General features: G+C 48.8%; 22 protein-coding genes across 22 annotated transcripts; 12 read left to right on the top strand and 10 right to left on the bottom strand.

The window, feature by feature from the left end:
* Window positions 1–7,400: 7,400 nt before the first annotated feature.
* F5J12DRAFT_907188 (uncharacterized protein) lies at window positions 7,401–11,125 on the top strand (the record flags this gene model as incomplete). Its single annotated transcript, XM_051748892.1, has 5 exons — window positions 7,401–7,621; window positions 7,834–7,908; window positions 8,032–8,551; window positions 8,606–10,859; window positions 10,947–11,125. The coding sequence occupies 5 exons, from the start codon at window positions 7,401–7,403 to the stop codon at window positions 11,123–11,125; spliced, it is 3,249 nt and encodes a 1,082-aa protein (XP_051596301.1).
* A 3,094-nt stretch (window positions 11,126–14,219) lies between these two features.
* F5J12DRAFT_403917 (uncharacterized protein) lies at window positions 14,220–14,977 on the top strand. Its single transcript, XM_051739254.1, has 3 exons — window positions 14,220–14,265; window positions 14,329–14,653; window positions 14,734–14,977. Exons 2-3 carry the CDS (start codon window positions 14,486–14,488, stop codon window positions 14,929–14,931), a joined length of 366 nt encoding a protein of 121 aa, XP_051596300.1. The 5' UTR covers window positions 14,220–14,265; window positions 14,329–14,485; the 3' UTR covers window positions 14,932–14,977.
* A 187-nt stretch (window positions 14,978–15,164) lies between these two features.
* Window positions 15,165–16,072, bottom strand: F5J12DRAFT_855825 (Longin-like domain-containing protein). Its single transcript, XM_051746687.1, has 3 exons — window positions 15,802–16,072; window positions 15,475–15,700; window positions 15,165–15,413 (listed from the first exon to the last, which is right to left on the bottom strand). The coding sequence occupies exons 1-3, from the start codon at window positions 15,986–15,988 to the stop codon at window positions 15,263–15,265; spliced, it is 564 nt and encodes a 187-aa protein (XP_051596299.1). The 5' UTR covers window positions 15,989–16,072; the 3' UTR covers window positions 15,165–15,262.
* Window positions 16,073–19,394: 3,322 nt separating this feature from the next.
* On the top strand, window positions 19,395–20,479 carry F5J12DRAFT_896507 (uncharacterized protein; the record flags this gene model as incomplete). Its single annotated transcript, XM_051747951.1, has 4 exons — window positions 19,395–19,432; window positions 19,494–19,613; window positions 19,674–20,003; window positions 20,071–20,479. The coding sequence occupies 4 exons, from the start codon at window positions 19,395–19,397 to the stop codon at window positions 20,477–20,479; spliced, it is 897 nt and encodes a 298-aa protein (XP_051596298.1).
* A 40-nt stretch (window positions 20,480–20,519) lies between these two features.
* F5J12DRAFT_896506 (uncharacterized protein) lies at window positions 20,520–21,998 on the top strand (the record flags this gene model as incomplete). Its single annotated transcript, XM_051747950.1, has 1 exon — window positions 20,520–21,998. The coding sequence occupies one exon, from the start codon at window positions 20,520–20,522 to the stop codon at window positions 21,996–21,998; it is 1,479 nt and encodes a 492-aa protein (XP_051596297.1).
* Window positions 21,999–23,157: 1,159 nt separating this feature from the next.
* Window positions 23,158–24,952, top strand: F5J12DRAFT_785633 (uncharacterized protein; the record flags this gene model as incomplete). The annotated part of the gene is made up of 15 exons (XM_051743269.1): window positions 23,158–23,193; window positions 23,271–23,338; window positions 23,382–23,418; window positions 23,543–23,645; window positions 23,701–23,718; window positions 23,769–23,794; window positions 23,845–23,870; window positions 23,915–23,955; window positions 24,003–24,036; window positions 24,218–24,257; window positions 24,314–24,423; window positions 24,482–24,541; window positions 24,599–24,626; window positions 24,669–24,732; window positions 24,795–24,952. The coding sequence occupies 15 exons, from the start codon at window positions 23,158–23,160 to the stop codon at window positions 24,950–24,952; spliced, it is 849 nt and encodes a 282-aa protein (XP_051596296.1).
* A 1,243-nt stretch (window positions 24,953–26,195) lies between these two features.
* F5J12DRAFT_855767 (Metallo-dependent phosphatase-like protein) lies at window positions 26,196–28,711 on the bottom strand. Its single transcript, XM_051746686.1, has 15 exons — window positions 28,660–28,711; window positions 28,572–28,607; window positions 28,388–28,491; window positions 28,300–28,327; window positions 28,147–28,246; window positions 28,047–28,093; window positions 27,969–27,994; window positions 27,853–27,915; window positions 27,722–27,802; window positions 27,519–27,604; window positions 27,303–27,439; window positions 27,164–27,251; window positions 26,958–27,134; window positions 26,768–26,911; window positions 26,196–26,705 (listed from the first exon to the last, which is right to left on the bottom strand). Exons 1-15 carry the CDS (start codon window positions 28,671–28,673, stop codon window positions 26,442–26,444), a joined length of 1,395 nt encoding a protein of 464 aa, XP_051596295.1. The 5' UTR covers window positions 28,674–28,711; the 3' UTR covers window positions 26,196–26,441.
* A 2,206-nt stretch (window positions 28,712–30,917) lies between these two features.
* F5J12DRAFT_855753 (Metallo-dependent phosphatase-like protein) lies at window positions 30,918–34,235 on the bottom strand. Its single transcript, XM_051746685.1, has 19 exons — window positions 33,833–34,235; window positions 33,640–33,694; window positions 33,533–33,581; window positions 33,429–33,478; window positions 33,326–33,375; window positions 33,241–33,276; window positions 33,052–33,158; window positions 32,968–32,995; window positions 32,762–32,908; window positions 32,611–32,636; window positions 32,489–32,551; window positions 32,360–32,440; window positions 32,159–32,244; window positions 31,968–32,104; window positions 31,872–31,920; window positions 31,435–31,719; window positions 31,249–31,369; window positions 31,180–31,225; window positions 30,918–31,157 (listed from the first exon to the last, which is right to left on the bottom strand). The coding sequence occupies exons 1-19, from the start codon at window positions 34,054–34,056 to the stop codon at window positions 31,103–31,105; spliced, it is 1,695 nt and encodes a 564-aa protein (XP_051596294.1). The 5' UTR covers window positions 34,057–34,235; the 3' UTR covers window positions 30,918–31,102.
* A 1,234-nt stretch (window positions 34,236–35,469) lies between these two features.
* Window positions 35,470–36,980, top strand: F5J12DRAFT_403101 (uncharacterized protein). Its single transcript, XM_051739252.1, has 3 exons — window positions 35,470–35,648; window positions 35,700–35,849; window positions 35,899–36,980. Exons 1-3 carry the CDS (start codon window positions 35,626–35,628, stop codon window positions 36,812–36,814), a joined length of 1,089 nt encoding a protein of 362 aa, XP_051596293.1. The 5' UTR covers window positions 35,470–35,625; the 3' UTR covers window positions 36,815–36,980.
* A 4,788-nt stretch (window positions 36,981–41,768) lies between these two features.
* Window positions 41,769–43,035, bottom strand: F5J12DRAFT_403083 (uncharacterized protein). Its single transcript, XM_051739251.1, has 4 exons — window positions 42,629–43,035; window positions 42,524–42,578; window positions 41,954–42,476; window positions 41,769–41,889 (listed from the first exon to the last, which is right to left on the bottom strand). The coding sequence occupies exons 1-3, from the start codon at window positions 42,745–42,747 to the stop codon at window positions 41,988–41,990; spliced, it is 663 nt and encodes a 220-aa protein (XP_051596292.1). The 5' UTR covers window positions 42,748–43,035; the 3' UTR covers window positions 41,769–41,889; window positions 41,954–41,987.
* A 1,231-nt stretch (window positions 43,036–44,266) lies between these two features.
* On the top strand, window positions 44,267–45,528 carry F5J12DRAFT_896501 (uncharacterized protein; the record flags this gene model as incomplete). The annotated part of the gene is made up of 4 exons (XM_051747949.1): window positions 44,267–44,734; window positions 44,791–44,970; window positions 45,021–45,185; window positions 45,247–45,528. 4 exons carry the CDS (start codon window positions 44,267–44,269, stop codon window positions 45,526–45,528), a joined length of 1,095 nt encoding a protein of 364 aa, XP_051596291.1.
* A 280-nt stretch (window positions 45,529–45,808) lies between these two features.
* On the bottom strand, window positions 45,809–48,646 carry F5J12DRAFT_922472 (uncharacterized protein; the record flags this gene model as incomplete). Its single annotated transcript, XM_051749317.1, has 11 exons — window positions 48,523–48,646; window positions 48,325–48,361; window positions 47,972–48,247; window positions 47,518–47,875; window positions 47,450–47,464; window positions 46,771–47,396; window positions 46,590–46,709; window positions 46,535–46,547; window positions 46,473–46,500; window positions 46,017–46,066; window positions 45,809–45,944 (listed from the first exon to the last, which is right to left on the bottom strand). Exons 1-11 carry the CDS (start codon window positions 48,601–48,603, stop codon window positions 45,809–45,811), a joined length of 1,740 nt encoding a protein of 579 aa, XP_051596290.1. The 5' UTR covers window positions 48,604–48,646.
* A 1,589-nt stretch (window positions 48,647–50,235) lies between these two features.
* On the bottom strand, window positions 50,236–51,753 carry F5J12DRAFT_896499 (GH3 auxin-responsive promoter-domain-containing protein; the record flags this gene model as incomplete). The annotated part of the gene is made up of 6 exons (XM_051747948.1): window positions 50,236–50,421; window positions 50,473–50,652; window positions 50,703–50,806; window positions 50,898–51,092; window positions 51,151–51,276; window positions 51,324–51,753. The coding sequence occupies 6 exons, from the start codon at window positions 51,751–51,753 to the stop codon at window positions 50,236–50,238; spliced, it is 1,221 nt and encodes a 406-aa protein (XP_051596289.1).
* Window positions 51,754–53,883: 2,130 nt separating this feature from the next.
* On the bottom strand, window positions 53,884–55,565 carry F5J12DRAFT_896498 (Saccharopine dehydrogenase-domain-containing protein; the record flags this gene model as incomplete). Its single annotated transcript, XM_051747947.1, has 7 exons — window positions 53,884–54,077; window positions 54,140–54,267; window positions 54,322–54,377; window positions 54,435–54,751; window positions 54,812–55,080; window positions 55,133–55,460; window positions 55,535–55,565. The coding sequence occupies 7 exons, from the start codon at window positions 55,563–55,565 to the stop codon at window positions 53,884–53,886; spliced, it is 1,323 nt and encodes a 440-aa protein (XP_051596288.1).
* Window positions 55,566–55,774: 209 nt separating this feature from the next.
* F5J12DRAFT_726081 (uncharacterized protein) lies at window positions 55,775–56,466 on the bottom strand (the record flags this gene model as incomplete). The annotated part of the gene is made up of 3 exons (XM_051741693.1): window positions 55,775–55,855; window positions 55,908–56,131; window positions 56,181–56,466. 3 exons carry the CDS (start codon window positions 56,464–56,466, stop codon window positions 55,775–55,777), a joined length of 591 nt encoding a protein of 196 aa, XP_051596287.1.
* Window positions 56,467–57,380: 914 nt separating this feature from the next.
* F5J12DRAFT_402256 (uncharacterized protein) lies at window positions 57,381–59,060 on the top strand. The gene has a single exon (XM_051739249.1). It carries the CDS (start codon window positions 57,629–57,631, stop codon window positions 58,862–58,864), a length of 1,236 nt encoding a protein of 411 aa, XP_051596286.1. The 5' UTR covers window positions 57,381–57,628; the 3' UTR covers window positions 58,865–59,060.
* On the top strand, window positions 59,059–63,610 carry F5J12DRAFT_402272 (uncharacterized protein). Its single transcript, XM_051739250.1, has 13 exons — window positions 59,059–59,824; window positions 59,937–60,264; window positions 60,321–60,402; window positions 60,455–60,759; window positions 60,811–60,884; window positions 60,944–61,088; window positions 61,144–61,305; window positions 61,360–61,601; window positions 61,656–62,397; window positions 62,462–62,599; window positions 62,656–62,808; window positions 62,861–63,063; window positions 63,117–63,610. Exons 1-13 carry the CDS (start codon window positions 59,297–59,299, stop codon window positions 63,420–63,422), a joined length of 3,408 nt encoding a protein of 1,135 aa, XP_051596285.1. The 5' UTR covers window positions 59,059–59,296; the 3' UTR covers window positions 63,423–63,610.
* A 2,564-nt stretch (window positions 63,611–66,174) lies between these two features.
* On the top strand, window positions 66,175–68,361 carry F5J12DRAFT_961694 (uncharacterized protein; the record flags this gene model as incomplete). The annotated part of the gene is made up of 10 exons (XM_051749946.1): window positions 66,175–66,200; window positions 66,260–66,373; window positions 66,412–66,442; window positions 66,521–66,643; window positions 66,682–66,856; window positions 66,960–67,117; window positions 67,388–67,499; window positions 67,570–67,661; window positions 67,731–67,812; window positions 67,873–68,361. The coding sequence occupies 10 exons, from the start codon at window positions 66,175–66,177 to the stop codon at window positions 68,022–68,024; spliced, it is 1,065 nt and encodes a 354-aa protein (XP_051596284.1). The 3' UTR covers window positions 68,025–68,361.
* A 49-nt stretch (window positions 68,362–68,410) lies between these two features.
* Window positions 68,411–72,608, top strand: F5J12DRAFT_855571 (OPT oligopeptide transporter protein-domain-containing protein). The gene is made up of 13 exons (XM_051746684.1): window positions 68,411–69,312; window positions 69,364–69,510; window positions 69,572–70,089; window positions 70,151–70,392; window positions 70,444–70,812; window positions 70,866–70,970; window positions 71,027–71,095; window positions 71,149–71,254; window positions 71,316–71,466; window positions 71,534–71,841; window positions 71,917–71,957; window positions 72,079–72,133; window positions 72,226–72,608. Exons 1-13 carry the CDS (start codon window positions 68,651–68,653, stop codon window positions 72,285–72,287), a joined length of 2,835 nt encoding a protein of 944 aa, XP_051596283.1. The 5' UTR covers window positions 68,411–68,650; the 3' UTR covers window positions 72,288–72,608.
* A 267-nt stretch (window positions 72,609–72,875) lies between these two features.
* On the bottom strand, window positions 72,876–74,073 carry F5J12DRAFT_855553 (uncharacterized protein; the record flags this gene model as incomplete). Its single annotated transcript, XM_051746683.1, has 6 exons — window positions 73,943–74,073; window positions 73,837–73,878; window positions 73,624–73,773; window positions 73,448–73,559; window positions 73,268–73,293; window positions 72,876–73,140 (listed from the first exon to the last, which is right to left on the bottom strand). Coding segments are annotated over exons 1-5 (333 nt in total), but the record flags the coding sequence as incomplete, so codon positions are not given.
* Window positions 74,051–76,163, bottom strand: F5J12DRAFT_855551 (uncharacterized protein). The gene is made up of 5 exons (XM_051746682.1): window positions 75,580–76,163; window positions 75,176–75,520; window positions 74,910–75,122; window positions 74,678–74,853; window positions 74,051–74,618 (listed from the first exon to the last, which is right to left on the bottom strand). The coding sequence occupies exons 1-5, from the start codon at window positions 75,841–75,843 to the stop codon at window positions 74,204–74,206; spliced, it is 1,413 nt and encodes a 470-aa protein (XP_051596281.1). The 5' UTR covers window positions 75,844–76,163; the 3' UTR covers window positions 74,051–74,203.
* F5J12DRAFT_855542 (uncharacterized protein) lies at window positions 76,164–78,139 on the top strand. Its single transcript, XM_051746681.1, has 6 exons — window positions 76,164–76,396; window positions 76,476–76,551; window positions 76,617–76,945; window positions 77,006–77,506; window positions 77,556–77,810; window positions 77,875–78,139. Exons 1-6 carry the CDS (start codon window positions 76,235–76,237, stop codon window positions 77,989–77,991), a joined length of 1,440 nt encoding a protein of 479 aa, XP_051596280.1. The 5' UTR covers window positions 76,164–76,234; the 3' UTR covers window positions 77,992–78,139.
* The last annotated feature ends 24,554 nt before the right edge of the window (window positions 78,140–102,693 follow it).

The following is a 102,693-nucleotide window of genomic DNA, read 5'->3' as shown; positions in this document are numbered from 1 at the left end:
AAATCATTTCCCCTGGTGTTCAAAGTTTGCATGCCACTCACCAGGCATCTGAGCCATCTGCACCTGCACCAACATCCACTGCTGTGAAGCCATATGTTCCTCCAACTAATCCTGCTCTGACCCTCATGCATAAGGATCCCATGCCCACAGTGATTGTCCCATCACAAATGTCATACCCAGCTCCAGCCTGCAACCAGAACCAGTATCATTACCCATTCCCACTCAAAGATGAAGCCACACCCAAGCATATTGTGGAGTGCATACTCAAAACCAGCATTACCTTGCCAGTCAAAGAATTGTTCACAGTAGCCCCTGAGTTTTGCAAATAGTTCAGGGACATCACCATGGCAAAATGCATCACCACCAATGAGATTGAGGTAGTTCATAGTGATGATGATGAGGGAGTACATGTGAATGAACTGACCAGTCACAACCCTCAACAAACTGCATGCAAGTACAGAGATCGCATCATCTGCAGTGATGACAGTTCCATCATAGCTCACCACACCCTACTGCTCCACTGCATCAAAGCCAAGGTCCCCAGGACCAATGTCACAATCAACTGTGTACTAGATTCCAGCTTGGAAATCATTGCCATGCCTAGGTGCATCTGGGAAAAGATTGGGCTGCCATTGCACAGCAACCATCTCATGACTATGACCTCTGCTAACATGTCTAAAGACACTACTGTAGGCATTCTAGAGAACCTGAAACTCAACTTTGGAGCCAGACCAGTCATGCTCCAGGTTCAGGTAATTGAACATGCCAACTTTGACATGCTTCTTGGGCATCCATTCATCTGCCTTATGAGTGCAGTAACAAATGACTATCCCAATGGCAGACAGCAGATCACTCTCCATGACCTGAATGACAGCCATGAATATGCTCTGCCCATGTGCCCTTGGCATGAGGGCTGTCTGTGCTGTAAGTGTGGCAAGCACTGCCATAGTCACCAGAGTATTATCAAATGGGGTTTTTGAGTATCAATGATCCACCAAATGGTTGGGGAGAGCCTACTAAGATGTCCTGTTTCCTATTCAGCCACTGTTATCCATTCCTCAGTCCCACAGTCTCATCTCTAGCCTTCACTTCAATGAACTTCCCTTGGCCCATGGCTCTCATGCTGTGGAACATACCCACAGGAATACCCTTGCCTGCTTTCACTTTCCTCTCCTCCACTCAGACCATACTAAACCCCTCTGCTATAGCCACTTTCAGCAGTGTTTACCAGTTAGATCCCACAGTTCACACTCTCATTTACAAGCCAGTTGCCAAGAAGGTTCAGATGGTACCTGCCCCAATGGCAGAAGAATACCACATCATGTGCAGCCTGCCTGATGATCTGCTCACTGGTCTCCAACTGCTTCCTACACATCCACCAGACTTCACCCCAGGCACCTGCTTCACTGCTGAACAGGCTGTGGAGCTTGACCTCGACCCTGCAGATTGGCTTTGGCTGGAAGAACTCAAATCGTAACTTGGCTCATCTCAGTCCATGAGCCTGCATTCACTTGGGACATCACAGAGCATGGACACCTAGATGAATGCTATTTCCCACCTGTAAAGATCCCTATGATTCCACACACACCTTGGGTCCAGTGCAATATCCCTATCCTGAGCATGATACATAGCCAAGTCATTGACATGATTAAAGATCACATCAAGTCTGGCATGTATGAACCTTCTACAGCAGCTTACCACTCCCACTGGTTCTGCATAGTAAAGAAAGATGGAATGTCTCTTTGCCTTGTGCATGACTTACAGCCCCTAAATGCAGTAACCATCCATGACATGTCCATCCCACCCTTCATAGAACATCTTGCAGAATCCTTTGTTGGATATGTGGTGTATGTGATGATGGACCTCTACTCCAGGTATGACCAGCATGCACCTCATGTTGACTCCCACAACCTCACCACCTTCAGCACCCCACTTGGACCGCATTGGCTTACTACTCTGCTGCAAGGTCATGCAAACACAGTCCAGGTATACCAGGGAGACACCACATTCATGCTTCAGGATGAGATCCTGCATCATACCTTACCCTTCATAGATGATGTCCCCATAAAATCTGAAACCACCCACTATCAGCACACAGACAGGTCCTATGAGACTATCCCAGAGAATCCTGGGATTTGGAAATTTATCTGGAATCACTGTATAGTTGTGAACTGCATCCTTCAGTGTTTGCAGAATGTTGGAGCCACCATCTCAGCAAAGAAGTTTGTGCTAGCCACTCTATCCACTGTGATCATTGGCCACAAGTGCACCTTCAAAGGTCATGTTCCTGAAGAAAGCAAAGTGCAGAAGATCCGTGACTGGCCCAAGTGCCACACTGCTCACATCACCAGTACTACTCCACAGACCACACCACACATGTCACAAATTGCTACTGCTACAAAGCACTGGGTCTCACCTTCTAGTCTCAGCAGTTCAGAATCCCTTGGGATGAGCAATTTGTTCCCTTCATTTTTTATTGTTGTTATCTAAGCCATCTAGCTCATATCATACAGCTACTTGGACTTTTCCTACAGCACTACCCCCTTGCATGATCTCAGCCCTCATATTTCAAAGGGAGAGAATAGACAGATAGTTGGAGGTAACTCCAACAGACAGAAGATGGAGAAGAGGGAGTAGGAACTAAGTTGATATTCATACTGAAGAACAGCAGAGTACAGTACATGCTTTTATACCCACTACGGAGGTACAGTAATCAGAATCAGAACTGACATATGGGGACTCATAAATTTTCAAGTAAAACTTCCTAGATGATGAATGAAGGGAAGACAGAGGACATATGACAGGTAACATAGAACATCCCAAAAAGGAAACAGTCCAGGTGCTGGACCATGTGGTGCATGCACTGCAGAGTACCTGACTGCATGCTGTCAGGGAGAAGTCTGAAGGGTAGTCACATGACCCCTCAGAGAATGGTCCACATGGTCCAGTAGGAGAGAAGTACAAGTCCAACAGCAGTCAGAGTGGAGATGGTTTGTAAATGACAGAAGGTGGGCAGAGTTGGTGTGGAGTGAGTGAATGACTGGTGGAAAAGGGTGCAGAGTGAGTGAGGACTTAGAATGAATGCACAGTCATGACATTTGGAGTCACTGTAATACTTCCCCATCTGTCATCCCACCTTTGATCCAGTGTTAACTCTACTGAGGTTTGACATGCATCACCACCCCCTAATGCAGTACCAGTGTGCTTACTCAGTTTCTGATATTCTTTGACTCATCCTTTGATGTTTTGACTGTCCTTGACTTGTTCATTGTCAGTACTTACCAATCTTCTTTGCTTACTTACTTTTCATTTTTTGCTTACTCATTATCAATTACTCACTACTTACAGCCCTTACTCATCACTTACCAAGCATTTGTGCCTTGTTTGTTGCACAACAGATTTTGGAGAGTTGAGGACAGGTTTTAATGCAGTACAAGATGTAAAGACTGCACTTGAAAATTGATTTGACAATTTTTTGAAGGCAAAACTTGAGGTATTGGCAAACATTGAGGCATTTGCAAAAACTTTAAGTTTTGCCTTTGAAGAATTGTCAAACTAATTTTCAAGTGCAATCTTTACATTTTGTACTACATTAAAACCTGTCCTTAACTTGCAAAAATCCACATGTGAATGGATTTTGGAGAGTTAAGCATAGGTTTTAATGTAGTACAAAATGTAAAGACTGCACTTGAAAATTAATTCGACAATTTTTCAAAGGCAAAACTTGAAATATTGGCAAACATTGAGGCATTCACAAAAACTTCAAGTGTTGCCATTGAAGAATTATCAAATTAATTTTCAAGTGCAGTCTTTACATTTTCTACTACATATAAAGCTGTGTTTAACTCTCCAAAATCTGTTGTGTCATAGGCTGCACTCCCCCTACAGTATATAAACTCCCTGTACTTAGACACAAGCAATCCAGAAGCAATCAGTTCAGTCCAGTCTAGCAATCATCTCAGCAGTTGTGGCTCCATTAAGGGTCAATCCACTGTCATTCATCATCATTGGTAGTTGAGGCTCCACAAAGGGGTCTATCTGCCATCACTCATCATCTTTGGTAGTTGAGGCTCCATTAAGGGTCTATCTACCATCATTCATTTTCTGCAGTACTCCCCACACTTGGTCAGCAACTTTTTCTTAGTCCTCCATTGGCTCCTACACAACTCAATGTCAATATCTGCCAGGAGCACTCTCTATTGAAGACCCCCACTCCCATCAGCATCCCTCACCTTCTCCTCACTTGTTTGTCCACTCCTGCATAACTCATTGACAACTATTGCTAGGAGCACCATCTATTGAAAAATGTACACTTCAGATTTTTCTGCCATCTAGGTACCATGGAGGCACACTGCCACTTGCTCTTTATTTGTCTTTGGTGTTGGTTTACACCACCTTTCCACACATTGACTCACTGCACAAAGGTTAATTGCATGAGCAACAATAATGATAAGGTATGAAGACTTCAAATGGAAAGTTGTTCTCACCACTCAGGATGGATGTGTCTGGAACAGACTACATATGACTTGCCAAATCTAACAACAAGGCTGTCTAGGACAGCTAGGGTTGAGTTGGAACAAGGACTGGAGGGCAGAACACAGATAGGCATGAACCAGGGATCAGCAAGTCATGAGACCAGTCCAATGGAGGCCTAGGAGTGTCAGCAGAAGGAGAGTCTGGGTGTTGAGTCCAGTTTAGAGGTGTCCAGAGTTGGTCTGAGGTGGGTTGTCTCACTGCACCCAAACTATCATAGAGGATGTCTGTGTCAATCTCCTAAAATATGTTCATAAGCACTAGATGAATATTAGGAATGATGATGAACTCACATATCTTTTCAGTTGCCCAAACCACAGTAGTAGGCATACCTAGATAAACTGAAATCTGTCAGGGGAGTTGGGCGCTTGTGGCTCTGCCCTTTCTTAGATAATTGGTATACAACTTGGATTACTGAGAATATTGATTGTGTCTTATGACTACTTAATGGACTTATTTACTTCCATTACTTAATCTAGAAAGCTCTGCCAACAAAAGCTGAGACCTAAGTTGCTTATGCTGCTTGGACACTTGCAGGTTTGGAGTAAGTGTGAAAAGTGTGAGTAAGCAGCCTGAAGATTTGCTGATGCAGGGATCATTCCCATACTGTTGGTGTGCCTGCACTTCTCTGGAAGCCAGAACCAAGTCAGTTGTACAAGTTTACATCTCACCAGAAACACCTACAGGTAACCTACTTGAAAGAGCAGGAGGTTGAATAGCCTCCCACTGGCTTGACAACTTCATGGTGAAGATGAGAGGTCATGTTACACCCATACAATGATTCATACACAAAAACCAGAGTCTTGGAAAGGAGACACTTAACAGCACCTGACTGAATGACTGAGACCAGAAGCTGTGTGGATCACTGTAAGCGTCCATGATAAGACTGAGCACCAGAACCTCAATTGGGACCTGCAGTTTCAAATACTTACACCTGGTCAGCTATCTACACTGCTAGTAGAATGGACAGCTAAGTTGGAACCCTTCGAAGACGCATTGACCAATCTCCTGCTATTTGAGGGAGACGATCAGAGGGCAGCTGCCCATCATGTCAGAGCACGTACCTTCGCGATCACGATTACAGTGCTGACTGAAAATCCGAGGTGGACCAATCCCAGTCACTGTCATCACTCAGCACCGCAATCCTTTCCCTGGTGTTAGTGGTGACGATGGATTGGACCTAACCCATCTGATCGACATGGGATGGCCACATCGTATGGCATCGAAATTTTGCGTGGCTGGGTGCGACGTACAATCTGTGTTTCGGGCAGTGATTCGATGTTCATGGTAAGCCAGCTCAAAGTCAAATTCTTGGTGTCTCGTGTCTCAAAGAGAGAGTGCTAGCAGTGATCTGTGACCATGTTTCGTTGACATGGGCAATAGTCTACCTCAGCGCGCTTGGATTCTACGACGGATAATAAGGCTGTCTGACTTTTCCACGCATGAAACGAAACCACGTACACGGACAACCAAGATCCACACTCCCATCATGTCCTCCCTGCCCACGGTGGCCAAGCCCACCTCGGCCTACAGCCACACGATTACGATTCGTCAGGGTCACATGTACTCATGGAAGTCAGAGCATGAGATGGAAGGGAAACAATGCCGCGGTAATATTTCAAGTCCAGGAGGTGGATTTCATGAGTGCGTTCTTCTCTGTGCTGTGTTGATCACCTGGGGCGTCGTTGCAGGTGCCGAAATTGGCATTGGGGTTGGTACCGGTTTGATGAAAAGGCACTTCGTGTACGCAGGGGGGGTTGATGGCAGGTGTTGACTCCGGCAGGAAGCAGTACTGAAAAGGTTGAGCCAGCTTATATCCCTCCACAGATGTGTTTACCCGTATCGACGATGATGACTTCTAATGACAGCAGTCGATTGTGGCAGTAAGCCTATCCTTTGCGACGATCTCTGTCCTGTGCTTTGGCTTGGGTTACCATAACTGTTCCACGAAATGACTGAATTAAGCATCGCCTCTGGCTGTGAGATTAGAACTTCAACGATGGAGATGTTTTTCGTACCCAAGCAGGGCTATATTTGTTCAGTAGATGCGAATGTATCAGTCATTAGGGTACGGTTAGCGTTTTCAAAGTCATTGGAGCTTTAGATACCCCTCCTGATCACACGCTCGAACAGCGAGCGACAGAAGAAACTTGGACAAGATGGTACAACGACTTAGACGCAGCCACAATGCGCTCGGGAGCCTCTCCCTGGAAAGTATATTTCTCCGAAGTGCGAGTTGGCAGTGTAAGTGTCGCGTTTTTCCGGATGTGGTGGGAGCACCGCTACCGGTGCTGATCATTGCGGTTTCGTTAGGCGTGGAAGAGCACAGTGTAGGTATCGCCGTGACGTACGAACGTGATATCCAACGGTATCAGCTCAAGGCATGGCTACGGCGGTGCGGTCAGCCACCTCGGGCTGCGGTACGTCGATGATGATCACCGATACCATAAAGGTTATTGCGCTGCGACATGAGCCCGTCCCGTGGAGGCGTTAACAAGGATGTCAATGCTCAAGTTGCCGTCATGGTGTTCAGAATTATTTGACTTGCAGTAAACGATCTACTACGAGTAGATGGCTGACCGTGCTCTCTGCTTGGTAATTCAGGGAGTAGCCACAGATTTATGGCCGTGAAGTTCTGCATCATTGTTCGATGGAAGGTCGTGATGGGTGGCTGTGACAGTATTAGCACAGCCACCGCTCGCCCAGTGTGGGCGTTGGGCTTGCGGGATGTCGTTTCGACCCTTGTCGTCGAGTCGTTGCCCGTCGCAGGTTTGCTTAATACCCCTCAACTAGCACCCGATACCAGCCAGAAAGATTCCCGCCCACATCCATATCCACTACCAACAACATCACTACCACCATCCAGGATGTCGTCTGCAAGACGACAGCCATCTACGGCTTCGCTCGCTAAATATGCACGATCAGCGTCTGCGGCTCCAGACGACCACGTCTCTTTCAACGGCGCTCGCTCCCTTGACTTCTGCAACGCGTTCTGGGGGGTTGGCGATGGCGGCGTTGATGTCTTGTTCGCCAGGATGAGAGGTGCTGCCAGAACGATGGAGGAATTAAAGAATTTCTGGAAGGAAAGGTGGGTTCGCTTGTTCTTTCGCTACATACGTGGGTGGCTATGCTATCAGAAGTCGACGGATGATTTGTTCATCACCGATTTCATACGCACACGGAAACACCGTGTTTCGTTCATCTGCCACTCCTTACTTCCCATACATGAACGAAATCATTTCTCTTTATTCCCCACTATATGCCTGAACTGACGGTCACTGCCAACTACCACATGAACAGAGCTGCCATTGAAGAGGAATATGCAAAACGACTCGCCAAGCTCGCAAAGATGTCTATAGGCAAAGACGAGATAGGGTAAGTGTCTTCCTTACAATGGCACTCGAGTTAGGGTATCCTGTGAGCAGCACAGTCATGCGGACACCTGCCGGTCACGCCATCTACCCACGGACCCACCTGATCACATTTTTATATTAACAGAGAACTTCGCAACTCCATTGACACTCTCCGTCTTGAAACCGACAAACAAGCCGGAGGTCACATGCAACTTGCCCAACAACTCCGTACGGAAATCGAAGGTTCCGTTGCTGCCTTTGCAGCCAAGCAACAACAACACAAAAAGGTTTACCAAGCAGCAATCGAGAAAGAGTTCCGCACCAAACAGACGCGTGAGCAGCACGCCTCCAAAGCACGTGAGAAATATGAATCCGATTGCGTGCGCATCAATTCGTACACCGCTCAGAGTACCCTCGTACAGGGTAAAGACTTGGAAAAGATCCATCTGAAGTTGGAAAGGGCACAACAGACTGTACAGGTCAATGAGAATGATTATGCACAGTTCACACGAGTGTTACAAGAAACAGTTCAGAAGTGGGAGCAGGATTGGAGGGCGTTTTGCGATAGCTGTCAGGATTTGGAAGAGGAGAGGATGGAATTCGTGAAGGACAACTTGTGGTCATATGCCAATGCTGTTTCTACTGTCTGTGTCTCTGACGACGAGGTACGTCCGCTTTACCTTCCTGCTTTTTTGCCTGCTCAAGAAAATCTTCGTCAGTCCTGTGAAAAGATGCGTCTCGCACTCGAACAAATGGAACCAGAGAAAGAAATGGACAACTTCGTTCACGACTATGGTACCGGCAATGCCATCCCCGAACCCCCCACTTTCATTAACTACGCCAACACTGATGCGCCGCCCGTCAATCATAACAGAATCATGACCCGTCCAGCGGCATATGCGAGGGTGACACAAAGGGTGCTGAAATCTATGTCAGCCCAGGAAGAAGAATTGCCATTTGACAACGGAGCGAATCATGCGGGTGTAGGTGCTGGCGGAGGACCTCCGACGAGGGGTGCTCCGACAGAGGCCGATCTTTCGAGGAGCGCAACGCATAAGTCGCAGAGGTCCCAGGCGAATGGTATCAATGGACATGTTTCCCCCTCTCGCGAACAAACTTCGTCAGCTATCCAACAACAGGCTCAGACTCAGCAAGCACAGAGACGCAACAGTACCGCGTCTGGACTTGTTCGTGCCCCGTCTCAAGCGCGTACACATGGGCACTCCCACTCTCAGTCCTATTCGCATTTTCAGACATCCTCGGCGGCTCATGTTCACCCCCCAGATCCTGTCGATCCTACTGTATCGAGCACGCAGCTTGTGATCGGGAACAAAGCATGGGAAGTCGACCCTTCTAAAGATCCTCAGCAACAGAGGTCCGGTCCCAGCACCGCACAATCGGCATCACGCACATCCCCACCCGTTGGCATCGGTGCGGGTGATGACCCGCTGGTCAAGCAAATGGCGGAATTGAGCACGGCTGCAGCTGCAGCGAAGGGACCCGAGCGACGGCACACTATACGCAAGGATACTCCAAGTTCGAGGACATCCCCATCTTTGGGGGGGAAGCCGTCGGAGACTTTATCGACACCTGTATCAGGGCTCAGTTCAGGATCTAGCCCCAATACCAGGGACTACCGCAATAGCGGCGATGTCGTTGTGGGGTCGTATCCACTCGCACACTCGCGCCCGTCATCTCCCAATCCTGTCCCTCCCACTGCGGTACTTGCAGGGCCTCCGTCTCGTGCCGGGGCATCCTCGGCATCTACATCGTTATCTGGCACGTCAGGCCTGTCTGCGCCAATGTCTGGGGCTGGGATGCCTGCATCGTCGGCGTCGGGGGGTGTACCTGTCGAACAAGTAGTCGCGAATTATCAGAGGCCGTTCCCCGGCGAGCCGAGGAGTAGAGCGAATTCATATGTCGGTGTAGCCCCTCCGCCCATTGCTACCGGTCAGTCCCCTTCTGGTGCCGGCCAGAATCCACAACAGATGCAACATCAGGACCCAGGACCCAGGCCGACCAGTCGAGCTGGGTACCCTGGAATAGGAACGGCATCATTAATGGCAAGTGGTCCTTCTCCTGTACGTGGTGCGAGTCCTGTGGGCGGTTTCGGGCCAGGTGCTGTGCAACCCTATGGAAAGGGGATGGGGGGACCGGTCGCCGTTGGCGGGGCGCCGCAGGGCGGGAGTCAACAACTTATGAGGGGAACGAGTATTTCGTATACGCAAGGATCGCAATCCCTGCATCATCAACAACTTCAACTACAGCATCATCCACAGCACCAACCACAACAACAAAGACCTGTGACGCCTTCGAACCCCGTCGGTATTGCTCTCGGCCCGGACGGGCGTGTCGTACACGACCAGATGGCAGTTCAAACCGTGGCGCAGCCGCAGCATCGACCGACGCATTCAGTAGGGCAGACTCCGGTGTCACCCTACAGTGCAGGAGGGTATGGCGACGGCCGTATGGGTGGCGGTGGCGGCCAGGTACTGCCACCTGCCCAACCACCCTCGAGGAACGAGTATTATGGTGCTGTTGTGCCCGCGACGACACAGGCTCCTCCCGGGCCATACGGTAGTCACCCCGCACACTACGAATCGCACCATGCGTCTCATTATAGTGCTCCCCCGCCCTCTCATGCACCACAACCAGCAGTGGTGGCACCCCCATCATCATATGGCGGAGGCGGAGGCGGAGGGTATGGTCCGCCTGTACGTCATCCGAGCGTGAGCGGAGGTGGTGCATATGGTAGTACTGGACAATACCCGTCTCAGCAGGGGTATCAGCAAGGACCTGTCGTGCACGGCTCTAATAATCAGCAGGTAAGGTACTATGGGGGGTCAGGTGCAGGAAACGGTTTCAGAGCGCCGAGTCCGGCCGTCGGGAGGTCGCCGTCGCCGCAACCTCCGAGGGGACAGTATGCACCGACATGTTCATACACGGACGATGGGAGGCCAATCTTGTTTTATGGTGCGTTCAGGTTCTCCCATACACTCATGTGTGCTGACGGATCTGTTAATTACACCTTCCCCCTGCTACCGCTAATAACGCAAACAGTCAAAGCTTTGTATGACTACGCTGCTACGATCGACGAGGAGTTTGATTTCCAGGCCGGGGATATCATCGCTGTGACGGAGACGCCAGAGGATGGGTGGTGGTCTGGGGAGTTACTGGATGAGGCGAGGAAGCAGCCCGGGAGGCACGTGTTTCCGAGTAACTTTGTGTGTCTGTTCTAGGTTGTGTTTTCGTATGATGGTCTAGGATAGCGTTTGTATCAGGAGGATGGACAGTTACAGACGCGATGTAATGATGGTTCGCTTTCAGTAGTTCAGTTGCCCGAGACTCTTGACGAGTTACTTTACACGGGTAGTAGTCCGCACCGCCGTCGCACCTCCCTTTCTTGGTTGGCCCGCTGGCTGCAGTGGTGGAAGGGTACCGACGTCATCTAACGGAACCACCCTTACGTCCGAGACCTGTTGGCAGCTCCGAACGTTTGCCCTGACTTCAACTTCGGCTAGCAGATCGATCACTGAGATCAGGTTGCAGTATTGACTACTTGGAGTCCATGCAGTGAAACCAATACACTACTAGGAGCACATTCTGTCCACTTTCTCCCTCACTGGTCCCACGGAGTCTTCAAAGGCCAGGCTTGTGGTCGTCGTTCCTAACCTTTTCTGACATTGATCTATGACCTGTTTCTCAGCATCTGTTCCACGCACGTAAATGATCGCAAGTGCGCATTCACTCGAGGCTCGCAACATGAGAAGGTTAAGTATAAGTCGTTGCTAGCGAGAGCCGGTTTCAGCTATGATGTATGCATATCAACTTTGACCCCCCAGCTAGCTTACGTCGGCTTTAGGTCGCATTGATGTCACCTCTCGTCAATATACTAGTGTACAGAATATACGAGAGGAAATTCACTCGTTGCTGTCTGAGATACTTACCTACCTTAAGTGTTAAGCGTTCGCGAACAGTGTTGCCCAAATCCGGAGATAAGATTCCGCTTGGCACTTATCATCGGAGGATGAGGGACCCACATGTGCCTGGTTTTGCAAGGCGTGTATCCTAGGCGGCCTAGGAGAACCAGTCAAGATCTGACATCAAAACAAGTGGCAAATACGTACGTACTTACTTCATATACAAGTGCTTGGTTGGTGGAACGTGAGTGTTTCAAGCTGTTTTAGGGTGTTTCAGTGCTCGGAGCTAACTCTACAGCCAGGTTCATATCCGCAATCTGATGAACGAGATAACGAGAGTACTGTCATTCCGGGTTACAATCTGTCAAACGGAAAGTAACCCGCGAAACCGCAGATGACCCACAGTGCGATTCTCTAGTGCACACTTCCGGGTCTGACATTTTACATCAGTATCCGTTGGATATTTTCACCTGCTGGTCATCTGCATAGGAATGGAAAACAATAAGGTTACATACTAGAGGGCTTGAAGCGGTCCCCAAGCCATCTATGGGATAGATCTGCGTGTTTATGCGACGTTATCGGACAGTACTATACTGGATGGTTGGGTATCAGTGGCGCGGAATTGTGTGGGAGCCTTTTTCTTGTTGCTCTCACCTAGTGTGCTGACGATGGTCAACGGTAGAAGAGGACTTACCATAAAACTAAGCAGAGCCACACTTATACAAGCGAGATTGAGTTAGTTCTGTTTCATGTTTCATAGGTCGCCCGACACTGGTATGTAACGGTTCAACAGTAGAAACTGATCAAGATATCAGCACACCACACGTCAACCCTGAACATTACGAAATACAAGTCAACTTCGTTTCATCGAAACAGGAGACTTCCACAGTCTCAGAAAGACCACGCCGTGCAGCTCTTTCATTGTGCCGCCATGGAGCACTGTACTACTCGTCCCAGTCCACATTACGTCCCGAATTGGTTAGGGCCGTGTACCTCTCCGTTTACGCACCTGGAAGCGCACTAGTGCGAACATTCGAGACGGCATTCCAATAATGAGCCGTATTCTTATATCCGCGAGTTATCCGACCGATGGCAGTAGTGTCCATCACTGACATGGATCAACTAGAACCGTCCGTGAGATTCAAACTTTGTAAACATGGGGAGATTTGAGGAAACTTTACCTAGTTTGAAATCAGTACTGCCTTACTGTGGACGCCAGTTCGACCTCAGAACCTTTGAGGGGTGCAGACTCGAGGCCAAGGGCCACCTTGCAACAACCGCTGTAATCGACGCAAGCTGGGAGCCTGAAAAATTTAGGCCTATAAGGTTGTTTCGCCCGTACTCACCGCAAATATGAATGATCGGCCGTAATTGTCAGGACCGCATCTCTAATAAACCTGCATGTGCTATGTCGACAGTGGCGTTATCTGATCATTCGGTGGCGTTGGCATGCTATACTGTAAGCAGAGACCTACCATCGGATACCCAGTTTGACGAGGTCAGATGGCCCAATCCAAGTGTTCTTGCCAGGAAGTCGTGTCGAGAGATCGACCATGTTCCATGGAAAAATCTCATCATCGGCAAGTTTCGTGAAGAGTCGGCCGATGCCCGCGTTCTCGCTCAACCTTGATTACGACAAGCACTAGTAGGCCAGTATTAATAGGTGGGTCGACGGGTGTAACGCTGACCTGATGAATCAGTCACTCGTCGAGATCAACGGCAGGAAAAACGTGGATGATTGAATCGAGCACAGAGGATGTCAATCAAACCCGTATATTTCATCCCTTGTTCCGCAAACCGCGGTGGTGACGTTAATCCATACGCGTACTTCAGTGACCTAGTCACGATGCACCGTTAAAGCTCCATCTGATACATATCAACGTCTTGACCCTGCAAAATAGGGACCCACAGAGGCCCACAGTAAGGCGGGAATGAACTGGTACATATGCCTAATCCGGACCTTCACATGTCTTCAGGTTTCGAATGATCGAACGGCGAATGAGTTTGTGGGGCCGGAACATAGTGAACTTCTGTGCACGACTCTGAAGGGGAAAGTCAGGGAAACTCTAATGACGAGTTTTACGTCAGCATATACGCATGACTTACCACTTACGAACCTGAAACCGTGTCGGTCAAAGGTTTATGCGAGTGCGATAAACTTTGACACCAAAATTGTATCACTGGGTCCCGTACAGCTTACCAGACAATGAAAGGGAAACATTTGTTTGTTGGAGGGAGAACGTTGAAGGGCTGTCCTTAGGATCGGAGATTTGGTGCCATATTCAGAGAAGCTGCATTCAGAGGTTCCTGTTTTGGTATCTGGGACCGGGACCGGGAACCTCTGGACGGAATACAAGAGAATACAGCTTTAGGAATTCGAGGCTGGGCGGTATGGAGCTGTGACCGGAAGATCATATCATCTCAGATAGTGGGAATCGGAAGATGTGACATGGCCGGAAGTAAGCTTATGCCGCTGCTAACTAGGTATGCGGGGTACCAGTTAACCCAGTATGGATTGACAGGAACACAAAGATACGGTTCCAATGGCGCAGCGTGGTATAAAAAGGGCACCCCCTGACCATGGTGAGCCCATCACTCCCTTACAAAATCTAAGTATTTGCACACACCCTCGACCCACTCACCGAGTTCTCTGCTCTTGCCCATCTCCTCATATTATTCATGCGTCCCTACGCCATCTATGAGCATCCCGATTTCTCCGTCTCCTCGGAGAGCGAAGCCACACTTCGCAAAGTTGCGGCTGCGCTGACTGTCGTGGCAGCGTCGTCAGCAGCCGTGTACGAGATCCTCGTGCGCAAATCAAGGTCCGTACCATATACTTGTCAAGGGGCACGTACCTGGGCACACCCACGCTCTTACTCTCGCCTTTGACTTTTTCGAACGTGGACGCTGACATACATTTCGTACAGTCTACCTTTCTTGTGAACAATCACATGTATCACTGCTCGTTGTTGGCATTGTTTCTCTCACTGGCTTATGAATGCGACACATACCATCAGACACCTCCGATTAATCTCATTATCCCTGCTTCGCGCACCAACCGCACAGTACTCCTATTCATATTACCTTTTTCACGAACACCACCGAAACGGTGTAGGATATCATAATGATCTCTGAGATTTGTACAGCTCTTCGGTTCGGAAATTTTCGTGGTTAAACCATGGCAGAGGTAGATTGCTTGGTGTATCATTCAGCGCTCTATAACTTCCGTCTTACGGTTTTTTCTTCCCTGGATTCTTGTGTATTTTGCTGTGACTGTGTCAGCTTCTTGTTATGATGTAACTTACTTTCGATTGGTCCAAATTTCTCCATGGAATAATGATACCACGCTTCATCAACTTTCAGGAGTTTGCACAGGAGGAATATATGTTTTTCGAATGGGTGATGCAGGTAGGGATTAAACATCGAGGAGAAAAAGAGGGGACTGTGACGTTACGGCTACAGTTGCTGTATCTTCTGTTGAACCTTGTCCCTAACGGTCTGGTACGCGCTCATTAGGGTCTGCTCATTGATCACGATCTCCGTTGTGTCCGCCTTCGGCCTGCTCACTCTCGATGCGATCGTTGTTGAGTCTGTCTCGACGATAATTCTGATGGCGCCGACGGCCTCATCAGATATCAGATCTCCGCGAACCTCGGCAAAGCACGCACCCATCATCAATCGTTTCATCCAAACACAACAACACCAAGTCCAAGTTTTCCAATACAACTCGCTTCTCCACCTGATTCCTCAGCAGCAGATGGACAGCGTCACATACGGCTGTTAGTGCACCGTGAAGCATGATCTCGTTTTCGGCAGGCGAGCCGATAATATAGAAGATTAGGTCGAGAGAGTGTCTGTATACCGCAAGCTGCGAGTCGTAGAGGATGATGTCACCTGCGTTTTGCCATGGTGTTTGTAATGATACGCCGCGTGATGTGTACGGTTATGACGCGGGTGATGAATACATGAATCAAGCAGACAACGGAGTGACACACCGCCGGGTTTCTTAGTCTTCGCCCACAACCCCTTCTCGAACGCCCGCTGATCCTTGAGGGTATTGAGGTGTCTGTTTGCCTCGGAAGCATTGGGGTGGCTTTTCGGACGGTAGTATTTCGCCAGGACACGGTGTCCCTCAGAGTCAAGGATGAGAAAAGCGCTGACCGTGAACAGCGAAAGGTTCATGGTTGTAGTTGAATGGCGTTGGCGGCTGGCTAGCCCGTCGAGGAGTGCGTTGGAAGTTGTTACTATAGCACGTTTAGGTCGCGTTCAGAGGGTGGGAAAGTTTTTCCCACTGCTAAATAGTAAACTGCCACCATCGTACAAATTGGTAGTTCCAGTGGTTTAGAGTATAAAGTCACACTGTATTAAAGACCAGGAGAGGCTATGCTTATACCATATCATAGTCAACTCATTACACCTTTCGACGCAGGAATTATAGGAGGATGCTACCTCCCATCTCACTTAACACTGGAAACAACGTGTTAATCACCGTTAATTAGGGAGTATACCGGGTGTCCTAATTCAAGGTAAATGTACGTGGTAATCGGAGGAGCTTATGTTTACACTAGTGTGGAAAGTGTCGACATAGATTCGCGTACGGGGTGGCCTGTTTTGCGGATTTGCAGCGAATCCTTGTCTTTCGCGAAGGTACAGTACGTTCACTTGGGTGAATGTACTCGTCAACTTGTGCCGTGAGGTAAATGAATCTAGTCGGTACTTCTGTTTGCTTCTCCATGAGATGCGTGTGGCAGGGGGGGGGGGGGGGGTCTGGGAATGTCTGACGCATGCACTCTACTCAGTTCTAGCTTCGTTCGGTGGTATACTTCAGGTTAGGTAAATCGTCGGCATGAACCGATGTAGTACGATTTGGGTCCGTGCACCCATGATCATGTGGGTGAGTGACACATATCGCAGAACTCAGTAACGGACACCAGATATACTGGATCCTCTAACCTATCAGAAACGGGGCAGGTTCCATTCCGTAAGTGGACGCTATCCGCGACAGCACTAAGGTTGCTTACTGAGTAGCGTCGGGCGCTCTGCTTTTCAGACTCCCTAGCTGTGTGGTAACTCCGACTTCGTGTATTAGGTAGGGTCGGACTGTTTCGCAGCCTAGCTTGACAGGTCAGCTATCCATATAAGTCGCACCACCCTACCCGACTCCACGCCGCACCGGGAAGTCAGCAGGGGCGCAAGGCGTAGCCTCTTACCTGACTTACATTGGAATGGATCCTACAGGAAAAGCTGGTGGCAACTCTAGGTCGGATCCGCTGATTAGCAAAAGCAGCGTCGTCTGATGTGGCAGTCACATCCGACTCCGAGGAATCTGTAGTAGTAAAAGTAACTGGCTACGTATCGTCTACTATTTTTCCTGTGTGCATTGTACACTGTTGCTGGGTTAGTGCGTGAGAATTCCGACAACCGAATTCGACCCTCCACGTGGTGGTTTCCCCGCTTGGCACCTCCAAGATGAAGGTGAGAGCAACCCCATTTCTACAGGCCGCAGCCGTGGTGCCAGTTGGATTTAAACTTGTTTTGTGCCCAGGTGTATACTGCGATGATTTTCTAAAGTATTTTTACGAGACTTCTACAGCAAGTTGGAAAAATCGGAGAATATGAGGAATGTGCTTTCATAACACCTGGCATGGGTGCGTCCTATCCCCGCTGTAACATCTGCAGAACGCCTCTGTCGTGCTGTGCTAACCTGCATCCCTGTTACACGGGTCAGTTTATATTCCTACGGCAGCAGCTCAGACGACCACCGGAAATCAGGATGTACTGCAGCAAGTTACAGAGGACAGGGTCGAAGTTGTTGTCAATGACAGAGATGTCATAGTTGATCTCCGCAACGTTATAACTGTCCTCAGGAAGGTTAGAGACGCTTCCTTCTTATCATAACCCCAACTGAGCGAATTTGTCTTGCAAGGTAACCCCTATGAAGAGGTAGCCTGTGATGTGTACAGACTTATAACGGGTACACCGCACGTCTTGTCTAGGTATGAAATTGGGCGTGCGCCCGTTACGCCGTCTTGCGGGCTTGACATTTTTTCAACTTCTCATGTTCTGACTACTGCATAGCGAATAAGATGGTCAAGTTTCAAACACGTGTATAACGGAGTCCGGATGCATGAAATGCAGCTTTTGGGGCTGTGTCATGAATTCGTCTGCAAATGCGGGCTTCCATTCATTTACTTCCTGTAGACACCGCAGTGTCCCTTCTTTGCACCTGCTGTGGTCCATGCACTGGTCTCGTCGCCCCTTTTGGTTGCTCCAAAAAACGTGTGGAATGTTCATTGTCCGGTAAATATTTATTTCGTTCGGAGGTTCCGCAGGAACCGACCGTGCCATGACGTTGCAACTTAAGCACAAGGCGTCGTATTTGCCTTCGGAAATGGCACACACGCACAGTTGTGATCGTTGAGGACAAGCACAGCCTGAGTCGTAAGTGGTCGCAACAGTAACCTTGCACATATTCTCACGCATTTTGCTTTGCGCCCTGACAATACATATAGACGTTTACTGGCTCGTGGTACTGATTATCGATGGCATCTCACTGATAATCTACGGATCTCAAGTATTCATTGGTACAACATGCAACCTTGCGACCGAGTCATCCCCACGTCTTTACGTCATTCGAGGAGCATTCGTTCTCTTGCATCCAGTGTCTCGGTAATGTGCGAAGCGAGGCAATATGGGGATGTGCCTGCATGTTCACCGTATTCAGTACAGGAATTTGTACCTCCTTTCTCCACGGACACGCTGAGATCAATCCGCGTGGATAACGACCCATAGAGTCTGTCGGCGTGTTCATTAGCGCCTGTTATATGGATGGAACCTACAGGTTAGTCCGTGGAGACTTCGCTTATATTCTTATCGCCGAGACGTATCATTTAATGGCGCCGCCGGGCCAGACCGAGGGCGCAGACGGGCAGCTCGCAATTTCCGCTTTCGTCGCATTCCGGATTTGTGGCAAATAACTTTTGAGATTCTACGGCGCGTGCGCAGTTGCTGCTGCTGAGCCCCCTTACTCTAGGATCTCCGTATGTTGCTTACTGGTTGTGATGATTTGGACATGCCATCAGGTTCTGAACGAAGAGGCTCGTGCTTGACACACAGCCTGTCAACGGCCTGATCGAGCGTCAAATCTTTTAACGCTTCGGACCTTACCATTTGATGGACGGCTCATGCCTCATGAGTATGCCCGCGCGTTGTGCTCATGACTATGATATCACACCATTTTGTCTCTCCGCTCGCACCTCTCAGCTCAGCTTTACAGCAACACAATGGTAAGGTGTGGAAAACGGCGCGCGCCTCGTGTTGGTGGTGTTTCCGGCGCAAAACTCGTGGTGCTGCTCTGCCTTTCGTTCCCCTGCAATCCTGCGATGGTGCCATGAACCACCATATAAATTCTTCTACTAGTGCTGCTAGGGATGCAATCAACTTTTCCCTCAAGCATTCTCCATTCGGTCGTCTTTTCTTCCCATAAACTCCAAGGCACTATACCATCGTTCCTTCCCATACCCATAACCATAATCATACATATACCAATCCTCATACCCATACTCGTTGCATCCCCTCCCATTCTATTATGTTCAGTAACCCCCAAGCAAGCTCATCCTCGTTATAGTAAGTGGTCATGTTCCGGGAATATTGTCGGATCATGCTGACGGTTTTATGTCTGCACCAGCGGGGCGTTGACACCAACGGCAAAGCGGGATCGGCACGTTGTACCAGGCGAAATGGAAGAAGTCACTGCTAGGGAGCAAAGAAGCCAACATAACACGCAACGTGATGATCTTCCATCGCGGTATGCTTGTTTCTTCGTCCGCGCGCGTGGGAGTCTGACCTGCAGTATGTTGATGCTTAGGAGCGATAATGACGTATCTGGAATACGTAGCTCGGTGACTGTGGATCTCCCACGTGCTGGTCACTCGACCTCGCTCGGGTCAACCGGACCTAGACATCAATTACAGCCAATTGGAGGCAAATATAATTACAGCCTGCCTTCTCACACGCCCTCGGAGACTACGTATGTCCTCGAGGAAGCCCAGGGCAAGAGTCTGTGTGATAGGCTGGGTAATGTCCACTTTTCCCCTCAGCTCAACGAAAGGCAAGGCCGCGTTGAGCAGGGTCGAACACACGTATCACGCAATGCAACACGGTCAACAAAGACGACAGCATCCTTCGATGCTTTTTCGTACGTCATCACCCCTTCATTGTAGCCAGATATTTGCTCACCTCATTTCCACGCACTTCGAATACAGTTCGAGGTCTGCACACTGCGCACATCCAGGGGATGTTGCCGGTGGTTTTCGGGGCCCGAGCGCTGGGGAGTACTCAGCTGCATGTCACCCTGACTTCATTCCCGGACACGAGCATGTAGGACCCTCCGACCAAGCTTGGTATGGTGACGTCAGTACCCAAGAACTCGTACACCCAGCATCGACGATCTCAGGCTTTACCTGCAATCTTCCTTACGAGTTTGACGACCGTCACATTTATAGCAGCGACGGGTCAAGTTCTTCATATGATCCGTCATCGTTTACGGATGGATTTGTGCAAGACACCGCACGCACGGGAAGGACTAGTCAGCCAAATGCCAGTCCCTCGCAGCCTTCTCAAACTCCATCCCCGATCGACTTGCGACATCGACGTGCACGCGATGAGCCGTAAATCTGATTGTGGCTATGAGGCGTCACTTTTGATAGGCACGATGGCTACCGCGCCCGAGTCGGACGCAGTCCATAATCCAGGGGGCCACATTCAAACAACGAGTCGACTTGTTGGTGATCGTGATCGTCAGAGCGGGCTGTCGCAAGCACCATCTTTCGTGCATTGTCAATACCAGTCACAGCCGCCGCGCCCCTCGCAACAGCTCCCCTCTCGCACTTCATTCGATCACCCTTATGCATATATGCCGGGTCCCTCGTCGCAGCCATTGCGTAGTGATGTCGATTACCTTCCCGTTTCCAACCCAGGTTCAGCTGCAGATTCATCTCGAACTTGCGCGCCTGGACGTCCGGTAACTGGCCTGACAACTTTTTCTTCGGTCACTCTCTTACAACCTCACTCGGCACCCCCGGTGCTCCATGAAAAGTCGTGTCTGCCTTTCCTTGGCGAATCTCATTCTCGCGTCCGCCAGACAAACGTGGTATCACTACCTTCATCCCTTGGACGCAGTCCTCAGTCGTCGTTCAGGCACCGCGTACCCGGGTATGAGAGGGATTTTTCTGCCCCTGTGTATATGGATGAGTCGGAAATGAGAGCAGAAGGTTGGAGCACTACGCCGTTGCGGCCAGCTGCGGGCTCGTCCCAGATCGCACCTTCGGCGCGGCCCGCCCCAGACCCTTTCGGAAATACCTATGGAACGTCGATGTCAGTGCAGCCCTCATCGTCATCCGTGGGGACGGAGCCAACATCCCGTCACATCCGCCGTTGGTCTTCGGTGAGCGTTGGCTCGACGCCGACATCCCACTTACCAACGGCGTTCCAGGCTACCAGCCCGTTCCACGCTGCTCGACTTCGTCGGCATTCTCAGGTTGGTCCATCGGGACCATCACCATCATGCCAACGCACCACCAGGAGAGCCTCTTCTCCGAGCCCAAGCCCGACTCCAGGCCTCGGTCACATGCCTGCTCAGGCCGAGACATTTGACACTAGCATAGAGGGAACGTCATCCACAAGTTCCACCGCTACTGCCAGCGGAACCCCACAAGACCACCAAGTGGTGGTGTGCGACGGTCTTCTTATCGACGAGGAATCTGTGCATAACGCTCTTCAGAAGCCTGACAAGTTGCTGCATGTATATGAATGCTTCTGGGACCGCGAGAATACCGCATGTGGAATGTGGATCGAAGGCGACCAGCCTAGCATCGCGGACCATCTTCAGCATTTCCATGGGTTCAAAGGTGGGGAGACGACTACTCGTTGTCTTTGGCGCGACTGTCCCAAGCCGAACATGAAGGGAACGAGCATCGCAAGGCATGTAGTCACTCACGTGGGCTTTCGTATCAAATGCGACACGTGCAAGCACGAGTTTGCAAGGGGTGATGCATGCAACAGGGCTCACATCAGGTCTCACTGTACTGGGGTGGCACAACCTATGTATGGGGAGTTGCAACGCGTGCTTGATGCACGCAAGGTCGATCCTTCTCATCGTCTCATCAAAAAGAGACGTTTAGAAGAACTATAGATACTGATTAGATGTTTTCTAGGACAGAAGCAGGTTGCAGCGATCGTTTCGATATCTATCTTTGCCGTCGTTGGGCAGGAACCCGGCATGCGACCTTGCTTCATCGTAACTTATGTTTCTCATAACCTCACTTATATACCCTCAAGTTGTTTAGTTGGTTACCCTAAAATTCATCCTGTTCAATTCCTATTCGTAATTTACCGTACGGGCTAGAGTCTGTAGTGCTTTGCTGATATCTGGACTGGACATTTACACAACTCCATTGGTTATATTACTGTAAGAGTTTCCCCTTGCGCCAGTGCTTGGTATACGAGCTGAACTATATGGTTGGGAATGTGTGGTGCGTTAAGAGGTCATTGTGTCAATATTGGCTCAGGGGAATGATAAATGACTCAACGGTGACACATAGGAAGTGCACGCAAGTACTTTGTGAATAGTGTACAGCAATATTGTCATTCCTATCTCTTGGTGATGGATCGATCCTGCATCACCTACGCCACCCATGTAATCCCTTGTTCGGTTTGTGTGCTTATAAGGTATATACTGACATTGGTGCCTGAGCTAACCTGTGGTCCAGTCAGTTCTGATCACAAGTCATGTCAATTGCAACGTTCTACGACAAACCTTGCCCACACACATTCACACAAACTGCAGACCACACGCAGAGGCGCCCGTGCACCCGATCTCCCACATCCCACCCTTCCTCACCCATTTTTATGGGTTTATGCCATTCAGAACAGTTTGTCTAAGAAGCGCTGCGGGGAATGACGGACTGTTCCAGATGGGTTTACATATCCCTGTCAACAGGACATCCACACGATCCTGAAGTAATGATGGGCCAAGGGAATTCGAGGGACCCTTGGATCAACCATGTATAGTCATCAATTCAGTTTTTGTCCTTTAAAAACAGGGAAAGGGTCTATCCACTATCAGATCGATACGCCCAGATAACTCTCAATCACTTGTCCATCCACACCTCGTGGCGAGTTCATCAACGAGTCCGCCTTACTTCCAGATTACCGAAACAGAATGGGCATTCCGGGCGGGTTTGGTGAAAACCTTTCGTAGCCAACACGGACTGTCTGCTCATTTTCTCGCGTAGGTTCTACCCTCATCGGAGGGTTGGTCTCCGCTATGTCCGACTTTCCTTGGCCCTGTCATGTCTCCGGCTCTCATGTCCTTATTTCTCGTCAAGGTTATACGGCATAACGACTCTCCAGGGGCGTTTCAAATCGAATGTTGAAGCTGGTTATCTGCTTACTGGTTATATAGACCTATGTGTACTACATGGACTACTCGGATGATGCCTTGGCCATGAAGATCGTGGTTGCTGCCATATGGTGAGCTAGGCCAACTTGGGACGCCCTTCAAATCCACTCACAGGAAATCAGGATTCTCGATACCCTACATGCCACGTTCAGTGAGTGTTTGGAGCACATATATGAATTCATGGTTAACGGTGGATTAGTGTGTCATATCTTGTATTACTACCTGGTGAAACCGACCTGTCTCCTGTTAACTGTCGCGCTCAAACACTCTGGCAGATAACTAGTTACGGCGTTCCGACGAATTTGGAGTATATTATCTGGTTTGTATGCCTTTGCAGTCCAGAATCACTTCCCACTGAGATATGCCAGGTCATTGCCAGTACGCGCACTCAATTTTCTATCGGGCGCTGATTCAGGATGTTTTCCTCACTTAGGCGACGATTCTGGTAAATGTGTGTCCCATTCATCTCACTACTGTTTGTAAGACTTAGCTGTATTGCAGGCATTCGTGATTTCTATCGTTCAATGGTAAGTGACTATTTATTATGCCTTGATGCTCATAAACTGAATATCGGTAGCTTCTTTGTGCATCAAATATATTACCGTAGGTCCTATTAAATGTCTCGAGACTTTCTTGACGGCACCCAGTCTGTCGCTCTCGTATGAAGTGGTTAGTGGTTGCCCCAGCTGTGAGTATATTTGCTTGCGATGACAAATGCATCATCTAGTAACATAGTTGCAATAGATCCTATTAGTGACAGCTCACTTCGGTGAGCTTTTTGTTGAACTCATGAGACATTTTTAACGGCATTCAACAGGGTTTGACATGGGTTAGTCCTTTTCTTCACTTCACCCACGAGAAACCGATTCTAATTGACAGTCAGAGATAGTTGTTCGGCAGTATGTCAACCTATCCGACCACGCTCACAAAAAACTGATCTCTTTGCATAGATTCGCTAACCCCAAGCCCGGGGTTCTTGCACAGATTATGGTAGTTCCATTAAGCGAGAAATTGGTTCACCGACTCACAGTCTCATTCGTTTCTAGTTTTCCGGGGTGACTCCCGCTTTGGCCACCGTCGCACTAACTGAGGTTCTGATTACAGTGTCACTCTGCATACTTTTCTACGATAGTGGCTCTGGCTCTGCGTTCCCAAGGTGACTCCAGCCCATGTCAGTTCAAAAGTTGGTTCATTCCTAACCAACCCCATCCTAGAACGAAGCGTCTCATGAACACGCTTATCATCTATGCTGTCAACCGGTGTTTGCTGACTTCGTAGGTTTGATCCCCCCTCGTTGGTGACCATGACCCGATTCAGACTTCTGACTGTAGACTAGTTGCCCTTGCAGACCTCATCGTGGTACGTATGGCTTGTTATACCACGATTATGTGGTCCTCACAGTTCCTTCAGACCGCTGATGTCCAAGATACATGGTCAATAGCGTTGGAATTCGTCGTTGAAAAATGTCAGTCAGTTTTCCGTGCCGTGCAAGCGATAGACGGAACACCCCAGCTCATTCTTGAATAGTGTATGCCAACTCGCTTCTGGCCTCACTGAACTCCCGGGAACACCTTCGATCAAAGGGTGCAGGTACCCTTTCAGATCTGCGCATCAGTGCTGTCCACCTTGCGAACCCGCCACAGCTTCCAGGAAACGTTGAGAGCTCTACGGATGGAGCAAGGTAGTTCGATATGCCCAAGATCGATATTACCACCTATCCTACTTTTGATAAGACTATGGCATAAAGAAAGGGAGTGGCGTAATTCCAGTAGTTCCATGCTGCGTCTGCCATTTGGACAACATAAAATGGTGCAATGCCTCTATGAAATATCATTTATATGCGCGATGCTCCTCTTCTCCTGTGAGGCTAACGAAGGGTCTATGTACCTATGTGAAGCAATGAGAACCTAATGGCAGGTCGGAGAGTGTCTTAAAGCAACGGATGCAGAATTTTCGGTATGAGAGATCGACAGACCTGTGCAATCTCCAATGTCCGAAGTTCACTTTTCCCAATGCTAGCCACATCCTCGACGCAAGGGGGGATTGTACAATCGAGTGCGATCCTCTTGCACTCGTTGTGAGGCAGCCACATCAAGAAGAATGCATTGAATGGTTACAGCAGATCTACCAAGCCCCACGTAGCAGGAATGTCATCGTCCGCCAGTACATCAAGGGACTGCCAGCGCCAGGGACAGGTGAGAGCGTATGGAAATTTACGTATGAACTTTCAGCTTTTAGTTCTTGGGGTTTTGCCAAACCATCCGTATCAGCAATGCCATAGACAACCCTATCTTGGATATCACATAGTAGTGTCTCCCCCTGATCCTATCCGTGAGATAGCTTAGCATACCCAAAGAAGGCTGTGACCATTTCATGAATTTGAGCTTCTAGTCGACGGTCATTGCGTGTAGCGATTGACAGGACTAGCTCGCTGTACTGGTGACTACCCTCAAAACGCGATATCTGTGCGCCCTGATCACAAAAGACGCCAGCGAGCAAGTTCATTTGCTGTAATGAAACAATGGACTGGTGCGCCTTGTTTCTGGATCTCCGTTCCTCAGGTAATCTCTGAGACAGTCCTGAGTCGATGCACGGTTTGTATGTCCTAGTGAGAAGAGGGCCAGTGCCACGCACACAAGAGATGTGTGGTATTCGTCGACCATGCTATCGATTCCGCATGAACCATTCTGCAGAGCATCGCAAATGCACAACCGTAAATTGCAAATACATACCGATGGGTTGATGAATAAGTAGCCCGCCTCAGGAGTCCAATACGCAGAGCATTCCACATCAATTCTGTGAGATTTGCTTCCTCGGGGTGAAATTGGCAGAAATCCTTGTGAGCGCATGCTTCATGTGCAAATTTACACATGAGCAAAGAAATTGATCCCTATTCAGTTTCAGCACCCTTGCTCATAATGCAGAACTGTTTCCTTCCATCATTCAATTTTTTTTGCAGTACCAGATGTCAGTTTCTGCTGGTCCGATGTTATGCATTATGAGCAAGTGTACTGCACCCTATCTCCCCCAAAGCGAGCAAGGACCCCGGCGGCAACCCCGTCCCCTGGTGTATGTAAGCAGTTGGTCACGTGAACACGCAAGGTTTGAATTTCGATTGTACAGCAGCTGTACGTATGTGGTACGAGCAATCATACATTTTCCAACAAACAGTGTTTAATTCCAGTACGCTTGTGCATACAGTCCAAACACTTGATTCGACATCACTGGGTTGTACAGCGATATGTCATCTTTTGAATACTTCTTCTCGCTCTGCAGCTCGTTCAGGATACTCAAGACGGGTGTCTCGATAAAGTCGACGAAGACGAGATCGATAGGCGTGTCGTCCGTCACGTTGGGAGGAGAGGACATCATATAGTCGGGGATGTCATAGGAAGGAGGGAGGGTGTGAAGTGTGTCGTCGCCATCTTCGGGGCATGACTGCCAGTCAAAGTGTGAGTACAAACTCAGTTTACAAAATATTAGAGAAACAATTTACTCACGTCAACGGTGACATAACCGAAGTTCAAATCGTGTCTTCCAGGTTTTCCGTGTGTGGTATGCCTCTCCGTCTCCCCTAGCCATGTCTGGAAACGATTGTCGACATAACCAAGCTCCCACGATTTCGCGTCCATCTCTGTACGCTTCTGTTTCAAGGAGGTGGTTGAAGGGTTTGTTGAAAGCCGGTAAGACCTGGTTAGCGACCCGCAAGGTGACCCCGGAGATGTATAGGAACTGGTCAGGATAAGGCGAGGCTGTGAGCTGGTCGTTCTTCGTGAAGGGACCCTTGAAAATGTCGAAGCGCAGGGTTCCCGGAGGTCGCAATGAAGAGACTGGGTATGTCGGCGCGGGAGTTGTTAATTTTGAGGGCTGTAGGTATAGCCTGAAGATATACAAACAGTCAGAGGAGAACGGAAGCTGCGTTTATTAATACTCAGATCCTCGATAAAGAGGGTCAGAAGGGAACCATCAGATGGATATGGATCGCTGGTCCCATTTCAAAATGGGCCACTCATCACATGGAAGAAAGGAACTCACCGTGTCATCGTGTAGTCTCGAGGAGAAATGCCATACTGGTAAGAAAGGCCATACTGTTCTGCGAGGTCATGGAGACCTTCGGTGATGGAGCGACCATACCGCGTGTCGAAAGTGAGGTTGGAAGTTTTCGTATGGTACTGCAGTCATCAAAGTCAATCTTATAGGAATCGCAAGGGCGATACGACACGTGCGATCTGCGTGACTCTGCTTACATACCTGATAGGTAACCCTGTTCTGATCCAAATACCTCCTACTGAACTTAATGTCGTTCGCGTTGTCCTTCCCGGCATTTAAATTGGCGCCTAGGTGGTCATTGAGTTCAGGAAACTTGATTGACGGGGGGGTGCATACTTACTCATCCACCCTGAAGCAAATGGAATTACGTTGAAAAGTAAGTTGAAACCAGGGGAACAGCGTACCGATGGTTTCCATGTAGCGCCCACTCTCCATTCCCATAGACCTGCCATCGTACTGCTGGCAATCTCGGATATGAGTGTGTCCTGCACATTTCTGAGCTGCTGTACGAGCATCTCAAGTTAAGGAAAGGTACCTCCAAAGATCATAATAGGGGTCAAAGGGTGCACAGCACGAATTGCGTTGAAGACAACTGGCCCTGAGAAGGGTCTTCAAACTTTCCGGTGTAATTTTCCATTTAAACACACTCACAACTATCATTTGACACGGCCATATGACTACGGGAAAGCACACGTCCAGTTCACGTATCATCGAGAACGACGAACATACCCCACAAGGACAATGACGTCGGGTTCTTCCGCAATCGCTTCTGCAAACTGATGGAGTAAGATCAGTTCATTTGTTGATCTGCGGAAACATCTACACCCACCCAAGGTTCCTTGACCATTTTAGCTACCGGCTGAACAGTGGTGTTGTGCGCATTTCCTGTGAAATCGAACAACACGCCAAGGGAGGTCACACCCCGTCCCCTGTGAGGTGGATCATTCAGCCGTGTACTTGGGAATGAGCTATATACTCATACATCGCGGTTGTAAACTTGGCATACCGACCTGTGGAGGGGAATGATCCAATCAGTTTTTAACCTCACGCAGTCGGTGAAAACTACGCACTCCCAACAGGAACGCTCACGGCCTCTCCATCAGAGTTAAGGATGGTAATATTGACGTTTGAGGTGAGATAACGTCCCTCAAAATGGGGGATGAAGCTCTCATACCTGGTAAGTATATCAGAGACATCATCAGGGGGACAGAGTATAATTCATAATACGTCCAGAAGGGTGATCAGTGAACGTACATGTCATAGGTATCCTCATAAACGTATAACTCGTGACTAAAATATCCTTCGAGTGAGATTATCCGAGGGTGCTGTATAGCGTACGCACTTGCCAATCGTCATGACATCATATGGAAGGCGTTCGACGAACTTGTTAGACTACAAGCCAAACAACTCAGCCATGACACGGGAGCATGGCGAATCGTTATACCTCGTGCGCATCAATTGCCCCAGGCGCATACCCATCGGAAAGTCCAGTCCCTGAAAACAGAGTAGGTTGGTTGCTATACAGTGTATTACATCATAGCTTACCGTCATGAAGGTCCCCGGAATCGACCAACAGGAGGTCGACACCTTTTTGCTATAATTGACGCATCAACGAGCGAGATCCACAGATCGTAAACAAAGAACTTACCTTGGCTATAAATTTCATGTGGGTAACGAAGCTCGCAAAGTCGTCCAAGATCACCACTACGGAACGGTCAGTATCGTACTTCTCTATACTTACCCCTCCCGAATCAATGTGGAGGGGTATTGAAGTACATGCACCAATATCGTTACCTACTCTTACCTAAAGCTGGGTTCTGGAAAGCTGGTTTTTTGGTGGCCAAGAAGCCACCCTATGAGTGTCAGTGGTATGAATCACGTTAAAGTCGCCCCACACAAGTGGTCGGTGTGGGGATGTGAGTGGGACTTGAGGGTACTCCTGCTTCTCGACACGGCTTTGGCTGCTAGCCTCGCGTGCGGGAAGACGGTGGCTTCCACAGGTCACTGCGAGGCCTGTGAGGGCAAGCAAAGGTAAGAACATGATGGGAATTCAGTACAGAAGAAAGCACCACTGCTCAGGGTCCCTCAACACATATATATACCTTTCAATGAAACAATATGTTACAACATAGTGGCAATTCATTTCGTACCTTGCTAACAACCGAGGCAGATGGCGACCACCTCCCCGCGGGGCAGTGCCCCGTCCTTCAACTGTTGTTCGGAAGACAAACACACGGTTTCGAAAGGTGAGCACGCATGCGATCAACACTGATCTCCGGCTCGGAAACACTCTATCCAAAGTTATCCTTGACAGGTCTTCTGTGGCGTACCCGAAGAAGGACGTCAGGGACTGCTATGTAACTTCTCGAGTTCGATCACAGCATCACCCATTGCGAGGTTCGAAGGCGGTGAGAACTGGCAGGCTGGAGGAGCAACTCCCCAAGACCATATGTGTTTGTTTGTCCCACGATGATCAAGTACCCGCGAAAAGTAATTGCCGTTGGGTAAAAACAGGCAAGTTCGTGTCAAATGAATCCCTTGGTTGTGATGGCGCTAGCAGCACAGGATGTTGACAATTCCTGTCCAACCAGGGTTACCGACTCGTGCCGCATCCTCAAGCAGAGAGCTGTCATTACCTACCGCCACACTCTACCTGGCAGGAATGGACTCCTGCTTCCGTTCACGGCAACGCCGCAGCACCAAGGATTTTTCATGTAAGTGCGTGTACACACGACCCCGAGGGACTTTTGTGTGTTGCCACTATTCGGCCTGATAGTAAAATGCCCTCAATGACAAATTTCCCTGCTCACGAGGTATCCGAATCTGGTGGGCGTAGCTGTTACTTCTTTCACGTCCTCGCATGCAAGGCCGAAGAACATGGTTGACCTCCGAGCCTCACACTTGTATTGAACTAGCATTAATAACCAGGTCACTTTGACTAGTGCTGCACAGTCGATCAGAAAGCGATACTCTCGTCCTTCACTGAAGTTGCCTTATTTTTGCCTCTACACGTTTTGCCTCTCACCAGAGTTTACATAGTTCTAGTCATAAGGTAAGGGACTAGTCTGCGCACCTTTGCTCCCACCTTTATCCCATCCGCACTGTTTCTGCACGCAATGAGGTCAGCAAACGTAAGTGGACCAGAGCCCGACCCTCAAGTTTTACTCTTCCTCTGTCATCATTCCATCCAAACAGGTTATTACTACCCGGCTTCAGTGTATCGTAAGTACTAAAACACCCCAGAGCTTTCACCACCACAGACTAGACTAAAAAGTGGAGTCGGCCATTCAGCCAAATTGTTGGGAGCAAAATACCCTGCAAGTAATTCGCGCCGTTTCGTTGGAGGGGGACGCCCAACGTAGGGTTCAGAGCCTGGTGTAGTGACTCGTACCCTCGCTTCAGAGATTGTATTCCTGGACCCTGAGATAATTATCGGCAGCTGCGGGTCTGCATGCGGCCGAAAACATACCATGTACAATCAGAGTAAAACAGCCTAAAATGCTAGAGTTTGTTTCCATCCACCACTATTCCAAAACAATGATGCGCCGTAAGTACGGTCGTTGCTAAGGTGCATCGTGCCAGTGGCCCATCATCAGTCAGATCCCTCTTTCGCTCGGTCCTGCCGATAGGACGACCGTTGGTATCTGATTAATGATGTACGAAAACCAGTGGTATACAGAAACATGAGGATTATCGGCAGCGATTTGGGAGTTGCAAGCTTAAGAGTATGTACTCTGAATTTTCATTGATTTGGGCATGGTGTTCGTGATCCGTAATCAATTACCCTAATTCCACTTGGCCTGTGCATACAGTTCCAGGATTTGGTTTGCCAGCACCGGGCTATACAAGCGATGCATCGGACTCGGTATAGTTCTTTGCGTTCTGCAGAGTATTCAAAACCGTGACAACTGTCTGAGGCGATGAAGTTGACTGAACACGAGGTCGATGGCTGTGTCATCGGTCAAGTTAGGTGCAGCCGACCCAATGTAATCAGGGCTCGAATAATAAGGAACGGCAGTATGGAGAGTGTCATCACCATAACCTGGACAAGGCTAGCAGTGGACATGGAATACGGCCCGCATGAGCGTACATGCCGCAGATTGGAAGTCATACTCACGTCCGTAGTGACATAACCGAGCGTCAGGTTTCCTGCCATCTCCGTTCTGCTTCCAGGACCAGCACGCCAGAACATATCTTTCAGCCACGCGTTGTAGCGGTCATCAACGTAACCACGACGCCACATCTCCATTTCCAATGTCGCGCGCTTCTTCTTGTCCGATGCACCAGCGCTGTTGAGCGCTGGCAAGACCTGGTTGGCAATACTAAAGGTGATGTTCGGGATGTAGAGGAATGAGTCAGTGAACGGCAAGGCGGTGAGTTGGTCGTTCTTCGTAAATTCACCCTTGAGGACATCGAAGCGCAATTCGCCGGAATTCGTGATTAGGATATTAGGGTATGTCAGCGCGTGAATTGTTGATGGCAAGTGCGGTCAGAGCAGCCTAACAAAGTACATCGATACAGCTGAAGCCAAAGATGACCAAGCCAAAAACTCACATCGTCCACGAATAGGGATAGGACGGAGCCGTTGGATGGATAGGGATTTCTGTTCCTACATTAGCATGCTCTAGCCAGGAAAGGACACCAACTTACCGGCTTAAGGTGTAGTCTTGAGGAGCATAACCGTATAGATAGGAAAGATCGAACTGCTCTGCAAGGTCTTCCAAACCAGTCGTGATCGAGCGACCATAAGACGTGTCGAACGTTGAGTTCGATGTCTGAGTGTGATACTGACGATAACATGGAACCGTGGTAACCTCAGCTCACAGTTCCATTTCACGTACCTGGTAGGTAACCCGGTTTTGATCAAGGTATCTTCTAGTAAACGAAATGTTGTTGGAATTGCCCTGCGCTGCACCAAGGTTCGCGCCTGTAGACGTCTTAGACCATTGAAACATACGGGCAGCGTGGCGAACATACTCATCCAACCTGGGAAGGTAAGGTCGAATCACGAGAATCGGGAGGCACAACAGATGTCAGCCTACCAATGGTTTCCATGTAGCGACCGCTTTCCAATGCCATAGAACGTCCATCATATTGTTGGCAATCCCGGATGTGAGTGTGACCTACAGGTTTCTGAGACCCTGAAAGTTCGCTTTGAATAATGAATTTACCTCCGAAAATCAGGATCGGAGTCAACGGATGCACAGCACGGATTGCATTGAAGACCACCGGCCCTGTCAGACATATGTATCACGTAATCTAGAAATGCACTGCCCTTCAATTGAATACGCACAGTTATCGTAAGAAACAGGCATGTGGCTGAGGGACAAAATTTTGAAACCGGTCGAGGGTTGTGTAAGAAGTCAGGTAAAGACGCGCATTGCTTACCCAACAAGAACAAATACGTCTGGCTCTTCTTCGATGGCTTCTGCGAACTGGTTGACGTGACTTTGAGAAAGATTTCACACTTCCAGTTTTGGTGCGCGCCTACCCAAGATTCCTTGACCATATCGGCGACGAACTGCACAGTGGTGTTGACGGAATTGCCAGTGAAATCATACAATGCACCAAGAGATGTTACCCGGCGTCCCCTGTTTTAAAGCTTAATCGCTACGCGGTTGGAACTTTACATCGAGAAGAATCGTCATACTTAGCAGTTGTAAATTTCACGAAGCGATCTGTAAGAGGAGGCTCAATCCAACGACCTGGTAGGCTTGGTCATGCTAAAACTCACTACCAACAGGCACACTGACAGTTTCCCCATCAGAGTTGAACACGGTGATGTTGACATTCAAGGACAAATAACGCCCGTTTAACTGGGGTACGAAGTTGGTATACCTGCTGAACCAATTCCCCGCAAAAGTATGCCAAAAAGAGCAGCACATGTTAGTTGCAGATATCAAACTGGGCGGCAGGCACGTACATATCATAGGTATCCGCATAAACGTATAGCTCGTGACTTCAACAAAACATAAGTGGTCATCCAGAATGACAGGTGGTGGACTTACTTGCCAATCGCCATAACATCATAAGGGAGGCGCTCGAGGAACTTGTTGGACTACGGGTTTGTGCCGCTTAGTCACTGTCTCGATAAGGTAACGCAGACCATACCTCGTGCGCATCTACGCCGCCTGGCGGATACCCATCAGAAAGTCCAGTTCCTGAAGGTGAATGAGACTTCGAGGATCAAGCATATAGATATATGTGCCAGCTACCGTCATGGACGTCGCCTGAGTCAACCAAGAGAAGGTCGACGTTCTTTTCCTTAGGATCCCCACACATCACCGTCACAGCGTCACCGAAAAATGCATAAGAGACATACAACAGCAATCTGCTTCATGTGGGCTACGAAGCTCGCGAAGTCTCCAAGGTCACCACTGGGTGGAAAGGGACATAAGTACTCTGCCAACTTCGTGATTCGCCGACTACGACTGGCCTCCAACCATACGGCGTTCGAGGTGTCCAACCTCCACATAGCAGTCTCGTCTACCGTAGATTCGATCGAACAGACGTACCTATAGTTCGGCTCCGGCCAGCTTGACTTTTGATGACCGAGCAGCCATCCGTGGGTGTCGGTGGTGTGAATTACATTGAAGTCACCCCATACGAGTGGGCGATACGGAGGTGTAAGCGGAAACTGAGGATACTCTCGCTTCTCAGCATGAGTATCGCGCGCATGAGAGTGATAGTCCCCGCAGGCCGCTGCGAGGCCGACCAGTGCAAGCACCGATAAAAGCATGGTAGAGACTCAGATGGCGAACCTAGCAACACCGTGGGCAAACGCAGGTGATATACCTTCTGCGTGATTTTAATTTTAGTGTGCGACCGCATGATCTCAAGTTCTGTGAGACATATCCATTGAAAGGGTCAGGCAGCGCAGGAAGCACCATGCATCAACGTGCAAAACGCTTAGCGTCGATGACAAGGTGGCACGCAAATTAGCCTTCAATACCGTAGGAGAAAACACAGTCAATCAAATCGTCTGTTCTTCCCCACAGCTGGGTCTCTGCCCACCGGCTCGGCCGAGCCAGACAATTGGGCTCATCTCGACATACCGGGACGTGCTCCGTACTAACCGAAATCGTCCTAGCGTTATCAATATGCAAATTACAGCAAGCAATGCCGTCAGTTCGTTGCTTACTGGTGGTTACGACATTGCGTTTTTTTAGTTTCGACCTCTTGAGTTCCAGTGGGCTGCATAGCCAGAAGAGAGGGTCCAATCACTTTGGAAACCAGTGCTCCCACGACCGCTTGCATTGTTTATCCGTCCACCCACCATACGCGAACCTTCAAGCTTCAAGGTGCGCAAACTTGCACGGTTTGCGTGGTCGACCTACGGGGGTCTTCAGTCTCCGTACTATGGGCCGATAACTGTCCGAGTTCGTCACGCCAAATATGTGGCCGCGATGTGGAGCCACGTGAAGAACAACTAATGGCTACCTCCCACTGAGTTTGTGCCCGTGCCTTAGCCGTTTCATCAAGGGCAAGGGAGGCCGTAACTTTCGCTACGAAACTTTCCGGCACCTCCTTCGGTCACCTCGGTACGCCTTCAATCCACGAAATGTCGGCCAACACTTAATGAAATTTCGAATTTGGTCCGCACTCGCTGAAAGTGGCTAAGCCGTTTTGCCAGATGGCGCGCGAACAATTAGCGTTCGACTCGGAGTCTACCGCTGGCTTCTACGACATTAATACGCCGATAAAGCCCAAGGCATAACAGCCAATATCGCAGGTTTGCGACCGGTTGTTAGTTTTCGCGAGCGAGGTTCGGCAGGTTACCCCTCTCGTGAGTTAGGTCCTGCCCTTAAATTATGGGGCTTCGTCGCTGCCCCTTCCAAGGATGCCAATAACTAGTATCCTTTACTTCACCCCTTTCTCAGTCACGTAACGAGCTACCCTTTCCCGGTGTGCTAGGTGCTTGCCAAGTGGCGCCACTGATCAGGTTCAGAGCTATCGTTGTGCAAGGATATGGAAATGTTGACGCGTCCACCCCCATCTATTTCCGCGTGGCTTTCATTTACCAGACTCCAGAAGGTGGCGTTCAGGGTTAGTTTGCATGTGGCAGCCACGAGTTGTATGTCACTTGGACTCCGGAAGCGTGCCATTAGTTATCTTGGACTATCGGATCCCGGGAGCTGGACCGCACGTACACATCCCACACATTCTTTCATAATATCGGTCTCCGTCGATCAAAGAATATTTCCATCAAAATGTCTGGAAACTTTGGGCTTGAATCTTCGCTTCAGGCTTCATATAAAAGGCCTTGCAAAGCAAACTCTACGAATGTACATTCCATCATCACTCAAGAATGGAACGCATCCCTCTTTTCTTGTCGGTGATTCTTTGCAAGACCCTAGAAATGAGGACTGACAATATCCTCAGCATTGGATCGCCCGAGCAGGACGAGCCTGAAGTCATAAAGGATAGTCCCCCTAGTGTTACCTCTGATACGATGGGTTGGTTAAGTGGAAGTCTCCCACCGTGGCCTAGCGAGCTGTTCAATGCCGTGTCTGGCTACGACAATGATCAGCGGTGAGTCCTTCTGTCGCGGTACGCACTTCGCGCTGAAGACACTTGGCAGCGAGGGGGAGGTTTCCTGCGAAACCTTTCATGGACCCTTTCCGTCGGAGTACGAAGCTACGCAACAACTCCGTCAGAATTTTCTTCCAATCTATGAGGTTGGAAGATTCCCGGCAGTCCCACCACCTGCTCTCGCAACATGTGCTGACGTGATGGTCTCGCCGACCAACGCCAGTGATACCCAGATAGTTGACCAGCACAATTCGTGCGACTGCATGGTCAGCAGTACCGCATACACCTCGAACTCACCAGCCGTCGACATGGCTGCGTCCCCCATCCACCATGACGGAGGTTACTATCACTTTGGCCATCAGTACCCTTTGTCGGTCATGGTAGCTGCTTCTCACACGCCATGTAATTCGTTCAACGCATCTCCGGAGATCCCCACCCCATTTTCCGCATCTGGTAGCTCCGAAAGTTCAATCTCTCGTCGTCCCTCGCCAGTGTACATGGGGAAGTCTCCCGCAATGCCATGCAACGGATCCTTGGTCACTGACCACGATTCCTCCCTTACGGATAATATTGCCACGTTGGGGCCTCTTTTCTATCCATGCTCTTTTGACAACTGTCAAGAGTGGATTTCTGACGACAAGAGACTTATGAAAGACCACCTGGCAAAGGCACACGACATCCACCTTCGTGGCGACCCCGACGCGGATGTCATGTGTCGATGGAATGGGTGTGCAGCCTCTGTTATGAAGAGTAATTTCCCTCGCCACGTTTTGAAGCACTTGGAGGTTCGCTGGGAGTGCTCTGTGTGCCAAAAGGATTTCTCGCGATCTGATAGTGTGCTCGAACACTTCAAACGCAGGGAGATGTGCTTGGGTGGGACTCCCACCAGGCTCGTCAACTCGAAGGCTCACAGACGCCAAATGTTTGGAGACAAGGTCGTACTGACTAAAGTTCACGGAGGTTGATTCATAACACGTAAAGTATACACCATTACAACCAATATGCAATTCTCTCTTACTATTCATTATTCCTGACTATTCGTTAATAATGTTGGTTACATTGTATCCCTTGTATAGCTTATTCGTGACTAGTCTTGTTATTGAATTACTGGAATCCATTCGAGGTCTTGAGCGAACCTGCATTGGAATTTGAACCGGTATGACGGGCTTGGAGAGGACACTCAATGCCTAACACGCTGATATACTGGATATACTTGGAAACGTCGTTGCCAATTACGTACGTCGTGATTTGTGATTCACAATTGTGGGCGGTGTTTCTGAGTCGGATGCTGTCTGCCAGGCGCCAAACTGTCAACTTCTCAAACTTCAAACAGCAGGGGCACCTTCCGAGCACCTCACCTGTAAATGGTGTCTGGCCAGTCGAGAATGCGTAACGTCACTTCCAGCGTATAATATCCAATTGAGTGCGTCGCGGGTGGTATCGGCCGCTGGCTTCTCCCTGCAGAGGCTTGAAACTGGCTCCGTTGCACTTCTCCTTATGTAGAGAGCTCGGGGTTTCTTATTCCAGGTGAGAACGCGGCGATTTCTGCTAGGAAGCTCATCAATAATAATTCCGAGCTCCGGCAGAAAAGTGCCATGCCGAGCAAGTCGATCTTTACCTTGAATTCTCTAAAATCTTTTGCTTTTTTCTTGGGGTTGGAGCACGATGTTACACCAGACTTAAAGCTTATCAGGTGAGTACGTGCGCTGTTCCGCAGAACGACGTGAGACTTTGGTGTTAGATCGAACATGATCTTCTCTTATTCGTCGTATACCAGGTAAGGTGCACACCTGACCTTGCCGATAATACGGTCGACTCCATCCTAACCCGTACATTTTTCCATTTTCAAAATTCCCATACTCCCCTCGAATAGCTCTCAGAAACCCACACTCTCTCATACCCCTTACCCTATGACCTATTCCGAATGGGTATGGGTTATGAGGGAATCGACTGTATATAGTCAACGCACTCTCTACCCGGTCCATCGTACGTATGTGTGCACGGCATATCTTAGGTGATTCGGATTCCGGACTGTGAAATGATTTTTTTGAAAGGCTTCACACAGGAAGTAAATGAAACGCCTTTGATCCCCGGCACCTTTTGATTTATTTCAAACCTCTCCGAATCCTCTTTGACTTACGGGAAGGAGCATGTATGGCACGTGGAAATTATGGCATAGCTTGTTCCTTGTATTGTCACGACCACTATAATATCAGAAGTTGAGTCACTAATACCTTCTATCCTAGCGGGGGGGGGCGCTAAATGCTCCGATTGTCACATATCCAGGCCCTGTTGTGCTTTCCTTGTCCAGTACGCCGGCCGATCATCCGTGATTTGAGGATTTCAGACTTGCTGGGGTCACTGCGATCTTTTCTAACGTGTGGCTGTGATCTCTGCTACCACGGTACTGAAGGCAGCATGAGTAATGACTACAGTAAGCCCTGGACGCATCACCACTTTGTTCCTGTCGTGCCGATGAACCCACTGCCTCGTATCCACACTCCTTCAAATACGAAAACACATGGTATAGTCTCATGTGGCGCCATGTCCGGGCGGGGATGACCATGGTGATTATACTGATTGGCGTGAGCCTGGCGAGTAACGATAGCACTTGTTCGGCACCTGGGCACCCACAAATATTTCTTCTCAGATCAGGATACCAACCGTTCCAGAACAACAGCTCATGACAGGCGCCACTATTCCCACCCTTTCTCAACGTGATCCCGCTTCTCCCCCCCCCTACCACGATATTTACCGCTGATCACGATGTTTCCTTCGTAAGAAAAAGCTGTACTTTCTAGAGGAATTTCTGACTATACAGGAATATCCAGTGTATGCAACGCATCCGTACATCAAGTATTCGAGTGCTGTAATTAGTTGGCCAGCTGTTGGCACTTGGCAGCCGCCGCATTTTTGATGGTAACCTTGCACGAAAGGGGAATGACGGGATTTAGTCACTGCCTGTATCACCTGTGAATGAACCTTTCTATGAGCGGTTGCTGATGGGTTAAAAGGTACTCACTTTTGCAACAGCACGTGCTGGCACCAGTCTCTTGCTCTCTCATCTCGCGCTCCACGAAGATACTTCGCCTGTTTTGCTGAAGTCGAGACGTACTTAAAGCATCAAATCACGTAGTCTCTGGGATTACCGCGTTCGAATACTTTGTCGCTCTCTATGGTTCTTGTACTTGGTAATTTTCCCCCATCATGTTTTAGGGCCATTCGTTACTGAAAATCTTCCAAGACTGCATGGGTTAGGTATGGTCACGTTCTATTGAGATGGAACGGGGCATTAAATTCGTGCCGTGGCAATCAAATAAATGCCTCAGACTGAATATTTGACCAAGACGAAGCAATACATTACCACCAAGAAAAAAATACAGGGAGAGAAACGGCGGCCCATATTAAGTGACAACGGAAATGCCATCCTGGTGAGTGTTCCTACAGCTATCAAAGAATGCATAACAATGTACCAACTGATAATTAATGGTTTTGATCACAGCGTGACGATAACAGTTGGAAGATGCCGACCAAGGTATCCGCTGTCGTTTTATGGGAGGAAATTCGATTGGGTGTGGTGTTTGATGATGTGCTTTTGGAGTACGTCCTGGCGGGAACATGATTTCTTGCACCGCGGATAGGAGCACATGAAAGTTGCTTCGACGTGAACGTCGACATGTCGCGAGAACCCAGCTCTGCGCACAACACGACTACACGTCAGAGAACTATCGGCGTTGAGAAGCCACTGGCAACGAATTTCACGTTTCGCAGGGCCATTGGCTCCGTGCACATGATTTAGGTGACAGATAAGGTCCCTTTGGCTTTCGAACTGCTGGTTGCACACGCGGTTATGTTCCCCTGGAAACCACTCGCACACCAGCTTCCTGTTGCAGGGCGGAGAATCAGCATGTCGGGGAGTGATACCGGCACTGGGGGATTGGCATGAATTCATAGTGGGAAGACAATGGTTCGCGCCCATCAAGAGGGCAGTTGTAAACGCGTCGTTTACGAGAGCGCACTGACACGCAGGAGCAGGCCATAACTGGCAGACGGCCAATCATACGTCTTTCAAAAGTCAATCCTAAACTATCCTCAGCTGCGATAAAATTTTTACAGTGTGGTCACTGACAATATAGGCGAGCTTTAGGAACAGATCGTCAATGCGCTTGTCTATGTCAACGTGGCTAGCATAAAAGTGAGGACGATGTTTCATCCTCTCTAAGGCCAGAAGACGTACTGGGCTGTTGCTAGCTGGGGGGTGTTGTCGATGGTAGGAAGGCGCTCCGGCTCAAGGGCTCTACTTGCGGCACTCCAGCGCGAGTTCAAAGGTAATGCCATAAGCCGCTGAGGAGGACGAGCATTGAGGGGACGTTTTAAAAGTATTTTAAAATCGGGCCTCATGCAACTTTATGGCACCGTTGGCACTTTGCGGTAGGGTTCGGGTTAGTCTTTGGGAGGGGCTGCGCACATGCTCTATGGAATTTCTCGGCTAAAATTCCATAGATGGTTTCTCTATTACCGCGGTGGCGTGCTGTTTGAATACGTTGATGAGGGTTCGCTGAAATTCTTCGATCAAAGAAAGATATGACAGGCTATACAATATGACATCTGCTTGCTTTTCATCCCCTTACCATAATGGTAGTGTAAGTTGCGAGTTGCGTGCGAAGGATACAATGGATGTAACTTCCAGCCTTGTCCGCAGGCTACACTAGTTGGAAAAGCTAAGCAGCAGCTCTACTGAAACAAATGGAGCCGGTCGACAAAACTTTGCGGGTGCGCTATCAGAAGAAAGGAGAACAGGAGCATTATCAAAATTGTCCATTGAAATGTGTGTACCGGCCTTATCACTGAATTGCTGTGCGATTAACGAGTTGCGAGTTGCTGGGGGAATAGAACGGTGGGTGATTGAACCACTGTAAACAGCTGCATGTGGCTGGCTGGCAGTGCAGTGTTAAGATTCACTTCGGTAGCGATATTCGCCTGATCTAATATGACGATCGCAAAGTCGTTAGCAGAGTATCGATCAGATGACGAATCCAAAAACAATAATTTGTTTCTCAGCGACTGGTCCGTGACACATCATATGCCCTGGGAGGGTAGCAGGACTACAGCGGGACATTGGAACATGCATTGGTGAACCTCACACCGAACTCCGAGTGTGCTCGACTTCTTATTCTTGCGCAGCTTCGGATCCCCCCAGCAGGGTCAAGTTCTGGTGCAGAGCTTCCAGGGCTCAGCGCTCATGCGACGACTCGAGACGCCACATGGCACGGCCCCAAGGGGCGGTGGAACTAGCCGTGGGGTGCCCATGATGGAGTTGGCGGCTGTACTGCACCCGATGTTATGTAGTCTCTTCTTCTGCCGATAACCCTATCGAATGCGGAACAAGAGAGAGCTCCCGCCTGCTTCGCAAGCGCCAAAGTTCCCAGCACATCCGGGTCTGAGGCCGAACCCCACATGTGGCGTTCCAAATGCCACCGCCGAACCGCGCAGGACTTCTTTTGCGAAGAACATTTCTGTCTCCCGGAGCGAATATTTAATAGTAGAGGAATTTACGATTTGCAAAGTACCTGCACACCAGGGCGTCCAGTACTTGTACGTACTCTGACCAGTTGGCCAGGCCTCAAGGCCACAGGGCCCAGCTGTGGCCGGCCGCCGCCGCACATTGTGATGGCAACCTCAGTGTTATTGTTCGTCCTCGAGAACAAGCAGAGCCGGTCGCCACAGTTTGACGGCTGAGCGGCTGTAAGCAGGATAAAAAGCATCTAGAATTCCCATCCGCCCTCGCAGTTCACGCGAATTCTATTTGCTCCGACCTCGCGTACTCTTTTGGCGATTCCCCCCTCCCCCCCGGCTACGCGTCCGCCACCATCTTCTATCCACTTGGTAGTTATCCATGTCTGGTACCTGCCACCATACATTTCTGATGGATGTGACACGATTGTACACTGAATTCGCAGCGCCGACTCGCCGACCTCTGACTCCTCTATTGAATAGTTGAAAAAAGCTGGGCATTGCGTGTATAGTATTGCCTTTACAACTGAGAGGGAAACAGCCTAGAATTAACAACAACACAGATCCGATACCGACGAGAAGTTACATGCCACAGTATCGTTGGGGTCGTGAGACTCCAGGAATTCAATCGGTGTGTACTTTGAGGTGCTTCTGGAGCACATCGTGACGGGAATAACGTTTTTGGCACCCGGGATGAGGGCACGCAAAGGTGGTTTTAAGGTGAACGTCTATATGACGCGAAAAGCCAGCTCGGCGTACTTCACGCTCACACACCGACAGATCATGAGGACCGAGAAGCCAACGGCAGGGAATTTTGCGTTTGGCAGTGCCATTGGCTTCATGGGAGCGGTTGAGGTGGTCGATGAAATCCTTCCTGTTTTTGAACCTGTGGCTACATGGGCCATCGCTGTCCTCTGATAGCCACAGGCATTCCAGCTCCTCGTTACCAGGCTGGAAATCAGCAGGTTGAGGGCAAGTATCGTTGATGGGTTGGCTGTGGTAGGCGGATGCAAGATCCGAGGTTTTTTTTGAAGGGAGAAAGTCTCCGAAGTGATATACAGATGTTTGCTTGTACCGCAAGAGGAGAAGCCATAGTTCCGCCAAAAGGGTATCCTGCACTAGTCTCAGCCACGATGAATTTCTGTAACTCGAGCACTGACAACATAAGCCAAATCTCGGGATATTTCATCGAGCTGTCTGTTTATGTCGGTGGGCCTGCTTGAAAGTGAGGAAAATGCATTGTACTTGGTAGTCAGCAGAAGTACCTCCGTGGTCCAAGCCTATAATTTTCATCGATTCTAGGAGGAATGTGTGCAGCAGCCTCAAAGTAGCAGGTTTGAATGCCGCTACTTGAGGGCTGCCAATGCGAGTTCGACAGCTGCATCGCGGAGGGAAAGCATTAAGCGTGCGCAGGGGCTTTGATCCTTCTCTAATTTCATGGCACAGTTTCAGGCCGGATAGATTTATGATGGCGCTCATCGACCTCTGCTTCCGAGGGGGGTTGCGAGGGACTTGAAAAAAAAATCAACGGAAATTACAAGGACCCCCCTCCTCTTCATTGCTGTTGTAGTGGCGTTCCGTGAGAACATACTGATGGAAGGATACAGGAGCTGTACGTTCGATCGCAGAAGGATCACTTGGGCTGAGTCTGTGCAACATCTTAGTGCGCGTTTACGTTTAACAGGCTTGCTGAATATTGACAATGCAAAGAATGGCTCGCTGTCATCAGAGATCTGACAATTATCACTTGCACAATTGCTCACCGCCGGCTGGCAAGTCCGAAGCAGATGTGCTAGATGATCCATGGACAAATTGATTTCTGAAAAGGTGTGCGACGACAAGAACCACCAGCCGAAGTATACTTACCGTTCTAGGTTGGTAATACAGATCTCGCTGATCGACCGCTCCAATTGGGTGTCGGTAGGTGTCGTCCAAGTTCAACGTTCAGCACCAAAAACTGCTTATTGGCCGCCGTGCGCGAAGTGGCCAATGTTTCCACGAGCACACGTCACACGTGGGAACTTTGGCAGCCGCCACTCCCTGGCAGTTTCGCATCGAACTCAAACAAACTCGGCTGCGTACTCACTGGCACTCTTCCATGCCTTTCTGCCATTGCTGAAGAATTCGAGTTGATATAATTACAAGCGCTCACCAAACAAATGGGGGCCATCAAGACGGCCGATGGTAAATAGCTGGAACTTTGTTGGATCAGATCAATGCCCACCTCGGCGATTCTACTACTGACCAGCCATACCTCACTATCACACTGGACAGTGGATGCGCTGATCGTGCAAATCTACCGATTGGCACGTCAACCCGGGGTTGGCCCATAATTAAGTATCGCTCCCGGCGGCAACGCCCGATTTTGGAGTCGAGCGACAAACTCATCTCACTTGGCGGCAAACCCTGCCAGATGGGTGGAACCTCGGACCCGTCATCTAACGGCAATGTCCAGATTTTAGACACGAACTGCAAGAATTTGGTTCCTGTACGGCACCTTGCGGCTACATGCGGATGAAAATTGAGGGCGTACCTCCCGGTTCGTTCTTTGGTGTCAGTATGAGACACTCGCTTGCAGCTTGCATACGCTTGCAATCACGGTGTAGCTGACTAAGCCGCCAAGGGACTGTGGCCCCTTTGAACCGTGCATGAAGCAGTGCATTGTGCTTTCGCCCCAACCTTGTGCACGGCACTAGTATGATCAGCTTGTCAATTTCCCTCACAAATGGATGCGGCAGTTATACAGCACATGGCATTCGACTCATACAGAATATTGCTGCTGTCGACTTGCAGTTGACGGTGTTTCGATGAACTGGGTCTGGATTTCGGGGACGGCCGAAGAGGAGACATACTTCAGTATTTGCCACCGAAGTGTGTGGCACGACTCTTACCACTCAATCCTCATGCCTCCCCTTCCGCCCACATTGGAATGCTATCACGACCAAGCCAGTATCGTGAACACATACAACATAATCCTCAGACTTGAAAAGGCAATTCAAGGTGAGATTGACTCGGGGAAGAAAATGGAGAAGCAGATGATTTATTGCCAAATACTTGGCTACCTCTTCCACCATTTTCCGGGTCGCCAGTTGAATGACGACTTCGTTCGGGAGATCTCAACAATCAGTTCCGACGACGAAAAACTGTTGGAGTTAGGGCAGCACTTCTATCAGTTTTTCATGCGACTCTGTGCGTCCTCCAAGTTAACAGCTTTACTCCAGACATACTTAACCAACAAAGTCATATCTAGCCAAAAGCACACACGGACGCCTTCGTCTGACTCATCTCGATCGTCGTTTGACGAAGCCACAGATCAGATGAAGGACATGTCGGGTGAGGCCCCTCAAAATTATCAAACTGCTAAGAAGCTCGTTCGTATCACCCGTTTTAGTTTGCTGTTATTGTGTCTTACATATGTTTTAAACAGGCCCTCGCTAGGGATGGTTATCAGTGTGTTGTCACCAAATCTTATGATGCGCCCGCCGCCATGCGTAACAGCGAGTTGCGAGAGATCGTTTACAGGGAACAGGGGTCTGTGAGGATTACTCACTGTGCTCACATTTTTCCGGAGCTTATCACCGCAAACAGCACATCAGGCTCAAACATGGTTGGTTTCTTGTTCGAAATGGACATCTTCCTCGTTGACCATTGTTTTAGGACCACTGTACTGCTTCTGTTTGGGCAGTGCTTGACTGCTTGGGCTACCAGCACCTACGGGAGGAGCTCAATGGTTCCAATATACATCGACTTGAAAATGTCATGACGATGGACCTTACCACTCACCTGCTGTTTGATTCATTGTGGATATGGCTTTCTGAAACGGTGCGAATCATATTTTCCTGTCTTTAGCCTGAGGGATTTAAGCAAGAATCCTGCATTGTAGAGCATACCCAATACGTACAGACTCGAAGCAAGCACGAGCGTCCTCCTTAACCACCGCCCAGAATATGTGACCTTTGCAACCACGGATCCAAAATATCCCCTTCCTAGTCCAAACTACCTTGCTATTCGCGCCGCTTGTGCGAAGGTTGCCCATCTCTCCGGTGCAGCCAAGTATATTGCGGAAGTGTTAAGTCGCATGGAAGACACTTGTGTCTTAGCGGAGGATGGAGGGTCGGCAGAGCTTTTACACGAAGCAATTTTGTCTTCGATGCAGGCTATTTGATTTTAACGTATGTACTTCGAACACCAAGATGTTTGTAGGATGGTACTTATATCCGACTTGGACGCTAAATAGAACGACTTTCCACACATGGAATGCACATATGCTGCGGTATTAGTGCCGGTTTGTGCATCTCTTAAGACCCCCTCTGCTTTCGAGAAAACCAGCTCCAGACCATTGCTCTTTTGGTCTTTCTGCGAGAAAATTTAGAATACAACACTGATCGAGTCTGTTGACATGTTCCCATAGCCTTGCGCAGTGATACGTGTATGGTAATGTAACGTCATACCCTCCATACTCGACTAGACATACACACAATCTTTGCTGGCAGGGTGACCGTCGGTAATAGCGTTGGGGGTCTGATCCGGCACAAACAAGGAGGCACAGGGCCTCCTTCAAGCCCGGGAATCCGAAATCGACTATTGTGCAATGGAGACAGGTTATGAGATAACATGTTTCCTGCTGTCGATTGGTCGGTTCATGCACCTGACCGCGTCGTCGCAGTGCCACACGCAGACCGGCACTTCGCCCACACCTTCCACTCCAGCCATGTTATTCTCCCGAAAAGGCCAAGTGCATAGAATGTAAAAATGCATATGGAAAGTTACGCGTTAGTACTGGGTATGAACGGACGCCGTCCTGAATGGGTATGCAAGCTCAAAATCCGATGCTACAAACCGCACCCCCAAATCATATGGATCGACTCGACGTATACACCTCGGCTGCGGTCTCCGCCAATCCTTTGCAAGCTCGCCGAAAGCCGGTCCACCCCGCCAAGGGGGCGCGGTGACCGTCGGCATCGGCGTCCAGTTCGGGACCGTCTGCGAAGGTAAAGGTGACACAGGACCTCCTCCGGGCGTGGGTACCCGAGATCGATTGAAAGGGGGGAAACCGACTGGCCAGGTGGTAAGGTAACACGTTTCCTAGTATCAAGTCAGTTCACGTACTTGATTACACCATCGGGAAGGAATACCTCTGGACCACATGCAGGCCAACACTTCACCCATACATTCCAGTCCAACCTATGTCATCAACCCGTCGATATCTTTCTTCCATGTCTTCACCATGTCTTGGACTGCCTGCATGTGTGGCCGACTCTCTGTGCCCATGAATTGGTCCACATCCCGCCAAGACACCTAGGCCCCACATCTTCGTCAAGACACGACAAATCTCTCGCGTTGTCTCTTGCACGGCATCCACCAACAACTTTTCCGAAGACGTCATGGCATCAGTCCTTCAGCATACTTGTATGTGTCGTTGCGCAAAGTTTATACACAGGGAGGACCCAATCCAGCGCATCAGATCCTGGTTCATTCACACCTGTGCCAATGGAGCGCGGGGTAACATCGACGAGGATATAAGGCATCAACATGTGCCTCAACTGCACCTGGACTTTGATAGCAAAATCTATCACGCTACCCGGGTCGTGGCTGTCTGTGTTTGTAGAGTTGAGGAGATATTGCACGAGCTCGAGACGGTCAGAGTATCGGTCGATGACGACGCGAATCAAAGCTGGCCAATGAATGCTACTAGATCTGCCCGCTGGTCCAGAGAGGACCTCTGTTAGTCGGGCTCTCACGCGCACCACGTCGTCCGTAGATATATTTAGCAATCGGTGATCCCACCTTTCTTTCCCAAAACGAACAGGAACCAGAGAGGGCACCAGCTCCGTATCGTAAAATGAGACAAGGCCAGAAAGATCGAGCTGAATGCGTGTCTCTCCTGGATATCGGTTGTGCCAGGATCCAGTGTACATCGCCTCGAAGGTGGGGGAGTATTTGGAACTCGCACCGTGAGGGATAACAGGATCCACAATATTTGAGAATGAGACAACACGGACACCGGATGTGAAGTTGCAGAGCATGATCTCACTAAAATGATAAGTTAGCGAAACAAAAATACGGTTAGATTGCATCCAACTGACAAGCTCATTTCCATTCTGTGATGTATATCAATCCCCGAAACCAAGTACACCTATACACGAAAACCTACCTCACAAATCCATCAACATTATATTCTCTACCCCAGTCACACAACGATGCAATCCTACCCAAATCGTCGATTGACAAATCGGGTCTCACATCCCCCCAGGTAAGGATGTCCTGCGAATCTAACCCCCCAAACGGAAGCTTCGCCGCACTATTTCCATCGAAATACACCACTTTGAGAGGGCGTGTAGTTGTAAGAGTGAGGTGCCAGCACCTGCCATCGACGACCCAGCTCCCACAGAAAAGAGTTGAGTGCTCTGGGTCAAATGCTGTCCAGTCCGGCCCAGGGGGTAGTTCCGGGTGCCACGTGCCATGGTATAGAAGTGTTCCTGTGGGCACAGTTCCGGGCACAATGTTATGACCTGCCGCATGTCATGAAAACACCGGGATACAACGAAACAGGATAAGAGAAGGCAGGACCAGTGGAATAAGGGGGTGTAGTATTGATACCCACTAACCATTGCGCATGCGTGTATTCGGCCACTGTTGGAGCAACGAACCGACTGTCTCGAATATGAGGTGATGCGTCGAATTGACGCTCGGAGGATGATCCAGTCGCCAATTTGCGAGAGAATCATGATCTCCTTCAGTGTGAAGGCCACCAGCCGCATAGTGAGGTTTTTCGACCGACAACAAACGCCCTTGGACTGGCGCTTTTCCAATGGTGCCACTGGGTTGAGGACCGACGTGAGGCGCTAGTGGCACTTGGGCAGCATGGCACAGGGCTCTGAAACCTGTAAACGCATACCAGAGGGTGCGCTGCAACATCATATCGCGTCTGAAGTTTCGAGAGTATGGGTTCCTAGGTTACATGCGGCATTGAATCTGCAACCGAACAAGAGTGTGTACTTGACAAATTTGCATCATCCGAAAAGGACCTTATCGACATTAACCGAGTCTCCCCCATTCTAGTCCACGACTTACGCACTCTGCTCTGCAAGTAAGATTGTCCCATCGATGGGCTCTGTGTTAATCACCACTAGGCGGAGAAGTCTATCTACTCAAATACTCGGAATGCATACATGAACGCTAACGGGTGAACAATGAATACTTGCTCCTTCACGACGATGCAATATTCAAGTATGCGCATGGACTGACCTATCGACACTAGGAAATGTGTTACCACCTGGCTAGTCGGTTTCCCGACGTCTAATCTGCCTCGACCTCGGCGCCCCAGGAGCGAAGATCCTCTCACCTTTCACCTTCACAGTTACTGGTAGGTGAGGTGCATCTCCTGACCCGGCCACCTCGGGGAGGGGGGACCGACTGCCCCACGGCAAACCTGCGGAGGACTGGGAGAGGCCGTAACCAAAGTGCGCCGAATGGATCCATACACCATATGATCTGCAGATGTGGCTTTCGCAATGGGTTCCCGACACAGTACATGTGCAGGTATTCTTATTTGCTTCTCCATACCCAACGTGCTGGATTGTTTCAGGTATGAGGCCTATTAGGAGGCACAGGCACTCCAACGAGGGGCGACCTCCATAGCATGCGGTATGGATACGCGGTTTCGAACCTCTATACTGTAAACCGGACCTCTAATTTGTACGGATCAACTCGAGTCTCGAGGTATATGATACTTTGATTGCGGTTTCTCCCCATTCTCTGCAGGCTCATCACAGCTTACCCGGATCACTAGGTAGTTGAGTCGGTGTCACCGACTGTGAAGGCGAAGGCGGTTCGGGATCCTTGGCTGTACTGTTAGATGTCAGGAAGGCGCGTGCCTGACGAGGCAGAAGAGGCTATTAGTCATGGACCACAAGGCGGGCTACACTTCCCAGTGCCAAAAGACCACGTCTGCACTTCTAGCTGAGCTCCCTTTTGGGCTACAAGACAATTTCCATACTACCAGCACCTACAACTTATGCCTCGAACTTGAGATGAGTATTCAGTCCGAATTGACTCGGGAAAGGACAAGGAGAAGCAGATGATTTACTGTCGGATACAAGGCTACCTCTTCCACCACTTTCCAGGATTATCCGATATACAAAACCTTGTGGAAGAGATCGTAGTAATCGATTCTCAGCATGGACAACCTCTGCAGTTCGGGGAGCTCTGCTATAATCATTCCATTCGAGTGCCATGTACATCCTCAAAAGCTTTTGCTCGCGGCACATGTATTACAAACACGTTGGTCAACGGACGCGGCATGGGTTGTCTACCTGTCCTCAGGATAGTATCGATAGCCTTATCCCATCTCGCAGTCAGCCTTGCAAGGCTTCACCGTTCCAGTCCACACCCAATTCTCTCCGGACTCTCGCTAACATCTACTCTTGGGCTGCATTGTCCTTCATCAACACAGGGACCTTGCCTTGTCCGGAACCAGAGCTGGTCACTTCAATTCTCCATCGTTTGTACTCCCCAAACGTTCCGGGCCCCAAGACTCAGATGATCGGTATCTGCATTCTCTGTGGATCAAACTCGTTTAGGCGGCAAAGTTCGTTTTGTAGCTTCGCGGGGGCTTTGGTGGCCTCATGATCTTTGAAGTTGGTGGTAGTAAGAATCGTCATGAATTAATTGGAAGATGTTAATCACGTATGAAGTTCGCCATGAACTTCGACGAAACATCCAAGGGTGGGAATCCCGCTATGACTATCGATGATGGCGGTGAATTCAACTATCGGGGCAAGAGTATCTTGCACTGCTAAGATTGCAGCGGTGATATGCCTTTCGGTCAGCGCACCCCCTGCCATCCACGTAATGACGCTACTCATTTCCTTTAGTCAAGAAACGCAGCGAAGTTATGAGCATACTTGCCTTCATCGTTCAAAGTAACGCATATGATAGGTGAGCCGTCAGTCGGATCAAAACCTGCAATTTCGACAATATCTCCAAGACGGTAGCGCCACAATCCGTCGTGGGTGGTGCACACGACCTCGTAATGTTTCCCGATCTCAACTAGCCACTTTCCTTTGAATCAGATCGGACCGGATAAAAGAAAGGAGGGCAAGCCTACAGGGGGTACAATACTAGACGCATTTTCCTCCTTGGTCACGTCAAAGTATTCGATGATGTCTTGTGATGTTGCTTTGAAAAGGTTCAAATCTGAAGGGTCGTAGACTGTAGCAACGTGGGTTTTTGAACTATGAAACCCAAGGCTGCGCAACTGCACGTCGGAGCCCAAGTGGAATCGCAACTAATGCAATAGCTAAGCGTGAGGATGCTGGTCTATGTAATGAAGCTGACTTTGGGAACCGCAACAGAGAAAACACCGCTACCGATGGAAATGACGCTCTTGAGCATCGGCCAAATTTTTAACAGCCAACCAGGTTGATCCGTTGGTTTACCGACTGCACGAAGTTGTGCAGCGCACTCCAGACATGGAGGAAAATGGAAGGTATTCCCGGACGTCATTGATCCCATCCCAGGGGGGAAGTTCACCTGTCTCAATGGAAGCAACCAGGCTTTCCCACTCTTCTTCCATATACCGTATCATATCGACTGCGGACGTAGTAAAAACTATAAATATCGTCTCAACCTTGCTATGTGCGAGTGCGAAGAGTGTGTGCATGAGTAGGAATGTGCGATACTCGCGGATGAAACCGACAGCAACCGGAGAGGTGACCCACTCTCCTGCTGAACGACAGTTTCACGGTAAAATGAAAACATCCGAGCTTGGAGTGACGAGACATACCCGCTAATATGATATTCAAGTGATCATTTTCCACTTTCAAACCATTCCGCAGACGGACCGTCTCAAAAGACCCCATTGCAACAGGGATTGTCCTAATGAGGTCACCATTGCGATTTTGGATTTTCACTGACGGTAGTAGAGAGAAAAGGTCCAGAAGGTCTCTTCTCCGTTACCACCGCCATAGCGCATTGAGCCTTCGTGTAGGTACTGGCAGAAAAACTTTGGCTTTGGACTCGAGGTCGAGCTCGTGACCGCTATGTGGTAAGGCAAACCAGGCGAGAACATATCTCGAACATCGTCCTCCTGACAAGTTTCTGAAAGGAATTTGGCCACGAAAAGCTCGTAAGAGTCGTAGGTCGTTAACGAGATTGTAGTGCGAAAGGTATCCAGAAGGATATCATCCGAAATGCCGTCGTTATCCTCCCTCCCAAAATTGCGTATCGCACTGTGAAATGCCGCAAAGGCAGGAGATTCGGAAAAGCAACGGGTGTGTCTATTCTTCTTGATGATAGCTAGCATTGTAGCCTCTACGCGATTCTTGAGTACACTGACAAGGTCAGGGGACAAGACATGGACGGGGCGGGGAACCTGGGAGGGAGACATTGCGGACAGGCAGCTTGTCGGAAACCGACATACATACCGGTATCATAACTGAACACATGTGCTGTCAATGGCGCCGCGCAACCTCCGAGGGATATAAAAACATGGTGCAAGAGCGATGGGAACTCCCCCATTTGCTGAATGCCATCAGAAGAGTTTAGACATCACTAAGGTTGAGTTTGACCATATCTACACCTCGGGCGAATTCAGGTGTCACCTCGCGAAGTACATACGCACCAACCAGATCCAGACATGTATTGACCCAAGACTCTCTGTTCACCGGGCAGTCTGTGCTATCGCAAGCCTGTAACAAAAAGAAAGAAAAACCTCTCCAAAGGCACGTGGAGCTCCTGCTCGGGCTGCTGCCGAGTTTGATCCTATAATCAGCCACATGAGCACTCATCGTTCGAGATTGCGTATTGAATATCGACCATTCCTTGCCAGGTGTCAAATATGGCCTGTATCGTGCCCGTCAAGCACCGAATTCATCGGACCAGAACTGAGCTCTGTAACTTCAACCTGTGTTGGTTCTAGTCCGGCGCAAAAGCATTCAGAAATTGGGCCCGTTCGGGGCGTATCATTTTCACCTTCACAGTCAGTGGCGCCCACAACTACATACCTTGGTGACCCTGGTAGATTGTGGTGCCAGCTTGTAGGGAATTGGGAAAAACCGCGGCCAAAGCGTCACATACCTCGAGTTGATCCGTATGATTTGGAGGTACAGTTTACGGCATAGAGGGTTGACCGGTGAGGTGCGTCCCTTGCTGCAGCGAGTGTTGCAGAGACGGACTACGTCCACCTCCTGGTCGAAAATCTGTGGTAGGTGTTGGGTTTTGTAAACTGTCGAGGCTCGATAGCCACTCTTGTTCGTAAGTTTGGCTTGAGAGAGTACCAGGAGGGCTGCCAATTAGTTACGTTGTTTTCTTCCGGCAGTTGATCAAGGATGCTTATGAGTCTGTTGACGTAGGTTTAGCAGGTTCGCTAGCGATCGATCTCAAAAACTACCCAACCATCATGTGCCTGCAAACCCGATGGAACATGCACGTATCGTGGGTGTACTAGATGAACTGGTGGATGGTCTCTGAAGGAGTTGCTCAACTTCGGAGTCGACCGTCGTTCTCACACGAGGATACATAGTACCAACTATATTAATGATATTCCCACCTTCAAGCTTCAAGTATAGTCATTCAGTCGGTGTTGACCTGGACAATGGTCCAATTTCTAGTCATCGTGCGACAATTGACGGTCTCGCGGACAAGAGACAACGCGAAATATTCAACTTTCTGCAAAGCTTCTCTACCTCCCGGATTTATACCAGCATCCGTGCGGAACCTCAATGGACACGACTACTACTACTGTGTTGCGGACCCATCGATCACACAACGAACTATTGCAGAACAAACTCGAAGGAATCATACACCAGTGGTTTCTCAGGGGATTGCTTTATTTCTTTCACCTCGGGATATCTACGACTTCGTACTGATGTCGCGTTTTACCTTGCCTTTCTGCTATTAAGAGGACTGAATCCATACGGAAGGCATTCACCAGCCCGGCGAGCACTATCAAAGAAGGGAGCTACGTGATAGCAAATAGTTCTAGTAGAACTTTGATAGGTTAACACCGTAACTAGACCAATGAGTCCTTAGCTTTCTCGAAGTCATTCCAGTACTTATCCGACTAAGCACCCGTCTTTGTGTCGATCACGCAAGTCTCACACCCGGGATTAACACTCCAACGCCATTAACATCGAAGTTCGCTCGGTCCGTAACGACCTCATGTAGCAAATGTCTGACGGGGCGCCTCTGCACTGTGAGATCAAGGACCGTCTCCGCCGGGGTGCGTGGGCGCTATGGTGGCCTCCAAATGGGCTCTTCACAGTGGCAGCCCTACTGCGAGAATTGAGCGCTTGAGCGCTTAGGGGAAGCAATTCATCCCAAGGTCTCAAAATTTGGTCAACGCCACCAACGGACGGAACACCGTTACCACTATGTGATAGGCAGATAACTGGATGTGGACCCTGTGAGTAAATAAGGCACTTGGTGAATACATAGGGAAATGACATAATGCAGAATCAACGTGGAGTCAACGCACTCGTCGCAGCACGAACAAAATTGGCATGTGCACGAATACTCCTCAAAGGACCTTCATTCTCCCACCCTCCACCGGAACCACGTCGCTTTCTATACTGATACGACCACAAGCATTCAAACGTTGAATCAGAACGTCTCCGAAAGCGGTCATTGGTGTTAATACACCGCCCCTTTTTGCAAAGGGCGGTAAGAGGTTCTTGTCCTGCACCAATGCCAAAGCAGCTTCCGAAATCATAACTGCAAGTGATTTATCATGCCACGGACAAGATTTCTAGAGACAAACCAAAAAGAATACATACCAGACGACAGCAGATATCCGGGGTCCCCTTTGCCTTTAAAAGTTGTGCGTACTGTGACTGTGCGACCGTTGGCGGCTGGGGCAGAAGTGGTAATATTGGTGATATGGACAGAACCAGTCTCAAGATCCCTGTGCCTAGCTATTAGTTGTGTGCCATTGTCAATGAAGGAGCGACCTAGTCACAAATCATTCGGTCCTTCTCCCGACTGCGGCATCAATTTACGAGCCAGCCATCGAGCCTTGTAATGTGAAAGATGGGTGAATGTGAGCCATATCGAAAGAAACGAAATACTAACAGGCGGGAATGTGGCCATGGCAAGTGCCACGGTGGCTAAAAAGAACACTACAAACACTGCGTGCAGCATGCTTGGGAGGACCATAAACTCGTCGTACTTGAAAGCAGGACCATAAGATAGCCCAGATACATCTTGCGGGCCGAACGATCCTGGCGGGAATACCAATTCCGGACTTCGCCCAGCGAGCTCGAATAAGCCCCAAGAACGCTGCACCACCTGCCTGTTTACAACTGACATGAGGTACAGTACCCCCCGCAGAGGGGGGTCAACAGACAGAGCGTAAAATGTCCGAGGGCGGGGACTGGGTACGCCTTTGACTTCAAATTGAAAAGTACAAGTGAAACACTCGCTTCATTAATGTCAAAGAATGGCCTTACTGGGACTAAGCGCGAAGTCGTGCGTGGCTTCCCGGGCCTTGTGTCGAGGTATATCTTCCAAAATGGAAAGAATGGAGGAAAACGTTCCTCCGGAAATACCCGAACTGCTGAGTTTCCACGCGGATGTGGATGTGTCGATTGCGGTTTGTGGACCTGCGAAGGACTTGAGGGTCTTACTTGCAACGTATACTAGGAGGTCGGAAGGTACGGAGTCCAACCCGGCGCAGGGAACAATCACGGAGCCTGCCTTGGCAGCGACATAGTCAAACCTGCACTGATCTCAGTGCTCCACCCGCAGTGCTATGGCAATATGCCGCCTACTCAGAAATGACTTGCCGAACCCACGGGGCTTCGCCCGTTAGGTCAACGTAGTGCCTGCCGTGGCGCACGCAGGCTCGCACGACCGATGTGCCCCAGCGCCAGTACGGTCCGACGGCATTGATCACAACACGAGCTTGTTGGACGGCTCTCTCGATATCATCAAAGTTGGCAACGTCTACAACAAACGTTGGAACGTGCAGAAGAGCATCGCCCAATTCATCACGGAGCGTCTCAAACTTTTGTTCTGAGCGTGCCGCGATGCCAAAGGTGAACGTTCCACGCTGTGGGTGTGTCGCTAGGTATCTTGTGATGAGGCGTCCAGTATAGCCTGTAGTATCGGTCGTACAATTACCGTCATTCAAGTCAGGCTCATTCCGCCATACCACGACTCGCATTGCTTACCGGTCGCGCCCAACAACAGGATATCGAGCATGGTGCCAGTATTGACGAAGGGAGTGGGTTGCAAGCCTACTGTACAGGGTAACGTTTCAAGGACCAACACAGCCAGTTGTTGGGCGGTCCGTCGTCTGGCACGTGGAGACTCCAACGGCTGCAGCCTCCACACCTGCCTCGCCACCCCAACTACACATGCTAGCAATCCAAAATGATGCGATGGTATGTGTATGTATTAGACAGCGTGACCTAGCCATCAAACATGGTACTATCCATCCTGACGCCCATGTTTTGCTTGATGTCCATACCTAAACGCTTCATTCTACCGATCTGTGAAAAATGTAATGAGAAGTCACCACAACACAGGCCGATAACCCCAAACCTCGATTCGTTCATTTTGAACTTTACGTAGTTCCATAAGCTGCTCCCGGCTGAGATAGCTATCATGTTCAGTAGATGGCTTCTTGTGCTGTGTTGCGTGCGCTTTCATGTCTGCTGTAGGATCGTACCCATCATCAGGCGGAGGGACGAATTCGCCGGCGCGAAGTGCAGCCATGCGGCGCTCATAGGCTTCGATGTGATAATATTTTTCGTGAGGAAGCGTCGCTGGAGTGTGTTAGCCTGCCGATTAATGCCCGGCAACTAATCAGCATACCTGTGTTATAGTCTTCTACAAACACTTGGAACTCTTTGCGCTCCTGATCCTTGGTGAGAACTTCTGGATTGAGTTTTCGCTCCTCGAGAAGCCAGGTTCTGAATTCCTGGGTTTTGTTATAAAAGCTGCTGATTAGTGCAGTGAGGTCGACTTGACAAGGGACAACCACCCTCACTCTGCCTCCGAGATAACACCATATTTTCCCCAATGTGCGCTGGAGCTCCCAGTTGCCTGTTTCTTCTTCTACGATATATACAGTTAGAAAGTCCGAGTAGTTTCGGCCCATATCTTACTTTTTTCTCCTTTTTCTCTCTCCTCCGACGCTCTTTCTCTTCGTGGGTCCTATGCTTCTTTTTTTTATGGCGATTGCGTTCAGGCCGTGAATCAGGATCCGAATTGGATGATGAGAGTGACCGAGACCTCCTGCGTTTGTCTTTCTTGTTCTTAAGCCTATTTCTGTCCGGAGAGCGCGACCGCGAGCGACTTTGAGAACGAGAGCGCGGTCTTCGCTGTCTGTGGGCGTGAATGGGGGAGTGAGAACGAGAGCGGGAATAGGAGTAGGATCTGCGACGATTAGGGGCTGGACTGCGAGAGCGAGATTCGCAGGGAGAGTAAGATCGTCGCCTCCTGTATTTTGGGCTACGGGACCTAGACCTAGACTGTCTGTGCGCGTATTTTGAGGACCGTGGCCGGTAATGAGGAGAGCGCTCGTGCCGTCTGGACGGGTCGCCGGCTCTCCTCGCGGGAGACTGAGTGTGCTTGTAGTCCTTGTGTTCCGATCTGGAGTACCCACGATCCCTGCCAGGTGGATCGTCCTGGTTGGTTGAACTCATCTAGACTTGCAAGTGAGAGTTCGTCTTACTGTTACTTCACTTTAGACACTCAACTGCACCTCGTGGGAACCAGGCCTTCTCTACAAGATTAATGCAGACAAACACTCGACAAACTTTCAAAGGTGAGTCTGGTGTTAATCTGCCACATGGACAAGCCGTACATGATTTGATTCAATACTCTAACTGCAAAAAATGATTCATATCCAACTCCAAGTCGCACTAGTGTTTTACGGAGGAGGACGACTCGTGTGGTCATAATTGCATAACGAAGGTCCAACCGAAACGGACCTCCGATGCCAATCGGGGCTTCCATTACTGGACGGGTCGTTGGCACCGGAGTGCCCACGGCATTTGCCTTAGCTTATGAACGTATATGCTCAATTGCTGTGCGTTTTGATAACAGAAACGTTCCTGTTGCGTTTCGGTTTGTTCATGAATCAACGTTCCGCATATCGTGGTATCAACCACCGCGAGGTGAAGGATTGGATCATTGACTTTCCTGGACATATGGATGCGCCCGGTCCGTAGGTTAGTGCCTGATATCACAAACACACCACCTCAGGCGACTAACTCTGCAGCTTAATTAATGGAGAGTGCTTTTCTTAGCAGCAACTCATGGATGTCATAGAGCAGGAGATGACCTGGACCACAAGACTAGTTGGTTGCCCACAGGGCAAGAACGTCATGGCTGACGCGAGTATTTTTTTTTCCCCCAAGTGCCGTTGGTCTCCAGGCGAGAAGATCACATTAAATGGGATCAATCGGGCCTTTTTTGCCATGATGCCATCTCAAAACCCCCTTCCTGTATGGCGCACGGGGATTGGTAATGGGCATGCTGACTCCAAGCACCAGTTGCTAAATGGATATCTCGCAGTGCACACACATCGACGCCAATACCCCATGCTGCTTGCATGGTTGGCTGCGTCGCAATATCCTTTTTGGTATATAAACCTAGCTGAGTGTTCTCTTCCACTCGACCCTCCTTGTTCATCACTTCCACTTCGGCAATGTCGAGACGCAACTCCCACGACCACACATTTCGTTATGGGCAGGGAAGTCCCAGTTTCCCACATCCCACCACGCATCGAGATAACCAAGCCGTCGCGACTCAAGTGGAACGGCTGGGAATATCGCCCTCGTTGCTTGCTGAAGGGCGATTTACGGTTCCCCAGGGCCCCCCTAGCCTTCCTGGTTCCTGCCCCTCTGTTGTACCAGACATGCTCAGCTTGGCTCCCTGTGGTCAGCGACCGGCGCCGCAGACCTTTGCCGGAGGTCTACCAGCTGGAATGTATTGGCCTACCGATAGTCGGAGAGCCCAGTCTCGAATCTACACCTCCTTCTGGTTCAGTTGCTCGCATAGGCCGTAGCTCGTATGCTTCAAATATCTCACGCGAGACACGAAGTCCATCATATCACCCGCCTCGACCACACCCTTACTTCACACCTCCTGTGTCTCCACCGGCTAGCCGCAACTATTGTTCCTCTCCGGACATCATTGGAAATATTGAGCGTTCCGTACCGGGTCGGCACAGGCAGAGCAACCTCCGTTCATGTCGCTGGGACACCGACAATACTTCTTGCCCGTCCTCTGTCACCGGGAGCAGAGCTGGGATCGAGAGCCATCTGGGTGCGTATCATCGGGTCGGGGATGACGTCCGGACAGTGACCTGTCTTTGGGAGGGTTGCACAAGGACACGGCCTATGAGACGGGAGAATCTGGCGCGTCATGTCATGACCCATATGAACATAAGATGGGAGTGCCCGGAATGCAAGAAGCTTTTCTCTCGTTCGGACGCAGTCCAACGCCACGTCGAGCGAGTTTGTCCTAGGAGGGGCTACGATGCTGCCTAAGTGGGGTATGCACTAGGTTGGCGGAGTACCGTCATACTGATAGAGCCAACAAGTGTCTAGTATCCACACATGCATTATGCATTATGAACATTTCTACTGTATAATTCCCGATAGTCCACGGTCATGTACACGGTATTATTTACCTATGTTCATTGCATACAGCCACAGCATGTATATTTGCCAATGCCCTAACATGATGAATGTCTCCGAAGTCGATGTTTTTTAACTCTTGAGGCTGTGCCTTCCGCCACGTGACCCGAAAATACCTCTGTCATCCTTACTGGGCAGCGACGGCAGGAGTGTCCAACGTACCGTATTGGTGAACTAACGCGAGATCGTCCAGGATACAAGGGATCGTGGTCCACCAAGTTATTCGGCTCCGTCTACGACCGCGAACTTCATCCTAGAGCGCCCGTGGGCTGGTTATTTGCTATGTCCAAAAATCGACGCACTGCTTCCAGTCAACTCAGGCTCTCTCATATCCACAACGCCGCGACTACAATGCCAGACATCGCCGAGTTGTCTACTATACCGGAGCCTTCCATGGTCTCAACTTCCGCTCATTCCATTTTGCCTACGTTCGTAGCACCATCTAGCCAAGCCCAAACTCCACTCCGACCGTCCTCACCACCCGCATCAAGCTACTTTCCGACCGTCTCAGCCTCACAAAATGGCGAACCGCAACCTGCGCCAGGTGCCTCAACACATTTTGCATACAGCACGACTCTCCGGAGACATCATCACGAACACAACCTCAGTATACCATTGCCCCCAAAATTACCCCCCGGAGTCACAGCGGACGGACTATGGCAAAGAATTGTCAAGTTCGTGACCGGTCGACGTTCGTACGACGATAATCTGGAAGAGACTCACGTCCTCATCGACCGAGATCCGCAAGCCCTTCAGCGGGAGCGACGCAGGGAAACGCCTTCCGCGCGTTTTGCCCACTGGTCCGTAGAGGTGCGTCTTGTTTGGTGAGGTTGGCGCGTTAAAATGTCGTTCCGACACGTACCCACATGCCCTTTTCATTGCTATGGCTGTCCCATTCTGGACACCCCTGTTTTCTATGTAGAAAATCCATGTTACGTTATTGCAACCGTTCTTGGAATATTCCTTATTTGGAAATTTCCTGACCATGCTTGAACAGGATACGGTTGCGCACTTCCGCTCATCGATCCATGCTGGCCTCTCGGCATCTTCCATCTTGGCCTTGCAAGAAGTGCATGGATACAACGAATTCTCCGTTTCGACACCTGAGCCCGCTATCTTGAAGTTTGCAAAAAATGTGTACGAGAGTCCACTCATTCTGCTCCTTTGTGCCAGTGCCATGATCAGCGCATTCATGGGGAATATCGACGATGCTATCAGTATTACCGTTGCTGTGGCAATCGTCTTGACTGGTAAAGATATTCGCGACGTTTCATTCGCAATACTGATTTACAATTGCGTTCCAAAGTTGGGTTTGTGCAGGAACAACGGTCCGAGAAAAGTTTGGAAGCATTGAACAAGCTCGTTCCCCATCACTGTCATGTCATTCGGCAAGGCTTGTTTCACAAGTGGACTCCATTACATCCTAAACTTCTCTTCCAGTGATGAGCGAGAGGTGCACATTCTAGCGAACGACCTGGTACCCGGTGACATCGTTAAGCTCGCCACTGGAGATCGCGTGCCCGCCGATATCCGCATCATGTCTGCTGTTGACCTTGAGATAGACGAAAGTAGTTTGACGGGCGAAACTACTCCTCGTCTCAAGAGCTCTTACCCTTGTGATTGGAAGAATACCGACTCTTTCGGAGATAGTGCGGAGGATGTCGGCAATGGGGCGGACAAACGGGAATCTGTATCCCTTGCTGAGAGATCCTGCATTGCCTACATGGGAACACTAGTGCGGAATGGTAGGTCCTCTGTATGCCAATCGCTTTTTGCTCAATTATATCTGGTCTAAGGGCGAGGTAGGGGCATTGTTATTGCCACCGGCACCGAGACGGAGTTTGGTGTGATCTTTTCCATGATGCAAGATGTTTGTATATCGCCACTAAAAGTGAACCTCGTTGGGCCACTCACAGTTCTCATGTCTAGGTGGAAGAAAAGCGTACTCCACTCCAACTCAACATGGATGAATTAGCTAAGAAGCTCTCGATGTTGTCTTTTGGTATCATTGGTGTCATATGCTTAATTGGTGTATGGCAGCATCGACCGTGGTTAGATATGTTTACCATCGGAGGTATGTGAGCTTCAGACTCTGCACGTTCTTTCGTCGCTCTGAACCTGGAGTATAGTGTCTCTGGCTGTGGCCGCTATACCTGAAGGGCTGCCCATCGTTACGACGGTTACGCTTGCACTTGGAGTGCTACGGATGGCAAAGCGTAAGGCCATCGTGAAAAGGCTTCATTCTGTCGAGGCACTTGGTTCCGTTTCTGTCATATGTTCTGATAAGACAGGTGCGAGTATTGGCATATTATAGAAAAGGAACTCTGTCTCATACCTTTGCACAGGTACATTAACAAAGAACGAACAAACGGTGACGGAAATCTACGTCGTAGACGACCATGTCCATGTTGATAGCGTGGTGCCTTCCCTGCAACCTTCACCTGCCGTCCGGAAAACCCTGGAGATAGGTTCAATATGCAATAATGCGTCTCTCTCCAGGGATGAACACGGTGTTTATGTTGGTCAATCTACAGATGTAGCTTTGTTGAATGTCTTGTCGACATTTAATCTCCATGACCAACGACATGTAAGTACAGTGAACACGTCGCTAGACCATGATAAAGCATACACTCTTTCGCAGACATTTACTCGCCACTCTGAACGACCCTTCAACTCTGAGCATAAATACATGGCTGTCAGCGGAGTGCACACCCAGAGTGCCTATCATGGCGTGCATTTGCGGGAGCGGGAGACCTACTATATGAAGGGCTCCATCGATGCCGTGCTGGACAGGTGTAGATTTTATTATGTCTCAGAAGGCTCCACACCTCCCCTGGACGCTAACACGCGTAACATCATTCTCATGAGAGCTCAGAGTACTGCTTCAAGAGGCTTGCGAGTGCTCGCCATGGCATACGGCTATGGATCCATGGACTCCACGAAGGGAGATGCAGGATCGTCTTTGCACAATTCGCGAGCTCCCTCGAGCTTGCCAACTACACGCCCGCCCTCGCCAGATGGAGAAAAGGCAAACCTGATATTCGTCGGTTTCCAGGCGATGTTAGACCCACCAAGGAAAGGTGTTAAAGATGCAATCGGTCTGCTCCAGTCGGGTGGGGTTCAGGTGGTCATGATTACCGGCGATGCAAAAGAGACTGCACTTGCCATTGCACAGGACCTGGGTCTTCGGGTGGGTTTGGCCCACGGGCAATTAGATCGCTACTGTTTAACGGGGAAGGATATCGATATGATGAGCAAGTCCCAGCTTGTTGAACGTGTCGGCAGCATCAGCGTATTTGCCCGCACGACACCGCGTCACAAAATGGCTATCGTCGAGGCTTTCCAGAGTCGGGGTGCTGTTGTCGCGATGACTGGGGATGGCGGTGCGTTTACGTTTGTTGTCGGATACGAGACGTCTAACCCTTTCCTGGCGCGCTTCTGCGACAGTTAACGATGCCCCGGCGTTAAAGATGGCTGATATTGGCGTGTCGATGGGAAAGAGTGGCACTGATGTAGCCAAGGAAGCTGCGGACATGATCCTCGTAGACGATAATTTCAGCACCATTTTGCCTGCAGTAGAAGAAGGTAAGGCAAGCCAACATTTCCAAAAGTACACGTCCATAATTGCAATTGCTTCCCAGGAAAATCTATATTTCATAACATCCAGAACTTCTTATCTTTTCAACTTAGTACCGCTGCTGCCGCACTGTCACTAATAACCCTTAGTATGGTTTTTGGATACAGCAACCCGCTCAACGCTATGCAAATATTATTTATCAACATTCTTATGGACGGTCAGTTAATAATTCTCTTCGACCTGTCGGAGATTCGTGATGCTATGAACAGGTCCCCCAAGTCAATCGTTGGGTGTTGATCCAGTGGATCCAGCTGTCATGCGAAAACTCCCAAGAAAGAAGAACGAGCCCATCCTAACCCGGCGCTTGCTATACCGCGTCATCTTCTCTGCGAGCACGATTGTCATGGGCACCCTGTTTGTCTACTTCAAAGCGTTAGGCGACGAGCAGGTCTCGAGGAGGGAACAAACCATGGTAAGAAAATACATCAGTGGTCATCATTGAGATGCTAAGCAGTTGTATATCAGACTTTTACGTGTTTCGTCTTCCTCGACCTAGTCTCAGCGATACAGAACCGAGGGCTTGGTTGCGGGTTATTCCAAAACCGTATGCTCTTGTCGACTGTGTCCGTCTCGTTACTTGTGCAGCTGGCGCTGGTGTACGTTCCGTTCATGCAGGCCATTTTCCAAACGGAAGCACTTGGTCGAGGAGACATGACAACACTCCTGTTGTTGGCTGCCAGCGCCTTCGTCTTGCACGAGGGTAGAAGGCGATACGAGCGTTCGTCTGACGCAGACACTATTTACAACAATCTTATGGAGAATATAGCATGATACTTATAGAACTTCACTTCATAGGGTTTGCCTAGCACAACCGGAGATGTGTAGACTTGAGCATACTACTATAGAGACATCATTTGTCATCTATCACGCATCGTCGGCTGAGCAACATAACCACCTGTCTCCAACTTGCACGCTATGGTTGCCAGTACAGGACGCCACTTTTGCTACAGTGAATCTTACAGTCACCCGGGTTGAGCGCTTCGGGGTTCCCGGCGTAATAATGCGATGGGTTGAAGTCTATAGGTAACAGGTGATTAGCTATAAAGCAGCAACAAAGGCATGAATCGATGCAAATCCCGACTTGTGCAATACTCTGGAAGAGCCCCTCCCTGGCTAGCGGCGGCCATCGCCTTGGGGCACATGTGAGATGCTGATGGCATTCATTGCACTTGACAGAGACTGGTGTCGTGCCAGTGACTGTGCGTCGGAGGAAAGTTCGTATCCAGGGCCGCTGAGTTCAGGAGACCTCATTCGTCTCGATGAACAGAGAACAGAGTACTGGACTGGAGGTTACTGTAGTCCAGAAGTTACCTCCTGGCCGGTACTTTGTCCTGGTTCAGTCCCCACTAAGCATGTAAAGGCTTGTGTAAACTGATATACTTGTGAACCATACGTCGTGGGAACTAGGAGTGAGAACGTTGGCCCGGTAGCCAATATAGTAAAGGCAAAACCATCGTGCCACGAGAATTGGTCCAGTAGGACTACCCTCACCTGTACTAACGGTCGTCGTAGTCTGCTGTGAGGTCACGTGCCTCGAGTCTGTAACTCTATCGGTGCTGACTAACATGTGGCTGTTTTCCTTGCTCCTATCCCTGACCCCCATACTCCACCGGAGAGGGTCAAACTTTCTCGCCGACCTCAGTCCACTCGCCCTGACCATCGGATTTTACCTCCGGTGATATTATAGTCCCCGCTTCCCTTGGCAGCGATACCTCCGCCGTGCGTGTTGGATCCGCAAAAACTCGGTATCCTCAACTCGGGCTGGCACGCAACCCTCCCGACATTTCATTCAGGGCTCCGATCAACGGGATGGCGCTGAACACGAGGAAGGTCGCCGTGTTAACATCAGTAATGATCGTGCCCTGGTTTCTTATGGGGTGTTCATGCAGAGATAACCAGATTTGCTTAGGGATCTGTGAGGCACAGCATGCGATAAGGATAAGGGTGGGAGGCTATTCCCGCATGGCTGAAAGTCCCCCACTGATCGTTCTTCTGGCCCTTTCTGGCGAGTGGATAGGATCTTGTTATGTACACGAGCGGAGGTGAAATAGAGAAGGATGTCGAAAAGAACAGGATCCGTAAAGCCAATGGACAGAATGGTCGCCAGACACGGTTTTTTTGGTGTTGGCAATTTCATGGAAATTATGCAGGGTACAGCTGCACAGGAAATGCAGACTTCGATAACCCAAAGGAAGTTGAAGACGTGTCAGATGATAATGTCCAAAAAATTATCTGGCTTTCTTTGGGACGATTGTCACAGTAGGCGGCGTGGGTATGCTCGAGGAAGAGGAAAGAAGTAGCCGCCAGCGATATAATATGACCTGGGAGGCCACAAAAGTCATGGCAATAAATGTGTGGGTTTGGGGGACCGGGCTAGCTGCAGACGCAAGTCCTCACTACTTAGGGGGGTCCAAGTTCATTCTGAATGCTGAGGGAAACACTTCTGCAGGACAACAAGGATAACCATAGCTGAGGCACAGATGGTTTGTGGAGAGATCAGCAGCGAAGTCGTGACAAATATTGAATCTCTCGCCTCGCCACAAAAAAAATGCAAATATCAACCTATCGCCATTGGGGAGGTTGGAATGTTTCCCGGGTCAGTGCCTTTTCCGAACTTAGGTCAGAGAAGTCGTAGGCAGCGAGTGATCTGTACTGTCCACGGCGTTGAACATACATATATGCCTCGTGTCACTAAGTCGATGTTCCCGGTGAACCCGGAACTTGCTTGTTTCGTCTGGGTTGAGGTAGTTGAGATATACATGGGGGGTTGAGCGTAAGAGGAGAGATCCTTGAGCACTCATAACCGGTGCTGGGGAGGGGGGGAAATGTGGGTTAAACGCCATTTTAGACAGCATCTACATGGAAGATAATGTCGATAGGTGCTTAAGTCAGATGACAGCAATACGAACTTCTAAGAATGTAAGCCCTCTGGTGGCCCGTGTACCGTCATAGTAAGAGGGGTCGATTCTGTTCCAACAGCGGAAAAGAGTTATAGCATGCGAGCCAGTCCAGCCGCTGGTTCATAGCTGGCGTGATCTGATGATGAGTCAGGGATCACCTGTTCCGTCTAGTACCGATATTGATATACGGTACATACATGCTGTCAATTCAGCGGTACCCACTAATCGCAAAAATTATAGCGAGTTTTTGCTAGTTGTCTCCCAAGGATTTCAAAATGAAAAGAACCTTGGTGATGGTTAGGGCGCCAATCAGATTTGAGGAGCTGTTGTATATAGCCCGAGGAGTCACAGAGACAGATCCGTTCCTTGAAGTCGATGTGCTAGCCATATGTTAATTTGTTGTACCAGCAGATATTTGAGAGACATACATTAGGCCGGTGCGATCTCTTCGGTTGAAAGCGAGGGTAAAAATTTCGTTTGCTCGTATCCACGGTACATACCACCTCCGGTCAGCATCAAGGATTGCGATACGCTGGTATTCTGGTGTAGCACCTGGTTCGTCGGCCGTAGTCGAGTGCACAGGGCGATGGGCAGAGGTGGGGTCGAGAATGCCAATCTGAAGCATGCCGCACTATCGTCACACAGAAATGTAAAATGAATTCCCCTTCGAGTCTGTCAGATGGTGAAGTCGTGACTGCCCGTTGGCAGGCCATTCGGGGAACAAATTAAGCGAACTCCGCAGCTTTTCGAGTTTGCCGTTGCTGACGACCTTCCATCACATGCATTTGAAAGCGTAAGGACGAATTCGGTCCGATTCTGGGAGTATGTCAGACTGTTGAGACGTTGTGTCATATGCTCAGGGGGGTCATATCAAGAGAGGTGCACGAACGTGTACGTGCCAAGGTGGGAGAATTGTAGGGCATGTCACGTGTGTGTCATTGCAGAAGTGATGCTCCTCGTCCTTGGAAGTTGGGAGCACCCCATGGTACAGGGCACGGCATCACTGGCCAAATGGCAGAGAGTAGTAGAGCCTGCATCCGGCGTCCCAGGGCGGTGTCAAAAGAGGTGGTCGACGGAGGCATGGGAGGCTATGTAATGCAGTTCCACAAATGAAGACGTATTTCATGTAGTCTGCGATTACACAGATCCGTACCTTGTTGAACTGTTTCTCCGCCGCCAACATGGTTCGTGCACGGATCAATGGTGTTCCCTTCGTTCCTGACGCCCCCGTCCGGCTACACCCAGACCAGAAAGGGGGGGGGGGAACGAAAATACGTCTCTACGGCACTCCGGAACCACGACCAAGTGGGTTAGGTTCTGTCAAGGGAGGTCAATCTAGAGACGTATTGATATTTTTGTTCGTACTTAATATGTACCAGTATCTACCATGATGAAACCACGACTCAAGGGAGATACGTCGCTGGGATTCTGCTAAGTACCTGGTGCTTAAAGGTCGACCAGAGTAGGAAACTCCCTGCACTTGAGGGGAGGGAGGATTTGGAGTGTGTTATCGGGAATGATTGCATATGCGGGTGGGGAGAAGTTGGTCGTCAGAATTGGCAAGTGGTAAGCCCGAAAAACGTGAATACACACCATTGAAGTACGACCCCACCTTCTCTTCGACAGCGTGGTTCTGTTCTGTATTGTGTATGGTGATTCAATGGAGGAGCTTGTGATTTGTACCGACGATTTGGGTCCTGAGCGTGTGAGGGCTGTGAACAAAAAACCCTGTTCGTGTACATACTCGGAGACCGCCTCTATGGCAGAGTTTTCATTAAGACTTGTCAACACGACTTTGGACACGTTGCTTCCGGTGGAAATGAATTTGTCCGACAGCGCGGCAAGGTCTGGCGTGCCTTGCGATTCGGATCAACTCTGGAATGGAACCGAGGCTTAGTGTCTCGAAGACAGCCAAGAGTATGGAACACACAACTGGATCACGTTCTGTGTGTGTAAATAGACCCAGGGGTGGATATGTATGTTCGCGGGATAAGAGCTCTTTGAGTGGAAGGGTACAGGGGCCGGCGGTGCACGGGCGACCGTCCATGTCACACACACAGGCTCCAACACTGCGGTGTGGCGATTCGATCCTCGCGACTTTTCCGAAACGGTCTGTTTTGAGGCAGTGGGGGGGGGTGTCTAGTCTTATCGACAGCTGCTGCCTGGGCGACGGACACAGATTATGTACATGACTTGCAGCCTGAGACAAGAAGCCTACCTCGTTTTCTTCTTCATCGAAAAGGCGACTGCAAGGGTGGACAGTGTTCTGTGCTGAGGCAGTCTCTCATTCTCTTTTGCTGGTTATCTAAGGGTGATCTTAGTGCGTTCTAATTCCGTCCGCGGCGGCGGTCCAACTGACCGCAGTGATACGCATACTCCTAAACGCCATGCGACAGGCCTGTGGATCAGTGAGGGCGTGTGGCGACTGTATACATTACTGGATGCACACACTATCTGGATATGGGTGACGTGAGGTGATGATGACATAGAAGTCGAGGGGCGTATGTACTAAGGTATGTTTTGTGCAGAGGCTGTGTTGGTTGCCTGACATGAACTGACGCCACCAACGGGGGGAGGTGCGATGAACGCGGGATGGGAGAACATCAGACGAGCGTCTGTCTGTCTTGCCGCTGTCTTGAGTGTGCCTGTGTGTTGAGCTCGTGTACTGTGTCATCCCGTCGCCCAGGCACGAGAGCGAGGCGAGAGCGTGGCTGATCCCAAGGCCCGGGATGTCCCGAGGGGGGTGAGATGGCCAGATAAGGAAATAACAGGGGCACAGATGCGAATAATAAATAATATATAAATAATTGGATCCATTGTGTGTGCTGTGATGTGCCTTAGAGTGTTCTGATTGGTTCAAGCGCTGATCCTGAAAGAGACTTCTTCTCACCCGTCCCAGTCTGTGTGCTCTCCCTGCCCCCCCTCCTCTGCACTGTCCTCGCTAGCCTGTCTGTCCGTCGAAGTCGACCTCGACGACGACGACGCCGACGCCGACTGCGGCTACGACACCCCCCTGACGCCCTCTTCTCCCGTCCGTCGCCCGACTCCCCCCCGCGACTGCCCCGCCGCACTGGCCCACAACACTCCGGTCCGACCGCCATGGCCAACAACAGACCCGTCACCTCAGCTGGCCGTCCTCGCACTGCCGGCCCCCCCGCCTTCGATCACGACACCCCCTACGATCACAACACATACATCGCAGAGGACGACGACGAAGACGACGAGAGCGACGCCGGGGACCTCTTCGCCTTCCTGGCCCCCTCCACCGCAGATCAGCAGAGAGACTCGAGCCTCCAGCAGCACCTCAGTCCCTCGCCCGACTACGCCCATCTCTTTGCAAACGCGCTCCCCCCGGCAGATCCATCCCCTGTCGCCTATCCCTCCCCCACATTCGACCCCTACGCTCGTTTCCCCGCGGACGCCGCTGGTCCTTCCAGTCGTTTCACTCCTCCCATTTCCAGTCAGCCCGTAGAGAGCCCCCCCTCGACTGCCTCACAGCAGGGCGGCGCGCATGACCCATACCGCATGCGCAGACTCAGCAACCCTCGCACTGGCACTGCCGAAACAAGACCCAGCGGCACATCCTCACGCGACATTCACGTCAACCTCCCCTCCAGTCCACGGGAAAAGTCCCTCGAAGTCGAATACTCGGAGATCCCTTCCCGAAAACGACACCCCTCCTCCACAATCGGTCCAGACACCACCACACTCAGTCTGACTCCGAGCATGTTGGAACAGGACAGCCGAGACGGTTCGATAAAGTGTGTACTCCTTCTCGTGCTACATCTCTCTCTCTCATGCCTCCATACTAGAATGGAGTTTGACTTTGACGCCATCAACGAAGAAGACAGTCCTTTTCCGGAAGTACGCGCTTCCGTCTCAAATATTGATGACCCAGACATGCCCGTCATGACCCTCCGCATGTGGATCATCGGTCTCCTTCTCAGTTTGGTCGGCGGGTAAGGCTTCTTTTTTATTCAATTTTCTCCATTTTATCTTCATCTATCTCCGTCCTTCCAGGTCTATGAACGTCTTCTTCAATTTCCGACAACCGGCTGCGAACGTCACGCCTCTCGCTCTCGTCGTCATCGGTTATCCCATGGGAAAGTTCTTCGCATTCGTTCTTCCCATCTCCACTTATCGCTTCCCCCGTTGGTTGGGCGGTTTCGAGTTGTCTCTTAACCCAGGGCCATGGAACATCAAGGAACACGTATTGGTATACATCATGGCAAACGTATCCATAGGAACTCCTTACGCCATCAACGCCATCGTCGTTGCACAGATGAACTACAATTTCCAGGCCAGCTACTGGTTCAGTGCACTGCTCGTTGTCGCCACACAACTTACGGGTTTCGGTCTCGCCGGCATATGTAGACGCTTTCTCGTTCAACCACCTAGCATGGTCTGGCCTCAGAACCTCGTCACATGCACACTGCTCAACACTCTTCATGCCGAGGAAGAGGAGCAAGGCGGGATCTCCCGTTACCGCTATTTCCTATACGTCTTGGGAGGCGCCTTCTTTTTCTGGTTCATTCCGGGTATGACATGAGATTCCACGCCGTCGGCGTTCGATGGGCTAACTGACGGCTCTCCCTTCAGGTTATCTCTTCCAGGCACTGTCCGTGTTTTCCTGGATATGTTGGATATTACCGAACAATATTCCGGTCAACCAGCTTTTTGGCGTCTCCTCGGGGATGGGTATGAGCGTTCTAACATTCGACTGGACAGAAATCGCATGGATAGGCAGTCCCCTTATGTTCCCGTGGTGGGCACAAGTTCACATGTTTCTCGGATTCGTCCTCTTTTTCTGGATCGTCACGCCTATCATGTATTACACCAACGTACGTTCTCGCTTACATTCACTGTGGCCCGTACTCACCGCCTCCTTGCAGACATGGAACCTCGCCTATTTCCCGATGAATGACGATAATCCATACGACCGTTACGGCAACGTCTACAACGTGAGCCGTGTGCTGGACAGCCAGAATCGATTCAACGAGACGGCGTATGACGATTACTCTCCCCTTTACCTCCCGGCCACCTACGCAATGGCGTACCTCCTTGCCTTTGCATTGTCGACGTGCGTTCTCGTACATACGATCTTGTACCACGGCCGCAGCCTGTGGAATGGCGTAAAGAGGATTCGAGTGGAGCAGGACGATATTCATGCCAAACTCATGAGACAGTACCCAGAAGTTCCCGACTGGTGGTACTGGATATCGTTCGTAGTCTTTTTTCTTCTCATGGTCGTGGTGGTCGAGGTGAGCCGATCTTGCGGTTCCGCAAGCGCCGTCGGCTGACAATATCCTCTCAGGTATGGCACACCTCGGTACCGGTTTGGGCACTTCTGCTCTCTGTCATGCTACCGTCTCTCTACGTGCTTCCCTCTGGGTTCATATATGCCATGACTGGCCAAGCAGTACGACTTTTTTTTTCCTGCCGCACTTCGGTCCACCCTGATGGATTCTCTTCCAGGTCACGTTAAACTTGCTTGCTCAGATCATTCCGGGTACTCTCATAGCTGGAAATCCAGTTGCTAACATGGTCGGTTGTTACTTCTCAGACCTCTCCTCGGCGTTCGTTAATTGCCACACTAGATTTTCAAAGCGTACTCGACGCAGACGCTGTCGGAAGCCAATTCATTCGTACAGGATCTGAAGCTGGGTCATTACGTCAAAGTGCCACCACGAGCGACCTTTGTTGGTAAGGATATCGTCTCCCCCTTTTGCCGCATGGCTCTTTTTTGATATGGGTCTGTGTCTAGTCCAAGCAGTTGGTACAGTGTTGGCCTCACTCATTCAAGTCGGTGTCAAGCAGTGGATGTTTGACAACGTCCCGGATATATGTTCCCCTGACCAAGCGAGTTTCCTTACCTGTCCGCACAATTCAGTCTACTTCACCGCGTCCGCAGTTTGGTGTGTATAACTTTCCACATTATCCGCCTTTGTGTATATGTGTAATACATTTCTCTTCTACATACAGGGGCCTCATTGGACCAACTCGTCAATTTGGCAAGGGCGCATTGTATTCCCCCGAATTGTACGCCATCATCATCGGAGCATTCTTACCGCTTCCCTTCTGGCTCTGGCAACGACGATACCCCAATTCATGGGTCAGGTTTGTCAGCACGCCCGTCGTGCTGAACGGCGTGTATGCCATACCACCCGCTGCTGGCATCAATTACTCTTCATGGTTTGCGACGGGCTTTGTGTTTCAGTATTTGATTCGAAAGAAGAACTTTGCTTGGTGGAGCAAGTTCAATTATGTCACGAGTGCTGCTTTGGATAGTGGTACGTACGAGACACTCTTCTTGGTTTCGCACGGGAGGGGGGTTACTAACGCACCTTTTTTTTTGCGTGCCACAGGCACCATATTATCTGCTCTTGTAATCTTTTTCACTTTGCAAGTACGTCTTTTTTCTCCCTGTCTCTTCTTTTTGATGCGGTGGCGACGCGCTCGATCGGTTTTCTTTTTTTTTTTTTTTCCCTCTCCTTGCTTCTTTCCTGACTGATCGCTCAATAATATAGTACCCGAACGGTGGTGTTTACCTTAATTGGTGGGGAAATACGGTGTACCAAAACAGTGAGTTTTAATCTATCGACCAATCGTCTCGGTCAGCCGAAGAAAATATAACTGACTCATCTCCCTCTCTGCCGCTCTGCCTCCGTTTTTAGCTGCAGATTATAGTCGCTTAGCGTTGAAGAAGATCCCGTCGGGGGGTATTCCTTTACAATAATTGTACCTAGTTATAAGAGAAAGACATCTGCATCAATATCATCCAACTCTCATTTTAACTTCCCATCACTCTTTAGTGTTACTACTACATTATCGTATTTGGTTCTCTCTCTTTTTTCTTTCTTTCTGCTTTCGTTCCGCAGTAGTGAATGCGGTGATTACGGTTTGCGCCTATACCTGGACTGGATCACGCACGGCAAATTTTAGATAGACTTTATGCGATAGTGGTAACTATATAGCGCGCGGTGTTGTGTTTTTTTTTGGATTAAATACTGATGGCCTTGTCGGTTGGAGACCAAGTGTTTCATATTTTTACATAAAAGTTGTTGCGATATCGGAAGCTGCCGCGTTGATTAGATCGTTCGACTAGCCTTGGTTCTGAAGCTTAAGGTTAAGAAATGGGCGGCAGCAAGCTTTGTACTGATCATGTGGCCAGGGGCTTTTTTCTCTTTTGTCGAAATCTTTCGCTCATGGAATTCTCTTTTGAGAGCGGTCTACAGATCGACTTTATCTACATATGTACCTAAGGAAAGTCTAGACCGACGAGACGTATGTATGTACTAATAGTAGTGGCATCGCATCATACCTGCCCCTTGACGTATGTGTGTTTATTATCTTCCACAAGAGACAGCAATTTGTTTTACTTATGTACGTAAGATATACATTGGAAGGAGATAAAGAAAACACCTCAAGGTGAGGGCGATGGGTGTAAACGTTTTGGTGATTGAATGATCGGTTGATTGATTGAGTGAGTGAGTGAGTGACCGGGTGAGTGAATAAAGGTGGTTGGTGGTGGAGGTGGAGGTGGGTTGGGAGAGGGGTGAACACTGGGTGGGGGTAGCTTTCGCAATTGTTTAACCCCTGCCTCGTCCCCTTGCGCCGCGTGCGGGTGCACCCCGCGCCGAACCACGACCTACAAGTGCGGTTTAAGACGTGACGAAGAAAAAAATGGGGGAGTAGGGTGTGGAGAATGAACAACGCACCTCCTCTTGCCGGACCTCCCCGACCTGGATGGATGAAAAGTTCCGTGATAGACCAAACACGAACCGCGTGCCAACCGCGCGGAACCAGCGAGATAGCGAGATAAGAGAAAGAGAGAAAGAGCAGGTTGGTCAGTTAACGTTAAAATGCGCGGGAGCGCATGGAAACACAAACACGGACCTCCTCTAGAACCAGGGCCGGCCCCTCTGGCGCTCCGACTTGCCTCACGTGCGCGTGCCTGCTCCTCCTTCACACTATCCAACAATGTATCTGGTACACGCAAGTATTTTATCTGTGCACATGTAACCTTCATATTCGATTCGAGAATCACAAAAAAAAAAGAAGAGGACACGCACGGTGCTTCCGCGTATATAACATTCTTTGAGTTTCCAGAACCGATCGCCATCTGCGCTCGTCTGATAGACTTCTCGTAGAGTGATGTTCATGAAGTTGTCGCAGTTGACAAGGTGGCCGTTGAACGTCTCCCCGTTTTTCAATTCAACAAGCTTTCGTGTAGTATCATGTTGGTGGGGATTCGGGGGTGTGAGTGAGAAGGGAGGGAGACTTACCATGGGCTTATTTTGGGCAGCTGACAAGAGCGATAGTGGGAGCTGGAACGCTTTCGATCAGTTTTCGTTTTAGACAGGTCGTGCTTTTTTGGCACGGTGTGCATACCATGTTGGTCTGTTGTTGCAAGTCAAGTGTTAAAACGCGATCAACGATCGCGATATAGTTGGTCGGGTTCGGCGTTTTCTGTGGCTGTGCAGAAAGTGAGGTGCACCCCTGAACGTTGAACGTTTGAACACGCTCACTGCGAGCATTTAATTACATGGGTCAACGTTAACGTGTAAAATTTGTTAACTTAAGAGTAGTATGAATACACGCAGGCTAAAAACGCAGTGACGGAAGAGAAAGAAAAACACATGAATGGGCCCATCAAATCACGAGCTTGACGGAGGAAATTGTGGTCGAAGCTCTCACGAGACTCTCGTTCTCCGCATGGCTTCCGTCGCTCTCGACCCAGAACACAGTCCCATCCACTCTATTCCCCACTCTGTTCTTTATGATCTCCCTATGGCGTCCCTTCCCTTCTGGATCTTCGACGGAGTCCTGCTCCATCACAAAGACTCTTCCTACCAATGCAGTACCAGAGTAGCCGCCCTCGTATGTGCTCGGTACGGCAACTTTGACCTCTCCATTTGTCGTCGCAGCCTCGGCCTTTAGGACGGATCCCACGGGAGACTCAGTAAATGCAAGGTCGACAAAACCATTTGTAGAGAATGCGCGAACATCAAAGTTCCCACCAGCGCTCGCATCATCGGTGATCAAGGCAACTTCTGAGGCAACATGTCTAAAAGCCCGATCAGTGTTCATTGTATTATGATGAACGGAGAATGAACATATGCATACCCATTGGTAGTGTGCATTGTGAGCTGGGAAGGGTGCGTGCGTTCTTCACGGTTAAGCAGGGTCACAGTTGCATCGATGTTGCCGTTGACGGTCGCCAACCTCAGGGACTCCCCTTCGAAATGACCAGAAATAGCACCGTTGGACGTCACGAACGAACCCATGCCCGCGGTGACGGACTATAACGTTTAGTAGTCAAAACCCTAAAACTACGCGGTGATACAAGAAGCCTCACATCGACGGTGATTTGGCCATCAACAGACGCAAGGGAGACTCTACCGAAGGAGACGGTCTCTGACAAGTCTGCTATGTTCTGGGAGTAGGTGGGGAGGTGAGTCCTCAAATTCTTTATGCTCAGACTGCTGCCCTCTTTCGCAGCAGGTAGAGTGAGTTCCACGTCGAAATGCAAGCGCTCCTTGCCAGACCAATGCCTCCTGTGCGGGGGAGTCTGAAGATGACTTTGGTCAGTGCACTGAGGATAAACGATCCAGATCTACGCACAAGAATGCTAACGCCGTATTTATTCTCCGCACCCCCACTAAGACATACAGAGGCAAGATGAAGGGCATCCTCGAATTTGTATGCCACCCGAACATCAACATCCACCAAATCGGACTCCTTATCGGATTGAGTGATCTTCAAGTTACCGATCTGGTTTATACCCCGGGAAAGTAGGTACAACGAATCGGCGTCAACGGGAAGCGAAAACGAGGTCCCTGCTCCATAAGGTTCGGTGCTCCATATCGGTTGATCGATGTAGTCCGTCCAGTTATGGCTATGGACACATTGCAGATGCGGGGGTTCCTTGGGGGCACCGAAGCCTTCCGCAGGTGGGAAAGGAGGTCGCTGGACAGACAACACGATACTATTAGTACACTCTCGACCGCGGACGACGGACAACGTACGAAATGAGGATGAGTGTGCCTGCGGAAGAACCTGAACGAGTGGACGAATCCGGACACGGCAAGTCCTAGAACCAGGCCTTTACCGCAGGCCACCAAGATCTTCTTTATCGTTGGCCGGTTCGACTCCTCTTCCCAGTGTGGTTGTTGTTGAGCATAGTGTGAAAAGTCAGGCAGCTCTCCTTTGAGGAGAGGCTGGTTCTGACATTCACAGCCTTTCTCGAGGTTGGAGCATGCGTGGTAGACGTGACCGCCAGACTGGGCCATTTGCTACGAGGACGAGATTACTGGATGGGCCTCGAGATTGTTGCGTGCTCAGTTATAATGAGGTGATGGGGCACAGCAGCCGAGTGTGCGCAGCAGGGGCAGCAGATGTAGTGGCCACTGCCATCTAATCATCCGCGTCACTACTGTAATATTGCGTTTTGCTGCGCCGTAGTCGGTCCCATGTGTGAGCAGACAACAAAATTCAGCGAGGCGGGTGGTTCGCAGTGGTCGGCCATTATGTACTTCATTGGCTGCGAGGGGACTGCTGCCACGGGCATCCGATAACCGCATCGTTGGATTCGTTGCTTGGTAGCCTTGGTGGTACACGTGTACAATTACTGTGAACTTTGCACGGACGTCGTCCCAGCTCCACATAATAACACTAGTACTAATGTTTCCTTTCGAAAAGCTACCGGTTGATCTCGTTCAACCCATTCTCAGTCAACTGGATGACAGACGAGATCTGACTGTGGCAGCTATCGTCTGCAGGTCGTTCAATTATGCTGCAACGCCGTTGATATACAGGACGGTTGATGCGGGTATCAAAGACAAGGTGCGTGCGTTTGCGTCCCCGTCCCTTAGTATGTATTGGCACAGTAGCTAAACGTAGGCTGTGTCGCCGGGTTCAATAGAACGTCCTACACCCTTCGGCAACCCTTCTTCGACGACCGGAACTCGCGCAGTACGTCTGGCATGTCACGGAGACGGGTATGTATTCTCTACGTGTATATGAATTACATACACTAGAGGAACAGACTGACAGCGTCTGGTAGGGGATACTGTGCGGAAGAACCCATATGTCATGGGAGATATCACTGCGGCGCTCCGCCTGTGTACCAACCTGGTTTCAGTGACCTGGTGGGACCGTTCCAAATCTGCGGAAGTTAACTTTATGCCCATCCTCGAAGTTTTGATGACCCTTCCATTGAAGGAGCTCAATCTGCATACGCAGTATGATATCGGGGATAGGGCTTGGGCACTCCTCAACGAAATGAGCGGTATACGTCGGTTGTCAGTTTGGTCGCTGGATTGGGGTCCGCCGCGGGTACTACAAGGTTGGGCAGAGTTACTTGGTCCCACTCTAACACATTTAGAGCTTGGCGTATGTGTCGCTTCAGCACTTGACCTGTGCACGCGTTACTCATCTCATATAACTACGCAGCGCTGTGCCGGCGTGCCACCCACCGTTTTGATATCTGTGTTCCTGCAGCTTCCTCTTCTGCGGGATTTGCGAGTGAGAGGGGTACCGAGCGCTGCTATTCCTTCCATTATGGCTTGTCTTCCAAAGCTGACGGCCTTAGACACCGATTACAACGGGCGTGGCAAATATCGTTCACCTCATGTGCCGCTCCCATCCCTACGGAGTCTGACTGTTCAGGCGAGCTCGGTAGACGTCCTTGGACCGGACCAATTGTGGAGGTGGATATCTTCATTGATACCACATGGAGAATCTTTGCAGTCATTTTCTCTGGCGTCGTTCGCAGTACAGGGTCAGATTGCCATCCCGCATCCCTTCATCATTCGCTTAATACGACTGCATGGCAAGTCCTTGAAACGGTTCACTGTTGCTGCAGCTGAGATCACTCCCGATGCCCTGCTATATTTGTCTCGAGATTGTCCGCTCTTGGAAGAGTTAGAGTGTTTTGGTCCAAGTCCAAATGTGGTATGTTCATGCAGGTTTCTTTGAATAGGGCTTACGAGATATCGTGCAGCACGTGATTGCAAAGGTTGCGGAATCGGCGAAGAACCTTCGGTCATTGCAACTGAATGTGCACTGGACCGAAGACGAAGCCGTCAATTCAAGTGGCCAAGTCGGTCGATATTTTCGTGAACGAACCTTGTATGGCGACCACACCTATCCGAGTTGCCACCAACCCGTTGATTTTAGTGCGGAGGAGGCTATGGCGTTGATGCTTCAGAAAGGATCGAAATTGCGAGCCATCAGATTGGGGGCCAACTCTTACACCGTAAGCAGTCTGGCTTTCTCTTGATAGACAATCTTTGTTATGTTGTTTCTTTTTTGGTTTGCAGGGGAGATGGGTGCATGCGACAATGAAGCGAGGCTCGAATCGGGATGGGTCTTCGTTGGCGTTTGAGGAAGGCAATGTAATCTTCGAGGTAACCAAGGACAACTATCCAGGGTTGTAGTGTCGGTTACGACCGATCGACTAGCTTTAGTACCAAGATGTATGTAAAAGATCTATACGCAGATAAACTCATTCGCGCGCGACTAGTGACAATGTCTATAATATTCATTTATATGCAGATAGACTATGTATGGGTTAGGTATGGTGGCATAAGGGTAAAATGTACTCATGCTCAGTTGCATGCAAGTAGTGACAATGTCTGAGGTGACCAGTGTATGGTGCATGTTATGCCTGCATCAGGGGTCTTCCCTTTTTCAGCTTCTCGTGGTCATGTGCATCATGTGCCTTGTCGTGTCTCTCATAATCATCGCCATCCTAGGGGTTTGAATGCTGCAAGGCTCCTTTGGGTCTCCAGACATCATGGTATTTCCAATACCTGTCGAGACCACACCTCCCCTCTGATCTGGTGTTCCACTGCCCTCTCTGATGGATGACATGTTACATTTCCTTTTTCTGACTTGTTTGTATTGCTTAGATGTTGTACTATAGCTCTGGTGTCTGGCTCCTCACTGTGCATTGATTGCACAGCCAGTATAGCCTTTGTTCCCTTGCCTATCCCCATCATATGACACCATATGACTTGTTCTGACTTACTTATTTGACTGATGGCATTGTTGATTACTGCAGATACATGTCATGACATGTCTGTTGTGACTGGTACAGTACTCTCACTGTATAGGTATATAGTCTTGAGTATTCTGTCCTGTATCCTCAGTTTTTCAATTACTTGCAACTCAGCTTCATCCCTTTGCTTTCATCCTTGTCCCCTCCTCTGTGTGATTCCCAGCAGCTCACCAGAAGGAGTGAACCTTTGTTGGACTTCAGCAATAACTGAGCCATAGGGGTTATGACATGTTCAGCCCAGAGTATTCCCCTCATGTACATCATGCCTAGTCCATTTGACAAAGTCACTCTGCTTGGGCATAACAAAATCAAAAAACTCTATGCAGCTTTTGGGACTTGTTGACCTCTTCACAAAAGTCTACTTGTCCCTGGTTACTGAACTTCAACAAACCAATTACTCCTCAAGCACAAGGCTCATTGGTTTCCCTACATGTAAAAACTAACCTGCCTTTGTCCTGCTTCTTCGAACAAGATTGAGAAGCACCCTTCTACCCTTAATCAACTCCACCACTTGACAGGCAGCCACTAGGCTTTAATAGATCACCTCCCTCGAGCTTGTGCTTGTGTCTCCCTATGCATAAAGTTGCTTGCACAATATCAATACCTCTTTTGGCTGACAGGTTTCTTTCAAGAAATAAATCCTCCCTCAGTCATCATTGTCACTATCTGTAAAAGTGTCTAACCCACAGAAATTGAGACCTCCAGTCCCTCCTCATCCAAATCCACTTGGGCTTGGTAGAAACCCACCCTTACTGCCCATCCCATTAGGAAGGCTCAGTCCATTGGTTACTGCCACCAATCCCCAGTTATCTTATCTATCCTGGTTTAGGGATTCAGAAATCATGCTTAGTTCAGAAGAAGAAGACAATCAGAAGTCCAAGACTTCTTTCAGATCAGTCCTCAAGGAAGAACAAGAAGCATGTAATCAAGAAGAAATGTCCATGATGATCAGTCACAGAGATTCAGTTCCTGAGATGCCCCCAAGGACCATTTTGGAAGAGGAACTGAGACAGAGGTTGGAAGAACAAAGAGTCGCAATGGCTGAGGAGCTCCACAGGGCAATGCATGCAACAATTAGTGACCTGTTCCCAACAGGTACACCTACTGACTTGGCTTTGCAAGACTGGTATCATAGGAACTTTGGAAAGGCCATACCCCCAGAGCTACCTGCCAGTGGTAGCAGTAAGGGGAAAGCCAAAGCTGATGAAGATGATGACTACTCAAGCCACCTGCACAACAGAGGCTGGGAGTTTAATGTTGGGTGTCCTGGAGAATACAATGGAAGCCACAATGGGCTCCAGACCTGGATTATGCAGGTCAAAGGATATCTGAACCTTAACAGACATGTCTACAACACTGAGTCTCTCAAGATCTTGTTCACCCTTACCTACATGACTGAGGGCATGGTAGTCTCTTTCGCTGAGAACTATCAAAATGAAAATCAGATGCTTGACAGTACCATCTACTGTATGGATACCTTTCAGAGGTTCGTTGAAAGGTTGAAGGCTACTTTTGAGTCAGGAGATCAAACTGCCCTTGCAATCTTATGACTGTCTGACATTTCTCAAGGCAAATGAGAACTTGAGGCCTACATCGCAGAGTTCACTGGACTTGTAAACAAGGCTCAGCTGAAAGAAGAGTTGTGTGAAGCAGGGATCTTCTTTGGCAAAGGCTTAAACAAAGAATATTGCAACTGGGTTCTCAACTCTGGGTGCACTCCATCCACCATCATTGAGTGGATACAGCGTGTAGGAGAAGCCCAAACCACAATTGCCATGAAGCATATCCTAGAAGGGAAGGAATCTCAGTATGAATGGAAATTTATTCATTACCATGGAGGTTCCCAAGATCCTGATGTGATGGATGTTGACAAATGTAAATGGAATGTCAGATGTTCTGGTTCAGAATTTAAATGCTTCAATTGTGGAGCTGATGGTCACATCAAGTGTGACTGTAAAATCAAGGTCAAAACTCAACTGTCCAACATCCATATTGTTTTAGCTGAAGATGGCATGAAGACCACTTATGTCAGAGATCATGAGGCTAATGCAGAAGAAAGGAAGTTGTTGGGTTTTTAAAGGGGACTGATGAATCTCCTGCATTAGTCAGTCCCATTTTGATTTTGTCTGCTAAATGTACTTCTATAGATGATGAATTGAATATGTGAATTTGTTCTCCTCTCAGATTGGTCATTTTACCAGATTACAAGGCAGGAATATGGGCCTGTATTGACTCAGGCACAGAAGTCTCCCTCATCTTGGAGAAGATGGTCCAGAAACTCAAGATCCTGACCTATTGGGTAGAAAAGAAGTTCAAGACAACCTCTTTCACAGGAAAAGATGAAGAATGGGTCACTTGAAAAGTAACCCTCAAAATGGAGATCAAGGTGCACGTCGTATGAGTCAAGTGTTATGTAGGCCCCCTTGTCAGAAAAGAACATGTCCTCCTCAGAATGCTGTTTTTGAAGGAGTTCAAGCCATGAATGAACTGGGAAACTGGCAAGATCACATGTTGGGATGATGGGTTTGTTTATCCAGATGATGAGAAAACTAAACTTTCACAGGTAATGTCTATGGACACAGATAGTGTGAAGGAGTCTTCTGGCCTATCCCCAGAAGCAGTAAAACTGGACTCAGGTGAAACCCCCAAGGCAAAAGTTAATAAAACCACCTTGTCTACAGAACTCGAAGCTGCCTTGGCAAGTGGGAAAGAAGAGGTAACTCTTCTGGAAAGGTACAAGGAATTTGCCAAGGTGTTTGCCAAAGACAATATCCTGCTACCCCAACATCGACCTGGTCTGGATCATGAAATCAGACTATGGGATGACTTCAAACCAAAGAAGGCTGTGGTGTATCCCATGTCTCCTGATGAACTTAAAGTCTTGGATGAGTTTCTGGACAAGAACCTCAAATGCAAGAAAATTCAACCTTCGACTTCACCTCAAGTGGCACCAGTGTTCTTTGTGGCAAAGAAGGATGGAAAGAAACAGCTAATCCAAGACTACTGCTATCTCAATTCCTTTACCATCCCAGATGCCCATCTGTTGCCAAATGCACAGGCTTTGTTTGATGAGCTTGTTGAATCAAAATACTATGCCAAGTTCAACATTCAATAGGGATTTACTAACCTTTGGGTTAAGGAAGGAGATGAGTGGAAGGGAGTGTTCATTACTCCCAGGGGACTGTTTGAACTGACAGTAATGTTCTTCGGTCAGTGTAACTCACCTCCCTCTTTCCAAAGGTATATGGACAAAACTTTCAAATCCCAATGAGGTAAACAAGTTGGATATATGGATGACATCACTATCCATGCCAAGACTAGGGAAGAACTCTGAATCCACATTCATGAGTTCCTGCAAATCTGTGCAAAGGAAGGGTTGTGCCTCAAAATCAGCAAATGTTGTTTCGAGGCCAAAGAAATTGAGTTCTTGGGAATGATAATAGGAAAGGGGCATATGGAGACCTTGCCTATGAAGACTGACACCATTAGTACCTGGGAAGCCCCTGACAACCTTCCCAGGCTTCATTGGTTCCTTGGCTTCTGCAACTTCTACTGCAAGTTCATCCCTTCCTTCTCAAGCATCACCAGACCCCTCCATGACCTAATGAAGAAGGGGGTTTCCTACCAGTGGACACCAGAATGGAATGCTGCTTTTGAAAAGCTTAAAACTTTGTTATGCTCTTCTCCAGTCCTCACTATCCCTGACTTCACCAAGCCCTTCACACTGTTTACTGATGCCTTGAAACTTGGGACAGGGGCTGTTCTTGCTCAGAAGGGTGCTGACACTGAATGGCACCTGTGCTCCCATTCCCAGTCTCTTGTTGGAGCTGAACAACACTACTGGGTTTATGATCTGGAGATGTTGGCCATCATTTGTGCCCTGAAGGCTTTCCAACCCTACCTCCTCTCCCCCATTGAACCTACTGTGGTCTTCACCAACCACAAGAACTTGGAGTACTATCACAAGCCACAGCAACTCACCCCATGGCAGGCCATTGGGCCACAACTATCCAGTCCTACCTGATCCAGTTCTCCTGGCAGGCTGGCTGATACTCTGTCCCACAAGGGGACCCTCAAGGAGCCTGCCCCCATGGCCATGGTCCTTCCCTGGACCTCTGGCTTTTGGAGGGGGTTGATCTGCAAATTCACCTCATTTCCCCCACCTTTTCTATCACAAAAATACAAAAACAACTGAAAATCAATCATCTCACATGAATAGGATGTTTGCCTGCCCAGAATCAGCACTCTCATAACAACTCAAAGCTGTATTCTCACCCAAGTGAGGAAAAGCCAAAGGAGAATAAGCTGCCCAATGCTTGCCCCTTGAGGACTCCAGTCAAAGGAGCATGGGGAGTATATGCTATATCCACAGATCTGTATGAGCATGTCAAGAATGATATGCCAAAGGACTCTACAGGTCTGGAACCAAAAGACAATGTTACTATTGCAGAAGACAGAACAAAAAGGTTTGGAATGACATGGTTGTGCATCCCTCCCAAAGACCACCGACATTGCATGTGTTCATACCATGACCATGAGTCAGCTGGACATCCAGGACAGAAGGCAATGTTTGCAAAGATGTGAAAGGAAGTCTGGTGGGAAGGTATGAATAAGGATATACAAGCTTATGTCACAGGGTGCCCAATATGTCAAACCACCAAGGTGGTGACTCACCCACCAACACCGCCTGTCATCCCTCATGATATGCCCAAGACTGCATTCTCATTCCAACAGATATCTATGGATCTCATCACAGATCTCCTGGTCTTGGGAGAACAAAAATACAACTCTATTCTCATGGTTGTCGATCAGGGCCTTACTAAGGCTGCCCTGTTTGTCCCATGCCACAAGACTATTGACTCTGCTGGGATCACCTGGTTATTTCATCAGTTCATTTACTCCCATTTCGGCATTCCTGAATCAGTGATCTCTGATCAAGGTCCACAGTTCACCTCTTCCTTTATGAAAGAGTTATACAAAGTGATAGGGGTAACCCCCAAACTTTCGATGGGTTATCATCCTCAAACAAATGGAGAAAGTGAATGGGTAAATCAGGAGGTGGAAGGGTACCTCTGCCTGTACTGTGCTGAAGCACCCAACTCCTGGGCTGCCAAGCTTCCTTTGGCAGAGTTTGCCCATAACTCTCATATCCATTCTGTTCATCAGATGACCCCCTTTTCACTCCTCCTAGGCTATGACCTGTCCCTCTGCCTGGAAAAGTGACTTACTGTGGTCCCCTCAGTTGATGAAAGATTGGAAAGGCTGGCCTCAAATCAAGATGTTGCTGTTCTTGTGCACAAGAAAGCACAAGATCTGATGCATTCATGCTCAAAAGGATCCTATGTACCCCCCAAGGTCGGTGTGAGTCAAAGTGAGGTTCAGTGGTGAAAACCAACCAAAACCAACACAAAAGACAATGAAAGCGAGTGGTGGTGTGTCTATGTGATACCTAGATGGTAGAACCTGTTCTTTGGGAGGGTTTTTGCAAGCTACAACACTCAAAGATGAGTGCTGAGGGTTGGGGGTGCTCCTGATGAAGAGGGAGCAAGAATGTGATAGAAAGCGATAGGGTAGACTGCTGTCAGCCTACAGAAGGATGGATGGAGACTTAATTCGATGTCCTAAGCTGTACTGAGCTCAGGGAGGACTTGGAGCGAAGTATATGGATGATAGATGATGATAAGCAAAGTAGATGATAGCTAGACCCTTAATAAAGTCTCAACTATCGAAGCTGATGAATGATTTACTGAGAGATGATAAATTGCGAGCAAGAGGGGCTCTCTGATGTCTTCTTTTTTTTTTTGCTACTGAAGTACAGTGACTTATATACAGTACAGGGGTGTTGCCTATGGAAAACAAGGTGCAAACACTTGGTAAGTGATTGGTAACTGATGAGTAAGGAATGTAAGCGATGGGTAATCATCTTGGAAAGCATTGGTAAGCATTGGTAAGGATAAGTAAGCCAAAAAGCGAAGAATCAGTAAGCAAAGTCAAAAGACTGGTAAGTATTGGCAATAGGTGAGTCAAAGACAGTCAGAATGTCACAGTATGAGTCAAGCAATGTCAGGAACTGGGAACGTGCACTGGAATCACATTAGGGGGAGGCCATGCATGTCACATCTCAAAGAGATCACTTCTAGGCCAAAGTGGGATGACAGAGAGGCAGCACTGATCTGATGCTGATATAGTACATCCAAAAGTGGACAGGGTGAGTCAGATGTCAACAGGGGTCAAGCTTTGGGGGTCTGTGGGGTGACAGGAGCATAGGGGATCACAACTTTCCCCCCCAAACCATCCTCTCAGTGAAGCAAATAAAAACTTCATGAATGAGGCTCTGTTGGAAGAGAGGATGAAGGGGGAGCGTCTTCTGCTGTATCTTGCAACAAGGAGGCAAGATGTGCATCATACTCATCATGGATGCGATCAGGGAGAGTGGAGAACAGTAGATTATACTGTAGCTGTCACAATTTTGGAAGAACAATGGACAAGACCGGTATAAAGACGTTGCAGGGGGCAGGGAGGAAGGATCCATATGCTTCTTGGACTGGAGAGACTGAAATGACCACATAAGACCTTTCCAAGCAAATGACAGACCTGAGGTGACCAAAGAATGTCCTCCAGGAGGTCATACTGACAAAAAGAACACACTGTCCAAGCTGGATGGGCTGAGAGGGGGCAGATGAGGGTGGGATGTACCAGGATGCTTCAGGATGGAAGCTGGTAGGAACTCCTGGTAGATATATGTAGCCATGGTCCCTAGCAAAGGGGACAAGTGAAATGACTGATGTGGAGGCAGCCATATCAGAAGAATTAGTGAAATGAGCATCTTTTGGAGGGAGTGCTGTAGAAACATGTGGAGTGCGCAAATCCTTTCCAATCTTGGAAGGTAGGATTGCGTGGCTGAGCACTACAAGCGAGTGTGGGAATGGCTTCGGTGTCTGCAAAATTGGTGGAGATATGTCGAAAACCAGAATGCCGTACACGGGCACTTCAGAATTTTATTGGCACTTAACTTGCCTCCTCCTTTTTCTTTGGCATTGACAACCTGTTCTTGTGCGAGGGATGACTGCTGACATTGCTGGATGTCCTTCTTTGCATGAGGGCTATGGTCTTCACCTCCATTCATCAGCTACATCCATGTCCACCTCACCAAACACCTTTGGTGTGTGACATTCATGCTCAAAAGGATCCTATGTACCCCCCAAGGTCAGAGATCAGGTTCTCCTGGATACCAGACACCTCCATATCAAAAACCAGTGTGACAAAATTGTGCCCAGACATCTCAGCCCCTTTAAAGTGACTCAGGAGGTCTCCCGAGTAGCCTTCTGATTGGATCTCCCATCCACTTGGAAGGTTCACCTGGTGTTTCATGCCTCCTGGATCTTTCCTTACACTGAAAATGACACTTATGGGTTTGCACCCACAGCACTGCTGCCAGAGCTTGTAGATGATGAAATTGAGTGGGAGGTTGAGTCAATAATCAATCACAAGATCAATGGGTGCAGAGGCAAGTGGAAATACCTTGTCAAGTGGAAGGGATTCCCTCATTCATCCAATATGTGGGAACCTGAAGAACATATAAAAGACCATGCCTCAGAAGCCCTTGACCAGTACAAACTTGCTCACCACCTTTGCAACTAATGGACTCCCCTTGATCTGTAAACACTGAAAATGACTACTCCAACCTCCCCCTTGCAGAATCTGTTTATGACCCTGCAGCTGACCAGGATGACCTCTTCATCCCCCCCATCACTGTCTATGCCCCAGCCTCACCTCCAACAACCACTGCCAGCTTTTCTGACTCATACCCCTCATCCCCCATCTCGCAGTCATGTGCAACATCTCCCATTGTCACCTGCCCTCTCAGACTGCATCCACTCATGTCCTTCTCAGTTAAGGGGGTCCCTGCCCCAAAGGCCAGAGTCTCCCTCAGTGGAGATAGTAACCAACAGGGAAAGGGAAAGGGTAAGGCATGAGTTGATGATGACACTGATAGTAACCCAACCCCAACCGATTGCGCCCATGCTTCCAAACCTTCCAACATATGCACCACCTTCTCCACCTACTCTGACAGAGCGCACCACACTGCACTCAACCTGCTTGCCTCTGCTGCCCTTGCCTGGGATGACAAGCCTCAATTACCAATCACAGCAGGTGACTACTTGGACATTGTTAGGGCACTTGACATCTTCCATGATGGGGACCACATTGATGGGTGCACACCAGAACAGGTTAAGTATTTTGGGCTTCTGTCTGAAATCTACAGAGCAACAGACATGATCAATAACACTGTCTTCAAAATTTGCACCTGAAAGCTTAATGGGACTGCCCTGCTGTCCAAAGTTATAATGATCAACCTGTTGGAAAGAAGCTCATCAGGGCTTTTAGAAGCTGTCACTGGAGGTGCCTATCATCACCTTCTTCAACAACAGATCAGCAAGTTCCTGGCCCCACCTGCTTCTCAACTTCTTGATTGTATCTGCCTGAAGCAAGAGGAATCATTGGCTTCTCACAACAATAAAGAGAGTCCCCAACAATGTGTTGATGAATGGAAGGCCTTGGAGTTGACATATGTAGACAGGGCAACATTATACAAAGAGGTTGGTGCCTGCCTTGGGACAGGGACTCACAACTCCACTTGGGAGGTTTTACTCCAGGATGCCACCTGGGCAGGATTGCACAGGCACTATCATAATGCCATCCATGCCACAGATCCCCTCCTATTGACTCCCTTCATCCCTGTACCTGCAGACCAACTTCAGTTCTACCTTGGTGGCCAGTCCCCAGTGCCTGCTGACCATGTCCTGTACCAGCATGTGTGCTACCAGTGTCATTACCTGGGGCATTGGTCCTGTTGTAACAGATGCAGCTCCCACTTTACTCCAGCCCTCAAAGAACTGCCCACTCCATCACCTGTGTCACCTGTCTCTGCATGAACATGTTCCCACACCTATACTACTTGTTGACCCCTTTCCTCATGCCCCACTAACATGCCTGGCCCATCCTCAAGGGTCTGAGGACCTTAGAGGGGGGTGATGTTATGCCCATGTCAGGGGTCTTCCCTTTTTCAGCTTCTTGTGGTCACATGTGTCACATGTCTTGTCATGTCTCTCATAATCATCACCATCCTAGGGGTTTGAATGCTGCAAGGCTCCTTTGGGTCTCCAGACATCATGGTATTTCCAATACCTGTCAAGACTGCACCTCCCCTCTGATCTAGTGTTCCACCGCCCTCTCTGATGGACAACATGTTACATTTTCTTTTTCTGACTTGTTTGTATTGCTTAGATGTTGTACTATAGCTCCAGTGTCTGGCTCCTCGCTGCACATTGATTGTGCAGCCAGTATAGCCTTCATTCCCTTGCCTATCCCTATCATATGACACTGTATGACTCATTCTGACTTACTTATTTGACTGATGGCATTGTTGATTACTGTGGATACACATCACAACACATCTGTCATGACTGGTATGGTACTCTTGCTGTATGGGTATATAGTCTTGAGTATTCCATTCTGTATCCTCAGTTTTTTGATTACTTGCAACTCAGCTTCATCCCTTTGCTTTTGTCCTTGTCCCCTCCTCCATGTGATTCCCAGTGGCTCACCAGAAGGAGTGAACCTTTGTTGGACTTCAGCAATAACTGAGCCATAGGGGTTATGACACATTTAGCCCAGAGTATTCCCCTCACATGCATTGTGCCTAGTCCATTTGATGAAGTCACTCCACTTGGGCATAACACAGGGCCTTGACCCAGCCTTTCTGGTTGTGCTTGACATGGAAGTGTACACATTGATTAGCAGTCTTGTTAGTGCACTCACTGGCCCTGTCCATCTGTGGATGATATGAGAATGACATTTTGAGTTTAATACCTGTCAGCTTATGAAGGGACCTCCAAAAGCAATACACAAAGAGCTTATTGCGATCCAAAACAATCTCCAAGGGGAGACCATTCTTGCAATACCAATGGTCAAAGAAGAGCATTGCAAACTTGAAGGCCATGATAGAGCTGTGGCAAGGTACCAAACACATGTCAGCCCCAAGATGGTCTGTCATTGTCACAATCATATTGAACCCATGATCTTCTGGCAAGGGACCAATGAAGTCAATAGCTACCAAGTCCCTGCAAGCATCAGGGACTGGTAAGGGGTGAAGGGGACTGGCAGGTGCTGTGGTTGGAGACTTGTTGCACATGCAATGGGTGCAGGCCAGGATGTATGCAGCAGCAAGATCATGACACATGTTAGGCCAGTAGAAGGAATTATGTAGCACTGCATAGGTTTTATCAGTGCCAAAGTGGCCCAAGGCATCATGAGCGAGATGGAAGAAACACTTGTGAAGTGAATGTACATGAGGGATCACTAGATGGCCTGTGAGATACAGTAAACCATCCTGTTCCTGGAGACCAGGGAGTGAGTCAAGGAGAGAAAAGAGTTTTTTGCAGAAGGGATCCTCCATGTATCCTTTCAAGATCTCCACTGTCAGCAACTTATCCACCTTGACCATTGACGCTGCAGTGACAGGGGGAACATCATCCAAGCATCACGATAACACATCAGCACCAACATTATGCTCACCTTGGACTTAGCAGAAAGTGAGGTTGAATTGTGACATGTACTCCTGCCAGTGAGCTTGATGTCAGGAGAGATCATGTTGTGTGGTGAAGTTCTGAAGAGTGTGGTGATCTGTATACACTACCACTGGGGCACCAAGTAACTCAATCTGCCACTTCTTCAAGGCATGAATGATGGCTAGCAGTTCCTTCTCATGCACTGGGTAGTTGAGTTCAGCACCATGTAGAGGAGTAGAGTCAAAGGCAACCAGTCTAGCAGTCTCCCAAGTAGGTCCCCAGGAGAGAATCGTGCCAGTATGAAAGTCTGACATGTCACATGTAAGGAAAATATGGTTGTCACCTGGGATGTCATGGTCAATAGTCATCAGGCAGTGAGGACTGACTACAAGGTCCTTGACAGCCTGGAAGGCCCACTGATGTTTGTTGGTCCAGGTAGGAAACTTGAGTTCCATGGTCTTCATCATCAACATGTTCAGGACATGCATGTGTTCTGCAAGATTGGGGAGGTGATCAGCAACATAATGGACCAGACCAAGGAAACCATGCATGTCTGTAACTGATTGAGGGACCAGCCAGTCAAGAATCCTGGCGATCTTGGAGGAATCTGGCTCAATCCCTTGAGCCAAGATGTGGTGGCCCAGGAAGAGTATGTCAGTGCAAAACAGCTGAGTCTTCTTGAGGGAGCAGAACAACTTAGCATTGTGAAGAGCCTGGAGAACAGTGTGAACATTGCATTCAGACCCCATGTAGTCCATTTAGTCACAACATATAGGTAGCCTGCATGCCAAAATGCCAACACTTGTATAGACCCTGTGATGGGCCTGTCTAAATAGATTAGCCATGACACATGGACAGGCCTGAGGGCCTATAGTGAGAGCAACATATGTGCAGGCCCATAAATGCAATTCCACAACATATGGGAGGGCCTTTGGAGGGTAAGGATGCTGCAACATATAGACAGGCCTGTGACCAAGTAAGTATGCTAAGCTACTGTAAGACATGGACAGGCCTGCCTATTGTATCATGAAGAAGGTCACAACATATGGAAGGGCCCATCTTTGGGATAATATACCCCTGTCACAACATATAGACAGGCCCATCCATAGCAAGATGTATGCCTGTTGCAACATAAGGATCGGCCCATCAGTAATATCATTTACAGCATCACAACACATAGATGGGCCTGTCCAGTAAGATGCACCCCTGTCACAACATAAAGATGGGCCCATCACAACACATGGGCGGTGTCACACACCAAAGGTGTTTGGTGAGGTGGACATGGATACAGCTGATGAACAGAGATGAAGACCATAGCCCTAATGTGAAGAAGGACAGCCAGAAATGTCGGCAGTCATCCCTTGCACAAGAACAAGTCATCAGTGCCAGAGAAAAAGAAAGGGAGTGGGTTAAGTGCCCATGTACAGCATTCCGGTTTTCGACATATCTCTGCCATTTCTGCAGAGACCATTCCCACACTCGCTTGCAGTGCTCAGCCACATGATCTTACCTTCCAAAATTGGAAAGGATTTGCACACTCCACACATTTCTACAGCACTCCCTCCAAAAGACACTCATTTCACTAACTTCTTCTGATATGGCCACCTCTACATCAATCATTTTGCTTGTCCCCTTTGCTAGGGACCATGGCTACATATATCTACCAGGAGTTCCTACCAGCTTCCATCCTGAAGCATCCTGGTACATCCCACCCTCACCTGCACCCTCTCAGCCCATCCAGCTTGGACAGCATGTTCTTTTTGTCAGTATGACCTCTAGAAGGACATTCTTTGGTTGCCTCAGTCTGTCATTTGCTTGGAAAGGTCTTATGTGGTTGTTTCAGTCTCTCCAGTCCAAGAAGCATATGGATCCTTCCTCCCTGCTCCCTGCAATGTCTTCATACTGGTCTCATCCATCATTCTTCCAAGATTGTGACAACTACAGTATAATCTACTGTTCCCCACTCTCCCTGATTGCATCCATGACAAGTATGATGCACATCTTGCCTCCTTGTTGCAAGATACAGCAGAAGACACTCCCCCTTCATCCTCTCTTCCAACAGAGCCTCATTCATGAAGTTTTTATTTGCTTCACTGAGAGGATGGTTTGGGGGGGAAAGTTGCGATCCCCTATGCTCCTGTCACCCCACAGACCCCCAAAGCTTGACCCCTGTTGACATCTGACTCACCCTGTCCACTTTTGGATGTACTATATCAGCATCAGATCAGTGCTGCCTCTCTGTCATCCCACCTTGGCCTAGAAGCAATCTCTCTGAGATGTGACATGCACAGCCTCCCCCTAATGTGATTCCAGTGTGCTTTCCCAGTTCCTGACATTACTTGACTCATACTTCGACATTCTGACTGTCTTTGACTCACCTATTGCCAATACTTACCAATCTTTTGACTTTGCTTACTAATTCTTTGCTTTTTGGCTTGCTAATCCTTACCAATGCTTACCAATGCTTTCCAAGACAATTACCCATTGCTTACATTCCTTACTCATCAGTTACCAATCACTTACCAAGTGTTTGCACCTTGTTTTCCAAGGGCAACACCCCTGTACTGTATATAAATCACTGTACTTAGATAGCAAAAAAAGAAGACATCAGAGAGCCCCTCTTGCTCACATTTTATCATCACTCAGTAATTCATTCAGCAGCTTTGATAGTTGAGACTTTATTAAGGGTCTAACTATTGTCTACTTTGCTTATCCTTGTCTATCATCAATATACTTTGCTCCAAGCCCTCCCTGAGCTCAGTGCAGCTTAGGACATCAAATTAAGTTGTCATCCATCCTTCTGTAGGCTGACAGCAGTCTACCCTATCACATTCTCTTGCATTCCTGCTTCTTCTTCATCAGGAGCACCCCCAACCCTCAGCACTTGTCTTTGAGTGTTGTAGCTCACAAAAACCCTCCCAAAGAACAGGTTCTACCATCTAGGTACTGCATAGGCACACCACCACTTGCTCTTTTTGTCTTTTGTGTTGGTTTTGGTTGGTTTTCACCACTGAACCACACTTTGACTCACAGTGAGCCTGTCCATAGTAAGATGTACCTGTCACAACATAAAGACAGCCCCTTCAATATATATCATTTACAGGGTCACAACACATGGATGGGCCCATCTAGTAAGATGTACCCATGTCACAACATAAAGATGGGCCAGTCAGTATTATCAATTACATTGTCACAACAGATGGATGGGCCCATCTAGTAAGATGCACCCATGTCACAACATAAAGACAGGCCAGTCAGTATTATCAATTACATTGTCACAACAGATGGATGGGCCCATCTAGTAAGATATGCCCCTGTTGCAACATGAGATGGGCCCATCAGTAATATCAATTACATGGTCACAACACATGGATGGGCCTGTCAATAGCAACATGTATGCCTGTTGCAACATAAAGACAGGCCCATCAGTAATATCATTTACAGCATCACAGCACATAGATGGGCCCATCTAGTAAGATGCACCCCTGTCACAACATAAAGACAGGCCCATCAGTAATATCATTTATAGCATCACAACATATGGAAGGGCCCTTCAGCAGTATCATTTATGCAGTCACAACATAAGGACAGGCCCTTCAGCAGTATTATTTATATGGTCATAATGTATGGATGGGCCCTTCAGTAATATCTTTTATATCACCATAAAACAAGGACAGGTCTGTCTAGTAAGATCCACCCCTGTTGCAACATAAGACAGGCCCAACACCAATAGCACATATAGCATCACAACATATTGATCAGATTACAGCAAAATATTGAGGCAAGCATCCTGACATGCCATAATTTTCCAACAAGCTGCAAGCGGCTCACCCACTATACAACTCCAACCTCATCCACCCCAAGCATGAATACTATGCAAGACACATCTAAAACCCCCCACAGATGGTGAATGGAACTAACAGACTGCATTGCATCATACATGAAAGCCAGATTTCAAGAGGAGGTATTCAGCGGACCTTGTGCCCTTCCAGATATATTGATTCCATTTCCAGTGTTATGTGAAGCAGATTGCATATCATCAGTAATCTCACAGGCCTATCATTGCCCAAGTAAGTCCATCATAATGGTGTGATGGAAGTTTTCATCTTTCTGCAGTCAATGTCAGGAAAAATCAGGGTGGAAAAACCTGCAATGCAGAAGCTGCTGAGAGATACACAGAAGTGACTGAGCCTTCCATTCTGGTGACCGACTCAAACACCATCCACATTTGGTATTTGCTGGATGCTCTCAGCCCAAAAAGAAGGGTAAGGGAATGCAGAATCTCATATTCTACTGACTTAATGCAATGGCAGGCTGACATATGGAACTGCCTTCATCTTCTGAGGGAACCACTGTGGGAGAGCATAAAGGCTTCCCCACAGGCATGGTGGACAGACAAGTCATATTTCCACAATAATGCTGAGTTGAAAGGCACCATCAACCTGTCACCCACTGTGAGTCAAAGTGTGGTTCAGTGGTGAAAACCAACCAAAACCAACACAAAAGACAAAAAGAGCAAGTGGTGGTGTGCCTATGCAGTACCTAGATGGTAGAACCTGTTCTTTGGGAGGGTTTTTGCGAGCTACAACACTCAAAGATGAGTGCTGAGGGTTGGGGGTGCTCCTGATGAAGAGGGAGCAAGAATGTGATAGAAAGCGATAGGGTAGACTGCTGTCAGCCTACAGAAGGATGGATGGTGACTTAATTCGATGTCCTAAGCTGTACTGAGCTCAGGGAGGGCTTGGAGCGAAGTATATGGATGATAGATGATGATAAGCAAAGTAGATGATAGCTAGACCCTTAATAAAGTCTCAACTATTGAAGCTGATGAATGATTTACTGAGAGATGATAAATTGCGAGCAAGAGGGGCTCTCTGATGTCTTCTTTTTTTTTTATCTAAGTACAGTGATTTATATACAGTACAGGGGCATTGCCTATGGAAAACAAGGTGTAAACACTTGGTAAGTGATTGGTAACTGATGAGTAAGGAATGTAAGTGATGGGTAATTGTCTTGGAAAGCATTGGTAAGCATTGGTAAGGATAAGTAAGCCAAAAAGTGAAGAATCAGTAAGCAAAGTCAAAAGATTGGTAAGTATTGGCAATAGGTGAGTCAAAGACAGTCAGAATGTCACAGTATGAGTCAAGCAATGTCAGGAACTGGGAAAGTGCACTGGAATCACATTAGGGGGAGGCCGTGCATGTCACATCTCAAAGAGATCACTTCTAGGCCAAAGTGGGATGACAGAGAGGCAGTGCTGATCTGATGCTGATATAGTACATCCAAAAGTGGACAGGGTGAGTCAGATGTCAACAGGGGTCAAGCTTTGGGGGTCTGTTGGGTGACAGGAGCATAGGGGATCGCAACTTTCCCCCCCAAACCATCCTCTCAGTGAAGCAAATAAAAACTTCATGAATGAGGCTCTGTTGGAAGAGAGGATGAAGGGGGAGCATCTTCTGCTGTATCTTGCAACAAGGAGGCAAGATGTGCATCATACTCATCATGGATGTGATCAGGGAGAGTGGAGAACAGTAGATTATACTGTAGCTGTCGCAATTTTGGAAGAATGATGGACGAGACTGGTATGAAGACATTGCAGGGGGCAGGGAGGAAGGATCCATATGCTTCTTGGACTGGAGAGACTGAAATGACCACATAAGACCTTTCCAAGCAAATGACAGACCTGAGGGGACCAAAGAATGTCCTCCTGGAGGTCATACTGACAAAAAGAACACGCTGTCCAAGCTGGATGGGCTGAGAGGGGGCAGATGAGGGTGGGATGTACCAGGATGCTTCAGGATGGAAGCTGGTAGGAACTCCTGGTAGATATATGTAGCCATGGTCCCTAGCAAAGGGGACAAGTGAAATGACTGATGTGGAGGCAGCCATATCAGAAGAATTAGCGAAATGAGCATCTTTTGGAGGGAGTGCTGTAGAAATGTGTGGAGTGTGCAAATCCTTTCCAATCTTGGAAGGTAGGATCACGTGGCTGAGCACTACAAGCGAGTGTGGGAATGGTTTCAGTGTCTGCAGAATTGGTGGAGATACGTTGAAAACCGGAATGCTGTACATGGGCGCTTAAGAATTTTATTGGCGCTTAACTTGCCTCCTCCTTTTTCTTTGGCATTGACAACTTGTTCTTGTGTGAGGGATGACTGCCAACATTGCTGGCTGTCCTTCTTCACATGAGGGCTATGGTCTTCACCTCCATTCATCAGCTACATCCATGTCCACCTCACCAAACACCTTTGGTGTGTGACAACGCTATCACCTGGCAGAGTGGCAACAAGCATCATTAAGGTATGCATTTACTGTGTGATTGATATCCATTTACTTCCCATTTTACAGGCCTGAAAACAAAGAAGAGCTTTTCAATTTGTGTCACTTGTCTGCACGGAATGTTGTTGAACGAATCTTTGGTGTCATCAAGTGTCATTTCCAAATTCTTCTTCTCCCTCCAGAATATCCTATCAAGATCCAGGCACTCATTCCTGTCGCCCTATGCATTATCCACAATTTAATTATGTTGCATGAACAGGATCCAGATGCTGATAGAGAAATGCTGGAGGGGGATAGCAGAGGTGATGGGGGTACTGGGGAAGTTGGCAACATTGAGCAAGAAGAAAGCATGCTATCAGGGGATGACAAGGGAGACGATGACCCTCAAGAATTATCAGCCAGGGCATTGTGCGATTCTATTGCTGAGGCAATGTAGCACAACTACCAGGAGTATCTGTGGAAGTGAGGGCAAACTTGATTGTAGAGATTGTTTTATGTACACTTTTCTCACTTTCTAAATGAATATCTCTGGATCATTCTTTGCATAACAAAACACTGGGTCAGATAAATTGTGAGCAGGGATACAAACATGATGGAGGTACTACAACACAAGGTCATCTGGAATGAGTTTCTGGTTATGAAGACAAGTCTGAATCCAGTTTCTACAAAGGGTTTTATCATCCAACATGAGGTATAAATCGATCGCCCCCCCATCCATATGGAACACTTCCATCAGGGCTGTCTTAGCTAACAGGGGAAGGTCATCATCTTGCTGTGCAAGCATCTCCATGGCAGCATGCATACACTCAGTACACCTTTTCTGTGCAGCAACTGCAGATGACAAACTGATAACAGACCCAAGGTATGAAAGGGAACCCTGTACACTGACAAGTAAAGCAGGCATGGACATTTCTTTGCTCTTCTTCAACTTCTTTGAACTGTGTTCTGCATCATCCTTGATAGAGAGCAACTGGAGCGCAGCTTGCACTGATGGAATTTCAGCAGAGGGTGAAGCAGGGTTGGCGTCCGCATGTGTATGCTTCCTACTTGATGGCATAGAGCTGGTAGTTGAGGGGGGATATGAGCTAAGTAACATCGTAGGGAAAGCGAGAGTCAGCATGGGTGGATTAAATTGCATTGAAAATAGCTGGGACTGCATGTTCATTCTGTTAGCAGGAGCTACCTTGTTGACAGACATTTGATCGATTGCATCATCTTCAATGATGCCAGCAGAGCTTCCAACCTGAGGAGTAACAAACTGTAAAGCAGTGGAGGATGTGGATGGGGTCATCACCAGATCACTGGAGGTATGGCTAGACAGGTTTATGGAGAGGCCAGAACCACTGGCACTGGATACGAATGCCACAGAAGTCGTAGGATGGTAGGTGCACATACCATGGGCTTGGTCATTTGGAAACAGTGACTCCATTGCCATAAGCAGGGGCCAACCAACGTTTTTAAACTGGCACATAGCATTCCCAGGTCAGCCCTGTTGATGGATGTTATTGATGTCAAGTGATGGACCCAAGATGATGGACATGTACCGCTAACCACTCCTTGAAGTCGCTTTCCTCACTCTCAGAGATAATATTTGCCCCATTTTCATTATCCCAATGCTTTCCAGAACAACCTTGCCATAAGTTGATATCCCTCAGTATGGATTTGAGCTGTACCAATAATGATCGATGAGGCTACACAGGTGCTGGGGAGGGAACAAGATACTCACATCACTGAGCTTCCCTCTGCACATATCAGAGGTCTTCATCACACCTTTTTGTTTTGGGAATTTCTTGTTTATGTGGGCAGTGGCTGCACTCCAAGTGGCAGACTTGAATGACCCATCGCCCATCTTGCCAGCAATTTTCTTGTCAACAAGGAAAGTGACAAGGGCCTCTTTCTCTTCCTCAGTCCAGTTGGCTCGATCCTTATTGGAGGGCATATCTTCAGTCACTAGCTCGAGGCAAGACTCACCAACGAGCATCACTAGTGCTGCAATAATCGGTAGGAGGGGTTCCAGGGGTTCACTATCCATCATCATCAGAGCAGTTCAAAATACAAACTCCACAGCATGGCAGAGTGGTGGCTTGCCAGGATCACAAACAAAGTAAAATACCAAAGCTGGCAAGCAACTGTGTAGCAAGACTATGCAAACATACCATACGGACTCTGAGCAGTAAGTGGTTTGTTGAAGTTCAGTAACCAGGGACAAGTAGACTTTTGTGAAGAGGCCGACGAGTCCCAAAAGCTGCACAGAGTTTTTCGATTTTGTTATGCCTGAGCACAGTGACTTCTTCAAATGGAATAGGCATGAAGCATGCAAGGTGGGAGTCTATGGGCCAAACTTGTCATAACCCCTATGGCTGAGTTATCATCTTGATCCAACAGAGGTTCTGTCTACTGGTGAGTCCCTAAGGTTGTTCACATGGAGAGAGAACAAGGATAAAGATGAAGGGATGCAGCTCAGTTGCAAGCTATTGAAAAACTGCAGATACAGGACAAAGTACGTAGGATTATATACCCCTAAGTACAAGTACTGTAGCAGTTGCGACAGACACATCACGACACGGATCTGCAGTAATAAACAAAACGATCAGTCAAATAAATAGGAGTCATATGGTGTCAAAGATGGGGGTAGGGAGGCAACAAAGGCTATACTGGCTGGCGCAATCAATGTGCAGCAAGGAGCCAGACACTGGAGCTATAGTACAACATATGAGCAATATAAACAAGTCAGAGATGAGTCATAGAGCAAGGAATGTAACAAGTCATCCATCAGAGAGGGCGGTGGAATACCAGATCACAGTGGCAATGCAGTCTCGACAGGTATTGGAAATACCTTGACAGTGGGAGATCTGAACATTCCTTGGAGCATTCGAGCCCCTAGGATGGTGATGACTATTAGGGACATGACGAGGCACATGATGCATGTGACCGAGAGAAGTCGAAAAAGGAAAGACCCCTGACAGAAGCATAACAGGAGGCTGTGCATGTCACATCTCAGAGAGATTGCTTCTAGGCCAAGGTGGGATGACAGAGAGGCAGCACTGATCTGATGCCGATATAGTACATCCAAAAGTGGACAGGGTGAGTCAGATGTCAACAGGGGTCAAGCTTTGGGGGTCTGTGGGGTGACAGGAGCATAGGGGATCACAACTTTCCCCCCCAAACCATCCTCTCAGTGAAGCAAATAAAAACTTCATGAATGAGGCTCTGTTGGAAGAGAGGATGAAGGGGGAGTGTCCTCTGCTGTATCTTGCAACAAGGAGGCAAGATGTGCATCATACTTGTCATGGATGCAATCAGGGAGAGTGGAGAACAGTAGATCATACTGTAGCTGTCACAATCTTAGAAGAATGATGGACAAGACCAGTATGAAGCCATTGCAGGGAGCAGGGAGGAAGGATCCATATGCTTCTTGGACTGGAGAGACTGAAACAACCACATAAGACCTTTCCAAGCAAATGACAGACCTGAGGCAACCACAGAACATCCTCCTAGAGGTCATACTGACAAAAAGAACACACTGTCCAAGCTGGATGGGCTGAGAGGGCACAGACAAGGGTGGGATGTACCAGGATGCTTCAGGATGGAAGCTGGTAGGAACTCCTGGTAGATATATGTAGCCATGGTCCCTAGCAAAGGGGACAAGTGAAATGATTGATGTAGAGGTGGCCATATCAGAAGAATTTAGCGAAATGAGTGTCTTTTGGAGGGAGTGCTGTAGAAATGTGTGGAGTGCACAAATCCTTTCCAATTTTGGAAGGTAAGATTGTGTGGCTGAGCACTACAAGCAAGTGTGGGAATGGTCTTGGTATCTGCAGAAATGGCAGAGATATGTTGAAAACCAGAATGTCATACATGGGCACTTAAGAACTTTAGCCAGCACTTAACTTGCTCCCTTTCTTTTTCTCTGGCACTGATGACTTGTTCTTGTGCAAGGGATGACTGCCAATATTCCTGGCTGTCCTTCTTCACATGAGGGCTATGGTCTTGATCTCCATTCATCAGCTGTATCCATGTCCACCTCACCAAACACCTTTGGTGTGTGACATCGGATTCATCAGCAGCTGTATTAGCAGACTGAGACCATCCAGCTATCTCATTTTTTAAGTTTCAAGTTAACTATTCTATGTCAAAAAGCCATGCATTCACTAAGCTTCCACCTATCAGGATACATTAGCAGTTGTTTTAGTAGAATGAGATTATCCTTTGCAATTCTGTTGGCTGTCTAGCCATTATTGTCTTTTTCTCACTCTTAAATAAAGGTTGAATATATGATGTGGCACAAGTGGTCAATTAAAATGGAAATACAAAATGACATTGTATGTACTGTGGAGGAGTAAAATGATAGACAGCCTTATTCACCCTGCTGTCCTATCTGCCCTTGTCTCATCTGCCAGAGGCCCTAAGAGATCAATGAGATCATCACTCAATTCTCATCCATATACCTGAATACACAGAGCCTCTAGCTCATGAGCCATCCTGTCCAGCATCTGCATGGTTTCATCCTGTTGTATTTGGAAATCATACATTCAATCCTCATAGTATGGGTGGTGGGCCTCAGCATCATGGAGTCGACATTCCAAATCTTTGATTTGCTCTTTGATTGTGTTGGACATTTGTGACACCTCAGTGATTGGGGCACAGATGGGTGACAGTGCACTGGGAGTTGCAGCAGTTGTGAGTTGGATGGGTGCTGCTGTTGTCGATGGGCAGGTGTCTGCTTTGAATACAAGGGTTAACCACAATAATTAGTGTAAATGTAGATTGATTAAACATACCTGCTGCCATAGATCCCTCTACCTCCTGTGCAACAGATGGGCCAGCCTTGACAATTGAATCTGCTCATACAGCAGCTGGGATTGGGCAGGAATCCCTGCATTTGAATGCAGGAATACAAATCTCTGAATAAAACTTGAGTCAGCATAAATACATGAAATTGTGAACATACTGAGTGAAGATCCCTCAGGAATCATCTCTCCCTGGTTGGAGGGCCCAACCCTGGTGTTGATGGCTTTGGAAGCCATCAAAATGTGTCGCTTTGGGGGATGTTCCTTTGGACTTTGGGATTCTTGGGCCTCCATCGTTGGGGACAGACTTCAAGCTTGCTTTTTTCCCTTGGCTCATGATGGATTCCATTGAGTTGGAGTGGCAATCCTGCCTTTGGCATGGCTACATCAAATTTTGCAACCATCACATGGGAAGCAGGACTTCCTGGGGTTCTTATAGCATCAGACCTTGCATCTGCAGCATGAGTCACAGGAATGGGGGTCAGGGGAAGGCGTCCTTCTGGCAGCTACAGCAGCACAACCATATAGTCCGTCTGACAGTGGATGAGGCTTGCATTTCAATTGGCCTTGAGTGGGAACATCTTCATCATCATCATCATCATCATCAGTTTCTGCTGTTGCCTTCCTAGAGCAGGATTGACGTCTGGATCAATGGGACATCGTTTTTGCAGCAGCTTTGCACTTCTGCCTGCCTCACACTGGTTCTTCCTTGTTGTCCTCCTTCTCTGGCACCTCATCTTCACCCTCATTGTCCACCTCCATCCTGTGCAAGCTATCTGCTATCATTTGCTCCACCTCTGCCTCAGTCACTTTCCATTTTCCTTTGTTGCTCATAGGCATTTTGGTCTCTTGAGTGGGTGGTGTTGGTGTTGGCACCACATGGGGCATAGGGAGGCCTGACCAGTGGTAGTCATATCAACGCTCAATGATGTCAAGCCACTTGTGGTTGGCAATGTCAGTTTTGGAAGGGAATAGGGTGGCCTTCCACTCAGGCCATGGGTGCTCGATTGAGCCAAGGTCTTCATGCCACTTTAAGAACATGTCGACATCAATGAGGGTCATCGGAATCTCATCTGTCCTAGTGATGAAGTTGCATACAGCATCCTGAATGCATCAGTTAGTGAAAAAAATGTGATGATGCTATGACACACTAGTTCATCATTTATCACCTTGATGGCACCTCTCCACTTCACAATCTTGTCCACCTTTCCCAGCTTGCTGCTTTCCACAATATCCTTGAAGTAAATTTGAAGGATGCAGTTGGCCACAGCATTGAGCTCAGGTGATTTCTTGAAGAGCTTGTGAGATGATGATGATGACATGTTTCTGATGACAAGACAATGGAGTAGTTTGATGGTGAGAGTGGTGATGGTGATTGGAGAGTGGAAGAGTCAGAGGTTAAAGATGGATGACAAGATATGTGGATGTTGCATTTCTTATCCTGCCTATGAATGATTCCCACAGCATGACAGCAATACCAGTACTACAAGTCAATAATCCTGAATGCATATATGAAGCAGAAGCTCAGATAAAAATATGATGCGTTGTTCTGGAATAGCATTGCTGTTTGTTTTGCATGTTTCTTGTCTGCTCCAATGGTGGAGCCTGGCTTGCAGCTACATAGACTGGCACCTGAGATTCCAACTAAATAGGCAAATCATCCAATGTGAAACACAATTTATAGTGGGAAATTCAGATACTCTACAGTGCAAGAGGTTCCACTTTCTTTGTTTCTTGTCTTCCTGGGCCCATCTTATATTGTGACAGGGGGATAACCCAATTATGGATAGGCCCATCCATTTGTGGTGAGCTATCTATGATATGATGGATTGGCCCATCTTATGCAGTGCCAAGGGTTTGTAATCCTGTGATGGATGGATTGGCCCATCTTATGTTGTAACACTGGTTTTTGTTTTCCCTTATCTGCTGCCTGAGAATACCATGGATGGGCCAGTCGTTATGTAGATCCCTTTGATCTCCCTTTCTGCTGCCTGAGAATGCCTTACATGGACCATCCTTATGTAGATAGCGTGGATCTCCCTTTCTGCTGCCTAAGAATACCATACACAAACTTGTCCTTATGTTGTGACAGGGGTGCATCTTGCTAGATGGGCCCATCCATTTGTTGTGATGATATACATGATACTACTGAAGGGCCTGTCCTTATGTTGTGACACTATTAGATGATATTACTGATGGGCCCATCCATATGTTGTGACAATAGAAACAATACTACTGAAGGGCCCGTCCTTATGTTGTGACACTATTAAACAGCATTACTGATGGGCCCATCTTTATGTTTCAACAGGGTACATCTTACTGGGGCCAGGCCTGCCCATATGTTGTGACAATATAAATAATACTACTGAAGGGCCTGTCCATATATTGTGATGCTATACATGAGATTACTGATGGGCCCATCTTTATGTTTCATCAGAG

This window comes from Pisolithus orientalis (genome assembly GCF_024613125.1).
Source record: "Pisolithus orientalis strain OTSU chromosome Unknown F5J12scaffold_40, whole genome shotgun sequence".
NCBI lineage: Eukaryota > Fungi > Basidiomycota > Agaricomycetes > Boletales > Pisolithaceae > Pisolithus > Pisolithus orientalis.
The sequence above is the reverse complement of the archived record's forward strand: the minus strand, read 5'-3'. Positions and strand labels throughout refer to the sequence as shown.

Coding starts and splice junctions, on each gene's coding strand:
- F5J12DRAFT_403083 (XM_051739251.1), bottom strand. CDS start 42,747: ATGCAGCTGTCGAACTCGCATTGGCAGCCCTCAAGTAGCGGCATTCAA. Junction 42,579..42,628: donor TATAGGCTTGGACCACGGAG/GTACTTCTGCTG, acceptor ACTTTCAAGCAG/GCCCACCGACATAAACAGAC. Junction 42,477..42,523: donor CCCGAGATTTGGCTTATGTT/GTCAGTGCTCGA, acceptor AGACTAGTGCAG/GATACCCTTTTGGCGGAACT.
- F5J12DRAFT_855767 (XM_051746686.1), bottom strand. Junction 28,094..28,146: donor AAATGGTCAAGGAACCTTGG/GTGGGTGTAGAT, acceptor TTACTCCATCAG/TTTGCAGAAGCGATTGCGGA. Junction 27,440..27,518: donor AGAACAGGGTTACCTATCAG/GTATGTAAGCAG, acceptor TGATGACTGCAG/TACCATACGAAAACTTCCAA.
- F5J12DRAFT_402256 (XM_051739249.1), top strand. CDS start 57,629: ATGGATGTCATAGAGCAGGAGATGACCTGGACCACAAGACTAGTTGGT.
- F5J12DRAFT_855542 (XM_051746681.1), top strand. CDS start 76,235: ATGTTTCCTTTCGAAAAGCTACCGGTTGATCTCGTTCAACCCATTCTC. Junction 76,552..76,616: donor CTGGCATGTCACGGAGACGG/GTATGTATTCTC, acceptor AGCGTCTGGTAG/GGGATACTGTGCGGAAGAAC. Junction 77,507..77,555: donor TTGGTCCAAGTCCAAATGTG/GTATGTTCATGC, acceptor GATATCGTGCAG/CACGTGATTGCAAAGGTTGC.
- F5J12DRAFT_855825 (XM_051746687.1), bottom strand. CDS start 15,988: ATGAACCTTTCGCTGTTCACGGTCAGCGCTTTTCTCATCCTTGACTCT. Junction 15,701..15,801: donor GAAGACTAAGAAACCCGGCG/GTGTGTCACTCC, acceptor GGCAAAACGCAG/GTGACATCATCCTCTACGAC. Junction 15,414..15,474: donor GATGAAACGATTGATGATGG/GTGCGTGCTTTG, acceptor CGGCGCCATCAG/AATTATCGTCGAGACAGACT.
- F5J12DRAFT_855753 (XM_051746685.1), bottom strand. CDS start 34,056: ATGCTTTTATCGGTGCTTGCACTGGTCGGCCTCGCAGCGGCCTGCGGG. Junction 32,441..32,488: donor TCCGATCCTGATTTTCGGAG/GTAAATTCATTA, acceptor AGAAACCTGTAG/GTCACACTCACATCCGGGAT. Junction 32,245..32,359: donor TCGCTACATGGAAACCATTG/GTAGGCTGACAT, acceptor AGACGTCTACAG/GCGCGAACCTTGGTGCAGCG.
- F5J12DRAFT_855571 (XM_051746684.1), top strand. CDS start 68,651: ATGGCCAACAACAGACCCGTCACCTCAGCTGGCCGTCCTCGCACTGCC. Junction 70,393..70,443: donor CTATCATGTATTACACCAAC/GTACGTTCTCGC, acceptor GCCTCCTTGCAG/ACATGGAACCTCGCCTATTT. Junction 70,971..71,026: donor ATGCCATGACTGGCCAAGCA/GTACGACTTTTT, acceptor ATTCTCTTCCAG/GTCACGTTAAACTTGCTTGC.
- F5J12DRAFT_403101 (XM_051739252.1), top strand. CDS start 35,626: ATGGAACGCATCCCTCTTTTCTT. Junction 35,649..35,699: donor GAACGCATCCCTCTTTTCTT/GTCGGTGATTCT, acceptor CAATATCCTCAG/CATTGGATCGCCCGAGCAGG. Junction 35,850..35,898: donor GGCTACGACAATGATCAGCG/GTGAGTCCTTCT, acceptor GACACTTGGCAG/CGAGGGGGAGGTTTCCTGCG.
- F5J12DRAFT_403917 (XM_051739254.1), top strand. CDS start 14,486: ATGCGTCCCTACGCCATCTATGAGCATCCCGATTTCTCCGTCTCCTCG. Junction 14,654..14,733: donor TACCATATACTTGTCAAGGG/GCACGTACCTGG, acceptor CATTTCGTACAG/TCTACCTTTCTTGTGAACAA.
- F5J12DRAFT_855551 (XM_051746682.1), bottom strand. CDS start 75,843: ATGGCCCAGTCTGGCGGTCACGTCTACCACGCATGCTCCAACCTCGAG. Junction 75,521..75,579: donor GGCACACTCATCCTCATTTC/GTACGTTGTCCG, acceptor TTGTCTGTCCAG/CGACCTCCTTTCCCACCTGC. Junction 74,854..74,909: donor ATGGCCAAATCACCGTCGAT/GTGAGGCTTCTT, acceptor TAAACGTTATAG/TCCGTCACCGCGGGCATGGG.
- F5J12DRAFT_402272 (XM_051739250.1), top strand. CDS start 59,297: ATGTCCAAAAATCGACGCACTGCTTCCAGTCAACTCAGGCTCTCTCAT. Junction 61,602..61,655: donor ATCTCCATGACCAACGACAT/GTAAGTACAGTG, acceptor ACTCTTTCGCAG/ACATTTACTCGCCACTCTGA. Junction 62,398..62,461: donor CGCGATGACTGGGGATGGCG/GTGCGTTTACGT, acceptor CTTCTGCGACAG/TTAACGATGCCCCGGCGTTA.